Source organism: Leucopleurus acutus (genome assembly GCF_964270905.1).
Source record: "Leucopleurus acutus genome assembly, chromosome: 4".
Lineage (NCBI taxonomy): Eukaryota > Metazoa > Chordata > Mammalia > Artiodactyla > Delphinidae > Leucopleurus > Leucopleurus acutus.
Window position 1 is genome coordinate 63,278,799 of NC_139146.1, and position 144,179 is coordinate 63,422,977.

The 144,179-nt window shown below is 42.1% G+C and overlaps 3 protein-coding genes across 3 annotated transcripts; 2 read left to right on the plus strand and 1 right to left on the minus strand.

The window, feature by feature from the left end:
• Positions 1–31,609: 31,609 nt before the first annotated feature.
• Positions 31,610–35,552, plus strand: LOC309961110 (uncharacterized protein; the record flags this gene model as incomplete). The annotated part of the gene is made up of 3 exons (XM_082838137.1): positions 31,610–31,977; positions 32,063–32,505; positions 32,862–35,552. 3 exons carry the CDS (start codon positions 31,610–31,612, stop codon positions 33,473–33,475), a joined length of 1,425 nt encoding a protein of 474 aa, XP_082694263.1. The 3' UTR covers positions 33,476–35,552.
• Positions 35,553–42,296: 6,744 nt separating this feature from the next.
• KLF3 (KLF transcription factor 3) lies at positions 42,297–69,009 on the plus strand. The gene is made up of 6 exons (XM_082838275.1): positions 42,297–42,311; positions 48,280–48,375; positions 56,491–56,980; positions 57,665–57,815; positions 62,719–62,879; positions 65,032–69,009. The coding sequence occupies exons 2-6, from the start codon at positions 48,319–48,321 to the stop codon at positions 65,211–65,213; spliced, it is 1,041 nt and encodes a 346-aa protein (XP_082694401.1). The 5' UTR covers positions 42,297–42,311; positions 48,280–48,318; the 3' UTR covers positions 65,214–69,009.
• A 51,807-nt stretch (positions 69,010–120,816) lies between these two features.
• On the minus strand, positions 120,817–123,252 carry TLR10 (toll like receptor 10; the record flags this gene model as incomplete). Its single annotated transcript, XM_082838066.1, has 1 exon — positions 120,817–123,252. One exon carries the CDS (start codon positions 123,250–123,252, stop codon positions 120,817–120,819), a length of 2,436 nt encoding a protein of 811 aa, XP_082694192.1.
• Positions 123,253–144,179: the final 20,927 nt, after the last annotated feature.

Sequence of the window (144,179 nt, forward strand, 5' to 3'; positions counted from 1 at the left end):
CCATATATCAAATGTGTTTAAAAGTCCTGAATCACATAACTATCCTGCCTTGCATTGTCCTTGAAAAGGCAAAAATAGAAATGGAAGAAATTATCTAAGGGCAATAAAGCAGGGAAACAGAGATTAGGCAGGGGTGTGGGCTGCAATTCACTATTACCAATGCTTATAAACACTTACTGTATGACGGTAGTTGACAAGACCTGTTAAGAACAGAGTAATAAACATGGTTCCAATCTCTCTCCTGGAGAGAGAAATAAAAATAGGCCAAGAGAATAAAGAGTGTAACTGTTTAATAGGCATTTTTATTTTCTAAAGAAGGCAGTTTAGGTGACCCGAATGCTTTTAACATTCATTTTTGTCACTTCATTATATCGTTGGGTTACACCAAAAACACAAAATGCTTTATTTAATATATCACATGAAACAAGAGAGGACACACTGGGTGGGTCAATGACCAAGGCTTGCCTGAATTAGCTTTATTGATTCATTTAACATTTCCAAGCTTCCCTGGGCTATTTTGTAAATAAGTATGATTAAATACAAGGGGCTACATAAATACTCAATGTAAATATACACACACACATTCACACATATATATGTTGCATGTATGGTGACCATTTGCTACATCCAGGTACTAAGCCCGCTGACCAGCTAAATTAGTCAGTTTGCTGGGCTCTCAAAGTATAAATCCTGAGCCCTCGCAGGGCACAGGCACTGTTTGCTCAACCCGTAAACACATCATTATTGAACTTGCCTTCTAAAGTAACACCACACCCTGGATATGATGCAAAACCCAGCATTACAAGATAAGCTCTGTCTCAAGTTTCTGCTCGCTGTAGTGTCTGAAGTGTTTGCTCATACGCTCAGGGACCGAAGCAGAAGCAAACAGTCAGGCCAGTATTATAGGGACACCTGTGTTACAAAATTGACTTTATTGTGAAAGCAATGAATAAGTTCAGCAGGACTCCTGTAAGAACGCAGATTCATCCTACATCACGTTGGTCCAACAGGACTTCAACCTTATCGCCGGCCTCCCTCAGCTACCCAGGGCAGTCCCCTTCCCTGGGGTATCAGATCCAAGCTCCAAGTCCCGGCTGCCACACCTCACCTCCTGCTTGTCTTCCGTCTGCGCCCTCACGCAGCTCAGTTAGCCAGGCCTCCAATGAGGAGGCTCAGATGCTCCAATGCTCAGATGCTCTAAAGGCTCCAATGCTCAGATCTCCAACGAGGTCTCTGCACGGTGCTCTGAACCTGCCTGGACTCATGAGTCTCTTTACCTTTAAAACTCTACAAACATCACTTCTTCTGTGAATCTTTCTCTAATTAGACAGAACACAGTGTCCTGCACGAGAGGCTCTGGCTCAACCTTGCACGGCACTTAGGTATGATTTTTGATACCCTTCCCTCCCCACCAAGATGTGATATAGCTGAGCGATTAAGAGCCAGAACCTGCGAGCCAGACTCCTGGGGTTGAATCCTGATCCGCCACACACTAACTGTGCCTTAATTTCCCTACCTGTAATTCATGGGTAGATATCTAGATGGATAGGTAACCAAAGAGCTTAGAATAGTGCCTGGTATGCAGTAAGTGCTACCACCTAAATGCAAGCATAATAAATGTGATCGTAATGGTAGCTCCTATCTGCCTTGGTGTTCAGGAGACAACGGGGGGTGACAGGGCTGCCTCTGGACTGGCCTGTCGAGGATGTGCCTGAAATGGCTGCAGCTGTATTGCCAGCTGTCCCTGTGGAGGGACCGGCCTGGTATGACCAGCTGTTCACAATTTCAAGAGAAAGCAAAATCCACATCTCTGGATTTTAAGTTATTTGTTTACATTGAAACAATTAATGTTTGAGCCAAAGAAAGCACATCTAAAGGCAGCTTTAGCCCTTAAGCCACCATTCTGTGACCTCTGACATTTACAAATCTGTAACAGTGTGTGTGTGCATTTTCATTTTTCTGTGTTTATCCTCCATACTTTTTCCTCAATTAAATATCCTAGGGGTAGTAGAACGCATGTGGAAGGTACTCAATTAAGATCAGCTGACCAATGAAGGCTTATTAATGAACAGACACCAGTGGAACTTTTCTGAAAGGAAACAATGAATAAATTAGTGTCCCCCACGTTCAGTGCCCTCTGTGGCTTCAGTTCTGGTAAACAGGATAAGCCCTAGGGACACAAATATGAACAAGATGTAGTCCCTGATCTTAAGGAATATACAGACTTGTGGAGACACAGCTGTGTAAACAACTGCAATGTTTACAAAACACATGGACACTTCTCATCTCATTTACATCTCAAGAACCCAAGGTAGTTGGTAGAGCAAGTGATTGTACACCCACTGTATAGAAGAGAAACCGAGGTTAAGTGACTTGTCCAAGATCACTCCAGTAGTACATGGAGTTGTAATAAGAGCCCAGTTCTGCTGACTCCAAACCCGGGGCTCTTTCTGCTGTACGCTTACATTCTAGCAATAACATGCCTATTTCCCAGTGCCTGTGACACTGGAAAAATCGGGCTCATGAAGAGGGTTGATATCCAGTGAGCTAGAGGGAGGCATTGATACCATCAGGGAAGGCAGGCTTTGAAAAGCACCTTCTTCTCATTAATTACAATTTACCATCTACCAAAAAAGAATTTGAGGCTACTTTCAACAAAGCATAATGCCATATATATATATATATATATATATTTAAATTTAAAATAACAAAATACTGAAGGGAAACAGAGATGAAATCCCTGTTTCAGAAAATTGAGGGTAAGAATAGGTAGCACGAGTGGGCATAACTCTGAACTTCCTGAGAGAAAAGGCAAACTGGGAAGTGACAAGTTTCTTGTTTATAAAAGGAGGTGGACTAATTTTAATTTTAGCATATATTATCACCATTTGTTCTCTGATTTCTGAATCACACAGCAAAGATCAGTATTCTTATGGAAAACATTGATTTGAAAGTATAGCATTTTACCAAAAAAAAAAGTGAATTTATTATACTTGTAAAGTCTGTGGGTTGATCAGAGGATTTGGAAATTTTGTAACAGCATACTCACTAGCACATTATTGCCAGCATTTATGGTTTGGCCTGTTCTCTAAAGGAAAATGGGAGAACTGGCATCCAGTTTAGAAGGACTGTGCAGCAGAGTATCAGAACTGTGATGGGGTATTGGGGGTGGGAAGGGTGAGCAAAAGGTTGCCCTCTTCATAAACAGCACACATTTCAAGTTCTTAACTGGGTGAAATACAGGCAAAATGGCGCATCAAACACAAGACGACATTCACCGGCTATGAGGCTATTTCATCATTCATTCACTCATTCAGCAAATAGTTACTGAGGGGCCACAGAGTGGGCATTCAAGCCCTGTCCTTAGGGATGGAGACAGCAGTGAAGAGCACAGACAAAAATGCCTGCCTGCACCAAGCTTCCCCGAGGCAAAGCCTAGCATGTTGCACAAATTAAAGATGGATGTGTACTTTGTCTATGAGAGAGCTAGGGTTCCCACAGTCACACTGGCATCCAAATCAGCCTCCCTAAAAAGGCAACAGCCCTATATTTCTGCAGACGGTGAAATAGATGCTTGGCTTTTGTCACGGATCTAGAGCATAGGAGCAGCTAAGAAGGGATGTGCAAACACCGATCCTAACGTCCATAAAACAGGGCTAACGCATAGCACAGGGAGATCAGCTCGGTGCTTTGTGACCACCTGGAGGGGTGGGATAGGGAGGGTGGGAGGGAGGGAGACGCAAGAGGGAAGAGATATGGGAACATATGTATAACTGATTCACTTTGTTATAAAGCAGAAACTAACACACCATTGTAAAACAATTATACTCCAATAAAGATGTAAAAAAAATAATAATAAAATAAAATAAAATTTTTAAGCAGAAAAAAAAAAAACAGGGCTAAAGCCTAGGTCTCACCTTTCGAAGCTCTCAATGGATGGAGGGTGGGTCAACCCTCCTGCTGCAGAAGTAACCGACAAGCACCTCCTTCAGTCTGAGGAAATGGTCCTCTCCTGTCCTAAAAATGGCTTTAAGAAGCAGCTGGAAGAAGGGTGAGGGGGAAGCTACAGCAGCCACAGACGCTGTTAGACAAGGTAAAAAAAAAAATAAGGTTTTTTTGAGATCTATGCATGCATTTATTCAACTAATATTTATTAAATCCTCACTACATATGCAAAAAACACTGTGTTAGGAACTAAGGAAACAGAGATGGGGGTGGAGACATGGCTCCTGCCCTCATGTCTCTTACCTTCTAGAAAGGGAGTCAGACATTGAACAATTAATTAATTAAAAGTAGGACAACTACTAGGAAGAACTGTCAGGGTCTATAAGAACTTTAAAAGGACAAATTAACCTAGTGCCGAAGATAACAGAAACCCTTTACACAATCCCACTCACTTTCTCTCTCTTTCTCTCTCTGCCTCTCCCCCATCCCCTCGCCTCCTCTCCCCTTCTCCCTCCTCTCTCAGACACACACATACATGCACACACACTCGTGTGCACACTGGGGCACACACAGGCATACATAGCTGTGATGGAATCAGGCACCTCCTGTCTTCCTCTTTCAGAGAGAGAACTTTTGAGCTGCAAATACTAAAGATACTATTCATTCTGGCTTTTAGGCTGCAACCCTGGCAAAAGCCATGGCCAAAATTCTTACTCCGAGCTAAGATGCAGCCAGGTCTAGAGAAAAAAAGGAATATTTCAACTGATTACATCTTCAAATGTTTTCTAGATCTTTGAGTTTATGGTTGTGCGTGTCCTTCTTGATACTTAATTAGAATGTACAGACCTCAGATGGGAACTTGCAGGAGAACACAGTGTTCAAGATGAAAATGACAGCTTTCCATAGGAGTGTGTGCTGTTCTATAGCAGCTCAGTGTCAGGTGCTGAAGTTAAGCTAAACTACATAAAAACAGAAGATGTAAAAGCTAAAGTTAAAAAATTGTAACAGAGTTTCATATACTGAACTTTGATTAGCTATTAAATTATAATGTCAGATTTTTCAGTTATATAAGTACAAAATGTTTGTGGTAGATAAAAATTAGAAAATACAGTATCTAGAAGACGATAAAAATATAGTCATATTTAATAACCAAAGCACTTTCTGTAAAATGACTAGATCGAAATATTTAACCAATTCTTTATAACTGGACATTTATTTTTTTTCTAATCTTCATTAACACAAATGTTTTAATGAATACCTTTATACATGCATTTCTGCATGCATCTCTCATTATTTTATTATGATAAACTTTTAGAAGTGGAATTTTTTTGCTGGACAGTATTCAGATGTTTAAGATCAGAATTACATCAATAGCCGAATCCAAAGTCTCTTTAAATTCTTTCTTTAAGGTGCTTAGAACACCTTCAAACTTAAGAAGCATCCAAAACTTGAAAGAAAACAATCTTTATTTCCATATCAAACTCAATATTAATATTACATAGATATAATTTCAAGACTCTGACATTTCTTAAAACCTCACCAAATACTGACAGACAGCAATGTCATATGGTTATAGATACTTCTCAGAGAACAAGCCTGTTTCTGATTATAACACAACAAATATGTTAACCGATTATTTCATTCCTTAATTTAAAATGCTGAACGGAAAACCAATCACAACAAACATAGCTATAAAATTTTTGAATGTACACAATTGCATTACACACAACAGCAGAAAGATACCAGACTGAAATGTTTATTTCTTGGTTTGGCTGTGAGCAGGGCCACAATCTCTCTGGGTCTTAGTTCTGAGGGGAAAGATACAAGGGCTGGAGTTTCCAGAATTTTTGATTTCATAGAACAATTAAAACTACAAGCATATAATTCATAACTAACCTTAAAATGAGAGGGAGAGATAATCTCAGAATAGGAAATATTATTTAAACTGAATGCATTTAACCTGAATTTTTTTTAATCTGCTCCATTGCTCATATTTTTCTCATTTTTCCTTGGAGTGTGGAAACTTGCACTAGTCTACAGACTCTTAATTGAAAACAACTCCTCTAGATAACTTCTAAGTCCTTTCCGTTTAGAAAGTGCTGTGGTTTTGTGATTCTAAGTTTCAATTTAGGCTCCATGTAAAAAAGTAATTCGCAAGAAATTTTAAAATTCAGTGTCTCATACTTCTCTGAGGATCCCGGAAAGGGGGTGTGGGCATTTTACCCTCCGACTTAGTGGGGGCCTCCTGTAGCCAGGCACCAGGAACACAGTGACACAAAGCACAGCTTCTGTCCTCAGGGTGTTCTCACCTAGAAGAAACAGATACTAAAGTGGCAGTAGGGCACAAAAAGTGGTATAATATGGGAGGTATGCCTCAAGACACGGAGCACTTAGCAGCACCCTAACCACTGGGCTGGAGGTGGCTAGGGGGCCAGATCTTCGGGAGAAGGTGATGCTGAAACTGAGTCTTGAAGGACAGGACGCGTGTTAGGCAGCTGAGGATGTCATTACAGGCAAACGATCAGCCTGTGAAAGTGAACGTGTATCAGAAACCATGGAGAATCCCAGGAACTCCACGCCCTGGTGAGTTCCAGTGAGGGCAGAGTCTACGTGTTGGCAGATGGCTGAAGACACTGGGGAGGCTGGCAAGGGGCCAAATCCAGGACAACCTGCAGTGCTAAGTTAAGGAGTTTGGACTCAATCCCCAACACAATGGGATGTCACAAAAATATCATAATCAGAGGAAGAGACTGAGCTACATCTATGGCTTGTCTCTTCTTCCATCTCAAAGTTTAAAGGAGAGCTGTACAGTTGAAAAGAAGCTCAAGATGAGAAATTCCTATGTTACCTTTATTTTTTAAGAATTAAGATCATGTAATACAGGCTCGTTAAAATAAATTCAAACAGTAGAGAAGTACATAAAATGAAAGAGGAAAATTTCATTTCAAGACTGACTTCTCCCCATCCCCTCAACCAAATCTTACTCCCCAGGGTTAATCACTATGAAGAGTTTCATGTAAATCCATGTATATATGTTCTAAATATATACAAAAGCCTTTACATATAACACAGATCTTTTTGTGAGTTCTCTAATAGAGAAGGCATTGTGCTACATATCTTGGTCTGCAAACTTGACTTTTTCACTTAATATATCGTCAGTCCAGATTGATCGCATTCTTTTGGGCTGCATAGTATTCCACTATACGGTAAGGGTATGTTTCAAATGTATTTATCCATTTCCCTGTTGGTGGTCGTTTAGGCAGTTCCTAATTTTCTGTCATTGCTGCAGTGTACATCCTTGACTATTGCACGCCTATGTTTGTTTTCTTAAAGGATGTTTTCTTAGGATTGGAATTACTAGGTTAAAGGACCTAAGAAGTTGTTTCATTTTGTTTTCATCCAGAGTATACAAGAGTGTTCATTTCCCCCAACTATGGCCAAGCTTGGTATTATCAAGTTTTGAATCTTTACCCATCTGATAGATGAGAGATGTTATCTCATGGTTGGCTCAACTGATTGTTAGTAAGCTTGATCATCTTTCATATATTTATTGGATAAATATATTTATTTTTGTCTATGAATTGACTTTTTACAAACTCTACAGGTCAGAGATTCTTAAATCTGGGGTTCCAGAGCCCCCGATATATGGTATGAAATTTTCTGTGTGTATTGGATGTGCCTTATTCTCAGGATAAGGTCCAAGAAATATTGAGAACCACTGATCTTAAACTCTGTAAGCTGAGAGGAACATGTGAAAAGAAAGAAGCAGGGATAGAAGGAAGGATGTGAAAGGGGTGAGGGCAGGGTTCCGTGACTGGTTATATGCATGTACACACACACACACACACATACACCTTTTCTTATCTTACCCTCATCAATATCAACTTTCCCAATAACACTCCCTCGTTTCCCTCCCCAGAAGGACCCCCAGCCACATAGGGGCTACTAGATCATTGTAGATGGGGCTCACTTCTTACTAATATTTGGACACATATCACAGAGAATGCTGACAAACCACTCAAGACGCTTCTTTATTTACATTTTGATTCATCAAAACATCCAAAAACCTTACACATACAAGCCGTAATTTATTTATTTGAGACCACGGAAAAGCCACTGACTTCAATTTTATCTCATAAATATTTCTCTACTCTACGCATGTCTCTTCATTTCCACTCCAACCATCACATCTTGCTTTGACCACTGCAGCACCCTCCCAACTTGCCTCCCCGCATCCTATCTGCCCTCCTCCCTTATCCCCTGTCTGCACTTTAACCTGAGCTATCTTTTCATTTCAACATCCACCAGCTTACACCCCACTCAAGGCTCCCCTTTGCTCTTGAACTAAAAAGCCAGCCACTTGACATGTGCAGCTACCTGGAGCTACCTGGTCTGCTCATCTACCTCTTCTCTTACGCTAAGTCCCTCCTCCCTCCCTCTGGCTATAGCCATACCTGGAAGACTAGAGGCACTCTCTCTCCCACTCTGCAATCTTTGTTATTCTCTTTCTTCTGCTCCAATGCTTTCTCTCCCCCTCTTTCCTTGAGTGAACTTCTACTCAGCTTAAAAATAACTTCCTGGATCATCCAGGCCAAGTCATGTGCTGCTGTCTCATGCTTTCATAGCACCCTCTACTTTTTTTCTAAGCACTTATCCCAAATTTGCAATTACATAGTTCATTAACATCTGCTTCCCTCTGGCAGGTGAGCGCCATAAAGATAGAAATAGGATCTGTTCTGTTCAGCTCTGAAATCCCAGTGCTCAGAGTAGGGTTGACACAGAGCAGGTGATCAATAAATACTGTTGAAGGGAGGGAGAAAAATGATGCTATTGTCAATGGTCCCTTGTAGGCTTTTATTTTCCTATACATTTTCCTTCAAATATGAGCGGATAATAATTATGTCCTCGATACAGAAATTGGCTATTTCAGGTCATTCCCATTACTTATCAGGGACCCACTGTGTGTGTACTAGGCACTTTTCCAGGAGCAGGGGGACACCACAGTGAACAAAATAGACCAATCTTCTCCTTTCTGAGCTTACATTCTAGGAAGAGGAAACAGAGAGTAAACATAATAGATAAGTAAATTATAAGGATACTTAGAAGGTGAAAAGTGTCTTGGAGAAATATAAAGCCGGGTGAGTTGGATAGGAAAAGAGAAAGAGAAGGGGGAGCTAGCACCCGTTCACTGTGTGTTAAAAAAAAATAGGGAGACCGAAATAGAAAGGGTGTGAGTACTCTCATGAAGTCTAAAATAAATTTGAGAAACACAAGGGAAGTAGATACAGCCACACATCAACCCCGGTATCGTGCATGCCTGTGCGTGAGCTGCATTGAGGGCATGGCCGCCAGATTGCAGTAGCTCCTCCCACCTTCTGTGCTTCACCGTCCTTCTCAAGAACGTCATAGTACTTCTAAATGTTACTCTTTTCCTCTGAACCCTCTGTTCCTCCCCTGCAAAGTTGGTGGAGCTTTCTTCCACGTTCCTACAACCTTTAGATCATCTCTGTACGACGTCACTCATCTCCTTGTCCTGTAACGATCTGTCCACGCATGTGCCAGCCCTACTGAACTACAGAAACTCCTTAAGAGAGGGGACCAAGTCCCAGCACCCAGTATCTGATTGGTTCCAGCACTTGGTGATATATTGGGTTGGCCAAAAGATTCATTCGGTTTTTCCTGTAAGATGGCCCTAGTAGCACTCAGTTATCTTTAACTTCATTCGAAACAATTTTGTTAGACTGTATTGTGACAGCTGTCATATCAGCATGCATTAAAAAACAATCTTATCAAAATTAGTGAATTTTTGTGTAGCCATTTTAATACTGAAGATGGAAGAAAAAGACAACATTTTCAATGTATTATGCTTTATTATTTCAAGAAAGGTAAAAACACAACTGAAACGCACCAAAGGATTTGTGCAGTGTATGGAGAAGGTTCTGTGACTGATCGAACGTGTCAAAAGTGGTTTGCAAAGTTCCGTGTTGGAGCTTTCTTGCTGGACGATGCTCCATGGTAGGGTAGACCAATTGAAGTTGATAGCAATCAAACTGAGACATTAATTGAGAACAATCAATGTTATACCACGCGGGAGATAGCCAACATACTCAAAATATCCAAATCAAGCACTGAAAATCATTTGCACCAGCTTGGTTATGTTCATCACTTTGATGTTTGGGTTCCACATAAGTTAAGCGAATAAACCTTCCTGACCATATTTCTGCATACTATTCTCTACTGAAACGTAATGAAAACGTTCTGTTTTTAAAACAAATTGTGACCGGCAATGAAAAGTGGATACTGTACAATAATGTGGAACAGAAGAGATTGTGGGGCAAGTGAAAGGAACCATCACCAACCACACCAAAGGCTGATCTTCATCCAAAGAAGGTGATGTTGTGTATATGGTGGGATTGGAAGGGAGTCCTCTATTATGAGCTCCTTCCGGAAAACCAAATGATTAATTCCAAACAGTACTGCTCCCAATTAGACCAACTGAAAGCAGCACTCGTCGAAAAGCGTCTGGAATTAGTCAACAGAAAACACATAATCTTCCATGAGGATAATGCAAGACCGCATGTTTCTTTGATGACCAGGCAAAAACTGTTGCAGCTTGGCTGAGAAGTTCTGATTCATCCGCCATATTCACCAGACATTGCACCTTTGGATTTCCATTTATTTTGGTCTTTACAAAATTCTCTTAATGGAAAAAATTTCAATTCCCTGGAAGACTATAAAAGGCACCTGGAACAGTTCTTTGCTCAAAAAGATAAAAAGTTTTGGGAAGATGGAGTTATGAAGTTGCCAGAAAAATGGCAGAAGGTAGTGGAAGAAAATGGTGAATACATTGTTCAATAAAGTTCTTGGTGAAAATGAAAAATGTCTTTTATTTTTACCTAAAAACCAAAGGAAACTTTTGGCCAACCCAATAGAAAGTGCTCAAAGGGGCTTCGCTGGTGGCGCAGTGGTTGGGAGTCCGCCTGCCGATGCAGGGGACACGGGGTCGTGCCCCGGTCCGGGAGGATCCCACATGCCGCGGAGCGGCTGGGCCCGTGAGCCATGGCCGCTGAACCTGCGCGTCCGCAGCCTGTGCTCCGCAACGGGAGAGGCCACAACAGTGAGAGGCCCACGTACCGCAAAAAAAAAAAAAAAGTGCTCAAAGTATTTGATAAATGAGGGGATGAAAGAATGGATAATAAATGAATGAATGAACAGAAACAGAGTTGGAATGAGTGTGGCTATGACAATCAGAACGCATCTTGTCCTGCACCTGAGTTCTCTAGAGATTCTCCATATTTGTGTATGCTATTCTTCAACACTTCTTGATCCCAGGAATATTGGAATGGTCAGATAAGTTATTCTCTAAAGCGAATAAAAATGCTTGGGTAGGGGCTCATTTGTCAGTTACAAAATCTATTTAGTAGGTCTGAAAAGCATTTTTAAAATTAACTATATTAACTATATTTCAACTTAAATATTTTTAATTAACTAGAATACATGATAAAATAAGAGTGCATCAAAATGAATAAGGGTAAGTGGTTTTGTGACATGTGGCCCAATTTTCCCATAACATCCCCAGTTTATTCCTGTTGGCTCAGCATAGTTACTTTAAAAAAATAATAACTTTCCTGGTTTGTACAATAAACTAAGAGATCATTTTCATTATATATACGTATGTGTATAATGTGTCTACTGGTTTGTGAAGTAAAGTTATTTCTTACTGGGGACAATGGTCCAGAAAAGTCTGAAAACGGCTTTTCTGGAGAAGGTCAAACTTTTGAAACTCTGAAGAAGCATCATGGAGGAGAAAAGCTAGGGAGAAGCAGAGAGAAGAAAAGAATACCTGGATGCCTTCCTCATCCTCACACTATCCCTTTCGGGAGGCAGAACCATTCCATCTTACAAATCTGAGAACTAAAGCCCAGAGAGCTTAAAGACCTTGCCCAAGTCACAGTGCCAGCATTGAAATCTAGGTCTACACATGGGAAAAAGTAAAAGCATTTTGTCCTACACATAAAGAAGGGAAAGTATTCTTTCCAATTCTTGGAGATGGCAACATTTGTAGCCACATAAAAACTTAGGAGGGTATAATGCAGCACATCTCCCACTCTAGTATTATGAGTTTTATAGTTTAATAAACATATTTTTATTTAGAAGTATTTTGCATTTGGAACTGCTTAATATTTTGACTCAGATGGCAGTTCTTAATTATGGACTGAAAAAGTGGATAAATGTTTAGAAGTGATGAAATAAGTCCTGCTAGGCAAAAGCACAGAAAATGAGCTGTTCTGTGTAGAGAGTACATTAGTAAAGAGTGCAGGATCTGGAGACAGACAACAAAGGTCCAAACCTTAATAGCTATGGGACTGTGGACAGGCTTTTAAGTTTTTCTGTGCTTTAGTTTACTTATTTATAAATGGTGCCTACCTCACAGGGTTCTTGCAGAGGCTAAATGAGATAATTCACATACCACTCTGAACATGCTTCCTGGAATGTGGTAAATGCTCAGAAATGTCAGCTGCTCTAAACAAGAATGGAAATCAAGACTATTGTTCCCTCTTTATCTTTACTTCTCGTTGGCATACACCCCTACCTTCAATGGTCTTCCTCTAGATTTTCTTACATTCCTGAAATAACCCTTACCCCTTTGGTCATGATGCATTATTTCTTTAAGAGATTGCTAGGCTCAATTTGCTAGTATTTTGCTAAGGGTTTTTGTGACTATGTTCATGAGGCATACTGATCTATAGTTGTTTTTTTTTTTCTCTCTTGTAATGTTACTGTCAGATCTTCATATCAAGGTGATGCTGGCCTCTTGAAATGCGTTTGGAAGGATTTCATCCTCCTATTTTCTGAAAGAGTTTGTGAAACATTGGTATGCTTCTTTCTTAAATATTTGATAGAATTCACAAGTGAATCCATGTTTTCTTTGTGGGAAATTTTTTAATTTATACGTTTAATTTCTTTACTAGATTTAAGGATATTCAGGTTTTCTACTTCTTCTTCAGTCATATTTGGTAAGTTGTATCTTCTATAGAATTTGCCCATTCATTTAAGTTGTTAAATTTATCTATGTAAAATTATTCATATGTTCATTTATCATCCTTGTGATGTCTATAGCATCTGTAGCACATCCCACTTTCATTCCTGATATTGACAGTTTGTGTCTTTGACCTTTTTTTTTTCTTAATGAATCTAGCTAGAGGTTTATACATTTTGTTGAAATTTACCAACCAGCTTTCAGTTTCGTTGACTCTGTTATTTTTTTTAATATGTCATTAATTTCTGCTTTCGTCTTTATCTTCTCCCTTCTATTTTCTTCAGGTTTAATTTGTTCTTTCTTTCTTTTTAAGGTATAGTTTTAGACCATTGATTTTAGACCTTTTTTCTTTTCTAATATAAACATTTAACTATACATTTCCCTTGGGATTCTGCTTTAACAACTCATAAATTTGATACATGTTTTTATTTTCATTTTCGTTCAAAATGTTTTCTAAACTTCCTTGTGATTTCTTCTTTGACCACCCATGTGTTGTTTTTTTTTTTGCCCTTGGCCATGCCAGACAGCATGCAGGAACTTAGTTCCCCAACCAGGGATCGAACCCGTGCCCCCTGCAATGGAAGCACAGAGTCCTAACCACTGGACTGCCAGGGAATTCCCAATCCATATGTTGCTTAGAAGTGTGTTGTTTAATTCCTAAATATATGGAGATTTCCCAAATAGCTCTTATTCAATTCTAATTTAATTTCACTATGGTCAAAGGACAAATTCTATGATTTCAATACTTTTAAATTTGTTAGCACTTGTTTTATGACTAACATATGGTCTCTTTTGGTTAATTAAATGATTTCCCCAATGCCACACAACTTATTAATTTCAAAGAATTTAAGTGATTCCCAGACTTCTGACTCATTCTGTCAGGTTTTGTTTCATGTATTTTGAAGCTCTATTACATTTAAGATTGTCATATCTTCCTGATGAATTGACTCCTTTATCATTATGAAAGCTCCTTTCTTGTTCCTAGTTGTCTGCTTTGTCTAATATTAATATAGCTACTCCAGCTTTCTTGTAATTAGCGTTTGCATAGTATATCTTTTTCCATCCTCTTTATTTTAATGTATCTGGTCTATATATTTAAAGTGGTTTTCTTTTTTTTTTTTTTTTACGGTACGTGGGCTTCTCACTGTTGTGACCTTTCCCATTGTGGAGCACAAGTTCAGCGGCCATGGCTCATGGGCCCAGCCACTCCACGGCATGTGAGATCTTCCCAGACCGGGGCACGAACCCGTGTCCCCTGCATCGGCAGGCGGACTCTCAACCATTGCGCCACCAGGGAAGCCCTAAAGTGGTTTTCTTACACAAAGCATGTAATATAATCTTACCTTTTAAATCTAGATTGACAATCTCTGACTTTTAATTGGAGTTTTTAGACCATTTATATTTAGTATAATTATCAATATGATTAAGTTTAAATCTGCCATTTACTATTTGTGTTCTATTTGTCTCATCTTTTCTTGTTACTTTTTTCTTCCTTTCCTGCTTCTTTTGAATTAATTGATACTTCTTAGTATTCCATTTATACATAGCACTGTCGGTGATACATATTTTTTCTTAACTTATTAAACTTTTAGTGATTGTTCAGACTCACTACTAATGTATGATTACTTTAGAGTCTCCACTGGATGTTCCAAGGATGAACAAGGACTCACCCCTTTGGCTAGTCAAACCCCAAACATTTTCTCACTTCATGTGTGCCCTGGGATTTATTCAGTTTAAAATTCATCAGTCTTTTCTGCCCAGCCTTGTGGAGTGTCATTCTATACATTTGTGTCATGGTATTCAATAAAAACACAAGACATCCCTACACTACATGTTCCTGGAGCTCTTTTTCTGCATAGCTCCCTCCTTCCCAAAATTCTGCCTTACTACAGACTCCCAAAACTCCAACCTCCATCTCATCAACTCAGCAAGGCTGCCAGGATCTGTTTGGATCTACAGTCTAGAAATTGCTTCCAGGCAGAAAGCCAGGGCAATTATCAAGCTCACTATGGTTCTCTTCTCTCAAGGATCACAGTCCTATGCAGACTGTTGTCCAATGTCTGAAAGTCAGTGTTTCATATTTTATCGAACTTTCTAATTATTTATGGTGGGCAGTTAAGTCTGGTCATTGTTATTCCACCATGCCTTGAAGGGGAAATCCCCTCTACTTATCTTTTGATAGGTGGAATTTTCTAGATAGTGTACCCTAGCCCTTCAGACTTTCCAAAGGACATTTGTTGGATTTAACTGACTTGTGTGGAAACAGAGGGGTAAGGTAGATCGTTTCCTGGTGGATTTGCCTAAGTAGTTGATGATACACTATATTTTTGCTGACCTGGATTTCGCATGTCCAGGTTGTGACAGAAAGGACACAGATAATTTTATAGGAGAATCTGAAAGCAGGTTAATCTTGGGCTATACATTTCTGAATTCATTTCTACATTTATATCAGAGGTACAACAGACACATTAGTAGACTCCCAAAGATGTGACTCTTAAAAGTTTAAGAAGTTATTACCATAAGTTCCAGATGCTGTATTAAATTAAACAGATATAACTATCTCTGGGAGTTTATAATTAAAAAGAAAGAAATGATCCAAAATATAAATAGGTGATAGATATAGATAGATATATAGATAGATGAAAAAAGGGGGTTGTTTTATATTAGCAGCATCTCTCTATTAAGGGATGAAATTCTAATTAGCTGGCCACAAACACACAAAAAGAATGTATGATTAATTTTTTTGTACCTGATTAGAAAATTAGGTACAATTTTTTTGTACCTGATTAGAAAATTTTCAGAAAAATGTGGGGAAACAATCTATTTGTTGAAAATAAGATGAGAAGTGATAGTTTAGCCAAAGGGGAGAGGAGTGACAGAAAGGACTGGGAAGGGTGTAACACTGAAGATGTGGGTCAAAAATAGGCTATCCAAGAATCAAATAAAGGGGCAGAAGGTTAAAGCGGTCAAAGGAGAGAAAAGGAGAGGAGAGAGAAGATGGAAAAGTAAAGGATTGGGGGCACAATAATGCCGGGGACATTGTAGATGTTCAATGAAGATTGGGTGGATGGATGGATGGGTGGATGGATGGATGGATTGATGATGGATGGATGGATGGACAGTCAGAAGAATATAATAGAAAAGGATAAATTGATGGCTGAGGGTGAGAATTCAGTCTTATTACAGACAAAGAAGGAATAATGAAGATAGAGGGAATTATAGTGTTGGATTTTGTAGGATGTCAATTTGTAACTATTTAAAGTGCAGATAAGTTTTCCTCTAGCTAACTCATGTGTAAGACCACAAGTTAAAGGTCACTTTCTTAAAGAGGGCTTTTCTGACTATTAATCTAAATTAATTCATCCGTTTTTTCCTCTCTTGGCACTCTATATTTTTCCTTTATAACACTTACCACAGTTTGTAAACAATATTTTTGGCAATTATTTGTTTAATATCTGTTCCGCACTAGACTATAGGCTCCCTGAGGGAAAAAACTATGCCTTTTTTTTGCTAACTACTCTGTCTTTAGGGCCCAACATAAAGCTTGGCACATGTTAAGCTCCCAATAAATATTTGTTGACTAAATGCACAAATAAGTGCATGAATCCATGAGCGAATGAGGTTGGGACATGGGGAAATGCAAAGCTGTGAGGCTTATCCAGCCTCATGAGGATTGAGGCCTATTAATTCAAGGAATGGCTGTAGTGCAATATAAAATGCCCTGGAAATAGCCAAGACACAGAAGCAACCTACATGTACATCGACAGATGAATGGATAAAGATGCGATACATACATACAATGGAATATTACTTAGCCATAAAGAGAATGAAATAATGCCATTTGCAGCAACATGGATAGACCTAGAGATTACCATACTAAGTGAAATCAGACAGAGAAGGATAAATACCATATGATATCACTTATACATAGAATCTAAAAAAACTGATACAAGTGAATTTATTTACAAAACAGAAACAAACTCACAGACATAGAAGACAAACTTATGGTTACCAAATGGGAAGGGGGGAGGATAAATTAGGAGTTTGGGATTAACAGATACACACTACTATATATAAAATAGATAACTAACAGGGACCTACTGTATAGCACAGGGAACTATATTTAATACCTTGTAATAACCTATAATGGAAAAGAATCTGAAAAATTATATATATATATATATATATATATATATTACTGTACACCTGAAACTAACACAGCATTGTAAATCAATTATACTTTAAATTGAAAAATAAAATAAAAATTTTAAAAATGCCTTGGAATTGGAATCATAAAGTCTGAGTTTAACACGTGCCTCTGTTGTTTACTTGTTGTCTTAATTAGGGCAAGATAACTTATCCAAGCTTCTGATCTCTCAAATGAGGATAATACACCTCACATGGTTGTTATGAAGCTTAAATGAAGAAATTATTCAGAAATTCTCAAAGGTTTTCTCCCAAGAACCCCTCAGGAAAGTGGGGTGAGGGTTGTAATTCACATCTCTGTTGAACTGAAGGCACACTCAAAACAAAAGCAACTTTTTTGAAATAGGTTTCATCTTGAAAGTTTATGAAAAGTTTGTATTTTATACTATAATATATACCTATATTGTTTCAGTATTTAAATTATGTTTTAAATTGTTCACTGCTAATTTACTTAAATTTTTTCCCATAAAATAATTGAACAAAATGGATGCTCATAAAAAATGCCCTGTATTATCCTTTGGTTTTCCATATTTATGAGAAGTATGGATTTATGTGAAGTGGCCTCCCACATGATGGTTGGTCCTCCATAATTTTGCTGAACCTGAATCTGTCCACCAGAGGAGCAGCAAGGTTAGTTCAACAGGCAAAACAGATAATATGAGGAGGATTCCCTCCATAGAGGCAGTGCCAAGGCAAGTTTGCTAGTCTGGACATAAATCAAGGGTAAAGGTTAGAAAGGATCTATAACTTCATTTAAACCTATATAATCAAAAGGAAAATGATCATTGCTATGTAAACTGTAGAATTTATATACTAGATAATTATATATTCATTATAAATAATTACATTTATTTATAATAATATATTATTTATATTTTAGTTATAATAAATATATTATTATATATAATGTTATCACATAATACAACATATTGAACTATCTTCAGAGAGAAAATTATCAAAGATTACTCCTATCTTTTGTTTTATTCTTAGAACCAAATGTGAAAAAAAAAAAAACCTCCACCCTCTATACTAACAACTAGAAATTGTCAGTTCTAAATCTGAATTAGCCCTAAATATATGCTCTATACATTTAGCTGTGGCTCACTTTCCATTGCCAAGGTTTCAATCCAGTGAAAACATTAAACACAGTATCACTAAAGCAAACCCCCATACGAACTAAATGTGGTCTGCCCTCAGTTTCCTCATTATAAAGTGGGGTCAGCAATACTTACTTCACAGGCTGGTTATAGCACTAAATGCAATGATGCCTATGAGTGTGCCAGGTACAGTGCCTGGCACACTGTAACCAGGACCACCTGAGTTCTAGGCTTCATTCACTGCTCTGTCATCGATGCCCACCTATTATGGGCTGAATTGTGTCCCATGCCCACCCCCTTGGCCAAATCCATATGTTGAAGTCCTAACATCCAATACCTCAGAATATGACCATATTTGGAGATAGGGTCTTTAATGAAGTAATTAAGTTAAAATGAGGATTAGGGTAGGCCCTAATTCAATATGTCTGGTGTCCTTATAAGAAGAGGAAATCTGGACACAGACAAGTACAGAGGGAAGACAATGTGAAGGCATAGGGAGAGACCATCATACAAGCCAAGGATCCAGGTCTGGAACAGATCCTGCCGTCACGGCCCTAACAAGGAACCAATTCTGCGGACCACTTCATCTCAGATTTCTAGCCTCCAGATATGTGAAAAAATAAACTTCTGTTGTTTAAGACACTTAGTCTGTGGCATTCCTAGCAAACTAATATACCACTGGAATGAAAGCTCCATGAAAGCAGAGATTTTTCTTTTCTTTTTGTTCAGTGATGTACCCTGAGTGCTTAGAACAGAGCCTGACACAGAGCAGCACCTAGTAATTGTTGAACTATTACATAAATGTCCAGTCCTGTACTTGGCACAAGATATTTAGCAAATATTTGAAGACTGAATAAATGATGCTATTTCCCAAATACCAAATCAGGACATAGGTTGAAAAAAAACTTCTGTAAGTATATTTATGTAAGCAGTGTAAAACTTTCAATATTAAATCACACTTGACAATCATCTCAATTGAAGAGGGCAAATGTCATGAAATTCAAGCTGGTCTGGGAAAATCCAGCTTTGGTAGAATAAGTTGCCAACTGTTTGATGTCCCTACCCCTTGACCTAAATTGAAGCACCGTACATACAGCTCTCACTTGCTTTTCCAACCTCTTTTCTCCAATTCTTCCACACTTTGCTGGAACCACTGTGGTCTCTGCATCTGTTCCAGATACACCAGGCTCAACTCAAATCCCTCCTCCCACATGAAGCCTTTTCTGACCCTCTGAAGCCAAGGCTTATTTGGCTTCAGATATTTATTTATTTATTTGGACTACTTTTTAAAAAAACATATCATCTACTTCCTCGTACCATCGGTTATCTTTGGGTGAAGATATCTTTCTGGTTTCCATTTTAGATTGAAAGGTCTCTGAGGACAGGGATGGTGTAAATTACTTAATTCTACCCCTATCTAAGTAGAGGTCCAGCAAATACTGTAGATTATAAAATTATGTCATTGGAAAACGGCATAGTCAGCAGTTACGCCGAACCCCAGCCCTGAGTCCAAAGAGTCAGGAAAGGCACTGGCAAATCCAAATCTCTTTAACAACTTGGGCACAAGTCCTACTAAAAGTGGGAAATGGAGAATTGCAATTACAGAGCCATGGTGCTGTTAATGTCGCCATTAACATCACTCTAAAAAACATACATCAGGCCCTATTTTTGAATAATGTCTATTTGACTAATGCTGGGAGTTTCCTTTCCAAGGATTCTTACTATTCTTTCCTTTGGCTGTTTTTTTGTTTTATTTTTTGATTGACTAGACACCGCAGATAACCAAATCAGCAGCAGGGTGCGGAAATACGTTTGATCTCTGCCTCTGTGGGCTTGGCAAACAAGCTAGAGTGTGTTTATGCAATCATAGGCAAAAGAAATACTGCATAGAATTAATTACTCTTTTTTTTTTTACTATCAGTCCTTTTTCTGATTTTCCTGATATGAAACATGACCCAGTGTAAGGAAAAGTCTTTCCTCTTGATTTAATGCAAAAACTTTAGGAAAAATAAGTGTGATATTCCTCAGTTTGTTTTCTGACCATTTGATCTCATCTTCATATGACCTTTAAAAAAATCCTGTTGTTATGTTTCTTTTCACTTAATTGGATCCAAACAATAATGATAAATAAGATAACTGGAGAAAGGAGGGTCCTAACCTCACAGGTAAGTGTGGATATCACCGTCTTTGACTATTTTAATGTGCTCCTCATTGAATCCCCAGTCTAACTTTCTCTCCATTTTTATGTGATGTAAGAGGACATGTTGAATGGAATTTTTATTGATAATAGTTTGAATAAAATATTTAATTATAATATTCCCCTTGGGAAATTAGACTCTAATAACACTATTTTGAGTAAAGTTTATATTTTCAAGAGTATAACTCAGAAATACTAAAGCGAGTGATACGGAATAAGGTATAAAATATCAAAATACAAATCAATACTACATAAATCAGACTGTGGACATCCTTTTATAGATAAATAAATTCAAATGGAAAAGATCATTTACGTGGTCAAGGAAATTAGTTGTTGGAATAATATAGAATTGTCCATTAAGTATAAAGAGTTGAGACAGTAACTATAAAAAGATAAAGCCCTTACCCCAATCAGCTTACAAATAACTACTGGAGTGCAAGCTAACTAGAAGTATAAACTGCACGGGGAGCTGAGGAGGGAGGTAATTCTACTGATAAAAGCAATTTTTCTTTAATTTTTGAAAGATGCCTTTTTTAGATTCAAAAAGAAAATTTGAATTATACACATTCTATTTAAAAAAAAATGATACAGGAAAGGTTTTCTTTAAAATAAGATAAACAAACTTTGCCTTCCTTCTTTAGTTTCTAAAGACTATAGAATAGAAAGATTGCTATCTAGAATTGAAATAACATAATCAACAGTGTTATTAGGGAGGGCATCAGGCATAGCAATCACTGTGTCTGAATTAGACAATACATATTTGTCGGGTTATCTGTACCAAATGGTCTAGATTAAATTAACTCTTTTTTTTTTTAAGAATCTAAATGTACTTTTGCTTCAAGTACAGAAGAAAGTCAAAGGGAATACATTAAGAAGTATGACAAATTTTGTCATACAAATAGCACTACTCATTTGATAGCACTACCACCTAATCAAAACTGCAAAGTATCAAGGACTGGACTTTGGAAAGGTTCTTTCAAATGCAGCAGAATGGGGAACACCTCGAGATATTTGGTGAGGACAAGCAAACAGATTCTACCAACAGTATCTCTCCTGAAACATAGTAAATAAGTCCTCATCAAGACATTTCCTGGGAATTTCTGGTGGCACAGTGGTTAAGAATCTGCCTGCCTAGTCAGAGGACAAGGGTTCGATCCCTGGTCTGGGAAGAGCCCACATGCCGCGGAGCAACTAAGCCCATGTGCCACAACTACTGAGCCCACACTACACAACTACTGAAGCCCGCACGCTCTAGAGCCCGCATGCCGCAACTACTGAGCCCATGTGCTGCGACTACTGAAGCCCGCATGCCTGGAGCCTGGGCAACAAGAGAAGCCACCGCAATGAGAAGCCCGCACACCAAACGAAGAGTAGCCCCTGCTCACTGCAACTAGAGAAAGCCCACACGGAGCAAGGAAGACCCAAAGCAGCCAAAATTACATATATATAAAAAAAAGACCTTTCCTGTATCCTCCTGAATCTTGGGAACTTCTCTAAAATGCCCTCATCTTCTCAGGACTAAGTGAAATACAGTGAATTTTATTTGAAAATTGTGCCAAGTAAACACACATATGGGAAAGGAGAAAAACTTGTGTGAATCTGGAGGAAATCTTCATTTTTCTGACAGCCACAAAATACTAAGAGAAATGAGTTTAGGATTCCACCATTGTTAATTTCAGCTTCTTTTGAATCTTTATATTTCTTATCTACAGCACAGAAAAGGAAATTGGTTACATAAATTACTGTGTAGCAAAAATTGTATTCAATGAGTTTTGAAAGTGTTTCCCTCTTTTTTTTAGAAAGTGAATTTTCTATGAAGATACTGTGACTACTAGGCAGAATTGTATATTCAGTGGTACTGATGACTTCTTTTATGATGGTATTCCAAAAAATTTTTTAAATATTTCTCATAAACCTGCTAAACTTAAGAGGTGCTAGAATCCATAATGTTCATTAAGTAATAGATCCATTTGCAACGATAATGAACACAATTGAAATGTAAGTCTAAACAGCTCATGTAAAACTGCTGACTGGCTAAAATATTCTTTAAAATCTAATAAACTAAAGATTATACTGATAGCATAAACACAGTATACATTGTAGATCTTTCTTGTCCATATCATAACTGAGTAACTTTAAATAAGCAAAGATCACCCAAAAAGTACTGTACATAGTTCAAAGTTCCCCCATATTTCCTTTTTATCCCCTCCTGAAAATACAGTGTCTTCAAGAAAAGGGGTGGAGGGAGACAAACACTGGAATACACACTGAGACATAATTTAGAGGTGTTCATGATAGAAGAAAGCACAAGTCAGTGAATTAAAAATTGAATATATGCCGTGCCTTTTTTGGTATGAGAACACATAAAAATAGAAATTTAAAAGTAACTAACCAAGGGAAGAAAAACATGGCTAAAAGGGCCGGTAGCTGAGTTGGGGTGGGGATGGGCTGGGGGACAGAGTCAGGGAGACAAACAGGATGCCAGGAGGTGAGAAATAAGGGTGGGGAGTAGTGGGCAATCTGAAGAGGAACTAACAAGGTCTGTTGCTTATAGTTACCCAGAAAACTTTAAGAATAATAACAGACAAACAAATGTAGCTTAAAGAAACCTGAGAGAAGCTAGCCCCTGCTGGCTGGGACGACAAGCCCCCCTGTATTAATGGTGCTTGGGGAGGCGAAGGTAATCTCCCACATATTCACATTCAGCACAACTGCTGACACTCCTGTTTCCCGTTGAATCAACAGATCCTGGTGAAAGACCACGGGGAGAGGGTGGGTGGACCTTGTGCTCGGGGAAGTATATTTCTGTTTCTTGAGAAATAGGAACTTTGGCTCTATTCAGTCCAGTGTGCTGGGTTTTCTGGTTTTTCGGTTTTGTTTTGTTTTTTAACTTTTTCTCTTTGGAGTCGCTTTTAAAGCAAATACACGCTATTTTGAGGAAGAATCTCAGTTCCAAGAACGTGCACAGATTCAAGCAGCAGTTAAAAAGCCAAACAGTCAATAAAGGAAGATGGTCACCCTGTCCTGCGACCTCACCTCCTAGAGCCCCTCCCTTTCCACCCACAGCCCCCCATACGCCCCCCCACCTCAAAACTCACAGGCGCAGAACCACACCTCTGACTCCGGGTGCCTTCAAGGGGCCACCTTGTAAAACTGTGCTTCAGGCCCTACATTTAATTACACACAGCGTGCACATTACTTTCTTAGCTATTTAAAGAAGCACATGTCTTATAACAAAAGTAATATATGCCCACTAAAGAAAAAAAGGCACATCAGAGCATTGAATGGCAAAAAAAAAAAAAAAAAAAAAATCACCTTCACTCTTATCACTTTGCTATTACATTATTATGATTTCAATATTGTCTGCTGTTAGCAAATCTTTTTCTATTACAAGGGCAATGAAGAATTCTCTACTGTTCATGTGATCCCACCATATGCTTATTATTTTTCTAGACGTATCAGCAAACTTGTAAGGCACTTGTGAGTGTGGACAGGCTTGCCAGATTGGGAAGCTAAGGAATGAAAGTTGAAGCCTTCTTCCCCAGTAAGTACCAGGGAAACTGGTGCAACTGGGCTTTTACACAGAGGGAAACGCTTCACATGTCACAGTTCAGGATTTGGAGGTAAGCATGCAACACACTTGGAATCGGCTGAAAAAGGAAGGCAGCGAGGCCACTTCCCTAGAGTATAATTCGCACAACATCTCTCTGCTGGCTTAGTTACTGAAGAGGGAAGATGTGTGAGTGTGTGTGTGTGTGTGTGTGTGTGTGTGTGTGTGTGTGTGTGTTTAGAGTGAAAGAGATGGTGTGCACACACACACATATATATGTATTTCTCCCCACGGCACACGCGCCATAGTTGCTGCCTCCTGCACTGCACTGGTGGAACTTTCCATTAGAGTTATTTATATTTAATGTCATTTTATATGCTATCATGCATCTCACTTGTTCAGAAACCTTCCACGGTTTCCCAAAGTCTGCTGGAAAAAATTGCATCTCTTTGGCATTGCATTTTCCCCCCAGCACAGCCTCAGCTGACCTTTTCTAGCTTGCCTTACACCACGTCGTTCGTCCACCCCACCCACCACCCCTCCACCACCAAATCCTGGGCCCCTGGGCTCCTCTCCAGACTCCAAAATGCAGTGTGGAGCCCCCTCTCCCTCCAGCAGTGAAGTTCTGTCACTGTTTATCACCTCCTCCATGAAGATTTTGGGGATTTTCCTGACCAATGTGATTTCTTTTGCAAACCTATAAGCTCCTTGAAGACAAGGCCCAAACTGCACGAGAATACTCGTAGTTTTTGAGTGAATCAGTTTACCTTTTTATCCTTTTAACACCCATATAAGGGTTCTTTTCTAAATTTGGCTCATTATATTCTGCATTGTGTAATAATTAATTAAGCAAATATATATATTCTTTCAAATCTCTTGAACACAGGGATCATATACATATTTCTTGTACTCCTACACCCACCCCAGACCTATAGCAAATATTCAACCAGTACTTACCAAACTAACCCAAATCCAGGATTTAAATGCCAATACATTTTCCATAATATAGAGGAGAGGTTTGGAAACATAACGAGTAAGGCTCATTCCAAAACAAGCTGAAAGATGGGAAGTAGTTTATCTTACTTTGTGGGTCTCCCATTCTCTTAGAAATAAGTTACAACTTAGAAATAAGTTACATTCTCCATTTTTATATGTGTAGGTCATTGATTTGGGAATTACAATTCATGTCCCTTTGAAATAAATGTTATAAATAATGTTTAAGATCCCTGATAAGTCCCCCAAAGCCAATCTGAACACTCAGTGAAGGAGAAATAGTATATTTGCAATAAAAAGTAGAAAATAAAACTATTGATATATTTTACTAGTACAATAGCCAATAAAAACAACCAAATACAAGTGATTATTTTTAACTTGAATAATCATGATTCAAGGAAAGCAGATTTCACTATACAAAAAGGAGGATATATCTAATCATTCTCTCCTGGTTGCTATCATTCACCAGTCTCTTGGGAAATCAAGATGTGGCCTGAGGACCTAGGTCTTACTCTTGATTCCCCAATCTGGACAAAATTATGAGTAATTTCAGCATCCACATGGAACCACATTTAATAACCCATTCGTTCTGTTCCTTCGTCTCCTCATTTTCAGGGATATTCTCCACCCATCTCTTCTCCCACTCCCACAGGCACACCCTGAACCATGCTACCCCTGGGGATAGCATGCATCTCCTTTAAATGTTAAACTCATATATCCCCACTCTCTGGGAACTCACCTTCTAACCTTCCAGGTCATTCATTACATTATTCCCAACACACCCATTCTCCGACCTACTTGAAATGTCCAGTTCACTGATCCTTTGCCCAGATCTCTACAGTGTCCTTCTGTTTTAGCTCTCCAGCTCAGATTCCAATATCCAACATTTCAACTATTTTTGTACTACTGTCCTTCAATTGCATTGTTCTCTCAAACATAATCCAGGACAATTTCAATTGTCCACCTGCATTAGAAATAATGAGAGCTCCTGGGTTGGGTGTGCAGGACACATACCATTTTGATCTTTATTAAAAGTCATGGTCACCTAACTCAACCTCAGTATTTCCTGGCAATCCTAAATTGGATGGTTGGTTGGATGGATGGATGGATAATATTAGTGAAAATTTGTAGAGATGCTAAAGAGAATCTCTGCACCCTTTGTAATGCTTTTGAGATGGGTGACCCTTAGTCTAGCATTTCTAATTTTACTTCAAAACATGTGGCTTTGCAATTCTTAGAAAGAGTAAAGTTGGAGGCATCACAATTCCTGATTTCAAAACTATGTTACAAAGCTATAATAATCAAAACAGTATGCTACCAGCATAGAAACAGACACATAGAACAATGGAACAGAATTGAGAGCCCAGAAATAAATCCACATGTAGATAGACAGTGATATTTGATAAAGGAGTCAAGAATACTCAGTGGGAAAATGACAGTCTCTTTAATAAAAATGGTATTAGGAAAACTGGATATTCACATGCAAAAGAATAGACTGGACCCCTATCTTACAATACACACAAAAGTTAACTCTGAATGGATTAAAGACTTACATGTAAGACATAAAAACATAAAACTACTAGAAGAAAACATAAGGAAAAATCTCCTTGACGTTGGTCTTGGCAACAATTTTTTGGCTATGACACCAAAAGCACAAAGAACAAAAGAAAAAATTAACAAGTGGGATTACATCAAACTAAAAGGCTTCCGCACAGCAAAGGAAACCATCAACAAAATGAAAAGCAACCTATGGAAGGGGAGAAAATATTTGCAAACCATCTATTTGATGAGGGGTTAATATCCAAATTGAATAAGGAACTCATATAACTCGACAGTAAAAAACAAAAGCAAACAAAAAATAGTTTTAAAAATGGGCAAAGTACTCAAATATTTTTTCCAAAGAGGACATACAAATGGCCAACAAGTGCATGAAAAGGTGTTTGACATCACTAATCATCAGGGAACTGCAAATCAAAATCACAGTGAGATACCACCTCACACCTGTTAGAATGGCTATTATCAAAAACACAAGAATAACAAGTGTTGGTGAGGATTAGAGAAAAGGGAACCCTTGTGTACTCTTCTTGAGAATATAAATTGATACAGCCACTATGGAAATCAGTGTGGAGGTTCCTCAGAAAACTAAAGATAGAACAACCGTATTATACAGCAATCTCATTTCTGGGTACATATCCAAAGGAAATGAAATCACTATCTCAAAGAGGTATTTGTACTCCCATGTTCATTGCTGCATTATTTATAATAGGCAAGGTATGGAAACAACCCAAGTGTCCATCAACAGATGAATGGGTAAAGAAAATGTGATACACACACACTCACACACACGCACACACTGGACTATCACTCAGCCATTAAAAAAGAAGGAAATCCTGCCTTTTGCAACAACATGGATGGACTTCAAGGGCATTATCCTAAGTGAAATGTCAGACAGAGAAAGACAAATACTATATGGTCTCACTTACATGTGAAATCTGAAAAAGCCAAATTCATAGAAACAGTAGAATGGTGGTTGCCTGAAACTGGGAGGTGAGGGAAATGGGGAGAAGCTGGTCAAAGGATACAAACTTCCAGCTAGAAGATGAATAAGGTCTGGGAATCTAATGTACAGCATCATGTATATAATAAACAAATTGTATTCTATACTTGAAAGAAGTTGTTAAGAGTAGATCTTAAATTTTATTACCACCAGAAAAAAAAAAAATAATTACATGAGGGGATGGAGGTGTTAACTAACTTTATTGTGGTTATCATTTTGCAATATATATGTGTATCTAATCATCATATTGTACACCTTAAAATTACATATGTTATAGATCAATAACATCTCAATAAAGCTGGAAGAAAAAGAAAGGAGAAAAAAACATACATTTTCCTTTAGGGTAGATGTGTCTGTGTTGATCATAATTTCACAAGCACGTGACAATTTTCTGCCTTCATAACTCAGTCCATCATCACACAAGGAGGAGAAACTTTCCTGGGGAAAGAATGGAAAAACTCTGAAAGAGAGTAGAGGAGGGAGAAAGAATCTCAAGCATATGTGTCTGTGTATCAGAAAGAGATTGCCTGAAACGGAACTAACTGTGATATAAGCCCTGAAAGAGAAAGTGGAGGTTTATAGTGGCTTGTATCCACTAGGCTCTGAATCAATCTCAACATAGTGTTATTGTTTAGTTGTCATCTGTTAATCAACAAATATTTTTGGAACAACTTATATTTGCCAGACACTGTTCCAGGAGTTTGGGAAACAGCATTGAAGAAGACAAGAGGGTGCAGAGAAAAGGAAACCCTCCTACACTATTGGTGGGAATGTAAATTGGTGGAGCCACTATGGAGAACAGTATGGAGGTTCCTTCGAAAACTAAAAATGGAACTATCATATGAGCCAGCAATCCACTCCTGGGCGTATACCTGGAAAAAGTCATAATTCAAAAAGGAGTGAAGAAGACAGTGTCCTTGCTCTCATGGAGCCCAGGTTATAATGGGGAGAAAAGGTTAAAAAAAAAAAAAGCAAGGAGAACTAGACATTGAATGAGGAAGGGAGGGATATTTTAGATTGTGTGGTCATTCCTAATGATGTAATATTCGATCTGAAAACTAATGTTGAAAAAAAGAACTATCTGTATGGAAATCTGAAATCTTGCTTTCCCCTCATGACTACAAGATGGCTGCCATAGCTTCAAGCATCACACCCTCACATAACTTCCAAAGCAGGTCTGGGGGTTTATCCTTACAAGAGTTTCCATTCATCAGAAGAAACATTTTCCATAAGCCCCAGCACACTTCCCTACAGGTCCCACTGGCCAGAACCAGGTCACATAGACATGGTTCTCTCCACTCACCAGCAAAAACGATTGCAATGATTGGTTGGGAGGAATGATGCTGGCTCCAGGGAGGGGTACCCTTCCCTGAGCACATGCTGCACCAAACCTAAATCAGACTAGCCTGCTATCCTCAAAGAACAGCAGTGAAGCAGCTACTGGAAGGACCAAGCTTGAGATACTTCATTTACCCAGGATATATGGATTTATCCAGTACCAAAGCTTGTGCCAGGCACTGTACTAGTATTAGGAATAAAAAGAAGACCTAGACACCACTTTGTACCATCTCCTTAAAAACAGTGAGGGGAACTCCTTCTTCCCTCTCCCTCACTATTTCAAAGGCACAGTTTATGGCCACTTGCCACCCTGAAGCCCCCTCTCATCTTTTTGGTCTGAATGACTTCTTCTCAATTCATAGTTCACACTTACTCATTTTACAAACATTCATTGAACATCTGAGCCATAAGGATACAATTTTGCTAAAAAGACAAGGTCCGTGCCCTCACAGAGTTTCTATTTCAGTGACATAGAGAGATAAAGAGTCAATTACAAGAAAGAATAAAAAGAGGTGAAGCCTGGGTGCTATCAGGGTACCAAGAAGGAGCACCTCCACTCATCCAAAGGTGGGGTGAGGGATGGTAGTAAGAAAAGATAAGTTTCATTGAAGATGTCATTTCAAGGATGAATAGAATTTAGGGAAATGAGAGTGGAGGTCAGGAGTTGAGGAGAAAGCCAAGGAGGCTAGTCCAGCTAGAAAAATGAGCGTGTGCAAAGGGCCAGAGGTGGAGACAGAGAGTTGGAGGAAAGCAAAGGAAAGAAGCTCATTGTTGCTGGAGAAAAGAGTGGGAAGGGAGCCCAGGTAGAGATGAGTTTATAATGACAGGTGAAGGTCAGGTCAACATTGGGGCTAAACTCTTGGACTTCATCCAGAGAGAAGCCATTGAAGGGTTTGACATGACACGTTTAGGTTTGCATTTTAGAAAAAGGCATTCTTAATCCTTTGCTCCAATCCCTTACCCACACTTCAGCCACGCTGCAAACAGGATGACCAACAAGACACTGTGGCAATAGGCTGGGCCAGGGTGGTGGCCAAGGAGTGGGTGTTGATTGAGGAGGTCAGAGATTCAGTGAACCACAGGACTGTGACCAGCGAGGGAGGGGGGAGGAGTTAGGGATGACTTCAGGCAGTTCTGGTTGGGGCACCTGGAGGGATGGTGGTGTCCTTCACCGGATGGATTCATTTTTGGACAAGTTATGTTGAGCTGTCTCCCACAGGGCACTGAACACAGTTGTGTTCATTAATTAATCTTTTTTATGACTTCTCTCCTCCCTCCCGCATCTTTCATATCAAAGCCCCTCCCTATCAGATAGACCTACTTCAATCTTCTCTTCAGGTTTTCATTACTCTGTGTCCCCTGAGCGAAGCCTGTAGTTTTTGAGACCCCACTATGATCGAGGCACAGAAATGCAAAACAATTTCACCAGTCATCACTAATATGTTGTTGTTTTTTCTCAGCTAAGTCGTCTAATCAGACATTTAACGGTGTCAGTGATCAATGGGTTGCAATTAGTAATTGACCCGAATCCAACTTTTTCCCTTGTATTTGTCTTTATTCACTAAAACAAACAAACAAACAAACAACCTCATCCCTTTACATTTTAAAGATTAATCTTATGGAACAGTATGATGGCACATAAACCGGTGTCCATTCTGGGTGTTTTCCACGTGGTCTTTTATGTATACGCATTTTTTTTTTACAACAAGCAATTTCACTATTTGAGGTTTCCCGGTACTAATTTTATAATACTGTGTAGTTACATGCCGGGGCTCCGAATATACTCTATCTCTACGTTTTAAGTAGTACCATGCCTGGATGAAGCATCAAAGAGAGAATAGTGAACTTAAAGGGACTTTAAAACATCTTGAAGCAATAACAAGCCATAGACTGCAGCTGGGGCATTTTAAAACAGTGCACAAGACTAAAACAATTGAACCAATTTGTCCTTTGTTCTCTTTATTGCATTCTTTATTACATTAGTACTGCTGAAAAAGAAACTCGAAAAGCATTAAACTTGGGTACCAAGCTCTCCAAAGTCCTTCCAGGGGCCTGGCTGGGACAGAAAGCGAGTTTCCGCCTCCCGGCTCCTGTGAACTCCCCCGAGGACGCTCGCGCTCGGTCCCAGGGAGGCGACACGAAAGGAAAGGTCGCCGCTCCGAGCCCTCAGCTCGCCCCGAGTTCTCCCTCTGGGCGGGAGGATCTGGACCGAACTTTGCCAAGTTTTCCGACAGGCCTGGCTGAGCAAATGCCGCTGCGCCCGTCGCCGTTACGGTCCAGCGGCAGGCCCGGCCGTGGGAAGTTTGTTCGAGGGTCTCCCGGCCTTCAAAGAAAAGTCCCGGGAGGTGGGGGCACCACCCTGCCGGGCCGCACCCCCGTGGAGCGGGCGACAAGGGGGCCCCGGCGCCCCCGGGCACAAAGAAAGCGCGCCAGAGGATGGCTAACGACCTTGGAAACTCCGGACCATTTTAGGGTTTAAGTCACCCTAACTGCCCTCCCTTTCCTCGCCGCTCTTTCTCTCCCGAATCCGCCCCCGTCCACCAGCTGCTTCACCAGCGGTGCCTTTTTCTGCTTTTTCTTTAAGAGAGTTGTCTGCGCTGGGCCCAGGAGGGGCCGCGCTGGGCGCGGGGCCCAGCCCTTCCCGCCACGCCCCGGGGCCGCCCTTCCCGCCGGAGCCGGCTGATTGATGGCCCCGACCGTCCCGGGTCCCCCGCCTCGGCTCGCCCGCGAGCCCGGCTGTGTGTTTTGGAAGCGGCGCAGCGGGCTGCAGCGCTGTGACGCCCGGAGCGGCCAGCGCCGCCCTTCCTTCCCCCCGGGCTCGGGCGGCGGCGCGGCGGCGGGTCCGGGCCGGGCGGGGCCGCGGGCTCCCGGGCGGAGGGCTACAGGGAGGGGACTTCGGGGCGGGGGCTCCAGGGCGGGGGCGCGGGGCCGGGCGGAGGGCGGAGGCCGCGCACGCCCAGCCCCACGGCCGCACCGCGCCTCGCGGGACAGGTTGGGCAGGCGGGGCGGCGCCCGGCTCCGGGGAATAATGAGTGTCTGTCAGGCCGTCCCCGGGTGACTGGGCGGGGCGGGGCGGAGGCGGCGCGGGAGGCGAGGGTGGCGGGGGAAGGGCGCAGGGCGGGGTGCGTGTTTGCGCTAGTGACTCGGCCGACCCCTCCGGCGGCTGCCTCCACCCAAGTGGGTGGGGACCCGCCCAGCCCGGGCGGCCGCGGCGGCTCCCTCTCCCCTCCCTGACCCTCCCACCCCGGGTCCCAGCCTCTACTTACCCCGCCAGCCCTGGGAGGCTCGCAGAGCGAGCGGCGCCGGCGTCATGTGACTGCCCGGAGTTGGTGCCAGGAGCCAGAGGGGAGCCAGGAGCGGAGCCGCGCGGAGCCGGGGCCCGAGCTGGAGCGCAGCGCGAGCGCCCGCCGAGCCGAGCCGAGCCGCGCCCGCCGCACGCGCGCCAGTCCCCGTCCCCTGCGGCCGCCACCGCCAACGCCGCCGGGACTGGAGCGCTGACACCACTGCATCCGCGGGTTTCCAGGCAGCCCGGATCCGGGCCTTTATTTCTCGCCTGCAGCGCTCAGCACCGCGCCTCGAAAAGTAAGTCCCCTCTCCCTCACCTTTCCTTCTCGCCCCGACTCCCGCTGCCCCCCTTTTCGGCTCGTCCGGTTTCCTTTTTTTTCCCCCCAAGGGGGGGCGCGCAGTGAATGGGTTGGGGGTGCAGCGCGGAGGTTGGGGCGCTCCTGGGCTTGGGAAAGTGCAACAGCTCCAGGCAGCCGGGGGTTGGGGTGGAGGAGGAGGCGAGGAGGAGGGGGCCCCCGGGTTCAGCGGTGGAAAGTGTGGGATTGGGGAGAGCCACCGTACGGATCGGCGGGTGCGGGGAGCGAGGCTGGCGGCGCCTGCCGCGGCCCCAGTTAGGGCGCGGGCGGGGGCTCACCTGTGTGGTCCCCCGACAGCCGCCCGCCCGCCCGCCCGCGATTCCCTCCAAAGCCCCAGAAATCTCAGTTCCCTCCGCGTGTGGCAACGTTGTTTGGAGAAAGGTAGCGCAGAGGCCGCGCGCTCCCGCTCCTCCCCCTCCTGTTCCCCCACCCCCCGCGCTCTCCCCCTCCCCCTCCCCGCCCTCCGCCTGCGCCCCCAGCAGCCCCCCTCCTCGGACGGGGCGTGCTGTCGCTCACCCGCCGGCGGAGCAAACTTGGAGCAGCTTCGCGGGCCTTCTGGGAAGAAACTTGGGGCGATTGGGAGTGAAGGCAAACATCCCAGTCTCGGTGCTGGAGCCCAGGAGCTGCCAGGGCGTCTGGATTCCCGAGGGCAGGAGAAAGAGCTGGCCGGGTTTGGAGAGTCCTCCTCCGGTGCAAGGAGAACCTGCCGCAGTGTCTGGAGCAAGGATTGCAGCGTGGCTGGAGGCGGAGAACGCCTTAGGCAACTGCCCGCAGTGTTAGGGACCCGAGCCGGGTGGGGACTGAGGGACGGATCCCTGGACCCGCACCCTTGGGACCTACCTTTCCGAGTGGCTTATTTGGAGATGGCAGACAATACCTGGAATTGTCATAGCTACTTCTTTGGCAGATAAAAGAGAGAACACTCTACGCTGCTTTAAATTTACAGCAATATACAATAATACTAGATGAAGAACGTGTGAATGGGACTTTTTTTAAAGTCAGGTTAAACGGAAATTGGTAATTGCTCACCTTCTTGTATTTCACTAAAATAAACATTTTACACTGAATTTTTTTTTTACTCAGAATGTATTTTTCCATTAATGTCATCCAAGACACTTAAATGTATTTATATTCTCACAAGACTCTAGTATATGGAGAAAAGTATGAAGTAGTATTCTGAGTTCATTTAGATTTAGTATCTGTAATTATTAAGCAAAATCAAGTGGGGAATAGGGCAGTTGTTCACTATAGGTTATTCCACAGAACAATTTTGTGCTGTCCTTTTCTGAGTGCTTTATGTATGAATTTGAGGAGCATTTTTAAGAGAGAAATCCATCTGGATGATAATCTGCCTAGCCCAAGAGAAGACTTGCTTCTAGGGAAGAAACAATTTAATAACACTAACATCTTCAAAATTTTGTGAGTTAGTATCTTTAAAAGAGTTAGTAGTATCTTTAAAAGAGTGGATGAGTTTCTTCTGACTTGAAACATGGATTATGGGAGTTGCCCTTATTCTGTTAACAGAACCTGAAATGGGATGTTTGATTAATTTCATTTAGCTCCCTAGAGAAACTGATATCTCAATTTCTACAGTCAGTAGGGTTTGCTGCAGAACTGTTAGAAGAAAGCAGCCTAATGTACTGTGGGTGAGGTCAGTGAAGATAGGCTGTAAGGAGCATTCTGTTTGCATGAAGAATGCAAGTATGAAAATCCTAACGTGAGAACAACAAAAGTAACTGCTTAGACCACAGAACCTTGTCAGAGGTAAAACATGACAACATAGCTTTGGAGAGAGCTATTGTTTTTTTCACTGTAAAGTTTCTAAATTAAAACCCAATCTTCTGGTTGCTATGGACACAGTGATGCCTTTTTTTTCTTCTTTTTTTCTTTTTTTTTTTTTTTTTACCTGTAGTTATGTCTGCACACAGATTCTTAAATCTCTGCTAATAGAAACCTGAGTTAAACAGTACTGGCTAACAAAATAAAGAGAAAAATCAGAAAAGGACTAGTGAGTGGATTTTGCTACCTTAAAAATACCTAAAGGAAAAATAGACATTTTAGGATATCTTATACAAATTGATACTCTATTCTGCAGATTGTATAACAATTTTGGATTAAATGAAATATCAGGAACAGAATCAGATTCTCAAAAGGTGGATTTTTGTAAATGTGTGTACATGTAGAACAGATGTGCAGCTGTGTGGAAGTATCTTTGTAACTATGCAGTTGAAAAAGACAGTGAAAATTTGGGGTGACTCTAGATGTCCCACACTCTTCATCTTAGAATTGAGTTCTGTGGCTCAGGGACACTTACAGTTGGTCCCACTTCGGTTATGTGGGATGACCCCAGTGTCAACTGAATTCTCAGCAGCTGTGCTGTCTCATTTTCCTCTTGATGCTCTGAGGCTGAACAGTGATCATTACCCTATTACCTTAACCCAGAATTTGATCGTGACTAGAGACCATCCATTAGGATGGGGGAGAAAGAGACAAAAGAAATTGGTAGGGAGGCTGGTGTTAATTAGGAAGGTTTCTGCTGCTTGAATATGATAAAATCACATGTTCACTTACGGTGTTTACTGTATGTGGAAGCTCCTGTTTGTAAATAGGGCAGGTCCCCTGTATAAAGCTGGTGTTATTATTCACACCCATAGAACAAACACCTCCACCCCCCTGTTGTTGTCTTAAAAAACTCCAGCTGCTCATGAATATAGGGTCAGGGAGGGCCGGCTAAATGTTTCTCTGTGCTTTCTCTCCAGCACAGCCAGCAGAGCTGTTTCCTGTTCTTTGTTTCAAGGCTGGGGTTTGCGTCATACATTCCAAGTGGCATATGTGTGCTCTTTCCTGTTTCAGGCTGTTTTCTGGTAGATCAGTAGCCCAGACCAGGCCATGGTCCCTGCCCCTAAACTCCCTATCCCCACCCAGGGAGTTATCATGTCTCTACACACTTACGATTGCCTAAGACGCCTGTGTTATGTCATAATGAGAAGTCAGTTAACCTTTTCACATACACCCTTTGCTCCCATGTGTTTGTATGGGTGAATAAATGCTTTTACCTTTTTTAGTTTATCATTGCCAGCTTGTGATTTTAAGAAATGTGTGTGCATGTTGGCTAGAAATCTAAAGGAGGTTGTTTTGTTTGTTTGTTTTTCATTCTTGTTTTGAGATAGGCATTTTGCCCTGAAGCTGTCAATTTTGGATGGGGTTACCACCTTACAGTTTAAGAAGATCTAGCATGATCTGAAGGATGTGGCTCACCCTTGCATTTCACACAGGACATTCAAGGCACAGGAGGCTTCATGGGATGGAGAACTCAAGCAGCCTTGGCAGCTTGGACAGACTTGGAAGTCTTGCTTATGTTTTAAGGGAGAAATCTTCTATTGAAGCAAAACATAAGATGTATTGAGAGTACTACAGGATTATTTCTTTTTAAGGACAAAGATTTGACTGTATGCTGCATCTGATTTCCAAACTGTTCTAAGAATAAAAAGCTCAAAAAAAAGGAGAACTGGAATAAGTTCATTTAATGATAGTTTGGAAATTTTTAACCTTATATTTTGAAGACAGAAGGAGAATGCTCTTGTTTTTATTGTTTTACAATAACAACTTTCTCATAATCCACCCCCCCCCTTTTTTTTGGTATATTCTGTCAGTTGTGAGTTAGCAAATTTCTGGATTAACCATTTAAAACCTACTTTAACAAACTATTTTTCTGTTGCTTCTCCGGAAATGAAGTTTTAAAAACAAGGTTGGAAAAGAAAACTTTTGACAAGTTTCCCCCTTAAATGTCTTATTTGGGGATTTTCTCTAAAATCTAAAGGAATTATCTGCAGTGTTCTCTAATGGAATTGATGGAATGAGTTGCTGAGGAAGCACATCAGGCCCTACCTATTCTTCCCCAAATCGGTAATAATAATAATAATAATAATGCTTTGGTTTTAACATCTCTTCCCATCACGTTTTTCTTTGATAGATAAAAGGGAAATGCACAATATGCTATTAAGAAAGCCACTAGGGTCAAATAGTAGGATATTGACAACCTTCCAAGAAAAAAGATGGGAGTTTGGAAAGTTTCAATAAGATTTTTCCTTTCTTCTTTGGAGGAAGCAAACTTGAAATACTAAGCTGCTTGTAGGACAAGAGGCCTTTAAACTAAATTCATAAGTAACCCAAATTGAAGTAAGTTTTTTTGGTTTAGTTCCAAAGTTGTGAACAGTTCAACTAGATTTGGTAGACTGAGTCTTTATTTGGCTTACCCCAAATCATTCTTTCCTCCCTATTTGTTGGGAGAGGGAGGTGGTTAATAGAGGTGATTAGGATCTAATATGTTCTGTCAGGGAAAATTCTGCAAGCTTTTAAATGTAAGCTAAACAGTTGGGAGAAATTGTACCACTCTGATAGTTATTATAATTACCAAAAAAGTGAGGGAGGTGAACACAATAGTTTCATCTCTAAACCATGTAAATCATTTATCTCCATCCCCCCCCCCCGCTTTTTAGATACTTGCCTTCTTAATTTGTCCAAATCAACATTTCTGCTATAAAATGAACAGCTTTCTTAAGTGGTTCTTACTCTCTGTTTTCACACCCAGTTGTGTTTAAGAAAAATAAATACAGGCAACCTCATCCTTTAAGTATCAGGAATTACATTATTCTGGAAATTGGGTTTCTTTCTGAAGTGCTTCAGTTATCATTGGTTATAGCTTTAAAAAAAAAAAATCCTAGAGACATAAAACAATTGATATCTGGTTTGCTAATATGTAGTATTCCAACCAAAACTCATGATGGAGTGAGTTGGAAGGGAAGGATTAGGATGGCTTTTAGCATTCTCATTTTCAAGCCTGATCTGTCCCTTTCTTAGACCCCGTTTCTCATCTGAAGCAGTAATGCCAGAGCTCGAGACAGGAAACCAGACAGCAGTCTGCCCTGATAAGAGAGGGCATTGTCTAAGGAAGGTAGCCCTGCCTTCCCCTCCTCAACTCTCCTTCCTTGAAATTTAGTAGTAATAAGAGACACAATGCTATAGACACAGTTTCTGAACCAGAACTAGGACTGTTTTTTCCCACAGCAAATATATGTATGTATATACATATATACGCATACATATATATATATATATACACACACACACACACACACACACACACACACACACACGTATGTCTATGTATATCCTTTTAACTGGCTCTGTGCGTTTTCTGGAAAATCACCATAGTTAAATGGCACATTAGAAAAAATTATCAGTATATTTTGTATCTATTGGGCAGAGTATTTAATAGTAAGTTTCTTTCTCTAGCAAAGCAGATTCCTAGAGCTATTGGAAACTCATTCCTTTGTGTTGGCAGGCCGAATACATTATCACTTCCCCCATCTTATTATTAAGGGGAGCTGGAGACTGAATGTAGTAAGCTAAGTGGCCCTTCAGCCCGTGCATTCCGTGTAACCCTGGGTCTAGCTCTTACCCTCTTCCCGGAAGGGGGTGCCTTCTGAGACAGCCCCCTTCCAGAAGGACCCTGAAGGAGCCCAGCTTAACCTGGGACATGCTTAAGATGGTTGCCAATCTCTAGAAGGCCTGGGGCTCTCCAGAGATGGCCTGGAGCTAGTCTTAACCCAGATCAGCGGAGTTTGGTCAAATCGAGACAGAAGAGGTCCAGCAGACACTGAGGTCAGCGCCTTCTACCCTGGAGAGCGACCTGTGATCCAGTGTGGGGTTTTTCTCCTTTGTCCCATATGCTCTTCGTTCTAACTACTGTTCTCCGAGTCTAATCACTGAAATCCACTCTTCTGTTTGTTCTTGCACTTTACACCCTGGTACCTTCCAAAGCTTTGCACCTCCAAACCGCTAACATTAGGAAGTTCAAGTTCCTGTTCCACTTAGTTCTCCAGACAAGGGTGTTTTGTCTCCCAAGCCTCCTGAGTAAAGTTTTCACACTTACTTTGCGTTTCGGGTTTTAGAAGATGATTTTAAGGCTAGCTGCACTGGCCCCTGGGCAGATTTTCCTTGTGTGAACCCCTTGTGTACAGTCACTCTGAGGCCCTTGCCCTTCATTTTATCCTAGCATGTAAGAAGGGTAGTTTGACATCCATTCATGTATTCATCTCACAAGTATTTACTGAGCACCTACTCATTAGAGCTAATCTAAGATTGCAGTCATTTTTCTCAGTTATGCCACAAAATGGAGTAGGTCCAGAGTGATCTAACCTGAAAAGTCACTTGGAAATCGTAATTGTCTGCTGGAACCTCCCCATGGCACTGCCTTCCGTGGGCCAGTGTGGCACACACACCCCACGCCCCTGGCCCCAGGGGAGTGCCCCAACTGTAAGATGATTCTACTTGAGAGTGAGTCCCATAGCACAGAGTGGAGCAGACCAGAAAGAGCCGCGAGTCTGCAGTGGACAAACTTGGCTTCTGGCTGCAGCTCCAGCCAGCTCTGTGAATTTGGGCGAGTCTTTTCACCTCTGTTCCTCCATTTCCTCATTTCTAAAATGGGGACGAGGACCTGACCCTTCCACCTTTGTACAGTTATTATGAGGATTTCCGTATTTACTTGGGTGAAGCTGCCAGTTTTTTCTGAACAGTTTTATGGATGCACTGGCTAATAATCGGCTAATTGGGGGCCTTCAGAATGTGTCTTTTGATGTTGCGTCCAGGCATGCACTGAGACAGGGGAGGCATCAGGGACCAGTGGGAAGGAGTTGCAGTCACCACTGCTGTAAATACACTGCCCCTGGTTCCAGATCCCCGAATGACAGACCTGTCTGGAGAACTCTCCATCCCACTCTTGATGTGTGTTGTCCCCTGCCAGGGAGACAGCAGGGTGGAGTGCCAGGTCCACCACCGGCCTTGAAGTCTGACTACTTGGGGTTCAAATCCCAGCTCTACCACTTTACCAGCTGTGTCATCTCGGGCAGATTAATTTACCTCTCTGTTTCGGTGTTATCAGTAAAATGGGAAGGTAGTACCTCCCCACCTCGTAGGAATGAAATGACACAGTCCATGTAAAGAACAGCACCCAGAGAGTGCCAGTAGGAAACCTGTGACATCACTGAGCCCCTGGCTTTCCTTGGTCAATAGAAGAGGCTTAAAACAAAACAAACGGAGTGTTTGCCACACACACACCCTGAAGTCGCCTCTTTCTCTTCTCTCTTGCTGTCATTTTTTTGCCCCGTTACACACACACACACCCCTTGAAGTCGCCTCTTTCTCTTCTCTCTTGCTGTCATTTTTTTTTTTCCTTCTATTAGGTGTTTTTTTTTGTTAGTTTGTTCGTTTTGCGGTACGCGGGCCTCTCACCGCTGTGGCCTCTCCCGCTGTGGCCTCTCCCGCTGCGGAGCACAGGCTCCGGACACGCAGGCTCAGCGGCCATGGCTCACGGGCCCAGCCGCTCCGCGACATGTGGGATCTTCCCGGACCGGGGCACGAACCCGTGTCCCCTGCATCGGCAGGCGGACTCTCAACCACTGCACCACCAGGGAAGCCCCAACCTATCTTAGGTTTTAAAACAGAATAGAGACTTTGACACTAGACTTGTTTAGAAGATCTGTGGGTGGGTAAAAAAAAAAAAAAATCAGGATGATGCTGATAAGGTGTCTGGAGGACCCGGAACAGGCAAGGTTAAGGTTAGGAGCATACCTTTTTTTTGAGGAAGTTTGGTTTAATAGGTTTCCTTTAGGTTAGGTCCCCTTACTCCTATTACTTATTTAAGGGAGGTTTGTTGGTTTGTTTGTTTTTATTTAAGGGAGATTTCAAGTGCATTCGAAGGGAAAGGGAAGTGACTGTGGGACTCCTCATACCGGCTCAGTGCTTTTATATTCACTCCTTTGGGCCTGGCAAAAAACTTAGTGGACGTTCCCGATCTCCTCTGGGGAGCAGGGAGGGAGCCCCTCTAAGGGGGTGTAAAGCACTCCTGTCCTCAGGTGCTGCCAGTCCGGGTGGTGGTCCTGGGCAGACCATTTGTAAAGTAGAAAGGCGCAGCCTATCTAGGTAAGAAGAGGTGGCCTCAGATTGGTCAGGGAGCGATCAGCTGGCTGCGCCAAGCGGCGAGGGCCTTGAGCTGGTCTTTGAAGAATTAGGAGGATTTAGATAAGCCGGAAGGGGACGGGCATTCCACCCTGGTTGCCCAGCGTCAGGGCCGAAAATGAACAAAGGCGGGGTAGGGAGGCGGGGGTGGGGGTGGGGGTGGGGGGGACAGGGCAACCAGCGTGGAGGGTGCCTGGTGGAGCTGGGGAGCCGCTGGTAGGAGAGGGGACGCTGAGCGTGGTGCTTGAACTGACTCTGCAAGCCCTGGGGGTCCCGTCGGAGGAAGGTTTGGGAGCTTGGGAAAGACCAGCTGAGAAGAGGGCTTTGAGAAATGTAGGTGGCAGGGGCGTCAGGATGGATTCTCCATCCTGGGATGGACTAGTGGAGGTGAGACCCCAGTAACACAGTCTTGAGGTACTGAGGGCCTGGCCCCCTGGTGGCAGCGGTAGGTGTGGAGAGAAAAGTTGGGGAGGAAGGCTTAAAAGATGACCTCTAGGCTTCCACGGTGAGTGACGAGAAGATAAGGCAAATGGGGGAGGGGAGCAAGGAGGAGGAGGGTTTCCGTCTGGGAGGAGTTGAATTCTCTTACATAGCACTGGTGCAAAATGCTTTTTTGTTTGTGTACTTTTGAAGGAAGAGGGCAGTATTAATTAGCTCAGTTCCACATCCAGAGGGTCTGTGGCTCTGAAATAAACGTTTAATGGAGCATCCTCAGGAGCCGGGGGAAATACCACCACTTCTTTCTGGTTATTTGCAAGGTTCCAGCCATCTCCGCTCAGACTGGAATTTCCAGGAACTGTCAGCTGACCTGAGCCAATTGGTCCCTCCCAGTGCCCCCACCCCCAGCAGGGCGGGGCCCCATGGGTGGAGGCCCCTTAGGGTGGAGTTGGGTGGGTCTCCAGTGATAGGGCACCCAGCGGAGAGGCAGACGGAGGCAGTGGCCTCACGCAGCCCTTCTGGGTCTGATTATATAACACTTCACAGAAGAAAACTGAGGGCTGAGGCAGACCTTGTAAGATGTGTACACAGCAGGAGTACACATTCGAGGTGCTTTTCAATTGAGTTGAGGTGGCTCGCCCTTAAAACTAAAATACAAAATTGTCCGAGAGCGTGAAGGACGAAACTGAGTATGTAACCTCAGTAGGGAAAATGATGAGTGTTCGCTAAAATTTCTTTAAGAAAGATGTTGTAGGCCACTAACTAGGTGGCCTTGAACTTGAGAGTTTACCAAAGGGTATGGGCTTGGGTTTCCCCTCCCCCACCCCTGCTCTGCTGGGCTCCAGCTGGAAATGTGTAGGGAGGTTGCTTGGTTGTTACCTTTGCACCTGTCCTTATTTACATGCAAAGGCAATTGCTTCACTTGGTCTTTCCGAAGTACAGGGTGTGGGCAGAATCTTATCTGAAGCCATGTCCTGTTTGGACAAGTCAGACTGCCTTGGCAACTCTCCATAGGGTGGAGCAGATGGGCGGATGCAGGAAAGTAAAGTTGGGTGGCTTGTTAGCCGAGAGGGGAGAGGGCGGATTGTTTGCTCATGGGTCATTACAGTTAATCTGAAACTAAGTAATTAACTTCTTCCCCATTTACAAAACATTTTCATGTAAAATAACTAATTTATGAGGGGCAAAGATTCAGAAGTGTTCCATGGAGTTTTTCCTTTCGCACCAGCAATAGAAGACTGAGCTAGGAGACAGATCACCGAGTGACGTGAAAACGAGACGCCTTTCCAGGTAGGTGCCAGCATTTGGCTGTCCTGAAAGGAGGCTCTGACTTAGAAATGCCTGCTTACATCTGTTGTCTGGCCTCTTGTATTTCTGGCCAGAGCAGCTGCCTTTAAATATTCAACTCCTGGGAGCTCTTGGAAGAGTTTGGGTACAAAAGTAAAGAAAGAAAATTTCTTTGGAAAGGAAGTTTAGCTACAGGGATGTTGCCTGCCTGCCCTGGTCCTCCTCCTGACCAAGAAATACACACACACACACATTTTTTGTTTGTTTGTTTGAACTCTTTTCTTAATTTTTTTCCCTGAAGCTCCTTTGGGGAGGAAGGGGTGAGGGAAGGCAACATGCTTCCCTCCTTTAACATCCAAACACTTGGGAGAATTGAAAGGGGCGCTTACAGACGGTGTGTTGGTTTGACCATCCTGTTTTTCTCCTTACACCTGGCTGAGGTCGGCTAGGAAACAGATTAGCTTTGAGGGAGGCAGGTAATCTGGAGCCTTAGGGTCAGGCTGGGCTGGGGGAGAAGAATACAGGGACCCTTTGAGTGCATTAAACAGGAGATGAGAAGGGACAATGTCAGAAGCAAATCCTGATATATCACCAAGAAATTGACTTGAGATGCACACATTCTCTCTCCAGACCCCCCTCCGTCCCCCGCCTCACACCTCTCTCTCTCTGTGTCATGCTTCTAAGGAAGGGGCAGTTATTTATAAGGTTGTTTCTGTAATAAAATGAGCTGTAGCTTCAAGACAAGCTACTTTCAAAGGAGGCTGGCGACATAACCTCCTCTTACGTTAAGGCCTGTCTGTATTTCTAAGCTCTGCGGCTTATTTGTACCCTCATAAAGCAATTGTTGAGTAGGCCTCTTGGAGGGCTGGAAAGGAGACGAAACTATATTGCTTGTGAAACTTCATGTAAGTGATTCACCAAAGCTTTTTAAGACGTAAACATGCGGTTGTGCATTTTGGCAAAATTCTGAGCCTTCTTTTGACATCTGAAAAGTCAGAAGTATAAGTAGAGAGAGTGTGAAGGGAAATCTGTTTCTTCCTTTTGGAGCAAAATTCAGTTGTATTGGCCCTTCCCAGCAAACTAACACGGTTAGGGGAAGATGACATTTGTTCCAGTGATGGAAGATTATTTTGGCAATGGTGATGTTCCTATATTTTTGCTTTTAAGCACCTTGATAACTTAGAAGTTTTTTTAAACCAGTTTTGCCACTTTTTTTCCTCTTGTAAATGCAGTTGTGTTATCCTGGGATTGCTAGTTTAGAATGTATGTTTCCTAAGCTAGTTCAACAGAACTAAGATGTAAATGTGTTTATGTTTGGGAAATAGTTGTAAGAAAAAACAGAACCATTTTGGGGGGCCTTCTCGTCTCCGTGATAAGAATTCCTGAGCCTACTTAAAACCCCACCACGTTTAAAGACCTTGATGTTGGCAAACTCAATTTACCGCCTCTGTCCTAGTCTTTATACTTGTTTTAGTGCGCCACCTAATGGTCCTACTTGGGACTGCTGTCAGGGTTGTGTAGTAATAGTTGTACAGCATTTGTAGTTTACTCAACATTCTTTTAACATGATGGTAATAGCCCCAGAGCACTGAGTCGCCCACGCGTTAACAAAAGCCACTAAGTTTAGGAACCCCAGTTCTTCCAGTGCATGAGTTACTCCCCAGTTATATGGAAGGCCCTTTGGAGACACTGCGGTCACTCTTTTCTGATTCTAGATCAGAACCCAAAGACAAGATCAATGCTCGTGGCCAAAAGTGGTCTGTTCAGAGACAGAAACAGTAGGTACAGAGTCTAGACGTTTTCTGCAGTAAATTAACAAAAGCCTGATTTGTGTTAATGTGTTTGATTCCCTTCCTAAATTTGGTTTCTTTCTAGCTTAGCTTCCGTCTTATTTTTATTCAAAGTTTTAATTATAGAATTAATAAATTTAAAAACAGGCACACAGGTGTGTATAAAGCTGCTGCCCCACCCCTCCCAAGAAGCTCTTGTTAAGGGTTAGGGTGTGTCTTTTTCTTTTCTTTTTGTTTTTTCACCACGTGACCTCCTCCATATCCTGTGACTATCATTAAAAGTATAATCAGTCATTTTAGAAGCTACCAAATTCAGACCAAAGTGCTGTTAAGCATGTGAGTGGACAGTGAGTTTGGTTCTGTTCATAGTGATATTTGAATTTTGCACAGACTTTTTATTGTCCGGTGTTGCATTATTTAGCTAGGAGTTTCAAAATGAGGTATTCTCAATTGTATCTTGCTTCTTCATTTATTAATACATGTGTATGAGAAATACCCCTTCATCAGTGATTGAGTTACTCTTTGAGGTACAGTTCTGAACAAATAAACATACCTTTACAATTTTTTTTTAATAAAAATGAATCAGGTTTTGTTAGAAGGGATGCTTTATGTTAGACGATTTTTTCTCTTATAAGTCTTTCAAAGCACTAATTTCCCTAAATTTAGATAAAACACAAAAATTAAAGAATGAAAGTAATTTAGGTAACGTCTTAAAATGACCCAAGCTATAGCAGGTTAATGTCTAATTCATTTCTAAATGGGTTCAGTTCTTATGGCTATAGGCGTTTGAAAAAGTTATTGAAGGCTTTGTGAGCTAAATGATGGTGTTAAAATTTGAACCAAAATGAGCTACAGAGCCCATCATCTTAATTCCACCGTGCTGCTCCTGCTTGTAGGAAAGGATTCCAGGTAAGGCGAGGTGTGGAGATGCTAGGAAGCTATTGCGATGGTACAGCAGTCAAGTAAGTGACAAGGCCCTATGTAAGATCTCATACAGGGTGTAGGCAGCTCTTACCTTTGAAACTGAATTTAGTCTGGGTTTTTTAAGGGTGGAGGGGATTGACCTCTAAGGCTAGGTATCTTGGCAAAGAGACAAGTACCTGGCATTTCCGAAATCAGAACCAACAAATTTAGTGCTGTTTGTACAGTATATAGATCCAAAAATTGTGTGCATATTCAGTGATATAAACGACTTAAGAGGGCAAAAAGAGGTGTTTTGTTTTGTTTTGTTTTCATCTCATTTGATTTTTCCCAAAACCTTGAAGGTAAGTGTTTTAGGAAGTAGGCAAAGGAGGTGTCCTCTGCATTTTACATGTGAAAAAGGGTCTCCCTCCTCCTGTCCCTCATGTCAGGGGTCAGGTGCAGATCTCCTGCTTGAGTCTACAGATCAGGACTCTTTCCTTACACTCCTGAGAATGTGAGTACTTTTGTTTAGAAGGATTTGCAGCAAGATACTGTCTAGTGGAGTGGATGAATCTGTAAGAGTAAATTAAATTTAAAAGGCTTGGGGGAGGATGACCAGCTGTGGGACGAGGCTGCTGAATTATCTGACCTCATTGATATAAGGAGGCTATCTCACATCTTTTGTTTACGGTCCGCTGTAGGGCCCTGGACAGCAATTCTTAGAACCATATCCATCTGTACAGCTGCTAGCCTGGGAACTGGTTAATAATAGATCCAAAGACACAAAAGGGGTTTTCATCCTTCATTATGAAATCATCCATTTTTCACTGGCTGTGGGGTTTGTTCTTGCTGGGATACAGAAGAGGGTGGTAGCACCATTGATTTGAGCAGCCTGGTATCAAATTGTGTTCACAGATTATAATATGTCCTGTGATGTAGGAAAATATAATTTTGAAGTCAGGGCCTTATGTTGAGTTAATGATGATATTCACGTGTTGTCACAAGACCCAGGACGGTCTTTCTTCAATGAAGCAGTGAAGCACAAGAACTACACAGTATTACTTTTATAAGTGTGTGTGATGATATCTTAGTTTAACTCATAGAGCATGGACACCACTGGCTACAGAATTGCTATCATGGAGGTGGGGAATGGGATGTTTCAATACTGAAATACAGGAAGTAATCTAAACCAGGGATTTCTATACCTTTTTCTGGTAGAACTCAATCTAGAACTTGTTTACGTTCCCACCCAAACCAAAGTAATACATAAAGACCTCACTTCTAACCAGATTTGGATAGGAGGTGCCTGAAGAAAGTTGTTGATGATCTGGGTAGTATGCGGGCGGTGATTCTATTAACGTATGAAATGCAGTTAAATGTTCAGCAGACTGAATATTTTGTCTTGTGAGGAAGTGATTGATTTGATGTATTTTAGTGCTAGAAGTGGACAGTGTAGAGCACGGGAGGAAAGGGATAACGCGAGCATAACAAAAGACGAAGAGGAAGATCCAGCGAATCAAGATGGACATTTTCTTTACATTAGGCTAAAGATTGGCTTAGAAATTAGAGTAAAGATTGGCTTAGAAATTAGAGTAAATACAAGGTAATAGTCTTCATATTAAAAAAGTACTTAGAGGGCTTCCCTGGTGGCGCAGTGGTTGAGAGTCCGCCTGCCGATGCAGGAGACACGGGTTCGTGCCCCAGTCCGGGAAGATCCCACATGCCGCGGAGCAGCTGGGCCCGTGAGCCATGGCCGCTGAGCCTGTGCATCCGGAGCCTGTGCTCCACAACGGGAGAGGCCACAACAGTGAGAGGCCCGCGTACCGCAAAAAAAAAAAAAAAAAAAAAAAAAAAGTACTTAGAAAGCCATAAGCAGGGACCGGAAACTCAAGACCTGAATATAGGCATTTCTCAAAAGAAGAAATGTGGGGAATTCCCTGGTGGTCCCGTGGTTAGGACTCTGCGCTTCCACCGCAGGGAGTACTGCTTCGATCCCTGGTCAGGGAACTAAGATCCTGCGTGCCGTGCAGCGCGGCCCAAAAAAAAAAAAATCAACTTGTAAAAGAAGAAATGTAAGTGGTAAATAAAGATGAAAAAGACTCAGCTTCAATAATTAAATCAATAGAGAATAAAAATCGTTTGTCATTTTGATATTAACAAATCAGCAAAGTTTTCATTTTTTTTAAATGATCATGCACATTGCTGGTAGGAATTTTGGGAAACAGGTTCTATTTTACTGATGGAAATTATAGACTATCTTTGCTGGATGATACAGCAGATGCTTTGGTAAAAGTACATGCTTCTCACTCTAGAATTCCCCTTCATAAAATTTATCCTAAAAATTAAGGATGTGCAGGAGGATGTAAGTATAAAAGTGCTCATTGCTATCTGTAATGGTGAAAATGTAGAAGCAACTTAAGTGCCCAATAAAAGGAATTTTTAAAAACCTGATTGGGGACTTCCCTGGCGGTCCAGTGGTTAAGGCTCTGTGCTTCCTCTACCGGGGGCCTGGGTTTCATCCCTGGTCGGGGAACTAAGATCCCGCAAGCCGCAAATATCTGATTGGTTCACACGGTGGCACACTGAACTTGATGGTATGGGACCACACTTACCGAAAAAGAAACATTTTCCCAGTAAACTGTTAAGTGAAATTATGGGTACTGTATAGTATGCATATTACTATTACTATTATAATAGTAAATTATGGGTACTGTGTAGTATGCATATTACTATTACTATTATAATAGTAATAGTACTATTACTATTACTGTAGTATGCATATTACTATTACTACCCAAATCCACTTTAAAAGAGAGTTTGGAGGGATAAAGACAAATATATTCACGATGGTTGGTTCTAAGTTGTCTTTTTGCCTGCCTTGGTTTTTTCTGATTTTTCTGTAACAAACAAAAGGGGGAAAGGAAAGGTGTTTAACATTCATATATAATGTTAACTTCTAGTGAGCTGCACAGTAATCTTGAACAAGCATGGCTGCTCAGAAGAGGCTGTACCTATTGTTCCAGAAGCATCAGGGTTTATGTATTTGAGTTAGAAATGCCCGTTGGCTCTCACCCGGTTATGACCATGGAGTCTGGTTTTAATTATATAAAATGGCATCTTTCATAGGTAAGGGAAACAAATTCCAGCCATTCCGGGGCAGGGGAGGGGAAGGAGCAGAGAGGGGGGAAGGGTGGGGAATATTATATATATTTTCGTTTTACTGATTTATATTGAAAGTAACCTTGGGATTCAGAGAAACACTTTGTTTTGTTTTCTAGGCCAAACACCAGAGCACCCTAGAAAGCATAATTAAAAGAATGCTCATGTTTGACCCAGTCCCTGTCAAGCAAGAGGCCATGGATCCTGTCTCGGTGGTAAGTTTTCCAAAACCGAACACCTCTTCTTACTTATTCCAAGTGGTAATAACTCTACTGTGTGTTGTGTTACTCCTTAAAGCCGCTCGTTACTGGACAGACATTTGATAGGCAAACTTTTCTGAAAGCCCCTGGTAGTAAGTGAGGTAAATACCCTCCTAGCAACTGTGCTGGGATCCATGTTTCCTTAAGCCCTGTGCCCCAAACCCCCACCTGCCCCCAAGATGTGATCAGCGCAGAACTTGGGCCACAGGAGCATCTGCTCACAATAGAAGTAGTTTTACAAAACCCCCTCAGTTACCAGTTTTTTAGTTTGAGTTCTCAGGATTATTGGTTTTGGCAAAAATAAGTTTGGCCAGATTAATTTTTTAAAATTAACGTGTATTTAGGGATATTAAAAAAAAAACTGGTATGCAATGTTTATCATGATTAGGAAGCAGTTTCCAAATGTACCTACACGAAATCTGCATCAAGAACGAGTTTACCCATAATTCAAAAAGAGTCCTGTACCACAATGTTCATTGCAGCTCTGTTTACAATAGCCAGGACATGGAAGCCACCTAAGTGTCCATCGACAGATGAATGGATAAAGAAGATGTGGCACGTAGATACAATGGAATATTACTCAGCCATAAAAAGAAATGAAATTGAGTTATTTGTAGTGAGGTGGGTGGACCTAGAGTCTGTCATACAGAGTGAAGTAAGTCAGAAAGAGAAAAACAAATACCATATGCTAGCACATTATATATGGAATCTAAAAGAAAAAATGGTTCTGAAGAACCTAGGGGCAGGGCAGGAATAAAAACACAGACGTAGAGAACGGACTTGAGGACACGGGGAGGGGGAAGGTAAGCTGGGATGAAGTGAGAGTGGCATGGACATATATACACTACCAAATGTGAAATAGATAGCTAGTGGGAAGCAGCCGCATAGCACAGGGAGATCAGCTCGGTGCTTTGTGACCACCCAGAGGTGTGGGATAGAGAGGGTGGGAGGGAGACGCAAGAGGGAGGGGATATGGGGATATATGTATATGTATAGCTGATTCACTTTGTTATACAGCAGCAACTAACACACCATTGTAAAGCAATTATACTCCAATAAAGATGTTTAAAAAAAAAGAAGCGTTTACTTAGAGGTGTTTTTCACTTGAAATCACCACCCAGACTATATAGAAGAGTTTCTTAAACATGTTTGTGAATGTCGTTTTTTTTAATACTGGAAGAAAAAAAAGTACTCCATTTTATCTCATGTAGTGTTTAGGCTGTCCTTCAAGGAGCTGATTAAAAAGATGAAAACTGGGGGACGGGGGAACTCCTTGGTCCTTTTGCATGTAAAAATATATTAAGAATAAAGTGATTTGCTTAAACTTCTAGCAGCCATATGGAGCTGTGACGGGAGAAGCTAGGGAAAGAATGAACTTGACCCTGATGATGGAATTTCGTATCACTCAGAAAAGTCTGTGACTGGGAGGGAATTACGTTCACTGTTTTTTTCAACACCTTAGTGCTAAGCTAGCCCCTCCTGTGAGCCAGGCGCCTCTACATGCTTCTCGGCCACCAGGGAACAAGTAATTAGTCCAGGTGTTTATAGAGGTGCAACACCAGTGCTATGGAGGTGGGACATGGGTGACAACAGAAAGGTGTCCATGACTGCAAAGCAGGGAGTGGCTGAGACTTGAGGAGATCTGGTTCAGTGAATTAACAAGGCCACACTCCCAATTCTGTCCTGCTCTTTTCTTCCATGGGCTTGGAAAATACTCACAAAGGGAAAAACTTGGCCTGAGTTGTGTATCTGAAGGTTGGTAATGACATGCTTGCAAAAATTAGATCATCCTTATGCACTGGCTGTGGAGGTTCCTGCCAAAACTGTTTATACAAGACACAGGGGTCACTCCGAGGCCCTTGGAACTGAGTTGCCATGGAGATTCCTGTGCCAGTGAAGTGTTTACCACTGTGTACAGTGAAAAGTTGTCAGGAAATAACATTCACCTTCCTGCATGATAACTGGATAACTGCGTGTCTGAATATGATAATAACAGAGCAATAAGAATTATATTAATCAAAAACTAAATTGACTTCTAATGTTACTCGTTTTGTCATCAACCCCTTCCCCCAACTACTACATGATCATATTGAAGGAATATTAAGGTATAAAATTTCCCCGTTAATTATATCCTTGAAATATGAATAGGTTTTTAGTACTGAAGAATATGATTAATTTGATAAATGATGCAGGACCATCAGTGATGCATTTTGTAATCAAGCATGAGAATGTGTCACGAGAGCCTAATTTAAAGCTAAAATGAAGTTGGCACAATAAAGTGCAAGGAAATACACTTTGCCGAAAAAATGGAAATAAGATTAATTTGAAGTAACGGTTATACTTGTAATGCTGGAACTTATATTAATATATGGAGTTAAAATATGTAGAAGTATTTTTGCAATTAATGGTCTTTTTCTCCTTCATGCTCTAGTTTTCAACTTCTGCAGATGCTTATAGGATTTAATTACATTGTCTCACCAAAAGGTAGTTTCAGTCCTTATAATAAAGTTTCTTTTTCTTAATTCAGCAAAACCTCAGTTAACTAAAACATTTGGGGAGCAGGGCATTGTGATTATTTTACATAACAAAATTAAAAGCTTTTGTTTCCACTCTTAAATCTTCATATTTTATCTTTCCTGCCTTCATAGGTGGAGTATATGAAACCTGATTTATTGTGCCTTTTTTCCTTTTTCCTTTTTAATTCTGCCTTTGACCTGAAGGTTGAGGTCTTTGTTTATTCAAGTCAATGTTCTAAACATTAAGCCGTAGACATGTGTAAGATTCTTTTTGTTTTAATTCCACATATGAATAAAAATATTTTACAGTGACTTATTCCCCTCCCCCACTCCTTTTTCTTTAAAAGTGAGAAGAGCAGAAGCAATCTGCCTATTTGGTATTTTGCTATAGTTTAGAGAAAGTGAGGAAATGTCATTTTTCTCTTGCTGAAGTATAAGCCTTCATACTTCCCACTAAACCTTGTGCCTTGAGGCACATTAGACTTTGGATTGTCAGTCCTGTTAAGATTTGCAAGAATGGGGAGCAGAGTACACCCGCCTCTGTGCCGTGGATCTCTGTTACTTACTATCAGTGCCATGCTGGCAAAACCATCAGCAGCTCCCTGAGCCTCCAATTTTTTTTTCTTATTTGTGAAATTGGAGATTTTTAATTTGTAAAATGTGAAATGGCAGGTGTATATAAAATATGCCCATAAAGGAGTTGTTTTTACCGATACTGCCAAAGAAGTTTGAAAATTAGAACTTAATTCAGGAAGTGAGAAAGAATTTTTAAAAGTATTCCCTCATATTCTTTTCCTACAGGAAGATTACTTTTGAAGAACGTGTATTTTTTTCTTTAATGAAAATTATCATCTAACGGACTCCTTAAAGATTGAGAAGTACTTAGAAATCAGTAGTCCCTCTGCTGTGTTCTGACAGAAACTTGTCATGACTTTTCTGAGCCTGGTAGAAAGAGAGCTTTCTGCTTTTGTTTGCGTAGAGGGGCATGACATTTGCTGTTTCCAGCGAGTTTGTTTATAAATGCACCACGCCTTCCTGCACTTGGAAGCCCACCCTTGGTATGAAGATTCCTTTGACTTGCCATCGCCCTGTAACGGAGGGCACATTTTTTTCATATGAATGAACAGTGAAACAGAGACTCGTCCACGTTTCATGGAGTCACTCCATCCACTTAAACCATCTTGTAGTGGAAAACTCACCAAAACTATTTCCAATAAAATGAGAAACTATTAATTCTCACTTTCATATGAAGTGATAGCACTGGAAAATTATCCAACCCCTGTGCCTTTTTCCTCACCACACTTAAAAAAATCATGTTTTTGAGAATCAAAGAATTGGTATTATCCTGAGCCTTGTCAGTAGTAAAACCTTGCAGGGAGAGCCTGTTGATTCACATCGTCCGTTCATCCGGTGTTCTTTGAGCACCTGGGCTGGACCCTCATCTCCCAATCCAGTGACAGGAAGCCACCAGCAAAGAAATAACCCACAGCGTGGAGGTGTGAACACTTGAATGCGTGCTACAGCAGAGGGAGAGAACTTTTCTTAACAGCAGATCTTCTGGAAAAGTAAACCCATTGCTGCCGCTAGTGGGGGTCAGGAGTGGGGAAGCCCTGCGTGAGTCTTGTCTGCAGGCTGCTCTGTTCCCACAAACAGAGCTCCTTGAGTAAGCAGTATGCATACGAGCCAGTGGATGCCTGGCAGTGGCCCGAGGCCCTCTTTCTGCCTCATCAGTACTTGCCTCTGATTTGGATTTCACTGGTGCAGCCACACTTATCTGCATTGCTTTGTTAGAAGACAGGAATGGTCTGGAACAGAGAAGAAGCAACTATTACCAGGGTGTATCCACCCAGGGTACACACCCTAAGCAAGCCCTGTATCAGTCCTTACACTGTGGAGAACCAGACTGTTGCAGGCTGATTGCAGTGGCTTATATGCTCCACCCAAATAAACATGTCTCATAGAAGGTTCTGGTAAACATTGCTATGAAATTTGCTAATGAGACAGTTTGAAGAACCACATTTCTTCACCCTTTGGCAAGGCAGTCGGACTGGAAGTTGTTAATAGTGTACTCAGTCGTGTGCCCAGGTCCCAGCAGTCGCCCTGCTTTTAGCCCTAGAGTCTTACAAATACCACATGTCCAGTATAGCTGGCAGGGGGCGTTCACGGGAGGGCAAGCTCTCTGCAGAACTGTGCACAATGTTTGTAAAACTTAGCTCTATGTGTGGATGTTTCTTTCTTTATGGCTTGAGAAACCTGAGACTGTTATTAAATTTGCAACTCTCCCAGGTTCTAAATTCCTGCTTTCCTTAAACTCACCCCACAGATAGAAAAATCCAACAATGACAGCAATAAAAGTATGTCCTCATTTTGCATCCTATGTAGCTGCCAATAAGTTGGCATTAAAATCTAGGTCATAGGAATGTCTTTGAAGACTAGGGCTGAAAATAAGGGAGAAGCTACAATTCTGTGAGTAGAAACAATGAATACTGCCTCCCATTTCCTGGAGTTTTTGTTTCTCATACCAGAACTTTTGCCCTTTAGAAAATTATATCAAGATGGTTAAACTTTAGAACCAGGAGGAATCTTTTTTTCATCCTATAGTTAATTACTTCCTTAAACCCTCATTGTACAAAGTTTGTAATGTTTTGTTAGCAAACCTTGTGCCTCTTTTTCTTTTGCCTATTTAAATCCATTTCATATTAATATTACTGTATATTTTGGGCTTCTCACCTTGTGTTGCACCTGTGTGTGTCTAGTTCTAAAGAAAGGTAGAAACAGTCTTTACCTCATTTGATCCTTAATATGTAATTCAAAGCTATTTTAAAAAAACAATTTGTATATTTTTACAAATTCATGTTTCCTGATTTTATATCCTCATGTCCTTGTTTTTAAGCAGTATTATTAGTGAAAATTCTCCCCGCCCCCGTCTTTAAATTGCATTTAAACAGTATACCATTTTAATAATAAAAATTAGTATTTTTATTCTGTATCTCTGTCATTTAGAGCCAGGCTGTTCCAAGGGTGGTCTGTGGCACCTTAGGTCACTCCCCAGTAATTCAGAACCTGCCTTTTAACAAGATTCCCAGGTGAATCTGTGTGCTCAGTAAAGTTTGAGAAGCCCTGATAGGGAGCATCAAAGCCCATTGCAGTGCACACCTCTTGTATAAGGAAGGAAGACAAGGGACTCCCAGGACGACGGTGTGTGTTAAAGTTCATCACATAGGTATCTTATTGAGTCCAATTTTAATCTTAACCTCACAACCTCCTGGAAGGTGGGTATCCAATACCACCTTGACAGATTTTGCCATATCCTCATGGCTCCTGCACTCCTAATATTTATTTAGTAATTTTTCTTGCCCTAGAGATAGAATTGCTTTTTAACATAATAAAGTTATTTTAAAAGGGAACTTTTTGTCACTACTACTGAGAAACATAGTTTTTTCTTAATGCATTTAAATAAACACATAACTATTCTAAAGCTCTGTGTCTATCAGAGAGATGTACACCAGACTGCAGGAGTCACTGTTCCATGTGGTTATGTAGGTTACCAATGAGGATACAGGTAAAGAAAGAAAGGACAAAAGAACAAAGTGCATCTTAACGATGAGAAACTGACATCAAAACCAGATTAAGATAAGTACTTGCCTGTCCCCTTACTTTCCAATACTCTGATGCTCAGTTGGCCCAGAGAAGGAATCAGGCATCTGGAATTTTAAAGCAGCACAGCTGATTCTGATGCATAGTCAGGTGGAGATTTACCCAGTGAGGCCCAGAGAGGAAAAGGGTGTGATCTCAGTGGTAATCCCAGTCAAAAACACTGCTATTCCACAGTTATTTATAACTCAAATTAGTGGCCATTGGAGGGGCTGGGGAGGGCTCAGAAATTAATAGTGCATTTAAGCTGTTTCATTATAAGGCCCCACTGGTGGGTTTTCTCACTTGCATCATGAGCTAGTGTTGCCTCAGAATCACAAACACATCGGATTTTAGAGCTGGAAGAGAGGCACAGTATGTTACTTTTCACTTTCACTGTAAAACATTCAAATGCAAGTAATTTTCTGCAGGCAGACTTGACACGTTACCACTAAAAATTTCAGTTTCCCTAAAATGCCTACAAGTAAAGAAAATGACTTATGTTGAGTTTAATTTTTTTAAAGCATTCTACAACAGAGTTTTCTATTTTTTAATTTTAGTTAAGGTACAGAAGTAATTTTAGTGAATTCCATGGCCAAGGACAGAACCCATAGTGTGCAATTATGATTGATTTACATTTAAAGCTGGTAAATGAGTTAGATTACCTTGATATTATAAGAGAGAAATGAACTTGAAGATAAATTAGGTCAGTTGTGGAACAGATCTTAGATATGGGAGGAAAACCGTTGGTGTCTCCTTCAGTATCTTGTTAGGTTGTCCTGCAGCCTCTTTTGATGAGGGGGGTAGCAAGGTGGAAAGGAGACAAGGCAGGACCTCGGCTCGTGGGCAGGTCCCTTCCAGCGTCACGTGTCTTTATTTGAGTCCTGTTACAGTAGCTCATTCTCACAGTTCTGTGTCATCCACAAATTTGGAGATTAAGTCATCTTCTACAGTTTCATTCAAACTGTGAATAAGTCCATTGCACAAGTTGGAGCCAAGAACATAATCACCCTCCTGTGGGTGGCCTTCTACCGTGTATAGGTGTGTAGGGTGACTGGCCATCCTGGTGTGCCTGAGATTGAGGCATTTCCTGGGATGTAGGACTTTCAGTGCTAAGGCCGGGACTCGTAGCATGGATGGGTCAGTGGCTGAAGACCATCCTAAGGTACTGCCATGCAGCTCTGCTTGTCCCTGTTACACACAGCGTATGAGAAACGTTCAGTGTCTTTCTGCTGAGCTGGAGGACACTAAAGGCAGGGAGAGTATTTCCTGCCAAGTAGGAAACCCCAGCAGAAAATCAACAAGGTTAGTTGGCTTGGCTGATTCCTGGTGAACCTCAATGCCAGCTCCTAATGATAAAGGCCCATAAGCCTTCTGTTTCATGATCTATTTGAGAATTTTTCCAGGTATCATCCTCTGCCTTAACATTGGACATGGCCATAATCGTAGAATTAAATTTGAGATTTTTCGTGTGACACAGTTACCACATTAACTTTATTTTTTTATTTTATTTTATTTTTTTTTGCGGTACACGGGCCTCTCACTGTTGTGGCCTCTCCCATTGCGGAGCACAGGCTCCGGATGCGCAGGCTCAGCGGCCATGGCTCACGGGCGCAGCCGCTCCGCGGCATGTGGGATCTTCCCGGACCCGGCACGAACCCGTGTCCCCTGTATCCGCAGGCGGACTCTCAACCACTGCGACACCAGGGAAGCCCACCACATTAACTTTAGTACTTAACGTTTATTAGACCAGCTGTCTCTCATAGCATTGTTTTAGGGTCAAGCACGTGTCTAAACCCAAACCACTTACTAAAGTCCATGTGATTGAAGGTGCCTTGTTGTATTTTTTCATCTTAATTCGTGTTTCAAGCAAACACACTTACTTGGCTATTGACACGTTTCCGTCTTTCTTTTCCAATAGTCATACCCGTCTAATTACATGGAGTCGATGAAGCCCAACAAGTATGGCGTCATCTACTCCACACCGTTATCTGATAAGTTCTTCCAGACCCCAGAAGGCCTGTCGCATGGGATGCAGATGGAGCCGGTGGACCTCACCGTGAACAAGCGGAGCTCGCCGCCCTCTGCCGGGAACTCCCCCTCCTCCCTGAAGTTCCAGTCCTTGCACCGGAGAGCCTCGCCAGGGCTGAGCCTGCCCTCGTCCAGCCCACCGGGGAAGAAGTACTCGCCGCCGCCGCCGCCCGGCGTGCAGCCCTTCAGCGTGCCGCTGTCCATGCCACCTGTGATGGCTGCGGCCCTCTCCCGCCACGGCATCCGGAGCCCCGGCATCCTGCCCGTCATCCAGCCTGTTGTTGTGCAGCCCGTCCCCTTCATGTACACCAGCCACCTCCAGCAGCCGCTCATGGTCTCCCTGTCGGACGAGATGGAAAATTCCAGTAGTAGCATGCAAGGTAAATTCTGCCACTCGCCCACACTGCCGCCCCCCTGCTTAGTCCGGACTTCCCGGGTCTTCACCAGATAGTCTGGGTGAGGGAGCAAAGGAGGCAAGGGGCCAAGAGCTGTTGCACTCTGAAAAGGAAATATTCGAGTTAGAGTCTGCCTAAGGCATTTGCTTTTTTTTTTTTTTAAGTGTTGACACTGGAAGATCTCCCAAGAATCAGGCTGTCTGTTAAATGCCATGAAATGATTAGTTTCACTATATACTTGTCAACTGGGGGATAATAAGAATCTTGACTTTATATTTTGCTTTATTGAATACCAACATGGTTCTAGGTGCAAAAAGGCATTTAAGAAATACCTTTAGACCATGTGATAACTAATGGCTATTAAAAGCCACCTTGTTTACTGACTGGTCAGAGGCAGAAGGCTGGGGTAACAAGGAGATAACCAAACGTCATAAGGAAGAAATCCTTTGGGGGCTGATGTCTTAAAAGTCCAGCTTCCTCCATACGGTGCTTGCTGACAAAGTAATCGTTAGGAGGAACAAGGAGCGCCCACCGATTCATTTCTGCTGTCATTTTGCCAAAGGCAAATAGATACACATCAGTGTGGTAGCTAGAAGCCGTGCAATAAGCTTTTAAAGGCTGAAATCGGTAAATGGTACATAGAGTAACTTTTCTATTTTTATTTTGTAGTCCCTGTAATTGAATCATATGAGAAGCCTCTATTACAGAAAAAAATTAAAATAGAACCTGGGATCGAACCACAGAGGACAGATTATTATCCTGAAGAAATGTCACCCCCTTTAATGAACTCAGTGTCCCCCCCGCAAGCACTGTTACAAGAGTAAGTATATTGAGGTCTGCCTGGCATTTACGTAGCGGCGTGCATCTCGGAACTGGAATGGAAGCTGGAGCTTCCCGCTCAGGATGTGGTGTGGATTGCCAGCCGGGACTGCCTTGTCGTTCGGGGCAGCCCCTGGGCCAGATGGGAGAATCTCTCCAAAAACTATGTGCTCTGTTACATGCGTTATGTCACGTTCTCGATGATTTGGTCACACATGATTTTGCCACTTTACCCCAGAAATCATTTTTATCTTGTTTTTTTCCATCCTTCCAGACTATGTGTATATAGTTCTCCCATCATCTTTAGCCCGACATGGATTGAATTTGGTGTTCTAGATATTCTACTTAAGGTTGGATCCTGGAAATGCTTCATGGGATCACATATCGTCCTTCCCATTGTCAGTTCTCATAAAGTGTAGTGTTTCTGTGGTGGGGAATGGCTTTTAGTCAGAATTTTCCGGGCCAACCACAAATCCAAGAAAGATACTCCAAAACCAGTCCCATGGCAACAGAAAGCGACCATGTTGCTCAGAGAAGCTCGGCGTTGAAAGAACTGTTTAGTCTTCTGTCTTTCTAACTGTGACTGCCCTAGAATGTTCGGTCTGCTTTAGAACCGCTATCCAGTAGGAAGTTTACACTACTGGTCGACATCCAGGCACCTGAACGGTGGTTTAACTTGCCGTGTGTGACGGTGTCACACGCAGTCTAAATAACATCATTACTGAGATTTGCCACTAGAGATGCCCTTGACTTCTACCAGTGATTACACTGGAGGCTGTGTCTGCAGTAGGTACAAACGTGGCCTTCGGATCCAACATCTTGGATCCCAGCTCTGCTCTCCACCATGTGTATGACCTTGGCCTAGTCACTTAATCTCGTTGCCCCTGCTTCCTCTTTATTTTCATTATTGGTTGTAATTATTTTTCTTGTGTTATGGTCTTTACAACATTGGATTTAATGGCCAGCTTCCTAGTACAAAGGAAGTTCAACAATTACTGTCTCCTCAGGGTCCCTTCTATCACCTTCCTCCCCACATACCCTTTTCTCCAGCATTTCTGCCCTTTCTGCTTTATCTACTGCACTCTTCTCCCTTATGTAATGAATTCTGTAACAGAATATGAATCCTCTGGTTTTAGAACAGCTATTTTCTGGATCTTAACATGTATTCTGGTTGTATCCACATTCAACCCAAGGAGGTGGCTTCGTAATAGCTCATGTATCAATTGTCATTTGCATCAAATCCGTCCGCTTTTTTTGCGAGGGGTGGGGCGGCGGGGGGTCGTCATCTACTCCTTGATAGATGAAGAAGAGAATGAATCTTCTTCCGCAGCCACATCAGTAGGCAGACTGTCTGATGGTCTTGTACATTATTGCCCTTCACAATTGCATAGTGCCTCCTTACCCCCAGAAAGGAACTTTTCCAAGTGTTTTCAAAGGAGTTATTTCATTCTCCCAAAACAAGCAGGTGGGAGTCAGAGCAAACAACTGATGAGCCAAGACATAAATAACTTGCCTGTAATCACACCATTAACAGCAGAGGGGGCCTGGGCTGATCCCCTGCTTCCAGACGAGTGGTCTTCCTGCTATTTTTAGGCCCTATCTAGCTGATTGCATCTGCTGCTGCACTAAGGGAAAGGAAAAATAGACTAACCAAAATGGACACATCTTGTACGCTGAATTACCTTTTTTTTAGGATGTCAGATGTCTTTGGTGAGGTAACTGGCAACATAGCTTGTACCTGCACAGGTGATGAAAAAGATGCTATAAAGCCAACTGCCCACATAGCAAGGGATCCATTGACTGAAAAGGGGGTTATTCCAAAGTCTAGGTTATTATAAATTAACAGTGTAACACATTACGGAAGAATAATTGAAAGCAATATTCTGTGCTCTGAATGCTGCTGGAAAGAAAACAGCTTTTCTCTTTTCTTGCTTATTTTAAGTAACGTTCTTTTGATGATCTCAAGCTCAGTGGCTTTTAATGATTAATGAGTAATGTGCTTATTCTAATGCTGACCTAAGAATGCATTTGCCTCTCAGAAAATTGAACCGATTAGCCACAACTGGGACATGTACCCTTCAAGTAATTCTCTCACAGATGTGATTAAGTAATGTCTTGGAGTGTGCCCAGTAGCAGCCCACATAGGAAACCAGCTAGCCAGGAAAGAATCACTGGAATACCAAGCACCTGGTACCATGTCCATGAGGCAGCCCCAATAATATTTGCCTTAGGAAACCCTTCCTTTACAGGGGCGGACTTTAAGATACAGCTTTGAAATCCATTTGTTTGATCATAAAGTTATAGCTTTAGGATTATTTTTAAAGGCACTCAAAAGTACATCAGATTTCTTTTGTTATTTACATGTGTGAAAATTTATTTAGAACAAAAAGTTTGAGGATCAGATTTCCCCCATTGAGTTGTGAACAGGAAACTGTAGCAAACATAAGAGGGATCAGCTTAACTCAAAACAATGACCAGGTCTCTGATATTTACTAGGCATTCTAACTTCTTGGTTATAATGATCCCAAACAACCTCCTAAAAAATGAGCAGTGAGGAGACCAAGAAGAGTGAGTGAGATCCCAAGATCCTGAACCTCAGCCTGTACCAATATCCGGCTCTTTAGAGATAGACTGCTGACCCCTCTCAGAGTGATGCTGCCTTCCAAGGGAGACGTTGGCTAGAGTAGAGATTTCCTGAGCTGGTGTTAGGACATCCCAAAAAAACTCCTCATGAAATTCAACCACTGTAGGGGCAAAGTTTGCTCATGGGTTTCTGCACCTTGAAATAGTAACAGCTACTGTTTAGCAGATTTGCATCTGGAACAGGTGTTGTTCTTAAGCGTTTTGTGTGCATTACTCACAACAGCTTTCTGAGATCGCATGACTATCATCCCCTTTTACAGAGAAGAAACTGAGGCCCGGAGAGCATGAATACCTTGCCGAGGGTTATAGGGACTATCGGGACAGAGCTGGAGCGCACAGCCTTTTAGGGTACCTCTTTTTAGGGTAACATTTTCACAAAATGAGCAGCTGGAACAGCAGTCATAACTACTACACAGAAACCATTAGAATCCCAACTCATAAAATGGAATAACTGGGAGAGACTTCTAAAGTTATCTGGGATTCTCTCCCAGGGTCCCAGAGGCACATGAGATATATTGAACTGTTCATTTTTTTTTCCCCTCAACATTTTACTTCCTGAAGTTCCCTTAATGAAGATGAAAATTTTCAGTCAATGGCATGAAAGTTGAAAGTTTAAAATAAACTGATAAACTGTTTTCTTTTTATTAAAGGGTCTTAATAATCGAGCTTTATAAAAACTCTCTCACTTCTCCATTTTCTCTGCTATTTGTTTGTACATTTATATAATTGAAGTTCTTGTTCTCCCCTCCGCCACTAGTTCATGTTCCCTTTTCCATGTATCTAAACTTTATTCTTTCATATCGTCCCTCTAAGCATCAGGGTAGGAAGGTAAAGTGATACTCAAAACTGACAGTTTTCTTTGCTAATCATAAGTGAGAAATTAGTGAAGTCACTCAAGATAAAATGCACCTTTTTATTCTCTTCCTAGTCACTTCTTTGGGTGCTTGAAAAAGTTGTTGATAAGGGACATGTATCTACATTTTTACCAAGATAAAAAACAAGCTTCATTCAGTGACTCTCTTTATTTTTATGTCTAAATTTTATTATTCTTTATCTCACAAGACTGTTTACCCTCATCAAATTCTTTTCACCAATCTTTTTTCCCCCATACACTCTTGTATAAAACATTCACATGTTATTTGGAATATTTTAAGAACTTTAGATTCAAATTTAAAAGACAAAGAAGTCTTTCATTGCAGTTAGAGGCCAACCGTCGATACATAAGCTTGTAATGTATCAAGGAATTAGTTATTAGGAGAGCAAATGGATGGATTAGAACTTGTTAATTACATCAATCAGCGGGGGAAGCCTGAAAAAACTACAGATTTTTCCTAGCTCTTCCCACCTGCCATTTCTCTCCACCAACTTCCTTTCTGAAAAAGAGAAAGTTCATAGTAATGGTGTGTAACCTGATTTGATTTCAACCCCCCTCCCCCCGGAAAGGTGTGCAGGTGCAGTAAGGGGAGTCTGGGTGAGGAGCCAGGAAGGTAGGGAGGATGGCGGGCAGCCAGTGAGGGAGCCGGTGCTGCACCTGGAGCCTGGGTCTTGAGTCCTGAGTGAGGGGCTTCCTCGCCTGGCCACTCGCACTGCCTGAAGTTCTCTCTCGAGGAGGAATAATAGTGACAGGAAAGGTTTGAGTTTGTGAAGACAGTAGTGCCAACTTTTTTTGGGGGGGGGAGATAAAAATCAAATGTAAGTTGAGCCTCTTTAAGAGACTCAAACTAAATGCCAATTATGTAAAGGATAAACTGTAGATACATCCGACAGCGTGGTTGCCTGAGACTTAGGAGTTTGACCTCTTACATTTTCCCCTAAAGAATAATAAATGTGAGAAAACATAGTATAGCGTTCAGCCTAGTGCCACAGAATTCTACAAGAAAGCAAATTTCTATTAAGGGAAAGAGACTCTCCTAGCACTTTGCACCTCCCTCTAGTGTAGCCCCTAACCCTTCTTACTGTCATTACTTATCTACATGTCTGTCTCCCCCTAGAGTGTGAGCTCCTCCAGGGCAGGAACCCTGTTTTTATTCATCTTTGTGTCCCGGTGCCAAGCACAGTGCCTGGCTCATGGTAGGTGCTCACTCCATGTTTGTTGAATGAATATAGCAGTGCTTCTTGGGTTGATCCGCTAATTTCTTTTTGTTTATTTTGTTGGGTTTTTTGTTTGTTTGTTTTTGCCCAGTGTTGTTAATGCTTTTGGTACCCTGAAGGAAAGGAAGAGCCTTTCACTCACCATTTTGCATTTGGCTCGGCTTTCCTAGGAATCACCCTTCAGTCATCGTGCAGCCCGGGAAGAGACCTTTACCTGTGGAATCTCCAGACACCCAGAGGAAGCGGCGGATACACAGATGTGATTATGATGGATGCAACAAAGTATACACTAAAAGCTCTCACTTGAAAGCACACAGAAGAACACATACAGGTATTAGAAATACAAGACTCGCTTCATCTTTCTTCTTAAGAAGTACTAGCATGGAATGTTAAGACAAACGTTCTAGCTTTCAGAGATTATTGTAATGAAATGTTTTCAGGCATCTTGAAAGTTACCATAGCTACAGATGTCGCTTGTCAGTTGTGAAAGATGAAGTTTTCGATTATGATTGGTTTTTATAATAGAATAGATTCAGGGTTATCTGTTCAAGGCCCCTTGCAACCACTTGTAGTTCTGTGGTCTCTGTAGTAAGAGAGAGAGAAGGGCATGAAACCTCCACTGAGAACAGGGGGGGGAAATTGCCCTTAACCATGGGCCTGTTTCATCAAAGATGTGGCCTTCATATAGGCTGTCACTTAGTAAATGTACGTTATCAAATTCACGATGGCAAAAAAAGAAGAAGAAAGTTCTTTATACAGAACAAGTAAATGCAGCAGTTTCTAGAAATGGAATTCAAACGGAAGACAGTCATCGAAGGACAGAAAAGTGAAGATATTTGGGTAATTATCGTCTTCTAAAACTGAGGGAACTTGTAGGCGATTGCCTGCCATATTTGTTGTAGGATATTTCCAGTTTGCCAGGCGTTGCATATAGAGCGTACAGACAGGTCTTATAAAAATTGGTAAATAGGTGAGGAAAACATAAAATTGTCCCCTGTGCTCAAGAACATTTTGTAGCAACACATCTTAAGGAATTCGTACAAAAATGTTTTAAACAAACCTGATGAATTGCAGTTGGTATTGGTGATGAATGTTTATGGAAAAAGCCTCATCTGAGCTGACCTCATACTCTTGGATGTGAAATTCTAGTGTAACAGCAATTTCCCTCTCTGTACATTTCCTTAACCTCAGAATGTAGAATATTTGGAGGTTTGTGAGTCATTCTTGTTAGGAACATTTACAAAGAGAAGAATCCGGGGTTTGGAAGAGGAGAGGAAGTAAAGTGTCTGGCAGAGTGGAAGTGAAGGTTTGCCGTGCATCCTGGGAAGGAGGCAAAGGAAGCCGAGGGGGTCCCGCCGCATACAGTGTTCCTTGGCCTCCTCACAGTGTTGCCACGGAGAGAGCTGAGGGTGACAGCCTTGCAGTTAGAGGACCACCCAATGGGCAGTGCCAGATAGACTCATGAAAGCCTCCTCAGGGCACGAACGGGACCTGAGAGGTGGATGTTACCAAAGGCCAGCCTAAGAGTAAAAAGACATTGGATATTTGGGTAACGATTCAGATGTAAGAAAAAGGACTCTTAACATGTATATTCTGTGCAACAAAGCAGAGAGTATAAATTCTGAATATGTCATTGAAATGCCAAGGAATTACAGTCCTTTAAGGTTTCTAGAAAACAAGGGATAGTAAATGGGAATGAATCTGTCATGCCCATTACCCAATATTACTGATTTAAACATGTAAAATTACCGTTAACTGCCTTTTTATTTGTAAAGGCCTTCATACTGCTGTCCTCGTGACTTTCCCACAAAGGTCTTCTTTTTCTCACCTGTAAGTTATCATCTCACAGGAGAGGGTTGTAGAGACCTGACTTCTGACAGAGTGGGGAGGAGTTTACTATATTTTCCGTACGTCTGAATTAAAGCATTATACTTAGGCGTTGTTGTTCTTGACTAAACAAAAAATAAAATGTTGAAATCCCTGATGAATATTTGTTGCTAGGGACTTAGGGACTTCACATTTTTAGAAAACTATTGAGAAGAATAAGCAAATCCCGTAACTTTCAGTTTGGACTTCTCTTTGAATGGATAGCGCTGCATGTAGCTAAGCTCCTAAGTAAGTTTACGCCTTGGAGGTTAACAAATACGATCACCGGGTATTAAAAACTTGCTCTTTGCCTCCTTTGAGGGCAAACCCAAAATTCTTTGATAGCCCCTCGGAGTGGATTTCAGTGCCATAAATATGCTTTAGGAACTCTTAAAATCCCCCTCCCCCCCTTTTTTGGGCAGAAAGCCAGTTTCGTATTAAGACAATTAATCTGTGTTTCTCATTTGTCACCTAGTGGTTCAAGGGACGAATGTATGATCCTATCTTGGAAATAATGTTTGTCAAGAGCTGTAGCTCAGAAATATTTACTGTCTTTAATGATTAATATCATTTTGCTCTTAGAAAACATCAGCTCTTTTTTCCCCACCTTTCTGCAGGAGAAAAACCCTACAAATGTACATGGGAAGGATGCACATGGAAATTCGCTCGGTCTGATGAACTCACGAGACATTTCCGAAAACATACTGGAATCAAACCCTTCCAGTGTCCAGACTGTGACCGCAGCTTCTCCCGCTCCGACCACCTTGCCCTCCATAGGAAACGCCACATGCTCGTTTGAATGCCTCTATCTCCCGCCTCAGCGTGGCTCCCACTCTCCCAGCTCTCTCTCTGTCCTCCCTCCCATTATCTAACTCATCTTTTTACATGTACATTTTAATTTTGATTCAGCTGGTCTGAATCTCTGAATTTATATCATTCAAACTTCCATATGGTCAGTAGTAAATATTCTCTAATCTTCCCTCTCCTTGCCACGGGTCAGACCTAAAGAATGTGAACAATTTTTTTTTTTCTTTTTTTTTTTTCCGGGGATGCTAAGCAAACCCTTCTTAGAGATACGTTTAATGTAATGAAAGCAAGGGAACATGTAAACTAACATAACCAATTGTTTCTCCATGTAATCCTCAAAAGAATGTCAAAGTAAATGTATTAGAAATACAGTATCCAGCCTGCTAGTCCTTGCCAGAGGCATCCAGACCTCTGTGCTCTGTGATCGAGTTTGGTGCTCCACAGCAAAAAGAAGGGTGGAACCTTTCACAGATTAGCTAGACATGCAACAGGCTTTCAGACTAGTACAGTCAACTCTTCCATTGTCCTTCACAGATCTGGCTGGTCAATTTGGATTTAGCACTTCATCTAAATGTATGTCCGTTACCCTCCTTTGTGCCTGCAGCTACTAAGGAGGTCTTTGCCACCAGGGAGGTGAGCCAGAGCTGCTGATTTAGGTGGATGATGTCTGTCCATTGAGGGGGTGGATACTGTACTTGCTAGCGTGGAGTCGGAGCAAAGGGGCATGCAGCAGGGGCAGAGCAAGGCGGGCAAAGGAGGAAGCCAGCCGTTCCTGCTCGCCTAGGGCTTTTTGGAGACAATTCATCATTTGGTTCGCTGGGCAGTACATTCCCAGAGCTTCAGTGTCTATGCACATTCAGCTGTGCGGAACCCTACTGCAAAGCCAGATACTGATGGGGTTCTCCATGCACCTGTCTCTGTTTCTACAATGTCCTTAATGTTGATTACCAAGCATTGATAGGGATGCCACAAAACTATTTGCTCAGTAATGGGAAAAAATCTTTTGGATAAGGGTATGAATGGTTTTCTTTAATGGCCTTCTTTTACCCCACCTACTTAACAGCTTTTTTTTGCAAACAGGGAAACGTTGAGTGGTAATTGTATCCCCCTATCAAATTAATCATGGAGGCTTCATATGGAGACTTCCTGTGTGAGCTGTAAGGTGCCAAATTGGCTGTCATCTGTGTACATGACACATACCGTAAATAAGCATCTGCTAACGCTTTACTAGATTCCTTCAGTTTAAGACCTGAGAGACACTATTTGTAAATATAAATAGTTGTGAAGCACACATACCTTTCCTGGGGGACAGATTTCTGAAAAATCTAGAAAACCACAGTTCAGGGATTCATAAATGTAGCTCAAATTCCCAGATGTTTACTGTTGGAGCCGGCACTCTCCTATCACTATCAAGTATCCTGTCAGAAGAACAAACTGAAAATGACTCGTGTTTATGTTGAAGATTAATAGCACCATTATTTAGGGGAAGTTTTGCAAAAGCAGGCTTTTGAGCACCATAGTGTAAATGCCAGCAAAAATAATTTGTGCGTGGAAATGCCATTGGTCCTAAATTTGAAGAAAGTGGGCGACGGTGGTGTAGTGTGGGTGCATTTAAGCAAATGCACCTTCATCCCTCGATAAAGGATGGAGGAGCAGAGAGAAGAATGGAATCCTGAAGATTCATCCCAGCCACAACTCAGGATCCAACACGACCTTAACTGGGAGGAATACACTGTTCAGTTGTTTTTTTTTTAAGACAGTGCGTGAGTGATTCTGGAGGCCTGCGAATTGTGTGGGGAGCGTACTTCGACGGCGCCGTGTTAATAAAAGTTAGTTGTAGGGACTGCACACCTAAGAGATCCCGCTCGTAAGCCCTCGGATCCAACTGAAAGGAGATGTAGTTGAGAAATGCAAAGTAATTTGTCACGGGGGCACTTGGTTTTCCTTTTTTTTTTTTTAAGCACTGCAAAATTTGTTTAGACTATTAAAACATCCTTATGAGGCTTTTTTTTTTTTTTTGCAACTATGACATGAATTGAGGGATAAAAAAAGAATGGCTCTTGGAAAAGTAGGTATTGTCTGTATTTGTAGATGCTTAGTCCCATTCATGCCAAAATGTTTATTGCTTGAAATGGTTCTTCCACAACGCACCGAAGAATTAAGTTGGAGTGCAAAGAACATTTTTGTTTTAATGGAGATAACCAGTTTGTGTGTGTTCTAACCCATCTTGAAGGTGGGAAAAGGGGCAAGAAAGGATAGGATTGATCTTGGAATAATTAGCTGAGTCTAAGTCCAGCTGATAGAAAGCTTCGTGGGTTCTCATGAAATTTGATGTGTGCGCTATGGCATATTGACATTTTTTTTTTCAGAAAAGCAAGCAATACCCTGCGAAGACGTACATTACTCTTCAGCTTGCTTAGATTATACTAACAGTTCACTAACAAAGATACATTTCAACTCAAAGAAAAGCAACCCAGGAAGCCAGTCTCTGTTCCCATGCTGGTCTATATACGTTAGTTACCAATTGGCTCTTAACCAAATTTTCCTTTTTTATATATATTTGTATTTTACTATGATAGTTGAGAAATTTAGTCTCTTAGTAATTTTTAGCTGTTATTGTGGAAGACCTCCAATACAAGATAAGGTACCCTTGAACGTGTGGTTTTAATGATATGCCATGTTACTATCAATGGTGATTTTAATTGCAATATTTTAAATTGATGAGAATGATTTGTAAACATGAAGTTAGTGTTGTGTAAATTCTGTTTATTATAGAATTTCTTTGATTATTATCCAAGTGTCATCTTGGGGGAGAAGTCAGAAAAATTAAATCTGTAACCATCATATTTTAGAGTTCTAAAGTGTGAATCTATATCGCAAATGGGCATTAACATTCTAAATCGCCTGGTTTTGAGAATGTGTTAGCATAGCTATGTTCCACTAAGGAAATGCTAAATATCAGAAGTTTCAAGAGCCTTAGAACAGATTTACAGGGGAACTATATATGAATGTGTATATTTTATTAAACACCCATCTGCACTATCAGTGTTGCACTAATGTGGAATATGAAAAACTATATTGCTGATACTGTATATCTACACATCATTCCTGATTAGATTGTTTTAAAGACAATCTCAAAGGTCTAAGGTTTTAAAATAATTTCATTGGTTTGAAAATATACAGTCATCTTGAAGGAATTGCTGTCATACATGAAGTTGCTCAGAGTGGCCTTTATTCTCTTGTTGGTCAAGGTTAACAAGTTCTAAATGATTGCAAATTCACTTAAATAATACATTTACAAAGCCATTTTACATGAATTAAACGAGGGCTACAACAATATTATGTTTTACAAATACTAGCACTTTTTTTTTTTTTTTTGCTGTTATGTACTTAGTGTTAGAGGGTCAAAATAATCTTTCTGCTTAGCATCTCTTAAACCATACCTGCAAGTATAGCAGGATTATTACATTTACAGTACTTTAATACTTGTATAAACTATGCAGAAATTTTTAATAAAGTGTAATATATTTTATAAGCTAATAAGACTGAATGGGTAAAGGTTTTTAGCATGCATTAGTATACTTGCAAATACTGAAACATTTTGGTAATCTTTCTTACTAAAGATGTGAATGTTTAATGTTCTTTCTCTGTTTCTACTCGGTAGTCCAATGGGAATTCAGTAATGACATTTTGTCATGTCAAACTGTGAACATAAATTTGTACTGTACAGTCCTCATATACTATATACAGTATGCAATATATGTATTATATACTTGTTAATAAAACCATCAGAATATTACATGTGCTCATGTGATTACTATGTATGCAGTGATCACTAGGAACAAACCTTAGCAAAGTAACATGTAAGAGGCCCTTACTTAGAAATTGCAAAGTAAATCACCCTTTGATAGGCAATCATTAATGGAAGGAAAGAAAAACAGATCTAACTGGAAAATGCACTATATGAGTTAACTCAGCCCTAAAGCTATGTCCCTGGTTTTCTGATAAGTTTTCTAAGTACAAACCATAAACTTGTAGACAACCCAGCATAAACCTACAAATTCACCTAGTGCATTCTTGGAATATTTTATTGTTTATGACCCTATCTGCTTCCAAAAACAATTTTCAGTTTCTTATGTGTAGTACTTTAAGTTTTTAAATAAAGATCAGGATTCGTAGCTTGGGCAGTGGGGAATCAGGAATTAAGGTAAATAATTCTGGTAAATAAAAACATGATTTTTCAAGCCTTCAGGAAGCCATGTCCATGGACACTGCTGTGTCCTTAGCATCACAGGAGCAAGTAGTTTCTGGTGGGCATTTAGAGTTCTTGTTTAAGACAAAATGTCTACTCTCTTGCTCCACCTAAATGTAATTGAAGCTAAGATACTGGCTTTTTAGGTCTCTCAGCAGCTTCCTCCAGGCAGACTTCATCTTAGCATAACATGAAATAATGTCTGACTGGCGCTTGTCACGTGACTCGACTTCGCAGGTTGGAGAGGGGAAGGAGGACGGGCTGGAGGCTTTCAGCCTTCTGCGCGCTCTCCATCAGCCTTCTCCAGGGAACTTCTCTGCTTTTATACTGTGATAGTTGACTGCAAGCTCAAAAGGTATTTATTATATGTGACTATGATATCGTAATGGAATATCACCTTGGATTAGTCCAAATAATTGGCTGTAATTCTCCCACTATATTTCATATATGGGTGGGATGATACTTGCTGATTTCAAAATGAGACCCAGCCTTCTAAGGAAATACTTTCTTACAACTGGATTCTGCCTGAGTGAGTGATCAGAATGGTGACAAATGTAGATTTTATGAGAAACTAAATTCTTTGAGGAATGGTTGAACAAATTAAGATGTCAGCACACACACACAAAATATATAATCATTGGCCAATATTTTTTTTGTCTGTTTTACTGTACACGGGCCTCTCACTGTTGTGGCCTCTCCCGTTGCGGAGCACAGGCTCCGGACACACAGGCCCAGTGGCCATGGCCCAGGGGCCCAGCCGCTCCACGGCATGTGGGATCTTCCCGGACCGGGGCACGAACCCATGTCCCCTGCATCGGCAGGCGGACTCTCAACCACTGCACCACCAGGGAAGCCCCATTGCCCAATATTTTAAATGCTGTCAGGTCAAAGAAGGAATTAGGAACCTTGCTGGGGGCAAGTTACCAAGTCTTCAAGGAAAGAAGTGGCTTTCAGGGGTGGGTTGAGATAGTAGTGAAAACATATCTATAGGTGTCTAAGTTGAACTATTACAGACCAGAGTGACCTGTGTGTATGTACCAGACAAAAATGAATTGCCTTTCAAGGGTACATTTATTTTAAGATGTGTAAACCGATCCTGTTACCATTTCCTATTATCTGAGCTGATCACAGTCATGGTGGCTGGAATGAGACTGTATATGTAGAGAGTGACCCCCAAGTAAAACTGACGTGCCGTAATTAGAATTCTCTTTAAACTTACTACTTTGGTGGGGGGGCGGTTCTCACCAACTTCAGACATATTTATTGCTTGTTTGTTCTGTTCCTGGGTTTGCATTCCCCGTGGGTGTCCTGAGTGGTCTGGGTTAAGGATAGAAGACAGCAACTGGATCTGCAGGTTCCTAGACTGAATCTCTCTTTTACACTGAATACATTCAGTGTTTCTTCCTTCTCAAGACTCAGTGTATTAGGGTTCTCCAGAGAAACAGAACGAATAGGATATATAGATATAGATTAGGATATATAGATATAGATGATATAGATATAAAGAGATTTTTTCTTTTTTTTTTTTTTGCTGTACGCGGGCCTTTCACTGCTGTGGCCTCTCCCGTTGCCGAGCACAGGCTCCGGACGCGCAGGCTCAGCGGCCATGACTCACGGGCCCAGCCACTCTGTGGCATGTGGGATCTTCCCGGACCGGGGCACGAACCCGTGTCCCCTGCATCGGCAGGCAGACTCTCAACCACTGCGCCACCAGGGAAGCCCTAAAGAGATTTTTAATGTGGAATCAGCTCACATTATTAGGGAGGCTGAGTAGTCCCATGATCTGCTATTTACAAGCTAGGAGACCCAGGAAAACCAATGATGTAATTCTAGACCAAAAGCCTGATAACCAGGGGAGCCAATGGTATAAAGCCCAGTCCAAGGGCAGGAGAAGACCAACGTTCCAGCTCATGAAGACAGGAAGCAAAAGAGGCAAATTCCTCCTTCCTACACCTCTTTGTTTGATGCAGGCCCTCAGTGAATTGAATGATGCCCACCCACACTGGGGAGACAACCTACTGAGTGCACAGATTCAAATGCTAATCTCATCCAGAAACACCCTCACAGACACACGCCCAAGTACTGTTTAATCTAGGCACTCTACAGCCCAGTGAAGTTGACATTCAATTAACCATCACACTCAGGAATTCCGACAGTCCAAGGAATTGGCTTCTAAAGAATTCTGTGTGGCAGAGGAGGGTTTTGAGGACCTTCAAGGCTTACAGATCTGCTCTAGATTTCATCTCCTGCCACAAAGGCTAGCTGCTTCCCTGTAAGTTGCACAACTTCACAGCTACACTCATGCAATCCCCCAACGAAACTAAAATCCCACCACACATTCAAACCAGCATCCTCAGCCCCTAATTTTTGCTCTACACACCTGACCCTGCCTCCTTGAGATCACTCATTACACTCTAATTATTTGTCCAAGAATCTCTTCCCCACCAGAATGAGAAACTCCACGGTCTGGGATGGGACTTCTTCACATCTGTGTCCTCAGCACCGCACACACAGTGAATACATCATTAGATAGTGGTTGAAAGAATAGGTGGATCTGAGTTCTAGTCTTAACTTGGGCACTAAGATCTTTCTGACCCTTTCATATCAAAGGGACCACCTCTGGAACTTCTCCTGAATTTGTCCTCTCCTGTCCATTGCCATCTGCTGCCCCAGCTCAGGTCTCTGGGACTATCACAGAAGTCCCCTCACTCTCTCACTTCAATCATCCTCCTCCACACCAGCCACCAAGACCATCCTTCCAAAACAAAGATCTGATCATGTTATTGTCCAGCTGTTTAAAATCCTTCCATGGCCCTCATTGCACCTGAATTGGTTCTTCTAAATTCAGCCCTATTCCCTTTAAAGCCTCATCTAGTACCATAAAATTTTTTTTCTTTTTCCCTAAGAACCTTCAAACACTCTCCAGACTCTATGACTTTGATAGTTGCACAAGATATTCAGGGAGATACTCAACAAACTCCTACTCATCTTTCAAAACCTGTCTCAAAAGTAACCTTTTCGGGCTTCCCTGGTGGTGGAGTGGTTGAGAGTCCGCCTGCCGATGCAGGGCACACGGGTTCGTGCCCCGGTCCAGGAAGATCCCACCTGCTGCGGAGCGGTTGGGCCCGTGAGCCATTGCCGCTGAGCCTGCGCGTCCGGAGCCTGTGCTCTACAGCGGGAGAGTCCACAGCAGTGAGAGGCCCGTGTACCGCAAAAAAAAAAAAAAGAAAGAAAGAAAAAAGAAATCAACAGATACTAACAGACAGAAGTGTTGAATTGTCTCACAAAGATTTTAAAGGAAGTTTCATAAAAATTCTCTTAAAAGCAATTATGGGCATTCTGGAAACAAACAGAAAACTGAAAATTTCAGCAAAGAAATAGAAGATATAAAAAAAGAATCGAGTGGAAATTTAGAACTGAAAAATAAAACACCCAAAATAAAAACACTCACTGGGTGAGCTCAATAACAGAGACCACAGAGGAAAGAGTCAGTAAACTTCAAGATAGATCAATACAAATCATCCAGTCTGAACAATATAGAGAAAATCAATTGAAAGAAATGAACACTGCCTTGGGGACCTGTGAGAGAATAACAAAAGATCTAACATTCATGTCATTGGAGTCCCAAAAGAGAAGAAAGTATAGGGCTGAAGAAATATTTAACGAAATAATGTAAAAACTCCCCCAATTTGTTGAAAGACAAAAAGACAACAACAAAAAAAACCCTCCAGATTCAAGTAGCTGATTAAATCCCCCAAACAATAAACCCAAAGAAATCCCCACCCAGACACTTCATAATCAAACTGCTGAAATGAAAGACAGAAAAAAAACCAAAAAAATAAAACAAAAAATCTCAGAGTTAGATATAACATGGATGAAACATGATATTGAATTTTTACATTGGCAGCTAAATAGATAATAAATACTAGAATTGTAAATGGTTTGTTTTAAGAGATTGTCTTGGCAAGTGAGAATGACAAAAAAAGTCAGGGAGAAGTACAACCTTATTGGAAGGGGTGGGAGGAAGAGAGGGATGGGCTGGCAGCCATATGGGAAATGAGTCTCAGAGAGGCAGTATAATTTACTCAAGAGTAGGTATAGTTTTGTGGGATCTGAAGCTTCTCCATTTGAGAGGGGAGAGGCTTTTAAGAAAAGAATACAAAACTATGAACACAAATACAAAATATGAAATCACTTATGACTGTGAACGTTTATTTCAAATGAGAAAAGAAATCCCAATAAACTGTAAAGTTTAAAAGCTGATAGATATGTTAAACAGTACAGAATCTCTAACAATGTCATACTGCCTCTTCATAAACCCCCTTGACCATTACAACAACACTTGTTTTCTATATTTTTTGGCTGCATAGCCTCTTTCTATGACAACAATTTCATAATTTTTCTATAGAGCAAGAATAGAAAGACAAATCAGCCCTGGTATGGCTGATTAAAATTTGTTTTATTATTATTAATCATTGGATGTATAAAACATGCGGCTTCACACACAGATGTACTCACTTTTGTAGGAATGCTACAGGTTTGTGCCTTATAAATACAGAAATTCTGAAAAAGTCTATTTCACGTGATTCCAGCAAAAAGAAAAGACACGATATGCTTCATTTTGAATGATACTCATTGCACTATTGAGTAGATCCCTGACAGGAAGGAACTTTTGTTTGGACCAGGGGTTGAGGAGGAGAACTGAGTCCCATGCTTATGATTTTACATGCCTGATGTCTGGGCGCATTTCCCCTGGGTTAGCTTCTGACCCTGTACATTTCAAACCTTGCTTCTCTTCCACTGGCACATCTGGGCCAGATGGCACAGGACCTTCTCTTATTGCTATACAGCCTCTGGCCCTGCAGCATCACATTGCCACCAGGTTGAGCCAGCCCAGTGGGTGATAAAAATATTCCTGGATGTTATTCCCACACTGACAATAAGGCAGCACAGAAGTAACGTGAAACTTGAATACATCCTACTAAGCCCAAACAAAATGACATTCCCCAGTTAGTAGTCCTTTAAGAGGGTCCACAAAGTGTGCAAACTGCTCCAGTCCCACTAACCTTAGCAGAAGTCACAAAGGAAGCAGACAAGAGTCTTGACCAATTGCAGTCGAAACATCATACTTCTGCAAATATCAAAAAAACGGCCAGGGAGCCGGACACCGGCTCCCTCCCAGGACTTGGAAGGGCCCGTGCAAGTGAGGCCCTGGAAGCTTCATCAGCTTCACAGCAAATCCAACTGGGACCCTACTGGGCTTCAAGCCTGGTTGACAACCCAGCTCATCTGCAGACCTAGTTAGAGAATGCAGACTCTAAGGCCTCACCTCTGTATATTCTGACCCGAGAGTGGAAAGGGAAGTGGTGTCTTTAGAAGCTAAGTGGGGTGGGTTGAAGTGGGCGTGGAGATGGGAGGAGGGAGAGGACAGAGAGTACCCACTGAGCCCTCATTATCTTATCTTAAATAAATGAAAAAATCCCTCCGGGGGACTTCTCTGGTGGCGCAGTGGTTAAGAATTCGCCCTGGTCCGGGAAGATCCCGCATGCCGCGGAGCAACTAAGCCCGTGAGCCACAACTACTGAAGCCCGCGCGCCTAGAGCCCGTGCTCCGCAACAAGAGAAGCCACCGCAATGAGAAGCCCGCGCACCGCAACGAAGAGTACCCCCGCTCGCCGCAACTAGAGGAAGCCCGCGTGCAGCAACGAAGACCCAATGCAGCCAAAATAAATTAATTAATTAAAAAAAAAATCACTCCGGGACTGGTCCCAGCAACCTGTAAACTGCTCTTCATCTTTTAAAGTCTCCTGGTTTTCCAAGAAATGGGGACCAGGGCCAGCTTCTCCAAATTGCTGTCACTGACCTTCTGCCACAAATGTACATACCCTACTTCTCCTTTTACTCTCCCATTTAGACCCTTTTTATTTATTCATTTTTTAAAATTTATTTATTGAAGTATAGTTGATTTACAATGTTGTGTTAGTTTCTTCTGTACAGTAAAGTGATTCAGTTATACATATATACACTTTTTCATATTCTTTTTCATTATGGTTCATTACACAATATTGCATATAGTTCCCTGTGCTATAGAGTAGAACCTTGTTGTTTATCCAGTCTCTATCTAATAGTTGGCATCTGTTAATCCCAAACTCCCAATCCATCCCTCTCCCACCCTCCCTCCACCTTGACAACCACAAGTCTGTTTTCTATACATTTAGATACTTTTATAAGGCACAACACACACACACACACACACACACACACACACGTACACACACAGCCCTTGCATCTGCTTCTAAGTTCCTGCCACCAGGGCAAACACTAAGGAGCTGAATCTATTGATTGGAATTTTGGACTGGCCACTTCAAAACTAGAAATCTCTGGTCTCCCTGTTATAAAATCTCCACTCAGCTCCCATACAGATAGTTGAGGTGAGTAATCACATCAATGCAAGCCACCTAGGGTGCAGAGGAAGAAAGTTCCTTAAATCCTAAGGATGATTTTCCTTCTAAAAAAAAGAAGGCCTTATTTCCGTACTACTGGAGGGTAAGAGACTTGATGTTTATAACCATGACCTTGAACTACCATTTGAATCATCAAAAACCAACTAAATACTATTTTTAAAACAATAGTAACCCTTGTCATTAAATCTGGCTCTTTTTTTGACACTTCTGCTGCTCCTAAATGCACAGGTTTTGGAACAGGTCGCCTTTGTTAACATTCCTGCTTTGTTCCTTAGCATTCTGACCAACTGGAAAGCTTTTAAACCTCTCTGAGCTTCTGTTGCCTGGTCTGTAAAACAGAGGCAGCTCATATCTATCTGATAGTGTTTCAGAATTAAATGACGTCATGTTTGCAAAGTGTTTAGTGCAACGTAGTACTTCGCTCAATAGCTCATAAGTATTACAGTTTACTATTTGCGCTTTCAGAATAAATAAGGAGGACATGCAAATGAAATGAAGAAAGAGACCTCAGAATTGCTGAGGTTATGGGACAAGGACATTCTCCACCACTGTTAATAGGAGAATGGATAATGATCCTTTAGAAAGTAACCTGAGAGTATTTATCAAAATTTAATATGTACATATCTAATTTCTAGGAACCTGTTGCAAACTGATCTAAACTAATTTGACTAGGTGACAACTGTCAGGTTCTGTTGCTAAAATTCATTTCACACTAGTGCGTAGAGGTAGATGATGCAACTTTAATACTGAGCCACATACCTCAACTGTGGGTTTCTGATTAGAAGACTTCAGATACTAACTGCCCTGGGGTGTAGACAGGAGATAAGCTATCACACAAACTACCAACACTCAAGGTGGACACGGGGAACTGGCCCTCTGCATTCCATGCCACATTTTTCTAACACACCTTTCTGTACTACAGAGCCTGGAAAACTAAAAATTACATTTCCTGCGCTCTCTTGCAACTGAGATTTGGGATGAGAATCACGTCTCACCAAAGGCATGTCAGATGTGGTTCAAAATATTCCGTTTCTTACTGATAAAGGTTAAGCCAGAGAGCATGCTTGGTGTGCAGTCCAGATGAGCTAAGCCCAGCATTGGGCTAACTTACCTGCGCCATCAGGGTAACAGAGGACTGGAATGGCCTTCCCACACTGGGAGAGGGGGAGAGGTGGGGATGACCTGGCAATACTTAGGGCAGAGGAGAATTCTCTTGCAGACAGCTCACTCTCAGGAGGAAGAGAGGGGAAAACCTGAGGTGAGCACGCTCAGTAGTGTTCCCAAATCCACCAACTAGGCTAAGCCACCTCCCTCTTCTAGCCACGGCAGAAAATGAGAGGAAGAGAGAGGGCGGGAGTGTCATAAGGTCACGTGGAGGAGAGACATCAGGGAGGGTAAGAAAGATTCCCCCATAACAGTCACCTATTGGCACGCAGAAAGTCACGAAAAGGGGCCAAGAGAACCATCACAGTTACTCCATCTACTCCCATTGTTTTAAATTAATTTTTTTATAAAGAGATGTATTTGTGTACAACTTGCATAGTTAAAAGGGACATGAACGTAAAAGTCATGTGATTTCCACTTCCATTTAGGATAGAGTAGTGTACAGCAGACCAAAGCTTCTGCCAGGGAAAACTGGAAAATCTAGATACAATTTTAAAAAAAAAACAGCATCAGAGGGCTGGATGAAGCAATAAGTCTTCGGCAGGGCTGATTCTGGAGATGGCGAACTGCAGGGGGATGAACCGCTAATCGGCAGCCACTCTCCCCGGGGGCCCCTCATCCCACAAGCTGCAGAGGAAGAGTCAGTTGCTCAGAGGAGGAGGACCCTGTCTTAAAGCAGCTCTCCACCTTTATTCTTTGTCACAGGGGTCTCGTGGCGTGCGCTACAATTTGTAATTAAATGTGGATTTAATTGTATTTGTATCTGTCTCTACCTTTAGACTATGAACTTCTTGCAGGCAGGAGAAAGTTTTGCGTATCTTGTTCGCTGCTGTATTCCTAGCTCCCAGCACAGCGCCTGGTACACAGTAAATGTTTAGTTGAATATGTCGAATTCAGTTGAGTTGAGCCAAGTTGAATTGAATTGGATTAAAGCAATGAATGTTTTCTGGCTCTTTCAGATTTCCTGGATTCCAGAGGCACCTTTTCCCAAAACCTGGAGGCCATATTCTTAACAAGACTTCGTCAATAGGGTCAAGTCCAAGCTACTTTCTAACTAGAACTGCATCCTCTGGATCTTGCTCTAATACCTCGAGGGCTTGGAAATGGGAGGGGTTGGGAGGCTTGCCATCAACTTCTAAAATCCCAGGCCACTTCCACACCAACACCCCTAGGGCCCTAGGCCCTTCTCTCCCTAACCACACACAGTCCTAAGGCTCTAACAGGAAAAGTTTAAGAACTTCTCTGGGGAGCTTCCCTGGTGGTGCAGTGGTAAAGACTCCACCTGCCAATGCAGGGGAAACGGGTTCAGAGCCCTGGCCCAGGAAGATCTCACATGCCGCAGAGCAACGAAGCCCGTGCGCCACAACTACTGAGCTTGCACTCTAGAGCCCGCAAGCCACAACTGCTGAGCCTGTGTGCCACAACTACTGAAGCCCGCATGCCTAGAGCCCGTGCTTCACAACAAAAGAAGCCACTGCAATGAGAAGCCCACGCACCACAATGAAGAGTAGCCCCCACTGGCCACAACTAGAGAAAGCCCGCATGCAGCAATGAAGACCCAACGCAGCAAAAAATAAATAAATTTATTAAAAAAAAAAAAAAAAAGAACTTCTCTGGGGGCCTGTCAGGCATTTTCTGTTTAACTCAACCCATTTCAATATCTCTCCAAAGTGCTGTAGGTTCCTCAAGTCCACCTTCTCTGCTCAACACTTACCTGGAGATTCTAAACAAGGCTTGTTCTCCTTTGGTCCCCTTCTCTCCCCACCTCCCCCATTCTCACTGGGACCTGGGCTTCCATCCCCTCTATGGGGGCCTCAAAGTCGCAGCCCTGAGGGAACCCATGCCCCATGAGTGAGGATGTTGATAGGAAAAAAACTCCATGGTACCTATTTAAGTCCTCAGTTGTGGGACACATTAAAAGGATATTTCTAAGTTGGCTTAGACATTCTCAGAACTTGATTCCTGTGCATTTTAAGTCCTTTCTTTTCCTTTCCAAGGATAAAGAACCATGACTGAAGCCAAGGCAACTGGGTTCTACCCCTGGTTCTGCTGCTGTGTGTCCTTGTATCATCTGTCTTCTGATGGGACACTGACCCATTTGCTTTTGGGTTTGGTCCTTGGTAAGGAATTTTATTTTCTTTGAGCACCTTAAGGCTGTCACGCTCAGGGCAACCAATGCATGGGGCCCATATTTACATGAGACTAGGGTATAAATCCGATGCCACATAATTAAATCACAATGAGAGGACTTCATGTTTTGTGTGCTACCCACACAGGATCAAGTGACCAGGGAACCCAAACCACTCATGAGAAGGCTATTTTGGTGCCTACAGAAGAACTGCTAGTGCTGTGGGTAAGAGCAGGGGGCCCAGTGCTAGAAGGCCCTTCTCTGCCACCTAACAAGCTGTATGAGATAATCACCTTCAATCGGTTACTTAACCTCTCAAGGCATCAAATTTTGGAGTTGTTGGGGGGACAGTACATCTACTCCATAGGTTTACTGTGAGGATTAAGTGGACCATCAGATGTCAAGTGCTTAGAACAGCTCTGGGCACAGAGGAAGCCTCTGTAAGTATTAATGCAGCAAATTTACCCAGGTATGGAAAGTCCTGAAAAGGTCTCTCTAGTCCAGGTAGCTCACAACTCTCCTGATAGGAACCTGGGCCCTCCAGGGGGCTGGATAAACACTAAGGTAGTGGGCCTGAATGCTTCCTTTCTAGGACACCATTGCTGGCCACATACTTTTATTGTCACATCAAAGCTTTAAACACAGATTAACTCAGTTGATTAGGTTACACCTTTCTTTGTTTACATTCAGCTCCAGGTTCTGAGGCACCTGGGGGGCAGAGGTCAGGGCTTGCTTCATTTTTAAATGCCCACCGTTTCTCATAGTGCCTATAGAGTATTCCATGTTTCATAAAGGCATGGATTTGATTTTGGTATTTCAAGTCTTCCTGGGCAGCACATCTTGCAGGTGGGGAACACCTGCAGATAGCCCATCTCATCAATGACTTTCTACCTAATTTCTCAGTGGGTGACATTTTTTTCTGACCACTTTTCCAGAATCTGAAAGCCATTTCCCAAAGCCCACTACTTAGTGAAGACCCATGTCAAGAGGGGTGTGTACCCTACAGGGGTCTTTCCTTTCTTCAAGCCCTTATCAAATCTTCTAGTCTTTCAAGGATACACTGATGACTGAGGAATAGATGACCAATGTCTCTCCCAGTTTCTTTCTTTCTCTTCATTTAACAGTCCACTTTAAACCTCAACCTAGAAGTAGGAATTTCAAGCAAAGTGGGAGTTGATGGTTTAGTTAAGGCCCTCAGAAGAGGTAAGGGAGCTCAAGAAATTGTCCAAATGGAGTTGCGAGCAGAGTCATTAGACCTGTAAAGGTGCCAACTCAGGGTCTCTTCTTCATTTACTATCTGTCCTGTGAGCTCCTGTGGGCAAGACCAGCGTTCTGCTCACGGAGATGGATCCAGGACCCAGCCCAGTCCCCAGGTGGAAGAGCTCTGTGTGTGCTTATGAATTGAGTTGTTGGAACTGGCAATGAATTTAAAAAGGTCACAACATCTTGTCTTATGGTCAGGTGCTCAACCAGTGCTTCTTCACATGGAGATGGTAAATGAAAGGCAGTGAGCCCCAGTGATATTGGACCCAGAGTTTGGGATTCAGAATGAGATAATCCTGGGATCACATCCCAGCTTTGCTTGCTTCTCTCAGCACATGCCCTGAGCCTCTCCTCGGTAGAGGCCCTACCTCACAAGGTGGTTATGAGAAGGCATGAAATCATACAGGTGAAATCTACATCAGTGATTGCTAACGTTTGCTCAACATTCCCTGGGGCCAGAAGCTATTCTAGGGCTTTCCACTTCATCCTCATGCAACCTGAAAAGGAAGGTGTTTTTTTCCCCCACATACTTTATTTCCTTGATTGAAAGACTTCTATGGTCCATAAGATACTTTTTTTTTTTTTTTTTTTTTTGCGGTACGCGGGCCTCTCACTGTTGTGGCCTCTCCCGCTGTGGAGCACAGGCTCCGGACGCGCAGGCTCAGCGGCCATGGCTCACGGGCCCAGCCACTCCGCGGCATGTGGGATCTTCCCGGACCGGGGCACGAACCCGTGTCCCCTGCATCGGCAGGCGGACTCCCAACCACTGCGCCACCAGGGAAGCCCATAAGATATTTTATGTGGTTGATCTCAGCTTTGTTCACAATGATTTCGGTGAGTCAGGTTTTGGTTTTCTATGCTCAGGACTCTGCTCAGTGTCTGCCGTTGCCAGTTGGTTTATTTTTATTTCAGGATCAAGGTTGATACTTTCAGATCAAATCTTATTTTAATTCCTTCTCTGTCAATTCTTTCCTGGATTCTTAGCCTTGCATACCCGCGTGGAACCAGCATCCTAAAGACACCAAGATAAATCCCCCTCCTCCGATATCACATGATCTAATTCTGCCTTCCCCCTCTCGGGCTCTCCAGGCTCCAGCACCTTGGCCATGGGGTCAGATGGGTGCCTCCAGCCCTGCCCTCGAGGAAGGTACTTTTAACCACCCCACTTCTCACAGGTGAGGATGTTGAGGGAGAGAAAGATAAGTCTCTAGGGTCATGCAGCTAGTAGTGGTGATGTTGGGACTCACACACAGCCCATGGTCTTAATTAAGGGAGAGCTGCGGGGTGCCTCGTGTGGCTAGTAAGTACTCAGTAAAGGGATACTGTTATTATTGCCGTAGTCGTGTCTGAGGAGCAGAGAACCCGAGTTCCCACAGCTGCTCCACAGCAGAGCGGGAACACCGAGGCCTCCGCATTCAGACCCGGGTCTCTGGGACTTGTTTCCCAGCTGCTTTCTCCAAGGCCTGTTCTGGGCAGCCACACCCGGCGTTGTCACCACACCCTGTGCTGTGCTCAGAAATTCAGGCCACACCCTGCCTGCTCCCGGAGGGTAAACAGGGCCACCTGAGAAGGGCCACATTGTTGTGCCTGCGGTGTTTTGGCTTCTAAGTGCCACAAATCAATAAGGAGTAAAAGTCAGAACCAAGGCCTTCTTGAACTTCAACTGAACTTCGCTCCCAGCCAGTTAGTCACGAGGAACCCGATTCCAGGAGAGAAAACTTCCGCGTGGCCTCTAGTTAACTACCTTGAAGGAGGGAGTGTGCAATCTGGAGGAGGTGGGGACGGCTCATGTCCCCAGAGGAAGGCAGGAAGTTTACCAGTGTCACCAGAGCAGAGAAAACTGCCCTGGTCCCAATAAGGTTTGCAGTCGTGAAAGAGTGCAAGCCGTGAAAGAGCTGCCTGCATGACTAGGTTTAATTACAACAGCTAAGATTGATGCAGGACTTCCTGTGCACCAAGCACCGTGTTTAATCTTTACCTGCCTGAACTCACTGGAGGTGCTCAACGATCCTAGGAGGTGGATTTTATTATCTTCCTTTCACAAATGAGAAAACTGTGGTGCAGAGAAAAGGTAAATAAACTGCCTGGGGCCTGCTCAGCCCACATGAGGCAGATCTAGAAACTGAACCCAGGCAATCTCCCTGGAGGCTGGCCTGGGGGTATTTCTCTCTGTTTTCCCTCTCATTCAATTTTGAATCAGATTTCTAATACCAAAGTATGTGCAGAAAAAGGATGACTTGGAGCGGCTGAAAAGAGTCCCCTGAAAACTGCTAGGGCTCCTCGGGGCAGCTGGGGAATGTGTAAGATGTTGGAGAAACTTGCATCCCCAGGGCAACCAACTCTGTCGCTGCCTCTAGACTGAGAAGCCCCCATTTAAGGTGAGGCCCCTCACCCGATCTTTATTGCAGACTATCGCAAAGGTGGAGGGAGCGTCTGGGTGGGGGACATACCCCTCAAAGTTATTCGCAGAGTTACTCTCTCAGCACTGTGAAACGTACAGGTCCTGCCGAATCCGGTCTGGCATTTCTGCCTACGGTGCAGGTTGAAGTTTGGCCTTCTGGGGTTGCTCCTCTGAGCTAATTTCCTGCAAAGGCTATGACAAAGGTCACTAGAGAAAAAACATCTGGGCACAAGTTCCAAAGGGGTAATGCAGCAAGCACAGCACGGCCCCTGACCTTACAGCCCGCGGGGAGGACTGATGTGGTCCAGGCCACCCTGAGAGCTGGGGCTAGTTTTCTGAGTGTGATAAGAGAAATCTGTGCCTCTAATGTCTTTCTGGATTATCTGCTTGGGGCTTCTGCAGGTTTATTGGGTTTGTGGTTATCCATGCCCATTGCGGGTCCTCCAAGAAACGTACTGGATCATTCCCTTGGTTATTTCCATGTATTGGATCATTGCTCTAAGGATGATAGACAAAATTTAAAATCAGGGCTTCTACTGATAAAGTGTCTTGAGTCGTGGTTCTCAATAAGTGAGGCATCAGTCTTTTAGCGGGAACCCAGAAAATGTGGACTATGGGCGCCCCCTGCTGGAAAGGGGAAGCCAGAAATCTGGGGCCTCGCGTTCAGAGCCAGGGCTCTTCTGGGGCTTTTGGGGCCTCAGCTAGATGGCTCTTCTTCTTGCCCTTCAGGGACTAAATTGTATAAGAGTAGTGAAAGCCTTAGTGGTAAAGAGGATGGATTCTAGAGCTAGACAGCCCGAGTTCAAACCCTGTTTCTGCCAGTGCTGTGTGACTTTGGGCAGATCATTAAACCTCTCTGTGCCTTATCTTCCTCATCTGTAAAATCGGGATGACATTACTAGAACTTACCTCAAAGAGCAGTTGCAAGAAATAAATGAAGTAGTAGCTCAAACACTGAGACATAAATGAAGTAATAGGTGTAAATTAGTATTATAATTGTTAATTATAATATATGTTGATTATTGCTCTTATAAATGCTATCACTGTTGTTCTCATTGTTATTGTTAATAAAATCTAAGAAAATGCTCCCACCCTCTCTCTCAGCTCTAGGGGTCACTGTCACGGCCATCAGTAATTCTAACAATTTAGGAGTCATTAACAGGGAGATACCACAGAGAGTATGGTGCAGATAATGATATATAAAAAATACATCTCCCATGCCACCCCTCAGTAAATACTCAATTACCATCAGCTGTTAGTCATTCGAACTTTGGCATGCATCACGGGACACATTATTCTAGACACCAAAGGAAGGGAAGAAATCGTTAACACACTTCCAATAATAAAGCTTTTCTCAAAGGAAACGGTTGAGTAACTTTTGCACCAGCCAGGCGCTTCCGAAGTTTGTTGGGTCTGCTGGCTTTCTCTAGAGAGCAAAACAAGCTGTAGGCTGCCTTTTATTTCCGCTTTTGGTGAAATTTAATAAAGTTTAGTGTCTGAGGTAGCAACAGGCAGCCCCAACTGAAAAATTAGTTTTCTTAGAAATTTGGGGATTATATATTTGTATATCCACATACACACATATGCATTGTGTGTGTGTATGTATGTAAACATGTATACCTATATATTACATTTTAAGGCATTTGCATATATACACATGTATTGTGAATTTTTTTTTTTTTTTTCGGTACGCGGGCCTCTCACTGTTGTGGTCTCTCCCGTTGCGGAGCACAGGCTCCGGACGCGCAGGCTCAGCGGCCATGGCTCACGGGCCCAGTCGCGCCGCGGCATGTGGAATCTTCCCGGACCCGGGCCACGAACCCGTGTCCCCTGCATCGGCAGGCGGACTCTGCGCCACCAGAGAAGCCCGAAAGAATTTTTGATAGTTATAGGGCTACACAGGGCACTATATTCTTAAGGAGTTTGGAAGTTGGGCAGGGCAGGGCTTAGAAAGGGAGGCGGTGGTGGTAGTGGTGACAGGGTATCTAAATGATGACACTAGCAAGTGGAAGACCCCAGTAGCTTGATTTCAGTGGTAGCTGGTAGTTGTGGTAGAAAGAGCTTTGCCATCCCTTTGCCTGGAAGAACTTGTGCTTGGCATCACTGCTTGTGGAACGCCCTTCCTGACCTCAGCACCTGGATCGAGCACCTTCTGTGAGCCTCTGCAGCACCCAGTACTGGTCGTAGCACTTTATCTCTCTCATGAGAGTAAAGCCATGCCTTTCCTTCTCACTTCTGTATCTCCAGCACAGAGTTGGCATGCCATAAATACTTGTGTGGATGAATGGATAAGCAAACCGATGGACACACGTATGAATGGGCGAACGAATGAATGAGAAAATAAATTAGAGAAGCAGAGGTCTGTGAGTCTGGAACTGAGAATGATTCCTACATGAGAAGTCCAGAGAGGCAGAGCCAGAGCCTGGGATTTAATATCTGCTGGGGTTTGCCTCCCGGTAGAAAGAAGGATCAATGGCAGCCGCATTTTAGCCCAAGTCCATAACTTTGTGTTCTGAGTCAGGAAGGCTTTCTTCTGAGGCTGAGGAATTTCCTAGCTGACAAGATAGTCTTCAGTGCAGCCAGAGCTAGGCAGGAAGTCATTTTGGATGAAGTCACCCTGCGGCAGTTTAAATAAAACACAATACTATCAACACCTAGAATCAGCATTTAAGTATTTTCATATACCCTCTATAGTTCAAACTTTTCGTCAGCCTTGTGAAGTAGTGTATGGGCAGGCCACTCAAGATGGCTGCACTCTTGCTGTCTGTACATCCCCTGCTGGACCAGTGCCTGCTTCACCTACACACACACCTTACTCACATGACTATCCAATCCTCTTCATCATAGGGCTGAATCAGTAACTGCCTATATGCTTGCCCCCTGCCCCAGCTGCTGGTTTCCCTGGTAACTGATGAGCCAACCTGATGTCAATCCCCCAGATAAATGGAAAACTCTCACTTCCCCCAGTAATGAAGACTGTTGCCGTGTCCTGCCGTCTGCCATACACGGTGGGGTATCACTCCAGGACTTTTGCCTCGGACAGGTAAGATTCCCTATCCAATAAACTGTTGATGTCTCTGGCTCTTTGGCCTTGAGGCTGGGTAATTACAAGGCTTGCAGGGCTGCAAGGTGTAGGATAAACATGATTATCCTACAGGTCAGAAAACTGCACCTCAAAGAAGATGGATGACCTCCTTGAAGTCACCCTGCTGCTAAGTAGCAAAGTCAGGAGTCACCCAGCTCTGTTCGTCCTGGATCCACTGCAACTATTTGGGAAAACAGAGGTGATGATGTCAAAGGTGAAGAAAGGGAAGGAAATCTACCTGTTGGTTAGGACAACACTCACTGCTATAACAAACTCTGAAACTTGTAATCTCTCTAACAATAGAAGTTTGTTTCTTCCGCACATAAAGTCCAAAGTAGCATAAAAGTCAGCTGAGCAGATGTCTTTCCTCCAAGCAGGGATTCGGGAACCTATGCTCCTTCCATATTGTGGTTCCACCAACTTCAGTATGTGACCCAAGCTGCTGTGCCCATCTGCATCAGGCTGGCAGGAAGGGAAAGAACGTGGAGGGTAGGCAGTCGCGTGGGTCAGACTTGGAAGTGGCGTGTATCACGTCCAAGCACATTCCTTCGGCTAGAATTCAGTACTTTGTCAACACTTAGCAACTGTGAAACTGCAGGAAAGGCTGGAAACCATACAACAGCTCTGTGCCCTGGAAGAAAGGAAAATGAGTTTGGTAGAGCTGGGCCGTCCCTGACACAACTCATATCCTACAACCAGGAACATGAGATTCCAGCACAGAGCCAAAGCACCCATCAGACCTCTGCTGGGGACATGAGCCCCCAGGAGAGCTTGCAGCAAGACAAACCTTCAGCCGTACCTCAAGCTGCAAACATGCCCAAAGCCCTTCTGTAATGAGCCCTGATTGTTTTATCCTCTCATTCGGGGAAATAATCCCCTCCAACTTCAACCTTGCCAGTTCTAGTAGCCCCAGACCCATGGCTAGAGATGGGCACATGCCCCAAGTAGACCCAAGTATATTTCCTTATCCCCTAAGAATCAGGGGTTGGTTTAGGGAAGGTCATGTGATCCAAGGAGAGCCTATTGGCATCTTCCCTTAACCAGTTAAGAAGGCTCTTAATTCTCTAGTTACAAGGCTGTAAGAGGGGAAGGAGTGGGTGGTCTGGCATCATGCTTGCAGCCTCACAGAGCAGCTGGAAGCATGAAGGCAGCATGCGGAAAAGGACAGAGCCAGAGAGATTTGACAGCTTCCCCGTCATTTCTGTAGTTTCAGTATATAACCCAGTACTTTCTCTCTTTGCTTATTCCAGTTCAAGTTGAGTCTGTCACTTGCAACTCGAAGAGTCATGACTTCAAAAAATCATGACTTCGTACACCCAAAATGCCAGGAGACATTCTAGAAGGTAGGTAGGATCAACAACAAATCTTTTTTTTTTGTCTAGTGCTAGCCATGTTCACGTTCTCTTACGCACACATACATACCCTACACACACCATTATGGGCTTGTGTCCCCCCCCAAAGTTACGCTGAAGTCCTAACTCCCTGCGCTTCAGAATGTGAGCTTATTTGTAAGTAGGGCCTTTAACAGAGGAAATCAAGTTAAAATGAGGTCATTAGATTAGGCCCTAATCCAATATGACTCGTGGTTCCCTTATAAAAAGGGGAAATCTGGACATGCACAAAGGGAAGACACATGTGAAGAGAGGCAGAGGTCAGGGTGATGCTTCCGCAAACCGAGGAGCGCCCAAGATTGACGGCAAGCCACCAGAAGCTAGGAGAGAGGCTTGGAACGGAGTATCCCTCACAGCCCACAGAAGGAGCCTTGCAGACGCCTTGATCTCAGACTTCTAGGCCTCCAGAACTATGAAATAAGAAACGTCTGTTGTTAAAGTCGCCCAGTGCATGGCTCTTTGCTATGGCAGCCCTAAGAAACTAATGACTTTGCCAGAGTTATCTCTTTCAGGAAGAAAAGCAATTAGTATTTTTCTTTGTCTCTGTAAGCTCTCTGGAAAGGCCTTGAGGAGTTCCATTTCTCCTTTCATATTATATATTTATATACATGAGTGGGAAAGTGAACAAAGAAGAAACTTAAAGCAATGTAGGATACAGGTTCTTTTTTATTTCATACACGTGTGCGTGTGTGTGTGTGTGTGTGTGTGTGTGTGTGTTTTGGACATGAAGGAGGAGGTTATCATAATGATAACAGCAATTGTCATTTATTGTCCACTTTATGTCAGGTACAGTTCTTGTTCATTTTAAAGATATTATCTCAATTACTTCTAGAAGAAAGTGTAGTGTCTCTTGATGTGAAGCCAGTTCAGACGTGAGTTTGAATCCCACTTCCGCTGCTTATCAGGTATTAGGCCTTGGTCATGTAACTTAACATCCATGAGCCTTTTTTTCTCAATGGAATAATAATTTCTACTTTGTGGAATTTCTGTAAGATTAATGCAATTATATATATATATATATATATATATATAAAAATCCCCTAATAAATGGTAAATGTTACTATTCATCTTCAGAATCACCCTATATGACGGGCATTTATAATTCCAATTTTATAGATGAGGAAACTAAGTCCCACATGCTAATAAGTGACAAAAACTAAATTGGACCCAGATCTGTCTGGTGGCTTCAAAGCCAACATCTTTTCTACTATACCCTCTTTGAAAAGAAAATGACCCCCAAAGCAACAATTCATCCATCCAGCACAGTTACATTTTAAGTGAATTTGAATTACGTGTATTTGAAATTGTGATACAAGACATTCACAAGGTCTCCTTTTGTGCTCAAAATGAGAGCGAAATCACACAAATCCCCAGAATTAAAAATCAAGAATTGCTCAATTTCAAAGCTGTTCAGACAAGTGAATTACAAACTGACACTTTGGTTCTAAAACCGAGATTCTCTCTTCCTTTCATCAGTATCTCGTGAACTATGCTGCTATTCACATGGCTCAGAACTTCATCCAGTGATTTTGGTGACAACTGTGCAGTTATTATATGTTTCAAAATATCCTGTGACCATGTCATCAGAGCATTTATAGTGTGGTGACGCAGAAAGGCACCGAAAGCAATGCATTTATTCCAGACTTTAGATGTCATAAAAAGGCTTTGGAGAAGACCTAACAGCCATTATGATATGATATGCTTGCAGTTTAGCAGACTCACTTCTGCAAAATATCAGAGACCATCTAAAGAAATGAAAGGCACCATTTAAAGGAAGTTACAGGTCAATGGGTATCAATTTATGTGCTCTGGGAACATACTCCTCCATACTTTAAAGTTATTGATGTGGGAAATTTTGCTTTGAATTACATGGGTTTTGAATAACAGAGTCTTCAGGAATGCATCCATTGTATAAAATGAACCCACACTAAAGATATCGTCATCTACTCCCAGGAACTCAAATATCCCAATGTACTTGGTAGCTGTGTTTCTTATTGTGATTTATAAGTTGAAATTTGACTTCCACATCAGTCTCTAATGAGTTTGATTATTATAAGTCACCTCTGGAAATACTGAGGAAAATCGATTTCCTGCTTTATAAAAGGGCCTGGTATTTAATGTAACAGCCCAGTCCCTGATATGCAATAGCATCCAGTGCACCTAGGCGGACGCCAGTCTCATCTCTCAATTTCTACCCCAGCTTGGACAGAGAGCCAGGGCCTTCTGTGACGCAGGTGGCAGCTGTACCATGGCATGCAGTATGCCGCGTATAATACAGGCTTCCATTAATTTTTGTGTGTGTGTCAGGCACAATCCTAAGTACTTTACATATGTTATTTTATTGACCCAACAATCCATGGATATAGACAAAGGAGAAAACTGAGGCATGGAAATGTTGAATAACTTGTCCAGGTTAGTAATTAGGATGTGGCAGAGACAGTCGTTTCAACGTCTACATTTTAGTTTTAAGCACTTCCATATATACAGTGTGATATATGTATTGCTCTGGTTAAGCAACAATTCAGGGGGTCTATTCTGATAAATAATTGGCAGTCCAGGGGTGGGCAGCAGCACTCTCATGAGGAAGCCTGTGCTCTTGGTTACCGTACCTGCTTCTGTTATTTGTATCTCAATCAGCATCTAATGCTTTGCCAGTCAGCATAGCAGGTGTCAGAAACGGCTTTTCCTTTGTGATCACAGTGGCTTATTAACTAGCACGATGGATTTTAGAAATGGGCTCTGATTGGAGCAATTAAAGGTATTTAAAACATGTGGCTCAGCCAAAGTATTTTAGAACTACTCCCCACAATTGCATAAATGAAATACATGGACCCTTGACGTCTGTAACTTTCACCCTTCAGAGTTCACTCTAACTTGTTCCATCGGACAGCCATGGACTCAGAGGATCCTGGCTCACTCCCCATTCACTGCCGGCTCTCAAAGGAAGAGACCCCCGTGTCTGGGTATTTGGTGAGTCTGCTTTGAATATCCTTATCATGTGAGGTGGTGGATAAAGCACCTGTGAAGGGACAGAAAGTCGCAGCTTCCTTCAGGCTAAAAAACAGTTTACAGAAATGGTTCTGCACCTGTCAATAAATGTTTGCTTAATAACTCTCTGTCTACGGGGCAGAATTATAACCTGGTCAGCGAGGTTGTGAGGAAGGAAGCCTCTTGTCCTCACTTCAAACCTGCTGTGACCGTAACAGAAACCAAGGGTCGTGCCTGATCAGATTTACTCAGGTCGGTTTCATCACTGGTACTGAACCCAGAACTGTGTGTCTCCAGGAGCAGCTTTTAACCACGAGGCTAGAGTAAGACCATGACAGTTCAAAACAAACAAAACATCATGGCTTCAACCTTGGAAACAACAAGGAGGTAAAACAAAAGAGAATAACCCAAGAATCTGAGAAAACATCATGTGTAGCTGACTTCGAATAGGGCCATACCCCAAGACGTCGGTCTCTCCCAGGAATGTCTAGCATGATTGAAGGGAGGAAAAACCGGTCGGCTCTCCTGCTTTTCTACAAGCCCCTACTGCCCTGGTCTCTTTGGGTCAATATGTCAGAGATGGCCATCATCTTTGACTCGGGAACAAATGGAACTGGGCTAACCTCAACTGAGATGTTATCAACAGGAAGTTGGACGAGGTGCTTGCCATTAAACATCGGGTACTTCTTGAGAAATACTGACATATTTTGAAAACCAGAACACAAACTCTCTTCAGGAAGCCTTTGCATTTATCGGAAGGGAGGGGAACTTGTTCCCTATTGAGAGTCTTATTTACCAGCTGCCGTGGCCTCTATCCCTGTCCTCAGCTTCCTCATTGCCCAGGTCTGGGTCCAGTCTCGGTACTTCCCGGCTTACCCTCTTCTCCTCCCCAACCCCAATGAACTGAGCCTTGACTAGATTCTGAACAGAATTTCTTCACCTCTGGTTTGCTCAGTGGCTTATAGAGAAAACAACCAAGTTATCCAAAACTCTGCTGACCGTAGAGCATCTAAAATAGTCACCTTGACACAAATGTTGCCTTTCTTCTGCTGAGGTGATGAATTATATTGATTTTTGAAAGAGAAATCAACCTGGAATTTCCAGAATAAACCCTTTTAACAAAGCAACTTGGTCACAATGTTTTTATATTTTTTATGCATACATGGCTGGATTCAGCTTACTGATACTTTATTTTGGATATTTTCATCTATGTGTGGGATTGACCTATAATTTTCCTTACTTTTAACATCCTTGTCATATGTGGGTGCCAAGGATATGCTGCCCCTTTAAAACAACTTGGGAATTGTTCCCTCTTTTTCTATTGCCTGGAAGAGTCTGTGTAAAATTGATCTTGTTTCTTATTTTAAGGCTTGGTCAGATTCTCTGGTGAAGACATTGCAGCCTGAAGTTTTCTTTGTGGGAGTGATTAACTTAGAGAGTCAATTTTTAAAAATATTTATATTCAGGGAATTCCCTGGTGGTCCAGTGGTTAGGACTCTGTGCTACCACTGCAAGGGGCATGGGTTCGATCCCTGGTCAGGGAACTAGGCTCCCTCAAGCTGCATGGCATGGCCAAAAAAAAAAAAAAAAAAATTATATTCAGATTTCTCATGGCCATTTTGGCAGGATAGTTTTCTAAGAATTTGTCCAATTCATCTACAATTTTTAAATTTATTACTGTTTATAATATGATCCATTTAGCATCTAAGGTGAGGCCTCCTTTTTCGTTTCTAATATGGGTAATTTAGGCCTTCTCTATTTTGTTTATGATCAGTCTCACCAGAGTTTTTACCTTGGACTTTACCGAATTTCTCTATTGTACATTGTTTCCTAGTTCATTCTGATTTTATCTTTGCAGTTTCCTTCCTTATGCTTTCTTTGAGTATGACTTGCTTTTCTTTTCCTAATTCCTTGGGACAGTTTATAGATTCTCAGGTTCTCTTTTTTTTTTTCTGATATAAACATTTAACATAAATAGCACACCTATGGAAATATAAAATCCTACAGGAACCACCAAATTTAGCACCCTAAGGAAATTTTAAAACTCAGACTGAGTCCAACAGGAATTAATGCAGCTCAGTTTATATTTTACCATTACACTGTTTGAATTCTAATACTCAAAAATCCTGTTATATGAGGCAAATTGAAACCATAATTTACAGTTTTACCCCTATCTCCATCAGTCCCACCAAAATGGCAGTGGCTAAATGGCTAAAAAAAAAAAGATATAAACCCACAAGGACCAAAGGAAAAGAAAGAAAAGAAACATTTTGGAAGCTGAAAGCATATGGACAAGTGATTACTGACACAGCTCTGATCAAAAGAAGCTGAAACCAATGCTGACAGTGGGGCAGCCTGGAAGCAGGCTGATGTGAGTCACAGAACCTTGGAAAGAGTCAGGAGTTGGTGGCTCTAGGGTGAAAGTGAGGCTGAGAACAGAAGACTGGTTACAAGTCTGTACAAGAAGCACATAGACACCCTCCCACTCCCACAAGATCTGTCTACCCTCCACCCTCAATCTCAGAAGTCCATAGGCTGACTCTCGAAAGAAAGCAGCCAGAGAGACTTTAAGATTCAGGGGGCAGGGCACCATACAGAAAATTGGGGATCAAGTGGAGTTCTGCTCCCTAAAGTGTGGACCCCCATCCCCTTTCCTTCACTCCAGTCTCAGAATGCTGGTAACCGAATCAGAGACTGAAAGTTTCCTCTCTGGGGAAACTGACTAGACTGAGAGAAAAGACTCAGAGAACTAACCAATGGCAGCCTCCCAGTGAAACAGCCTAGGAAGGTCACCCTGCAGGAAATTCCCATTGGCAAGCTTCCTATAACCCACAATAGCACATGTGTGCACACACACACACACCACAGCTTCCAACCGGTTTCTTAATCCCTCACTCTTAAACAGGAGAAGGAAGCTGAGGATGACTGAACATCTGAGACAACTTTCTAATAGGAAAACTGAGATCAAAACAAAAGTTTTTTTTTCAAAAAGCTCAGTAGAAAGAAGAATAATACAAGGATCAGAAGAAGACTTTAAAAAGCTGTCATTAATATGCTCAGAGGGGGAAAAAAAAAGAGAGAAGGAAATTAAGAGGTTATATAAGAGTTCATTGAAAGACCAAAAATCGAGCACTTGGAAATTAAAATTATGACAGCATATATGCAAAATACAACAGAAAGTTTGGAAGATAAAGTTTGGAAAATATCCCAGAAAGCAGAAGAAATATAACAAATGGAAAATAGAAGAGAAAAAAATTTGAAGACCAGAAGAAGAATATAATAGGCAAATAAAATAGGAGTTCCAGAAAGAGAGAACAGAGAAAATGGAGGGATTGAAATTATTCAGAAAATAATTCAAGAGGACCTTCAAGGTGGCGGAGGAGTAAGACGTGGAGATCACCCTCCTCCCCACAAATACATCAAAAATAATCTACATGTGGAACAACGCCTACAGAACACCTACTGAACGCTGGCAGAAGACCTCAGACTTCCCAAAAGGCAAGAAACTCCCCAACGTACCTGAGTAGGGCAAAAGAAAAAAGAAAAAAACAGAGACAAAAGAATAGAGACTGGGACCTACACCTCTGGGAGGGAGCTGTGAAGGAGGAAATACTTCCACACACTAAGAAGCCCCTTCACTGGAGGAGACGGGGTGGGGGGTGGGGGGTGGGGGGGAAGCTTCAGAGCCACGGAGGAAAGCACAGCAATAGGGGTGCAGAGGGCAAAGCGGAGAGATTCTCGCACAGAGGATCGGTGCCGACCGGCACTCACCAGCCCGAGAGGCCTATCTGCTCAACCGCCGGGGTGGGCGGGGGCAGGGAGCTGAGGCTCCAGTTTCCGAGGTCAGATCCCAGGGAGAGGACAGGGGTTGGCTGCGTGAACACAGCCTGAAGAGGGCTAGTACACCACAGCTAGCCAGGAGGGAGTCCGGAAAAAACTCTGTACCTGCCTAAGAGGCAAGAGACCATTTTTGGGGGGTGCATGAAGAGAGGAGATTCAGAGCAGTGCCTAAACACGCTCCAGAGACAGGCAGCATGGACACCAGAGACGGGCATGAAATGCTAAGGCTGCTGCTGCCGCCGCCAAGAAGCCTGTGTGCGAGCACAGGTCACTCTCCACACCTCCCCTCCCGGGAGCCTGTGCAGCCCGCCACTGCCAGGGTCCCAGGATCCAGGGACAATTTCCCCAGGAGAACGCACGGCACGCCTCAGGCTGATGCAACATCACGCTGGCCTCTGCCACTGCAGGCTTGCCCTGCATTCTGTACCCCTCCATCCCCCCGGCCTGAGTGAGCCAGAGCCCCCTAGTCAGCAGCTCCTTTAACCCCCTCCTGTCTGGGCAAAGAACAGACACCAGAGGGCGACCTACATGCAGAGGCGGGGCCAAACCCAAAGCTGAACCCCAGGAGCTGTGCGAACAAAGAAGAGAAAGGGAAATCTCTCCCAGCAGCCTCAGGAGCAGCGGATTAAATCCCCACAGTCAACTTGATGTACCCTGCATCTGTGGAACATCTGAATAGACAACGAATCATCCCAAATTGAGGCGGTGGACTTGGGAGCAACTGTAGACTTGGGGTTTGCTGTCTGTCACAGACTGGTTTCTGATTTTTATGTTTATCTTAGTATAGTTTTTAGCACTTGTTATCATTGATGGATTTGTTTATTGGTTTCGTTGCTCTCTTCTTTATTTTACTACTTTTTATTTTATAATTATTATTTTTAATAACTTTATTTATTTATTTATTTCTCTCTTTTTTTCCTCCCTTTTCTTCTGAGCCATGAGGCTGACAGGGTCTTGATGCTCCAGCCAGGTGTCAGGCCTGAGCCTCTGAGGTGGGAGAGCCCAGTTCAGGACATGGGACCACCAGAGACCTCCAGGCCCCACATAATATCAATCAGAGAGACTGCTCCGAGAGATCTCCATCTCAACGCTAAGACCCAGCTCCACTCAACGACCAGCAAGCTCCAGTGCTGGACATCCCATGCCAAACAACTAGCAAGACAGGAACACAACCCCACCCATTAGCAGAGAGGCTGCCTAAAATCGTAATAAGTTCACAGACACCCCAAAACACACCACTGGACATGGTCCTGCCCACAAGAAAGACAAGATCCAGCCTCATCCACCAAAACACAGGCACCAGTCCCCTCCACCAGGAAGCCTACGCAACCCACTGAACCAACCTCACCCACTGGGGGCAGGCAGACACCAAAGACAACGGGAACTACGAACCAGCAGCCTGTGAAATGGAGACCCCCAAATACAGTAAGTTAAGCAAAATGAGAAGACAGAGAAATACGCAGCAGATGAAGGAGTAAAGTAAAAACCCACCAGACCAAACAAATGAAGAGGAAATAAGCAGTCTACCTGAAAAAGAATTCAGAGTAATGATAGTCAAGATGATCCAAAATCTTGGAAATGCAATGGAGAAAATACAAGAAACGTTTGACAAGGAGCTAGAAGAACTAAAGAACAAACAAACAATGATGAACAACACAATACATGAAATTTAAAATTCTCCAGAAGGAATCAGTAGCAGAATAACTGAGTCAGAAGAACGGATAAGTGACCTGGAAGATAAAATAGTGGAAATAACTACTGCAGAGCAGAATAAAGAAAAAAGAATGAAAGGAATTGAGGACAGTCTCAGAGACCTCTGGGATAAGATTAAATGCACCAGCATTCGAATTATATGGGTCCCAGAAGAAGAGAAAAAGAAAGGGACTGAGAAAATATTTAAAGAGATTACAGTTGAAAACTTCCCTAATATGGGAAAGGAAATAGTTAATCAAGTCCAGGAAGCACAGAGAGTCCCATACAGGATAAATCCAAGGAGAAACATGCCAAGACACATATTAATCAAACTATCAAAAATTAAATACAGGGCTTCCCTGGTGGCACAGTGGTTGAGAGTCTGCCTGCCGGTGCGGGGGACGCGGGTTCGTGCCCCGGTCTGGGAGGATCCCGCATGCCGTGGAGTGGCTGGGTCCGTGGGCCATGGCCGCTGGGCCTGCGTGTCCGGAGCCTGTGCTCCGCGACAGGAGAGGCCACAGCAGTGAGAGGCCTGCACACCGCAAAAAAAAAAAAAAAAAAAAATTAAATACAAAGAATAAATATTAAAAGCAGCAAGGGAAAAACAACAAATAACACACAAAGGAATCCCCATAAGGTTAACAGCTGATCTTTCAGCATAAACTCAGCAAGCCAGAAGGGAGTGGCAGGACATATTTAAAGTGATGAAAGGGAAAAACCTACAGCCAAGATTACTCTACCCAGCAAGGATCTCATTCAGATTTGACGAAGAAATTAAAACCTTTGCAGACAAGCAAAACTAAAAGAATTCAGCACCACCAAGCCAGATTTACAACAAATGCTAAATGAACTTCTCTAGACAGGAAACACAAGAGAAGGAAAAGACCTACAATAACAAACCCAAAACAATTAGGAAAATGGTAATAGGAACATACATATCGATAATTACCTTAAATGTAAATGGATTAAATGCTCCAACCAAAAGACATAGACTGGCTGAATGGATGCAAAAACAAGACCCGTATATATGCTGTCTACTAGAGACCCACTCCAGACCTAGGGACACATACAGACCGAAAGTGAGGGGATGGAAAAAGGTATTGCATACAAATGGAAATTAAAAGAAAGCTGGAGTAGCAATTCTCATATCAGACAAAATAGACTTTAAAATAAAGACTATTGGGGCTTCCCTGGTGGCGCAGTGGTTGAGAGTCAGCCTGCCGATGCAGGGGACACGGGTTCGTGCCCCGGTCCGGGAAGATCCCACATGCCGTGGAGCGGCTGGGCCCGTGAGCCATGGCCGCTGAGCCTGCGCGTCCAGAGCCAGTGCTCCGCAACGTGAGAGGCCTGCGTATCGCAAAAAAAAATAATAATAATAAATAAAGACTATTACAGAGACAAAGAAAGACACTACATAATGATCAAGGGATCGATCCAAGAAGAAGATGTAACAATTGTAAACATTTATGCACCCAACATAGGAGCACCTCAATACATAAGGCAAAAACTAACAGCCATAAAAGGGGAAATCAAGAGTAACACAGTAACAGTAGGGAAACTTAACACCCCACTTTCACCAATGGACAGATCATCCAAAATGAAAATAAATAAGGAAACACAAGCTTTAAATGACACATTTAACAAGATGGACTTAATTTATATTTACAGAACATTCCATCCAAAAACAACAGAATACACTTTCTTCTCGAGTGCTCATGGAATATTCTCCAGGCTAGATCATATCTTGAGTCACAAATCAAGCCTTGGCAAATTTAAGAAAATTGAAATCGTATCAAGTATCTTTTCCGACCACAACGCTATCAGACTAGATATCAGTTACAGGGGAAAAAACTGTAAAATACACAAACACATGGAGGCTAAACAATACGTTACTAAATAACCGAGAGATCACTGAAGAAATCAAAGAGAAATCAAAAATTAACTAGAAACAAATGACAATGAAAACACGACGACCCAAAACCTATGGGATGCAGCAAAAGCAGTTCTAAGAAGGAAGTTTATAGCAATACAATCCTACCTCAAGAAACAAGAAACATCTCAAATAAACAACCTAACCTTACACCTAAAGCAATTAGAGAAAGAAGAACAAAAAAACCCCAAAGTTAGCAGAAGGAAAGAAATCATAAAGATCAGATCAGAAATAAATGAAAAAGAAATGAAGGAAATGATAGCAAAGATCAATAAAACTAAAACCTGGTTCTTCAAGAAGATACAAAAAATTGATAAACCACTAGCCAGACTCATCAAGAAAAAGAGGGGGAAGACTCAAGTCAACAGACTTAGAAATGAAAAAGGAGAAGTAACAACTGACACTGCAGAAATACAATGGATCGTGAGAGATTACTACAAGCCACTATATACCAATAAAATGGACAACATGGAAGAAATGGACAAATTCTTAGAAAAGCACAACCTTTTGAGACAGAACCAGGAAGAAATAGAAAATATAAACAGACCAATCAGAAGCACTGAAATTGAAACTGTGATTAAAAATCTTCCAACAAACAAAAGCCCAGGACCAGATGGCTTCACAGGTGAATTCTATCAAACATTTAGAGAAGAGCTAACACCTATCCTTCTCAAACTCTTCCAATATGTAGCAGAGGGAGGAACACTCCCAAATTCATTCTACGAGGCCACCAGCACCCTGATATGAAAACCAGACAAAGATGTCACAAAAAAAGAAAACTACAGGCCAATATCACTGATGAACATAGATGCAAAAATCCTCAACAAAATACTAGCAAACAGAATCCAACAGCACATTAAAAGGATCATACACTATGATCAAGTGGAGTTTATCCCAGGAATGCAAGGATTCTTCAGTATACACAAATCAATCAATGTGATACACCATATTAACAAACTGGAGGACAAAAACCATATGATAATATCAATAGATGCAGAAAAAGCAGAAAAGGAATCAGGCTCCCTGACTTCAGACTACACTACAAAGCTACAGTCATCAAGACAGTATGGTACTGGCACAAAAACAGAAATACGGATCAATGGAACAGGATAGAAAGCCCAGAGATAAATTCATGCACATATGGTCACCTTATCTTTGATAAAGAAGGCAAGAATATACAACGGAGAAAAGACAGCCTCTTGAATAAGTGGTGCTGGGAAAACTGGACAGCTACATGTAAAAGAATGAAGTTAGAACACTCCCTAACACCATATACAAAAACAAACCCAAAGTGGATTAGAAACTTAAATGTAAGGCCAGACACTATAAAACTCTTAGAGGAAAACACAGGCAGAATACTCTATGACATAAATCACAGCAAGATCCTTTTTGACCCACCTCCTAGAGAAATGGGAATAAAAAAATAAACAAATGGGACCTAATGAAACTTAAAAGCTTTTGCACAGCAAAAGAAACCATAAACAAGATGAAAATACAACCCTCAGAATGGGAGAAAATATTTGCAAACAAAGCAACTGACAAAGGATTAATCTCCAAAATATACAAGCAGCTCATGCAGCTCAATATCAAAAAAACAAACAACCCAATCCAAAAATGGGCAGAAGACCTAAATAGACATTTCTCCAAAGAAGATATACAGAATGCCAACAAACACATGAAAGGATTATCAACATCACTCATCATTTGAGAAATGCAAATCAAAACTACAATGAGGTATCACCTCACAGCAGTCAGAATGGCCATCATCAAAAAATCTACAAACAATAAACGCTAGAGAGGGTGTGGAGAAAAGGGAACCCTCTTGCACTGTTGGTGGGAATATAAATTGATACAGCCACTATGGAAAACAATATGGAGATTCCTTTAAAAACTAAAAATAGAACTACCATATGACCCAGGAATCCCACTGCTGGGCATATACCCTAAGACAACCATAATTCAAAAAGAGTCATGTATCACAATGTTCACTGAAGCTCCATTTACAATAGCCAGGACATGGAAGCAACCTAAGTGTCCATCGACAGATGAATGGATAAAGATGTGGCACATATATACAATGGACTATTACTCAGCCATAAAAAGAAACGAAATTGAGTTATTTGTAGTGAGGTGGATGGACCTAGAGTCTGTCATACAGAGTGAAGTAAGTCAGCAAGAGAAAAACAAGTACCATATGCTAACACATATATATGGAATCTAAAAAAAAAAAATGGTTCTGATGAACCTAGAGGCAGGACAGGAATAAAGATGCAGATGTAGAGAATGGACTTGAGGACACAGGGAGGGGGAAGGGGAAGCTGGGACAAAGTGAGAAAGTGGCATGGACTTATACCTACTACCAAATGTAAAATAGATAGCTAGTGGGAAGCAGCTGCATAGCACAGAGAGATCAGCTCGGTGCTTTGTGACCACGTAGAGGGGTGGGATAGGGAGAGTGGGAGGGAGACACAAGAGGGAGGGGATATGGGGATATATACATACATATAGCTGATTCACTTTGTTATACAGCAGAAACTAACACAACATTGTAAAGCATTTATACTCCAATAAAGATGTTAAAAAAAATTTATGATAGACAAACATCAGTCAGGTGGCAGGAGGGGAAACTGTGTGTGTGTGTGTGTGTGTGTGTGTGTGTGTGTGTGTGTGTGTGTGTGTTAGGGTTTATTGTAATAGAGCTAAGGCTGGTGTTTTTGTAGTAGGAAGACAATAGATCATAACTAAATCTGAAAAGTTCATATAACAACAACATTGCCAGGCACTGTTAAAAGTGCTTTTTATGAATTAATTCTTTTTAATGCTCGCGCCAACACTATGAGATTTTTCTACTCATTTTACAGATGACAATGTGAAAAACAGCAGTGTAAGCATATAATTTAGAAATAAGGAGACAAACTCCAGAAGAAAAAGCTTTAAGAGAAAGAAATCATCGCCTCTGTGGAGAGGAAATCGGGGATGGAACAGGGCGAGTAGGGTTTTCAATAGAAGCCTTATAAAACCATCTGACCTGGCAAACTTTGTACACATGGACCTTTGATAAAGCTAAAAACCAATTAATAAGTGCATGTTCATAAGAAATTATTTTTAACAAAAAGCATCTACCTGTTGTAATCATTTCTCTGTGAAAAACTCACAGAAAGCAGCTCTCAGACTTTGCTCCTGGCAGCCTAGATTTCTGGTGATGCATTTCCCTGTCCTGCAGGTCCCCAGCCCAAGAAAAATGCCATCTATTGGAGGTTGGGAAGTTCTATGGCATAGACTGACAACCACTCTTCTTCCAAGATGTTTAGCAAGTGTGTGCACATATCCACATGCCTGTAAGTCAGCTTAAAGACAGCTTAAACCAAAGTCACGAATAATCATTATTACAGATGGTTTTAAAACTGTGAAAGCCCTGTGCAGTCACCTTCCATCTAAATCATCACTCTGGGAACTACGTGGTTACCTGCTGTATTTTCTGAGGAGAGATCTATTAAACAAATAGACATAATGATAAAACCCAACCATAACATCTAGTTTTAATTAAAACACAAAATTAAACATTACATTTATTTTGGTCAGTTGTAAGGATGATGATCCCACTGGTTATTTTCATGGAAAACAGTTGCTAATTAATAAATGCCAGAGAGAGAGAGACCAAGAATAATGAATACGGAATTCATTATTCAAACTGCCCTGGAGTCCTGGATTTAATCTAGTCCTAAGCCATTCATTTAGGGCTGTGCCTTTTAAGGCTGAAGTTTTTTCACTGTCACTCAAGGCAAAAACAGAAGCCTCCTTAAATTATGTTAGAAACAGATCAGCTCCCAGATAACATGCAGTCCACCAAAGATAGAAAGGAATGAAAGTATAAGTCCCGAAGTAAATTAACCCCGATGTGTAAGGTCAGACTTTATCCTCAAGTTCCAATGCACTGAGACAAACCCTAAAAATTCCGCCAATGATCGCAGTTTGTTTATTTGTGAGGAAGCTGGGGAGAGGGAAGGAGGAATCCCTAAGCTCTTAAATAAATACAACCATATTTAAATGACCCCTTAATAAAATGGCCTTTGTTTTTCCGAGCAGTTTTAGGTTCACAGCAAAACTGAGTGGGAAGGAAAAGAAATTGAATGGAAAGTACAGAGATTTCCCATATACCCCCTGTCACCACACATGCACAGTCTCCTCCACCATCAGCACCAGGGTGGCACATTTGTCACAGTCGATGAACCAACATTAACACATCATTATCACCCAAAGCCTGTAGTTTACATTAGCATTCACTCTTAGTATTGTACATTCTATGGGTTTGGACAAATGCACGATAACATGCTTCCACCATTAGACTATCATATAGAATAGTTTCAATGCCCTAAAAATCCCTGTCCTCTGCCTATTTGTGCCCTCCTCCCTAACCTCTAGCAACCACTGATTTTTTTTTTTTACTGTTTCTGTAGTTTCACTTTTTTCAGAATGTCGTATTAGGTGGAATCATACAATCTATAGACTTTTCAGATTGGCTTGTTTGACTTTGTAATATGCATTTGTTTCCTTCATGTCTTTTCATGGCTTGATAGAGCGCTGTTTTTCAAAAGAGTCTTTTCTACTAGTACAGTAGATATTTATGCCTTAAAACTTTAGAGGAACACAATACACTTCCACCTATTTCCTGGAATAGCTCTTCTCTTTTCCACCTTCTAGGTGGGTCCAGGGATCCGACAGAACCCATGTCCAACCATTTATTAATGTATTTACTGTCTATCATTGACCACTGTTCCAATTACTATGGCTACATAACAAATAGCCCCAACACTTAGTGGTGCAGTAGAAACGTTTATTATGCTCACAGAATCTATGGGTTAAGAATGTGGGTATGGCGCACCGGGGATACCTTGTCTCTGCCCTGCAGTGTCGGACGCCTCAGCTGGAGGACTTGAAAGCTAGAGGCTGGAATCATATGAAGTCTTGTATCCTCATCTGTCGGGCAGTTGAAGCTGGCTGTCAGCTGGGGGCATCACTGGCTCTCCACATGGTTGTATCCTGACAAGCTGCTGGCTGGTTTCCAGGGAGAATATCCCAAGGGAGGGAGCATCAGGCAGAAGCCTTATTGCTTTTAATAATCTGGCCTTGGAAGTCAAGCATTCTACAGCATTCTATTTACTGAGGCAGGCAGAGTCCACCCTCCCCAACCTGGGTCTCAGGGTAGGGGAAATAGACGTGAATCGTGATGGGAAGTGGAAAGTTTGTGGAAGAACATGTGAAACTGGAAATATTGCGGTTGCTATTTTTGGAAAATATAATCACCTTGTGTGGCAGGGACTTTGCCAGGTCCTAGGGATTTATAGTGAAAAGCTACAGTTTCTGACTTCAAGACCAGAGAAAGGATACAAGTGAGTAGGTGAACAGGCAACACCACTAACATTTTAAGTTCTAGGGTAGTGAATAATCGGGGTGCTTTGGAAAAGCATCACAACCCAACTTGGGAGCTCAAAAAGGGTTTCTCAGGGAAATCATTGCAGAAGCTTATGCAAAATCTCACCTGAGTCTGTGAAAACGCAGATGTAGATCTGCGAGATCTACTCCAACCCGGGCCACAGGGCTATTTCCTGAAGCCACTAGCACAGAACCTGTGGTCACACACCACCCACCTGGGTCATCACAAGTCTTTCTTAGTCTCCTTGAGAAAGACATGATGCTGGCAGGAACCTTCCACGCCTTCTTCAAGGTGGCAGTATGGACCAAACCAGTGCAGAGGCAGCGGCTCTGACCTCTGGGGTTTCCTGGAATAGTTGACAGAGTCAGCATGTCATAGGAACAGTCCTGTTAGTATTAACTGCTCAACCAGTGTGTACTGAAAATGGTATGAGGTCAAAGATGGCAGAATCAGACAAGGGCTAAATGGCTCGATTCACAGTTCCCTTTCCCTCCCTCCTCCACGACCCAGGCTTCAGAGGGGACTCAGGAGAGCACCGTTTGAAAACAACTGATCTAGTTCCCACCTTCATCTTACAGAGAGGAAACTGAGATCCAGAGAGATACAAGGGACTCATGCAAGATGAGCCATTCCTTTGAAATGTGTGACCAAGTGTCCAGCGTGCGGTAAGGCGTGGGGGGATTATCAGTCAGTCAATTCCCTAATTCATGATTTAGCATTTGGGGGGGATGCCACAGAGGGACACAGAGCTGCAGGTGCAGGTCCCTACTTCTCCTTGAGGGCTATCACTCCACATAGCTGAGGAAGCCGGTTCTCCCCCACTTCTCCCGCCCTCTCCCTCACTGCCTTGCAGTAGACTCAGTTCCCTCAGGGCTGAGAGAGGCAACTGAGGCTGAATGAATGATATAGCCTTTTAATTTGCTTTTAATTATCATGGCCTGGTAACCCTTCCAAAGACCCTTCATGGAGAGTAGTTTTATTTTTCTACTTATTAACCTCATTCACTAGACTGGAAAAAGAATTCCCATCCCTCAAGGCCTCTCACTTTCATTCTTCTAATTCTTTTCTTTTTTTTCAGCACCAGGAAAGTAATGTGTGTAAAACTGGAGCCAAGTATATTGTGGTTTCAAACACAAGCCTGTTTGGAGCAGAAGCCTGTGGGATTGTTGCGTTTCAGCCTCAGGGGACTGCCCCAGTGGCCTCAGTCTGTGAAAGGGAGGGGCCTCAATGGCCCTTTGATTCAGCCCAGATCTGGAGGTGGAGGGTGGGGAAGGAGCCGGCCTGTCATTTGACACTCTCTGTTGGGCTTGGCCCTGGGCCTCCTTTCCTATTCAGGCCTCCCTGGAGCCTGCAGGCCTCTCTGAGGATGCCCTGACTTGGCCAGTTGCAGCCATGCCAGAAATTCCTGGCTCCTCGGGAAGTATACCAACCACCCCAAGGGCTCAGTGAATTCCATTCGCTTTGAGAATGCTGCTCTTCATAAAGTTCCTCCTCCTAGCATGCACACACACACACACACAGAAACGGACACACAGAGACATACACACCACACAGACATACACACACAGAGAGACATACACACACACACATACACATACATACATACAGAAATAGACACACAGAAGCAGACACACACACACACAGACACACACATACAGAAGCAGACACACACACAGAGACATACACACACACACAGAAACAGACACACACACAGAGACATACACACACATACACACAGAAACAGACACACACACAGAGACATACACACAGAGACAGACAGACACACATACACACACATACACACAGAGACACACTCCCCCACACACACCTTGCCCTGCTTTAATAGGGCATTACCATATGTTTGCTAGTTGATTTTTAAAGTATTTGTTGTTCTTGTTGTTTGCATGAAAAACCTAAGAGAATAGACCAGCAAATTATTAGAACTGATGAAAGAGCTTAACAAGGATAAGAGAAAAATATAGTGTTGTGGTTATAGCTTTGGATATTGGACAAGTTTGAACTCTGGCTCCACCACTCACCATCTTAGACAATTTACTTAACCTCTCTGCACTTCTCTGGACTTCAGCTCCCTCATCTACACATAGTTATAATAATAAAACCTTCTTCACAGAGTCGTTGTGAGATTGGATGCATTCCACACATACAAAGTGCCTAGAACAGCGCCTAGCACGTAGGGAGGGTTATATGAACGCTCGCTATTATGATAAAAGTCGCTGGCTTTGAGATCAATATACAAAAATTGTTTATATTCAACACACTGCAGCAAATCATTAGAAGATATCATTTTAAAAGGTTGCATTTATATCATTTTAAATAGCATAAAATAAGATGTCTAGGAATAAATCCAACAAATGATGGCATACTTTAAGAAGAAAATTATAAAATTTTATTGAATGTAATTAAAGATAACCCACATAAGTGGAGAGATACTCCATGTGCATGAAGAGGAAGATTTATTATCTTGAAAACCTTTTTTTTTCCCCATATGAATCTTTAATTCAAAGATATTCCAAACAAAATGTTGAGGGGTACTTTTAGTGTGTATATATATGGAATTTTACAAGCTGATTCTAAATGAAGATTAAAGACCAAATAATTGAGAGGTGGAGTATAAGCAGAGGCTGACAGATAGAATAATGAAACAGAATAAAGAGTCCGGAAAGATACTCTGCATTTATGAAAACTTGATACATGGCAAAAGTGGTTTTACAGATCACTTGGAATAGGATGAATTATTCAAAAAACAATGCTGGGGCAATTGGTCTGCCATTAGCAAAAACTCAATTGGATCCCTGCCTTACCCATACTCTGGACTAAAGACTTAAGTGTGAAGAACAAAATAAAGAAGGTGATGGGGCTTCCCAGGTGGCGCAGTGGTTAAGAATCTGCCTGCCAACACAAGGGACACGGGTTCAAGCCCTGGCCCGAGAAGATCTCACATGCCGCGGATCAACTAAGCCCGTGCGCCACAACTACTGAGCCTGAGCTCTAGAACCCACAAGCCACAACTACTGAGCCCACGTGCCACAACTACTGAAGCCCGCGCGCCTAGAGCCCGTGCTCCGCAACAAGAGAAGCCACGACAATGAGAAGCCTGTGTACCGCAACGAAGAGTAGCCCCCGCTCACCACAACTAGAGAAAGCCCGCGCACAGCAACTAAGAACCATCACAGCCAAAAATAAAATAAATAAATTCATTTTTTAAAAAAAGAAGACTGTGATGTTTTGGGGTCAAAGAAGAATTTCTTTTTTATTTTCTCTTTCATTTTTTTTTTTTTTTTTTTTTTTTTTTTGCAGTACGCGGGCCTCTCACTGGTGTGGCCTCTCCCGTTGCGGAGCAGAGGCTCCAGACGTGCAGGTTCAGCGGCCATGGCTCATGGGCGCAGCCGCTCTGCGGCATGTGGGATCTTCCCGGACCGGGGCACGAACCCGTGTCCCCTGCATTGGCAGGCAGACTCTCAACCACTGCGCCACCAGGGAAGCCCTCTCTTTCAGTTTTATTGACATATAATTGACATACAGCAAAGAATTTTTTTTTTAGAATTTCTTAAACAAGACTTGGAAAGCATAAATCATAAAGGAAAAGATTGATAAATTTGACTGGGTTAAAATTAATTTCTGTTAATATTTTATTATTTTCTGGTTAACCAAGGTAGGTTAATGGTCCCAGCTTTACACTCTCTGCGGGTAACAGAATAATGCAAATACATTGGCGCCCTTTCTACGGTGACTTTGCATTGCCTCCCTACTGTAGAGTAGGCAAAATGCGCACGTCCACACAACTGAGTTTGAGCTTGACCACATGACTTGCTTTGGCCAACAGAATGCAGAATAGCATATATGATGCTCACCTAGAGATGTCAAATGTGCTGCTGTGGTTTACCCTGCCCGCTACCATCTATCACGAGAAGAGCATGCCCTGAATAGCTGCTGGTGTCACTGTCAGATAGGTCAGGGGTTGTCAAACTAGAGCCTGGGGGCCAAATCTGAACTGCCACCTGTTTGTTTTTTTTTTTTTGCGGTACGCGGGCCTCTCACTGTTGTGGCTCCTCCCGTTGCGGAGCACAGGCTGCGGACGCGCAGGCTCAGCGGCCATGACTCACGGGCCCAGCCGCTCCGCGGCATGTGGGATCTTCCCAGACCCGGGCACGGTCCCGTGTCCCCTGCATCGGCAGGCGGACTCTCAACCACTGCGCCACCAGGGAAGCCCTGCCACCTGTTTTTATAATGAGATGTTTACTGGAGTACAGTCATGCTTATTCATTTATGTATTGTTTATGGCTGCTTTCATCATACAATGGCAGAGTCGGATAGTTGTAGCAGACCATATGTTCTGCAAAGTCTAAATTATTTGTTTACATGGCCCACTACAGGAAAAGTTTGCCAACTCCTAATATAGATTTATTGATTTTGCTTTTCTTCCATTGAGAAAACTAAGGTATCCAGTCTACTGTGGTAGGCAATGTTCTATAACTATCCATAAGAAACAAAAAAATTCATTGGTTTAATAACAACCATATAATAACTCTCTCAATAAGAAAATGTGTAGCTCTTCCCTCTATGGCCCACATCCTGCAGCAAACAGTCAAGTCATAATATGTGAATTTTAGAAAATTTAAAGTAATCTATGAAACTTATATTTTGAAATATATTATTTGAAACTGATGAATAAGAAAAAGTAAAGGGACAAAGTATTTTTATCTTAAATATTTGCACCTCCAAAAGGCTTTCTGACAGCCTTCTCCGAAGAACTATTGCAATCGATTCTCAGTCCCTGTCTATTGCATCACCCTGTTTATTTAATTAAAAATTTTCACAATTAAAAAAAAACATAGGGCTTCCCTGGTGGCGCAGTGGTTGAGAGTCCACCTGCCGATGCAGGGAACATGGTTTCGTGCCCCGGTCCCGGAAGATCCCACATGCCGCGGCGCGGCTGAGCCCGTGAGCCATGGCCGCTGAGCCTGCACATCCGGAGCCTGTGCTCCGCAAGGGGAGAGGCCACAGCAGTGAGAGGCCCGCGTACCGCAAATAATAATAATAATAATAATAATAGCTGCTGGTGTCTTTAAATGAGAGGTACATGGAGCAGACCTAACCAGACCTGAAGTCTGAAACAGAGCCACCCTGGTTGACTAACAGACCTGTGGGTTAGGAAAATAAAATTCTGTTGCCTCAAACCATTGAGATTTTGAGGGTGCTTTTTATTTTTTGTTTGTTTGTTTTTGTTTTTGCGGTACGCGGGCCTCTCACTATTGTGGCCTCACCCGTTACGGAGCACAGGCTCCGGACGCGCAGGCTCAGAGGCCATGGCTCACGGACCCAGCCACTCTGCAGCATGTGGGATCTTCCGGGACCGGGGCACGAACCCGTGTCCCCTGCATCGGCAGGCGGACTCTCAACTACTGCGCCACCAGGGAAGCCCGAGGGTGCTTTTTAATACAACATTATTCTAGCAATAGCTGAGTAGCACATTAACTTAATTAAAATAAAAAAATTATTTTGGAAGGATGCTGGGGGCTCACAGAGTCAATAACAGGGTGGAGGCATGGAAACAGGCAGGAACTAGGATATTTCTCGAGGATAAGATGCAAAGACTCGCAAGAAGTCTGAAACCAGGTTCTGGAAGGCTGGGATGAAATAGAATTCTTTTCTATTTCTTTGATCCTCCAGTCAAGATTCAAATACCAGGAAGAGAGAATGTAACTGACCTAACTTGGGCCACCTCTCTACCCATTAATGAAGGAATGCTGGAATCTTGGCCACTGTCTCCCAGACTATGTCCAGTGGGAAGAAAGAATGCCCAAAAGGAAATATTGTACTTTTAAAAAGATGGGTTTGAGGGCTTCCCTGGTGGCACAGTGGTTGAGAGTCCGCCTGCCAATGCAGGGGACACGGGTTCGTGCCACGGTCCGGGAAGATCCCACATGCCGCAGAGCGGCTGGGCCCGTGAGCCACGGCCGGTGAGCCTGCGTGTCCGGAGCCTGTGCTCCGCAACGGGAGAGGCCACAACAGTGAGAGGCCTGCGTACCGTAAAAAAAAAAAAAAAAAAAGATGGGTTTGAAACTGGGCAGCCAGAAACATGAAATGGCCAAGACTCATACTGACCAAGCAAACTTCTGGTTATGCTATTTCTTCCACCAAGGGACTGAAGAAGAGAATACCCACCAGAATTTGTACTTACCTGTCAATAATGATACTTTTCACAGTAAACTCATGCTTGGTCTTGAGAAAAGGCTATCTAACTGTTACTTGCCAGAACTGTTTTCCTGTGTCTGTGTAGGACCTGCTTCTGCATCCCAAGTGACTTCCTGAAGAGAGTCACCTTAGCCACTAGCTGGCCTCCTAGAGGTCTCCTCTGAGGCCACCATTTTGCACCACAGAGACTAGAGGAATAGTCTAGACAGAGTAAAGAGAGTAGCAGCAAGCAGGTTGGTTGGTATTAGATTTTACTTTGAAAACCTAGGTAATCAGAATAAGCTTTAGCTCACATAACCAGCTGGGCATAGTTGGAGTAACTTGGTGTTGGGGAATAACTCAAACAGAACTCTGTTTTAGGAAAATTATTTTTTCTAGGGTATATGGGTTGGAGAACAGAAGGGAGCAACATTCCATGGAGTCTGTCTCTACAGTGTAGTTTTCAAGCTAGAAATATAACCATGGGGAACTTCTTTGAGATGTTTCCTACTCCCCAGAAGTCTTCCATCCAAGGCCAAGGCAAGCCTGACCCTGCTAATCATCAGAGACTAGATGAAGTCAGCCGTGTTCCGGAGTGCATGGTATGGCATCAATAAAGGATTGGGGGTATTTCTACATTGGGGCTCCCAGACTGTGAGCTATGAATCCTCTGGAGATCCTTGGAGCTGTTGCAAGATACCCCAAGTCTATATACACCCCAAACACAGTCTGAGGCTGGGTAGATAACATATCGTATATGTCTGCACTACTCTTCCCTAAATGTATGTAGAAGTGATTGGATTTAATTCAATGCAAATTCCTTCTCAAGAGTTACTAGAGTCATAATAATAGTTTCTTGTTAGTATAGATGTTTCTCAACCAATAAATATTACTGTCAGAGAGAGGTCTACAAACTAGAAATAATATAGCACCAGTCTCACTGAATTGATGTCAGGTTTAATTGATTAAAGGCCTGCGGGCTCTTAGTGCTTGAAACAGAGTAAATGTTCAGTAAATACCAACCATTATTATAAAGCGAGCTTCATGTTTAAAAGGTGGGAACTACTCATCTCAATAATCTTTAGAACCATTCTTGTGTCACTGAGTTTTAATGGCTTTATGAATTTTATGATAAATCTTGTGAAGGGGAAAGAAATACTTTGAGATCTGTTGATCCTGCTGGTTCTAATTTCGAATGCATGAAATCACTATGGCTATCAGCTGTTCCCAACTCAGGTAGAAGGCATCCTTGGAAAACAGCCCGTATCTCTTTGATTGACAGCGTGGTAGAGAGAGGCCGAACCCTCCGGGAACTGAAAGCTCAACAGCAACTACTACGGTAACCACAAGGTGTCGCTGTGACCCCAAATTTCACACACGGGCATCCGTTCGTTTTCCAAGCTTTCTTTCACAGTGCTTCTCAAACCCTACTGAGCGTACGCATCACCTGAGGTCTTGTTAAAATGCAGATTCTAATTCATTAGGTCTGGGATGGAGCCTGAAATCCTACATTTCTAACAAGGTCTCAGGTGATGCCGATGCTGGAGCTTTCAGCATTTCTGCCTTGTTGTCTTGATGTGGGCCGGGAGTAAGAGTTAAGTAGACCCGAAAAGCGGCCCCATTCTACGCCTTTCGGAGGTAGTGGAGAGGAAGAAGAAAGAAACATGGGAAACAACAAAAGAAAAAGAGGGCAGCTTTCTTTTAACATGCCAGTCCCACGAGCCTCCTGCGGTTCCGTCCTCTGAAGAGTGACTGATGTGGCAGGTGCCCTGGTCAAGGTGAGCCGTAGAGAAGATCAGAAAGGGTTTTCCCGGAACGTTCTTTTTCTGACACGAGGGCTCATTAAATAACTTATTGCGGAACTTAGAAAACACGAAGTGGCCAAATGCTTCAGCACACACTCCATAGCTCCCCCCAAAAGCCAATTCAGGTTTCTAGTAGAATCCATATAAATAGGCTGAGGGGAGCCAAACTGAGAACTGAAAAGGTGGACTAGCCGGAAGAGACGCCGTGCTGGTGGCGTTGCTCTTGCATGCACAATGGGATCTATTTTAATATCATGATCTTCTGCTTTCCGCCTCCGGAAAGGCCCGTGGGTGGGGAGCAACAAACGAAGTGAAACTGCTTCTAACCCGACTTCCCTGGGGCCCTGGCATTAAGGTTAGATGCACGCTGCAAAATGAGAAGTTGCAGTGCAGCTGGCTCCCGCTGTGCTGCTGCTTCTCTTGGGGTTTTTTTTTCGGTTTGGTTTTTCCCTTTTAGTGATCTTCGTTTATTATTTGTGGCCTTTTGGGGCCTGAAGCTGGTTTTAAGACAGAGATTTCAAAGTGAAAAACAAATTTCTATCTATTCAGTTTTAATCTATTATATCAGTTCAGTTTAAAGCTTAGCCAGCTTTTTGCTTGTAAAATCTAAGGAAGATGTTAGCTCTCAGGTTTTTTTAAGGTTCTGACAATGGAGTTAATTTCCCCCCTCCATCCTCTCCTGGGCCTCCTTAGGGGGCAAACCTCCCCATCCAATTTGCATAAAATATGCATCAGGGCGTCCTACCAGAACCCAGACTGGGAAGAAAAGTTTTGCTGTTTGGATGATGTTCACTCCTCTACGTTTACATGCATAAATTGCTATGAATAACTGGGAGGGGGGGGTGGATGGTGTTTTGGGGGGTCGCAAAGGAGGGGTGGGAAGGAGCATGGACAGGGGAAGGTAGGAGACGCCGTTTCACACTCCTTCCTCCCTGGGCTGGTTCAGAGCTCCCGGGAAGGGATTTCCCAGGAATGGATTTCATGAGAGACTCGGTGAGACTCTGGATCCCAGCATAGAAGCTTTGAAATGCTGCGATGTTAACAGCCAGTTTTGAGGAAAGTGGTTTCGTTGTTGTTGTTGTTGTTGTTTTCGGTACGCGGGCCTCTCACTGTTGTGGCCCCTCCCGTTGCGGAGCACAGGCTCCGGACGCGCAGGCTCAGCGGCCATGGCTCACGGGCTCAGCCGCTCCGCGGCATGTGGGATCCTCCCGGACCGTGGCACGACCCCGTGTCCCCTGCATCGGCAGGCGGACTCCCAACCACTGCGCCACCGGGGAAGCCCCTCGTTGTTGTTTTTATCTCGTGTAGCACATGTAGTTCAGCTATTTGTTTTGATTACATAAACCACATACTTGGCTTGGGGGAGCCGATTTCCTGAACTTTTTAAAGAATAAAATGTTTTAAAATTCTAATTTGAACTTGTTATATAAATTGTAAAGGCTAAGAAATATGACACAATTTTATGGTCTTTGCACAATTATGAATCCTGAAACAATCTTGTACAAAAACTGGAAAGGGAAACAGCAAAGGACCAAAAATTACTTTTGCTCAATAGGCTAGTTATTCACAATTTTGCCTTCATAATTTATTATTAAGCATCAAAAGATCTGGTGATTTTTCTTCACTTTCACTTTTCAGAAAAATGAATATTTGACAATATATTTGACAATGGGAAGAAATTTAAATGTTATAAAAGTTATAGAAAAATGTCACCAGTAATTATTTTGATTATACATACTTATGGTACTTTTTAAAAATTTTTATTTATTTTATTATTTATTTTTGGCAGTGTTGGGTCTTCGTTGCTGCACGTGGGCTTTCTCTAGTTGCGGCAAACGGGAGCTACTCTTCGTTGCAGTGCGGGGGCTTTTCATTGCTGTGGTTTCTCTTGTTGCGGAGCACGGGCTCTACATGCGTGGGCTTCAGTAGTTGTAGCGCATGGGCTCAGTAGTTGTGGCTCACGGGCTCTAGAGCACAGGCTCAGTAGTTGTGGTGCACAGGCTTAGTTGCTCTGCGGCATGTGGGATCTGCCCGGACCAGGGTTCAAACTTGTGTACACTGCACTGGCAGGCGGATTCTTAACCACAGCACCAACAGAGAAGTCCCCTTTATGGTACTATTTTTACTGGAATGAAAATGCGGTGTTTTCCTCTTTCCTTAGTGTCTCTTTAATTAGGAAGTTTTCTGAGGTTGTGTATATAGCCACAGTCACTTTTTATTTTAAAAAGTTGACTGGTACTTTATAGATTTGGTAGTTTTTTGTTTTTGTTTTTGCGGTATGCGGGTCTCTCACTGTTGTGGCCTCTCCCGTTGCGGAGCACAGGCTCCGGACACGCAGGCCCAGCGGCCATGGCTCACGGGCCCAGCCGCTCCGCGGCACGTGGGATCTTCCCGGACCGTGGCACGAACCCGTGTCCCCTGCATCGGCAGGCGGACTCTCAACCACTGCGCCACGAGGGAAGCCCTATTTGGTAGTTTTATAGTGTATATTTATGTGCACCCAAATCAATAATTTTGTTTTTGAAGGTTTATTTATCTATTTCTGTAACAGAGTCATTTAATATGACATAAGATTTTAAATTATTAGTCACTTTTAGATAAACTGTAAGCACCAATAGGATTGTCTTACATTTCCTAATTTTTTTTAATGGAAGCATGATTCACATTTCACATTACATTAGTTTCAGGTGTACAATATAATGATTAGCTATTTGTATCTATTGCAAAATGATCATTACAATAAGTCTAATTAACATCTGTAACACCATAATAACATTTGTAACACCATGCATAGTTACAAATTTTTTTCTTGTGATGAGAACTTTTAAGATCTTCACTTGTAGCCACTTTCAAATATGCTGTACAGTGTTATTAACTATAGTTACCATGCTGTATGTTACATCCCCATGACTTATTTTATAACTAGAAATTTGTACCTTTTGACCCCCTTCACTCATTTCACCCACACCTCTACCCCTGCCTCTGGCAACCACCAAATCTCTTCTCTGTATCTATGAGCTTGTTTTTTTGGTTTTGGTCTTGTTTTTGTTTTAGATTCCATATGTAAGTGAGATCATGTAGTATTTGTCTTTATCTGTCTGACTTACTTCACTTAGCATAATGTCTTCAAGGTCTACCCATGTTGTCACAAATGGCAAGATTTTTTTTTATGGCTAAATAATAGTCCATTGTTTATATGCCACATTTTCTTTATTCATTCGCTATCCATGGACCCTTAGGTTAGTTCCATATTTTGACTATTGTAAACAGCTGAAATAAACACATATTCTTGTAAAATTAGTGGGTTTTTTTTTCTTCAAATAAATACCCAGGTATGAAATTGCTGGATCATATGGTAGTTCTCTTTTTAATTTTTTAAAAAAACTCCCTGCTGTTTTTCATAGTGGCTGTACCAATTTACATTTCCAACAACAGTGCACAAGGGCTCCTTTACCTCCACATCCTTGCCAACAATAGTGATTTCTTGTCTTTTTGATGACGGCCGTTCTAACAGGTGTGAGGTGGTATCTCGTTGTGGTTTTGACTGCATTTCCCCGATGATTAGTGATGTTGAGCCCGTTGACTTGGTGAGACTCTGAATCCTAGCGTTGCGGCTATGGGACGCTGAGATGGCAACACCCAGTTTTGAGGAGAGAGATATTGAACCCACCACGCTATGGAGCTCAGCATGGCTTCTCACCTCAAGATGAGTGGATTTGGGATTCTTGGGGGAAAGCACCCTTAGCATGAACATTAGCACCATCCAGAAGGCACTTCGTTCAGCGAGGTCAGTAGTGCAAGACACCTTCAAGGACCTTGCCAGGCCCCAGTCTAGCTACCTGAGATAGCTGGAGTGGAGTAGACCGTGGTGGTACCAGATGGTGAGAGCGGCTGACAGTGTGGGATATGAGCACACACAAGGCTCCTTGGGATCTCACATAAGTATTCATAGGGACCAAGAATTCGGGGTCATTGACGTTGATGAGCCTTCTTTGTAGCCACAGGCAGTGAAGACTGGAAGCACTTGGGTTACACACCAAATCATGCTAATTGCTCTTATGCAACAAGATCCCTCCATCTGCGAACAGGGTCTAGCAGGAACAGTAGTTAGTTTCCAAGCTCTTGGGAGGCAGCCTAGCAGAAAAGACACGAAAGCAGGCTCTGTAATCAGACCACCTTGAATTTCTGTCATTTACTAGCCATGAAACCCTAACTTTTTGGTACCTTGGGTACTTTGTCTATTATATGAGAATAATAATAAAATTGAATTCACAGGTCTATGAGAATTAACAGGTGAAGTTCATAACAGCCTTAGAACAGTGACAGGCACATATAAACCCCAAGAAGGGTCAGGTTTGTATTGTTACACAGTAGGCCAGGATACTTCAAACAGCATCATGGAGACTGATTCACCTCTTTTCTAGAAATAAAAGAACCAGCAGGAGGTTGAGGGCTGATGGGTCTCTGGATCTCCTCAGGGCTAGTGAGTCTAGGAATTAAAAGAAGACATTGGTCCTAATGACAATGAGAGCTAACCTGGTAGAAATTCTTCCAGCATATGTCTCTGGTCTATTTTTTTCCCAGGACCAAAGGTACTGTTTCCAGGAAGCCAAACTCTTCAGGGCCTTAGGACTAGAGAGTTCCTGGGCACAACTAAGGCTGTAACTTCCTCCATGGGGAGAACATAAGTTAATAATGTGGTACTTTCACCCATCGTGACATAAAATAAGAGATGCCTCTTCTTCTTTCAGTTTTTTATAAAAACCATAGGAGGAACTTCCTATAACCTTAATATCATGGTACTAGAATTTGCCTGTTCCAGACTTTCAGATCCATCAGTCTTAGCGCTGAATTTCACCACATCCCCATTAGCACTCGAGACAAACACTGTCCTGCTGCCAGTGACTTATTTTGAAACTGAAATAAGTCATTGTGCCACCAAGAAATAAGAAGCAATGTATGTTCTGGCTGCATAAGCCACGATATTCTCCTTCTCAGAGCTGCCTCTAGGGTGTGCAGGGCGGCAGGAAAATTCTTTTTGCAGAGCTCCTATTTTTTATACTTATTATATAAATAACCGGATTTTAAAATGCTTCACAAGGTACAGACCTATGTGAAGTATAGTGGCTTTTTCATGGAGATGGATAGAGAAGAGTTACTTGTCCATTGTCGTCCATTGTGCATCGGAAGATTCTTTGTAGGGTCCAAGCACCATCTCGCCCTGTTCAAATCCAGGAACGATCTCTTCAGGCATTTTATTGTCCAATGTACTGTTCCTGGTTCATTTCCACCAAAAAAACCCCCCAAAACGTAGCAATGCTGTAATTAACCACACAAACCACATGGCTCTTCGGAACCTGTTTCCATTAAACAGTATAGATCTTCTTGCCTCTGCAGTTCCCTGATAGCATGTCTGTAATGATGGTTTTATTATTACTCATGTCACTGCATCTGTCCACAATGCCTTACAGTGACTCAAAGCTGGGTGCTGTGCCTCACTGATGCAAGTCTTCCCCAGAGTATGTAGGAAAACATAAACTAATATTTGTTTTCTGGTCCTGTTTAGTCTAACATTCAGAATTTTATGGTGGAAACATAGAATAAGGCATATTCCAGTCGTGTCTTCTCTTGGACACTTGAGATGGTGATCACTGCCTCCCTAGAATGGGAGCTCTTTCAGTGTTGACTGAAAACACACCATCGCCAGTGGGGAGGGTAGTGAGGGGTCCATGCAAGAAGAGGGAGGCTCAGTTCCACTCCCACAACATATGTCCTTCCCTTATGAACATGGCATACGACAGGGAGAGCATGATGTCGCCATGTCAATGGGAGGTGAGAGAGCACATTGACCGGAAAGCCCATTGGTGTTCAGTCTTGAAAGCCATCCTCCAAGGACTACCTAATACATGGCACAGAGCTGCAGCAATGGTGGTTATCACCCGGGATGCTGGAGGCTGGGGGATAAAGCGGGCAGCATCTGCTGTCACACCTGCCACAGGTACTGAAGACAGGAGGTGGCACCACAATCAAATCACAGATGGACACAGGCCTACACGGCTGGCTCAAGCCCAAGGGTTGGTGGTAGACTGTTGGTAGCCCAGACCCCCGAGGTCATCTTGTGGTCGATATGAGAGTCACCCCAAATCAGCACGTGTGTACCATTCTGGTGGCCCAATCTTGGGTGACCCCATGCTGTTTCAGCCAGCAGAAGTGATCTTCTTGCCAGACTGTCCGCCTCAAATGGAGGCCCACCCACCAGTCTCTGAGAGGACCCCACAGGTGCGAGATCCAGAGCTCCGTAGGATACCTGGTTGGCCTCATGTGCGAGGCAGAGGGTCAGGAAGTACCTTGAAGGGTCATGTGAAGACCAGGATCCATGTGGGTCTGGATGTGGGCTGGGGACATCCTTGCTTGGAGGACACTGTCAGGCCTGGCCATACCAGGGCTTAAGAATGTACCCGTCATTACAGACATGCTACCAGGGAACTACAGAAGCAAGAAGACCTATCAGAAAATTCAAGGAAGTCTCTCCCAAGACCTGGGGGTGGGGGAGAGGGGAAGGGGTCTGAGGAGTGGGCCATGGCAGAGGCTTTATTGGCCCAGAACTTCCCCTTCTCCTCTTGAAAAGCTGATACAGCAACAAGAAGAGGGGCACTGATGGGGGTTGTGGGGGGACCATAAAACCCATTTGTGGGGATTCATATAATCTGCAGACTCTGAAATTCAAGGGCTGTCCACAGCAAGCCCCTGAGATGAAGCGGATCCCAACAGGAGGAAGTAAAGAGAAGAGCCAAAGGTGGGGGGCAGAGGGAGACGACCCAGGGACGGCTGGTCCCAGAAAGTGTAAGCAAAATATACTTATTGAAGGTGAAGAAGGCTCCCTGCTGAGTAAACCTATGTGCCTGATGTACAACAAGGGCTGACACTGAAGTGGGTGGCCTTGGCTGCCCTGCTGGACCTGAGAAGAGCAGAGGCGGCCAATCAACAAAGTGTCTACAGACAAACTGTATTTCCTTTGGGAAATCCTCGGAGAGTAGCCATGTGCCAAGCACTGTCCTGGGCAGAAGTGGAAACAACATCTGTGGGCAAAATAGACAAAATCTCTGCTCTAAAGGAGTTTGCATTCTAGTGGGGGAAGTTGGAATAAGCCAAATAAATAGAAAAATGATAATGGAGGGCTGAGATCAGTACCAGCTTCACACAGGTGAAAAACGGAGCTAAGGGACCATGGGAAGCTTCCCCAGCAGAGTACCAGTGATGAAGTTGGCCTCACAACCTCCAGGGGAAACCAGGATCCCAATTATTCTTCATCCTTTATACAAAGAACACGTTCTGGCTTGTGGACAAAGGGTGGCTCATCTGAGAAGCTGCCTCCGGTCATAAGTTACTGATAGAACAAGATCGTTGTTTTAGGAATGTGAATCAGGTTGCACATGCAGGACGCCCTGGTGAGTAGGGAGAGACTGCAGATAGAATCTAGATCTCAAATAATTGTGGGGAAGATTTAGGGGTTGTCCAGCTGCTAAAATTAGAAGTTGCTGAGAACTAAGCCTAATGTGTTATTTTTTTTAATTATAATAAAATGTCTATTTAAAAAACTGTATTACTAAACTGAAGACTGGAATAACTGCCATGAATAACCCAATCCTGACAACTTTAGGGCTGATGTTATCCTCTTTGTTGGTTCCAAGTTAATTCATCTGTAAAGGTAAGAGTCTCACACTAATTCATGCAAGAGCGACAAAGTCTTCATACAGTGTCTGTCTGACTCTTTCCGAAGCCGTGAATCACACTAATATCAGCAGCCCGGCTGCTGGGAGCCTGGGAGGAGAGGTGTTCTCCTAATCCTCTGCCATCTCTCCACTGAGGTTCCCTCGGGCTTCCCCTTCTACCAGACAGACCAAGGCTCACCAGGAAGGAAGAAGAGAGACACTCAGCCTCAGGGCTGCTGAACTCGAGCTCCTCAGAGCAGACTGGCCATTGACCAAATGGAAGTACAACCTGGCTTCTAGATTGACACCAGCCTTCTCCCTACACTCTCAGGCTGACCTTCTTGAGTCCACTTTTTTTAATGGCTACTAGTGTGAGGAATTCGTACGACCACAAACTATAAGGAAATACAGTAGATGCAGAGCCCAATTTTAGCCTGCTTAGGAGATTGGTTTTATTAGCTTGAATGAGCTGAAATAGATATTTTTGTAAGTCAAGAACAACCAAATATTGGCAAGTTCACCTGATTCAAGCTGTACTCAGGAATCCGTCAATTCTGGGTTCTCAGTCTTCTCTTCCTTTCACCTATTCCTGCTCTTCCTCTTCAGCTTCTCAGAATTTGCCTTCAAATTCCACTCTCTATCCTGAAGCCAGTTGAGTCCCTACTAAGTTCCTCTAGCTAACCCAATGTCCATTCCATAAACATTCATTGAGCATCTTTTCTGAACCATGGACTGAGCAAACTACCGCTGATACAAGGGCAGAGGGAAGTCTGTCCTCACCTTTGAGGAGCCCATAGAAGAGTAAGAAAGGGATGTTTTTTTAAAGATATAGCATCAGTTTGGTGATGAAAATATGTCCCAAGTGTTGTAGAGAATAGAGGAACATCATGCTTGTGGGAAGAAATGAGGAAAGTTTCAAAGAAGAGTCGACATTTGGATTGCACCTGAAGGATATGTAAGATTTCCTAAACGAACTAAGTCAGGAAAGGTATCACAGGCAGACATGATGCCAAGTTCTAGAGTCTGGGGGCATGAAAGGAGATGAGTGTTCTGGGAAAGGGCCAATAATTTGATAGGGTTCAATGATGGGTTGCAAGGGTGCAAGAGGTGATTGGTGTCAGATCTTAAAGGCATTTCCTTCCTTTATCATGTGGGTGAGCCAATAGGGAAAGAACATGTTTGTTCTTGATGTTTGTTTTTGAAATATAACTTTGCAAAATTCAAGAGAGCTTGTTTTCTTTCAATGAACTGTGAGGCTAGAAGGGACGATCAAACAAAATGAGTAGGATGTGTAGGCTTTTAACATTATCTTTATTGTTTTCTCTGCTTGCAAAAGAAGTATAGATTCATTCTAAGCAACTCCAACATTACAGAAATGTACAACATAGAAACCAAATGCTTCCTGTAATCCAAACTTCCAGACCCTAACCACTGTTACCACACCGATGTACAGGTATATATTCCTTTAGACTCCTATTTCAATGTATAAACCAAAATCTAACTTTCTCCATACCAGAAAATATAGAGCTACCTCATTTTTTAATGGCTGTGTAATATTCTGTTACATTAATGTACTATAATTTGTTAGATCAATCCTTATTTTGTGGACATTTGAGCTGTTTTTAATTTTTCATGATTACAAACAATGCCAGGATGAATACCTTCTTTACATAAACCTTTGCAACTTGCATTTCTATAGGATACATTCTTAGAGCTCCTTCAAGGAACTGACATGAAGGAATGATAGTTTTTCATTTTAATAGATATTGCCAAATTGCCATGATAACGTTTGTGTCAATTTATATCCTAACAGTATATTCAGGTCCCGATTTCCCTAGGGGTGGGTGGGACTCTATAGGCAGTCTGTTCTTATCAGAGAGATTGCAGAACCTCGAGACTCTTCATTCAGTTCTGTGAATGTCTGCAGTTCACACATCTCTCTGGTTTCTAGTAAATTAACACGAATAGCAGCTCGAAGGTTTGCCCAAAAAAGGCCACACTTACGCTTATCCTTGGGCCATTCCAAGTATGCTTTCTTTTCCATGAGAGTTTTCAGCTTAGGATACCTGGTAGGAATACAGTAGAGCGGAATGGGTTCCAGTAGGATAAGCATTATGTAATCAGAACTTTCACGGAAGAGATTGTGGTGGGCAAAGTAGAGTTCATAATGACACCACTCCGTCTGGACAAAGTTGGGAGACAAAACAAAGATGGACTTGTAACTTTTCTCAATGCAGTTTATGGTATCTTCAGTAATGCTCTTGCCAGGGTCAGAGTTTCCCTCATGAAGGCAAATCAGGACAGAACTATCTTCTTTCTCTATATTGGGAATCAATTCATACTTCACCCAGGCAGAATCATGTTCACTGTATGAAATAAACACATGGAATTGGATATTTCTCTTGAGCTGTTCTTGGCTGGTCTTCCTAACCCTGTGCCATGTCTGTGTCCATTGACCTAGCATCCTGAGATACCAGGGCAGATCAAAGTGGAGGCAGCAGAAGGCCACAGCCGTCCCCAGAACTAGCATGATAACCACAATGGTGACAATCAACAAAGCTGCGTTGCAAGATATTTCAGGAAGACGAACATCCTTTAACTGAGTCCCCTTTAGATTCAAAGGGTATTCACAGATGTATGAATCTGACCACCCAACCATCATGCCCTCTGAGTATTTTTCAAGCTGAATAAAATCTCTTAATTCACAAGTACATCGGAATGGATTTCTTCCTACATTTAGAGTCTTAACTTCCTGGCAGCTCTGGAAAAACTCCAGAGATGGGCTGAGAATTAAGTTCATTTCAACGTTCAGAACTGAGAGTCTTCTGAAATGACTGCACCCAGGAAGATCAGTTAGAAAATTAAATGCAAGATTTAACTCTCGCAAGGATGTCAGGTGAATAATGTCTTTAGGGACAGTTTGAATTTTGTTATTATTCAAGTCAAGTATTTGAATATTTCTGGGCAAGCACCTGAAAACAGAATCAGCAAATCTGTTGGACGACAAGTTCATGGTGATCAAGGTTTCTGGCCACAAGCAATTTTCATCATTTTCATGTTGTAACAGATTTTCGCTCAGATCTAAGTGCTTCAAGGATGTGTTGCCGGAAAAGCAACTCACCAAGGAAAGTGTCTCCAATTTATTGTCCTTCAAAATGAGAGTTTTCAAATGAGGCAGTTGGATAGATGTTTTAAACACGTCGTCTGTTAAGATATTGTTAGCAAAATTTAAATATTGGAATCTTGTAGGATAGATAGGGAACAGCATATGAGGCATTTGCGCATCTGATATCGTCAGGTTTTCTATATCCATTTTGGTAAAAAGCAAGTAGACTCTCTCCTGTGGGATATTAAAAATTCTGAAATGTACATTCTCCAATTTTATAGTTCTCATTACAGTATTCGAGTAGTCAAATGAATTGTGGTCAAGATAAACCTTACCTCCAAAAGTCACATGTTGAATCTGGAAGTACTCTACTGACGTATGCCAAACAAATTGGAAGATAAGCAGAAGATCATCCCAGAGTAAATCAACTTTATTAAGTAACAGAACGGATGTCTTGGCATTCTCTAAAATAAGATTTTGCTGAGTTACGTAACTTGCAAATTGGCTTCTGCCATCTATATTCGTAATTTCTAATATTTTTGAAGTCTTCATTCCATCACACAAAAGAACCCAGAAATTTGTGTTCATTGGTAAAACAATGTGAAGTTTTGTTGTGTTTAAGATGGGCAGGCTGCCTTCTTCATAATGAGAAAGAGCTCTCAATCCTAAGAAGACAGTATTTAGGTGCAAGTGAGCAATTTTCTGGAAATCTGATTTTTGTATTTTTGCCCCACTCAAACCTAGGATTTCCAGGTGTGACATGTTGCCAGTCTCCTCGCAGGTAGGCACGGTGTCAAAGTCATTGAAGGACAGATCTAAATGTCTGAGACCTGCCAGCGAGAACCAAGTTACACTCTTCAGTCTGTTGTAAGACACATCTAAATATCTTAACTCCTGGTTGAATTCAAAGGTCTTGATATCCAGCTCTTGGATTCTGTTATGGCATAGAATCAAAACTTTCAGTTTAGAGAAGGAATGAAAATCTGAACGCTGGAGTTGAAAAAGGAGGTTGTAGGACAAATCCAGGATGGTTGTGGTTGGGGTCAAGTCTTCAGGAACCTTTCTTAAAGACGCGTTTGAGCAGTTGGTGGTCAATTCTGTTTCTTCTGGCGGCTTTGAAGCCCCACTATGCACTGACGTAACAATACTACAAAATACGTAAATGCTTCTGATATGTTTCATTGTAATTCTGAGGATTTTATCACTGGTTCACCTCAGATGACTTTTTTCACACATCACCTCATATGAATGAGGAAGATGAGTTCAAATCCTGGAAAGACAACATATAATGTTAAGTGGTTATGTGATTTGTTAAACCCTGTAGGATTTTTTTTTTTTTTAATGCCAACATCTGACTGTACTCACCAAGAATCTGGATTAGGGTTCCAACCCATTTATTGAGTCTTTGACTTGATCTCAGAGCTTGGCTTATAGATTTCCAAGCCAGGTACTGTGTCACACCCCCATCACTGAGGCAAGGCAGGATTCCCAGAAGGGAGATAGATGTATAATAGCTGGCAGAAGTTCCTCTCACCCAGTTCAAATTAGGAACTGCGTTGCTAGGTCATATTCAACACCCCCCTGCCACATCCTCTTTTGATAGCCTGAAAGCTTTAAGAAAATGAAAAGAAATTTTTAAAAATTAAGATATTTTTAGAGCAGTTTAAGATTCACAGCAAAATTGAAAGGAAGGTACAGAGATTTTCCGTATCCCTCCTGCCTCCACACATGCACAGTCTCCCCCATTATCAACACACACACTGGAGTGGTGCATTTGTTACAACTGATGGACCTACACTGACTCCTCATACTCATGCAAAGTCCACAGTTTATGCTATCATTCACTCTTGGTGTTGTACATTCTAAGGGTTTGGATACATAATGGATACATGATGACGTGTATTCATCATTATGGTATCATACAGAGTGTTTTCATTTCCCTAAAAATCCTCTATGCCAATTCATCCTCCGCCCACCCCACAACCGCTGGCAACCACGTGTCTTTTTTTTTTTTTAAATAAATTTATTTATTTATTTTTGGCTGTGTTGGGTCTTCGTTTCTGTGTGAGGGCTTTCTCTAGTTGTGGCAAGCGGGGGCCACTCTTCATCGTGGTGCGCGGGCCTCTCACTATAGCCGCCTCTCTTGTTGCGGAGCACAGGCTTCAGACGCGCAGGCTCAGTAGTTGTGGCTCACGGGCCCAGTTGCTCCGCGGCGTGTGGGATCTTCCCGGACCAGGGCTCGAACTCGTGTCCGCTGCATTGGCAGGCAGACTCTCAGCCACTGCGCCACCAGGGAAGCCCAACCACTTGCCTTTTTATTGTCTCCATAGTTTTGCCTTTTCTAGAATGACATATTGTTAGAATCATACAGTATGTTCCTTTTTCAGATTGGCTCCTTTCTCATAGTAATATGCACTTAGGTTTCTTCCATGTCTTTGCATGGCTTGATCGTTCACTTCTTTTTAGCACTGAATAATATTTCATTGTCTGGATGTACCCCAGTTTATCCATTCACCTACTGAAGGACATCTTGGTTGCTTCCAAATTTGAGCAATTCTGAATAAAGCTGCTATAAATAGCTGTGTACAGGTTTTTGTGTGGACATAAGTTCTCAGTGAAAGTAATTCTTCATCACTGAATGCTGTGGGCCCCTGAATTAATGCCATGAAGTTGTTCTTCAACTTTGTATTTGTGAACATAGAGAGTCCCTTGAGTGAATATCTGACTTTCAATAACACTTAGCCATGTGTATAGAAAGTCCAAAACACGGAAATAAACATGATGGTTCCTGTCCTTGTGCCTCCATATGTCTTTAGGTTGGTGGCAAAAGCAATCTGGATCACTGCCAAATAGGGATAATGATAGAAACAATTTCCATTTCTTGAAGCGTCTTGAGGTGCTAAGAGATATACTAAACACTTCACGTATATTATCTCACTTATCCATCACAAAACTCTGGGAGAGAAGTACTATTACCCACATTTTATAGATGAAGAAACTCATGGATGCAGAATTCTGAGGATTTTGAGAGAAGAACCAGGCTTCAAGTGTTTGATTAGACACAGAACAGAGGTGGTTGGAGAACTAAGAATTTCATATTATTATTCAAGATATTTATTGAGTACCTACTCTGCCAGGCACTTTTTCTAGCCACTGAGGATATAACAGTGAATAGAACAGATAGAATTTCTCTTCTGACTCAGCTTATATTCTAGTAAGGGGTAAGAAAGGAGAGACTATACACAAAATAATAAATTTATCTGTTAGGTGGTGATCAGGGCTAGAAAGAAAGTAACTAAATGAGGGGACCTGAGGGTGACTGGGGAGTGATATTTTGTACAGAATGGTCTAAAAAGGCCTCACAGGACCTTCATGCAAAGATCTAAAGGGAGCGAGGAAGTGAGCCACTTGTTGTCTGGGGATAGAGTATCCTGGAGAGAGAGAGCAGGTACAAATTCAGAGACCTGATGGCGGGGGGATGTGTTTGGAAAATGTGAGGAATGACTTGCGGAATTGGGGGAGGTGGATTCAAGACGTCAGACCTTGTAAGGATTGGGGATTTTCCTCTGACTGAAATAAGAAACCAGTACAGGATGTAGAGTAGAGGAGTGGCAGATTCTGACGTACATCTTAATGAGTCCTCTGCTTGTCTGTTGGAAATGACTGGAAGGGCACAAACCTGGCAGGGAAGAGCCCCGGGACACTATGGAATAATTCATGCAAGAAAGAAGGTTGAGAGGGAGGTGGTGAGAAGTGGTTAGATTCTACTATTAAATTAGTAAATTCTTCGACTTTACGTCCTCCTACACCAGGAACTCTGAAAACACAAGGGAAGGTAACTAGCAGTGGTGAGAGTTTTCCTGCTTCTACTTGCGTGTGTTTAATACTCATGGACCCTAAGTCTCCCTCAGACTGGTCACTCCCATAGACAAGCAGGAGGAACAAGAGACAAACTCACGGTGTAGTGAGACTTCTCTGTACTGTTCATGCTGTCCCGCTGTTCTGAGAAGCTGTGTGTGTGTGTGTGTGTGTGTGTGTGTGTGTGTGTGTGTGTGTATGCACCCATGCAGGGATGGTGGGGAGAAAAACTGGCAGAGCTAACACAAAAGGATTCCTGGAATATTACCCGCTCTCATCTGGATTTTTCTTCCTCTAGAACCTGTCTGGTTTTATTGTTGTGGTTGTTCTCGTTGAAGTGAAGGAATTCTAGAAAACATGTTGATATTTCCTAAGCTAACTTACAAATGAAAATACTTTATAAAATTGTTTCATAGAAAATAGGAAAAGGGAAACAGAAATGTCATGTCAAGCATCCTGTGACGTGAGTGTGAAGAGAGAATGTTTATTTTTGATACTCCTTGTCCATTGTGCCCTCAGTGGAAGAGGACCATGAAAGGCACTGGTTGGGGGTGGGGCTGAGGAGGGGCGGGCCCAGAACTGACCTTTCACTTTTCCACTGAGATAGTCCCTCCATGTTTGTTTCCTCCAGTCCATCCCATGCAGCCCTTTCTTGGTCATCTCCTTTTTCTGTAACATTTAATATACCATCCAATGATCAAAATAAGAACAAATACCAACATAAAAAAAGAGTCTCGGGCTTCCCTGGTGGCGCAGTGGTTGAGAGTCCGCCTGCCGATGCAGGGGACGCGGGTTCGTGCCCCGGTCCGGGAAGATCCAGCATGCCGCGGAGCGGCTGGGCCCGTGAACCATGGCCGCTGAGCCTGCGCGTCCGGAGCCTGTGCTCCGCAAGGGGAGAGGCCACAGCAGTGAGAGGCCCGCGTACCGGGAAAAAAAAAAAAAAGAGTCTCTGTGATATAACTTTATGTCCATGGTTATTTTCCAGATTTTAGGAATCCAGCAAAATAAATTAGTTGCCAATACCATAATTTTAATCCATATATTCAGCATGTCTAGTAGCATCTCCACGCCATATTGACTCTCATGCAAATGAGGCAGTGGCCACCTGATATCTTTTTGGATAACAGCTACCATTCACTGACTTTCTGTAGATTGATTCCTACAACCACCACCTTGTAAGGTAGGTGCTATCACTGTTCAGCCTTTACAGGTAGACAAGGTGACTCTCAGAGAGGCCCTGTAACTGCCTCACAGTCACAACTTAACCCATGGTGAGTGCAGAGCCTGGGCTCTTAGCCACTCTGCTATCTTGTCTCTCTAGGGTGAGTCAAGATAAATCTGTTTTCAAAATACACTATAATACATTAATCAATGAAATTATAGCTCACTACGTCATACTGAGTCTTTAACGTTTCCTTATACACAGTTCAAGGAATCCAGTGAATAAGTCTGCAAGTGCCACCCAGCTTAGGTTTTAGGTCAGTTACTTACAAGGATTGACATGGATTGAGCCGTTATGTAGAGCACTGTCTTGTTGAAGCCACTGTATTTTGGGGTCGCTTGTTATAGCACCCTGCCTATGTCCTACCTAATGTACTATTGCACTTAGAATGAAATCCAGACTCCCAATACTGGATTATAACGTCTCCCAGGAGCTGGTCTTGCTTCCTTCTGGGATCTCGTTTCATATAACTCTTCTCCTGACCCTCTGCACTCCAATCATACTGCCCCTCTTTTTGGTCCTTGGCCACATCATGCTTGCCCCAACTTCAGGGCCTTTACCCTAGCTTTTCCCTCAGCTTGGGATGCTCTTCTCTCATCCTTCCTTGGCTGGATCATTCTTACCATTTAGGTCTTGGCTTAAAGTTCATCTCCTCTAAGGAACCTGATTTGACCACCTAATGTAAAGAGGCCATTTTGGGCTTCCCTGGTGGTGCAGTGGTTAAGAATCCGCCTGCCGGTTCAGGGGACACAGGTTCGAGCCCTGGTCCAGGAAGATCCCACATGCTGCAGAGCAACTAAGCCCGTACACCACAGCTACTAAGCCTGTGCTCTAGAGCCTGCGAGCCACAACTACTGAAGCCTGCGCGCCTAGAGCCAGTGCTCTGCAATAAGAGAAGACACCGCAATGAGAAGCCTGCGCACCACAACGAAGAGTAGCCCCCGCTCGCCGCAACTAGAGAAAGCCCACGTGCAGCAACGAAGACCCAACGCAGCCAAAAATAAATAAACAAAATAAATAATTTTTTTAAATGGGAAAAAAAGGCCGTTTAGATTAACTTGGTGTTCATTCCCTTCATCCTATTTTATTTCTCTACAAAATAGAGCACTTACCACTATCTGAAACTTTTGTTCATCTATTTGTTTGTTGATTACTTCCCCACCGCTCACACCCATGAGAGAAGGGGTCCGACAATCTGGCTCATCTCTGTATTCCCAGCACAGAGAATAGTGCCTGGTACATCGCATGTGCTCAGTAAATACATTAATGTATATATGAGTAAATGAATGATCTCAATTTTTTATTCCTTAGCACAATGCGGTACATAATATGCTCTCAAAAATATGTATCGGATGAATTAATTGGAGTTATGAATTCCTGTTATGATGCAGTGCATGATAATCAGAGAATGAATTTAGTGATAGGAATTGATCACTGAGGCATAAAAGAGATAATGTATGTAAACCACTTGGTATCACACCTAGCATATCACAAATGGTAGCAGTTATCAGGGCTAAAACTAGGGTGATTTCAGGCACATATTTTAAGAGGCACCAAGAAACTCAGTAATCAAGATAAATAATATTTTAATAAAATATTTTAAAATTAATATAAAATCCATAATGAACAAAATATCAAATTTTTTCATAAAGACAGGGTTAGTATTACTGATTTTTCCTCTTGTCTCAGGTTCCAGTGTGGCTTGGTAGGACATTGGCAGTTATAGTCATTAAGAAGATGAGGTGTTTTTAACATTATTATCTCACAGAGTACTTCAGTTCATAGAGACTTACTTTAAGTTGCTCCTATGTCTAGGAGCTATGGCCCTTGAAAAATACTATGTCTAGGAGCTATAGCAACCCAGTTGCTTTATCTGGAATCCCCTGAGTTGAGATGTCATAGCTTTCATGTTTTACCCGTGTTTTACTCTTCTCTCTGCCCAATACCACAACCTCATCTGAAACTTATTCTAAAGAAGTGAGAGGAACTAACTCTTTCTGAACTTCTCTTAATACAATAAAATAAAAAGGTCCTCTCTCTCAGGCAATGCATATAAATTATGGCATTTCATTTAAACATTTTTAAAAGTAGGACAAACTTTTGATGAAAGATGCAGTCAATAAATATGTTACTATCATAGTCATGCTACTGTTACTGGATGCTGAAAGCAGGTGAAAAACAGAATGACTTTCTTTAACAGTTTATGATTTAAAAGCCCAAGTCAAAAGACACCATGAAATGATTATTGGTGGCTTGCCAAAGAATACTTAAACATCTAATTTCGCTTTTCCCAATGATGCACAAACAAAAAATGGAGAAGGGGTTAAAAACCCATCGAATGTTGAATAATCTTTACAACATAAGAGTAAGAAAGACTGACATTTTATGAGCGTTTCCTGTTTGCCTGGCACGGAGCTAAATGCTTTCCATACATTCATTATCTTGTTCAATCCTCTCAACAACCCAACAAAATGATGGATACCTTTATCCCCATTTTACAAATGGAGGAGCTAAAACTCAGAGGTTAAGTAACTTGCCCAAGGCGAGCCAGTGAATAAGCGGTAGAGCATGAATTTGAACCCAGACCTATCTGGTTCCTTCGGAACCCAAATGGAAGGCATTTCAAACTCTGAAATGAAAGAGCTTAGGGTGTGATTACCGAGGCTAATTCCGTTGCCGGGACTAGTTGCCACGGTGGCCTCTTCCTCTCTTCCCACCTTATGTGCCTCTCTCCGAAGCTATTTATACTCTGCTAGGTGTCATAAATTTCCGGAAACCCAAACCCTCAAGCACCTGCAAGACAATTCCTCAGATCAATAGTGATCAATAGTAATCCCAAGGTCACTCACTAATCATTAACATTTAGATTAGTATAGGCAAAATAATAAATACTGAAAATCTGAACAAATCTACTTTCCTCCCATTTTCTTTAGAAAAGACTATGCAGCCCTTATTTCATTTTCATGAGTGTTAACAGCAAACAAAACTAAAGAGTTCTTACCCTCAGGCTTGCAGCGTCTCCGTCAGAGCTGCAGGTGTTGATGATTCATAGACAGGACTAGAATTGGCTGGAGCAGTGATTGAATCAAGCTTTTCTGTGAAGCGTACGCTCCTTTGCCCTCTACTGCATACTGGTGGCATTACATGTTGCGTGAGTTCATACAATCTTAGATCACTTTTTAAAGAATTGCAGTAAAATACACGTGATGTAAAATTAACCATTTTAAGTGCACAGTTCAGTGGCATTAAATACCTTCACATAGTTGTTCACCCATCAGCATTGCCCATCTCCAGAACCTTTTCATCGTCCCTCACTGAAACTCTATATCCATTAAGCAGTAACTCCCATTTCTCCCTCTCTTCAGTCCCTGGTAACCACTATTCTCCTTTCTGTCTCTATAAATTTGCCTACTCTCGGTACCTCAGATAAGTGGAATCACACAACATTTGTCCTTTTGTGACCGGCTTTTTTCATTTAGCATAATGTGTTCAAGATTCTTCCATGTGGTAGTATGTATCACAGTTTCCTTCCTTCCCTTCTTAAGGCTGAATAATGTTGTTGTATGTATACACCACACTTTGTTTATCCATTCATCCATCAGTGGATATTTGGGTTGTTTTCACCTTTTGACCATTGTGAATAATGTTTCTATGGACATGGACGTGTACAAATATCTGTTCAAGTCCCTGCTTTCAGTTCTTTTGGGTAGATACCTAGAAGTGGAATTGCTGGATCATGTGGCAATTCTACGTTTAAATTTTTGCAGAACTGCCATACTGTTTCCCACAGCATCTTAGAGCACTTTGATGCTGCTTTACTTCAAGGTTCGAATCAGTCATGCCGCCCATCAAATTGGGTGGGAAGACCAAGTGATAATAAGAAGAAATAGGAATGGTGGCTCCAAAGTTTCAGCAATCTGACTGGAAGAGAGTGGGAAGGGGTTAATTAGAGGCCTTGTCTTGAAACGAAGTGGTAAAGCAAGCATGACATTTTTTAATGTAGACTGCAGAGAACAGATCAATTTTTTCAAAGCAACACTTTTTGAGGTTTTATTTATACTTGACTTTAGGTTCAGATGACACTGCTGGAGATCACTAAGGAAGATGAAAATTTCCAAATGGATTTGTCGACAGGTGCGTGATGGTCAATTTTTAAATGGATAATTATAATAGGTTTATGTAAATGTAAAATTAGGGGGTCCTTAACACAAAATTTTTTTCACAATTATGTTGAGGTTCTTTAGTAAAAATGTATGTATTTCTGCATATATTGTAGGGATAAAATCATACAATGAGTAACTATAAAGAAAAACAAAAAAACAGTCTGCTCTTCTGCCCACGTAAACATATACAAACATGTCTACATTCACATATACATGAAGGCAGGTGCTGGATGCATGCCCGTCGGGAATATTGGAGAGAGTGTTGTTAGCTTGTTGGATAAGCTCTAAAATTTCTTTCATCTCAGAAATTCTCAAACGACTCTGATTGGTACACATATTCTATACAGCCCTCTCAAGAAAAAATAATCACTTGGGGTTTTTCATGTCCAAAGACATATTCTTCCCTTTCTCATAGCCCAACATTTTTAAACACTCTACACTCTCAGTGAATGGGGAATTTTCTTTACTCATTTTTAATTTCCAGAAACAAGTCAAGCCAAGTTAGAGAGTAGTATTCTGTGTCGTCATCATCATCATCGTTGTGAACACTATAGCTTGCATTCTTCCTAAGTGCAGAAAGTATTGCAAATAAGATATTGGCTAACCCTCACTACAAAGGACATAGAACATATATATGATTCCCATTTGACAGATGATGAATCTGGTTCAGTTCAGAATAAGAAACTTGCCCAAGGCCATCATCTGGTAAGAGATGGAGTCAAGATTTAAAACTGAGTCTAGGGACTTCCCTGGTGGTCCAGTGGCTAAGACTCCGTGCTCCCAATGCAGGGAGCCTGGGTTAGATCCCTGGTCAGGGAACTAGATCTCACATGATGCAACTAAGAGTTTGCATGCCACAACTAAGATATCCTGCATGCCGCAACTAAAGATCCCACATGCCACAACTAAGACCCAATGCAGCCAAATAAATAAATATTTTTAAAAATAAATAAAACTGAGTCTATCTGGTTCCAAAGCCCACAATATTCACTACTTCAGGTACCTAAGAGTTTGTATACTATTTCCTCTGCCTTCACCTGGAATTTCTAAAATCTTTAAATCCTTATTTGCAATTAGCAGTAAGAATAGTATGCTCAGAACCATATGTGCTGATATCTTTGGCTAGGCATTTTTTTTTTTTTTTTTTTTGCGGTACGCGGGCCTCTCACTGTTGTGGGCTGTCCCGTTGCGGAGCACAGACTCCGGACGCGCAGGCTCAGTGGCCATGGCTCACGGGCCCAGCCGCTCCGCGGCATGTGGGATCCTCCCGGACCGGGGCACGACCCTGTGTCCCCTGCATCGGCAGGTGAACTCTCAACCACTGCACCACCAGGGAAGCGCTAGGAATTTTTTTTATTCCCTTCAAAAGTCTTTCTCCGATGCAGGGGACACGGGTTCGTGCCCTGGTCCGGGAAGATCCCACATGCCGCAGAGCGGCTGGGCCCATGGGCCATGGCCGCTGAGCCTGAGCATCAGGAGCCTGTGCTCCGCAACGGGACAGCCCACAACAGTGAGAGGCCCGCGTACCGCAAAAAAAAAAAAAAAAACTTTCTCCGTTTTCCTTCCTTTTTTTCCCCCTCTCCTCTTACTCTGGGCTTCAGAGATATGTGCCTTGATATCCCTCCACCTCGCCGCCCTGCCCCCCCCCACATACTCAGTCATTCAGTCACTCACATACATTTCTTCCCTTATGCCTTCCCCTGAGTTTAGACTTCTACCTGCCGTATTTCTGCCTTCATATAAAATTTGCAACCAACAGAGAGCTTTGGGTTACCTCAGGTGGATGGAGGTTTCTTTTAAAGATAAAGCTCTTGCAGTCTAGCACATAGTCTAGTATGAAACATATGTTATTTGGGTAGAGCTCCTCTAGTTTAGTTGTAAGTATCAGTAAGAGAAAATAGTGACAGAAGTTTTTTTCTGAATTTCTAAAAAACAAATATAAGCGAATAAAATTCTCACATGGTTAGGAAATTCAAATCATTTATCATTCATTTACTACACTCAGTGAGTATAAGGAGGGGAGAAATTTTTAATTCAAACAAATAAGCAGTGGAAACCTAATAATTTTGCAGAGATTTGGTACTTTATTACCAAGGACTATAGCAGCATTGTCCAATAGAATATAGAAAGAATGCAAGTCACACAAGTAACTTTAAATTATCTAGTAAACATGTTTAAAATGACAAAAAGAAATTGGTGAAATTAATTTTGATTATATATTTTATTTATTCCATTATATCAAAATGTTCGCATGTAACAAAAAAAAACTACTAACAAAATAGTGTACGTTCTTTTCTCATAGAATGTCTTAGAAATATGATGTGTATTTTACACTTACAGCACATTTCAATTCAGATTTGCCACATTTTAAGAACTCAGCAGTCACACATGGCTAGTGGCTACCATGTTGAACAGATAGGGCTAGAGTCTTAAGTTAATAAATGGCCATCCTACAATTAACCAACAAACTGGAACCCTAATTCGCCACAAAATGTTTCTTGGTAATGCCAAATATTGCTGTTGCTCATTTCCTCATGTCCCTGATTCCAGCTCCTTCTCCCTTTCTCATCTGACCCTGTTCACTCTGCAAATGATCCTGTTCTAGAAACATCTATCAGGACCTGTGTCCTCAAAAATTATCCCAAAGCCTTTAGGGGCAAGAAAGGGAAAAAAATCTATATAGGTATATAGATAGATATATTGGAATGGGGAGAGAAGAGAGAGGATAAGTAAAGACTAAAGAAGTATTCAAGAGGAAAAGAGAGAAAAATGGAAGGTTTGGAAAAGGCAGAAGGACAGCAGATTTAAAAAGGAAAAATCAAAGAGCTGGGAGAAAGAATGGAGGACAAGAAAATGGAGGAAATGAGGATGGAAGGCAAGGGACAGGAATGAAGAGAGACCAAAAGAAGGGAGAAAATAAAATATACAGGTTAAAGAAGGGAGTGGCAAAGGAGCACAGTAGAGAAGGAAAGAGGAAAGTCTAGATTTCTCATTCAGGTGCTAATTATTATTATAGCTTTATTAGTGAGTTGCCTGGCGTTTATCTTAGACAAAGTTATAGAGAAATTCAATGATGTATTGGTTGGACAAAAAGTTCGTTCGTGTTTTCCATGTTAAACCCGAACTAACTTTTTGGCCAACCCAATAATAAACGTCCTATAAGACACGTCAGCGTAGGACTCTCCCTGGATTTCCTTGTTTGCGTCCAAACCACATGCCACTGTTTTGGCTGAATATGGAAAAATTACACACTGAATCATGCTTACTAAGATATGTTCCAAAACATCCACTGGTCTGCTAGAGCCAGCTTACTCCAGCTCATGAGAGCCAATTTTTAATTTTCAAGAATTTGGTGGACTTCCCTGGTAGTTAAGAATCCTCCTGCCAATGCAGCAGACACAGGTTCGAGCCCTGGTCCGGGAAGATCCCACATGCTGCAGAGCAACTAAGCCTGTGCGCCACAACTACTGAGCCCGCATGCCACAACTACCGACGCCCACGTGCCTAGAGCCCGTGCTCTGCAACAAGAGAAACCACCACAATGAGAAGCCTGTGCACCACAACAAAGAGTAGCCCCTGCTCGCCGCAACTAGAGAAAACCCGCGCGCAGCAACGAAGACCCAACGCAGCCAAAAATAAATTAAAAATATAATAAACAAATTTTTTAAAAATTAAATTGTATATACTTGCAATTAAGTAAACTGTATTAAAAACAAAAGTAATAAGTACTCAAAACCCATCACTTCCTAATTATTTTACTATATATTTACTATTATTATGCTCTTGAAGTTATTTACATCTGTAGTATCTGTATGGTGGAAATATACACAGTGGTATATCGCTGGTACATCTCCTTCCAACCCCACCTTTAGTGACATCATATTGGTACCTTGAAAATGACCACACTGAGAGTATTTACACCATGAAATTGGCAAAAATTATAAATCAGGACTTTGTTTTGTTAATTTTCTGGAATTATTTTTGGAGAATCTGTTGTTAAACATTTACCAGCACACCACTGCCTCTGGTATCATCTATATCTAGCAAAAAAAAGAAAAGAAAGGAAATCATTTCTCTAACTCAATGGTTAACTCTTTAAAAAAGTTATCTCGGGCTTCCCTGGTGGCGCAGTGGTTGAGAGTCCGCCTGCCGATGTAGGGGCACACAGGTTCGTGCCCTGGTCCGGGAAGATCCCACATGCCGCGGAGCAGATGGGCCCATGAGCCATGGCCGCTGAGCCTGCGCGTCCGGAGCCTGTGCTCCGCAACGGGAGAGGCCACAACAGTGAGAGGCCCGCGTACCGCTAAAAAAAAAAAAAAAAGTTATCTCTTACTTTTGGTTAAATCATGTTCAGTGTTTACATTCTTGTGGTATGTAAATATTGGGGCACAGCTGAAAACTACATTGTATACTATGATTACGACTCCACGATTACACTTAAGTCTGACTTGTAGTTGTTGCCATTCTGCAACGTCCTTGCCCCTCTCTCCTCTGTTAGATTTATTAGATTGTCTGTTTCCTGGAATGCGTGGCATCTTCTTTCTTGATTTTCACCTATTGTAGTGGAACACATCTTCCCATAGTCTCCTAAGAAAGAGTGCTTTGACGGTTAATTTGGAGAAGGAACGTAAATGTCCTGCCTCATATTTGGTTGATTGTGTGGCTGGATCTAAATTTCTAAGTTGCAAATAATTTTCTCACGTAATTTTGGAGATTTTTCTGTTTTCTAGCTTATAGTATTGTATTGAGAAGTGCAATGCCATTTTGATTTCTGTTTCTTTGTACATGCTTCCTCCATTTCTCTCTTTCTCTCTCTTCCCCCACTCCCTCCCTCCTCTCCTCTCCATCTCTCCCTCCCTCACCCCCAATCCTACCTGCCCTCTCATTCTTTCTTTCTATGGAAGTTTTTAGAATCTTGTCCTTGGTGTTCAAAAATTTCAAGGGAAAGTGCCTTATTCCTTTCATTTTGCTGGGCACGGTTTGGAGATGCAGGTCCTCCCATGGAATTTCTCAATTTTATTTCTTGGATAATGTCTTCCCCTCCATTTTCTCTTTCTGGAACACCCATTAGATGGATGTTGACCTCCTGATTTAGCTCTTTTTTTAAAAAAATTTATTTTATTTTATTTTTGGCTGCGTTGGGTCTTCGCTGCTGCGTGCGGGCTTTCTTTAGTTGTGGTGAGCAGGGGCTACTCTTCATTGTGGTGCATGGGCTTCTCATTGTGGTGGCTTCTCTTGTTGTGGAGCACAGGCTCTAGGCATGCAAGCTCAGTAGTTGTGGCATGCGGGCTCAGTAGTTGTGGCTTGCGGGCTCTAGAGCACAGGCTCAGTAGTTGTGGTGTACAGGATTAGTTGCTCTGAGGCATGTGGGATCTTCCCGGACCAGGGCTCGAACCCGTGTCCCCTGCATTGGCAGGTGGATTCTTAACCACTGCGCCACCAGGGAAGCCCCCGGATTTAGCTCTTATTTCTTATTTTTTTCTCTTGCATTCACAATTTATCTTTTTGTTCTAATTCCTTAGAAATTCCCTTAGTGTGTTTTCCAATGTTTCAATTTATTTGGGGGAGGGGACTATCATATTTAAGTTCTAAGAAGTCCCTGTATTTTCAAGTTGTCCTGAAAGAGAGGTGAACATCCTCATGGGCCCGATGTGACCACATCATCAACATGCAGCACTCCTGTCCCCTGACTCTCAAAGGCACGGTGCTGGGGACCTTGTTGATTAACTTTGATAATGGATTTTTATTAAGGGTAGTCATCCACTTGTGTGTAGGTGTTAACCTGGGGAATACAAGAAGTGACTGTGTCCTAGTATGAGGATGAAGTCCATCAGAGAGCTCAGGAACAGCCAAGGAAGGCAGGGATGAGCTGGTCCAAAGTGTCGTGGAGACACAGGAAGAAAACAGTCCAGAAAGAGAGCATGCGAGGTAGCCAGGAAGTTCAGCACACCTCTGAAACCCTCAGGAGGGACAGATTTCCTGTCACCACAGAGGTTGGGGACTCAAATTGTTTAATTGAAAATAAAAGGAAGTGGTAATCCCACAACTAGAAACTTTGGCAACAATCATGTTGCACAAATGAGATTGAAGTTTTTCATGTGTTTCTTCTCTAACTGGATCCTGTTTGGAGCTGCCCAGCTCATTGACAATATATCAGTTGGGATCTTAGTGCTTTTCTGTTTTATCTTATTAGTTATTTCTATAACAAAGGAAAAGAGAATTTTATCTGTGATATTAGCTACCGGTTTACTTCCCAATTTATTATTTCCCCATTTGTCATTTTTAGTGGTTTTTATTTGTTTGCTTATTCATTTGCTTGTTTGTTAACATAGAGCTGTTTCCAGGGGGGTTCTTTTGTAGTCAAATTCTGTCCCTTTTATGATTTTCTTTAATCTTAGAAAGCCCAGGACAATCTAGACTGAACATGATCAGCAGCTCAGCTCCAGTTCCACATTTGGTGGCATAAGATAATGAAGATAACAATAATTGCAATAAAAATGATATCATTATAAGAGATAGCATTTATTGAACTTTTGCTTTGTGCCAGCCACTGTTCTTTGACATTACATATATTAACTCATCTAATGCTCCTAACAACATTATGAGACAGGTATTACTATTCCTATTTTACATCCAGGGTAACAAAGCAGAGGGGAATTATATAACCACTCAGGGTCACTAGAAGGAGGTGGAAGAGGCAGAATCCAGGCTGGGGGAGCCTGTCTCAGGAGTGTTCCTCCTACCCACTGTGCACCTCCAGCCCTAGAGTGAGTAGCCAGACCCTGACTTTCCACACATTATACATCTGGTTTCTTAACAATCCTATAAGAGAGGTATGGTTATTATGCCATTTTACAGATGAGGAAAAGGAGGCTGGAAGAGGTTAAGGAATTCATCCAAGGACACAGAGTTATAGAGAAATTGAGCCAGGATTTAATTCCAGAATGCTTATCTGCAGAACCCAGCTTCATAACATTTATTCTCTGCTGCTTTCACCTCTAATGGAGACCTAGTTTTGTTCTCCTAAACCCCATTTCCTTTCTTTGTCGGTTATAAAAATTTTAAGTACAGAAAAATGTAAAAGCAAAAGCAAGCATCAAGCACAGGCAAGTGGTGATAATGTTTTTGTATATTTTCATCTAGACTTTTTTCTCTGCATATTTTTAACATATTGAAACCATCCTGTGCATACAATTTTGCATCCTATGTTTTTCATTTATATTGTAATATAAGCATTCTCTTATGTTAATAAAGAAAGACTTCCTATACCTTTTTTTAGTTTGTGGTAAAAAACACATAACACAAAATTTACCATCTTAACTGTATATACTACTTTTAATAATTGTAAAATACATCACTAAATGAGCCCAGCACATCCTTCCATTGTTGGAAATTTGAAGTGCTTCAAATTTTTAAGTTAACAATGACTCTGCAATTAACCTATTTGTAAAGAAATATCTGTCCACATTTCAACTTATTTCCTTAGGATGGATTTCTAGAAGTGGAATTACAGGTCAAAGATCATGAATATATATATATATATATATATATATATACACATACATATATATATACACACACACACACACACACATATATATGTATACATATATATTCCAAATTAAATGCCCATTCCCTTGAAGTCTTGTTAATATAACAAGCTGATAAAAATGGAAATATTTTAATTTCAATGTTGTCGAGCACCCTGCAGTGAAGTGTGAGACTAGATAACTGCAACCCTTTGCTGACTTCTAGCCAATAAAAAAGATTGGAAAGTCTGAGAGAAATTAAGGATTAGAAGAGGATTTTGGAGAGGATTTTTGGTGTATTATGAACTCCCTCTTACCTCAATCCTAGGAAAAGGGGCTTCAAAAGAACCACTTGGAAAGTTGGCCATGTGAACTTTGCCCTTTGGGGAACGTATTGTAAACAGTCTTTAATTCATACCTGGAAATCTAAAGGTCTTGGCTAGCTACTCTAAAGGTACATTTTACAAATAATGAATTTAGGCTTAGAAAGTTAAAGTAAATTATCCAATGTCATTCATATATAAGTAATGGAGTTAGCATTAAAACAGACACTGCAAATCAGAGCTTGCTTATGTACCCAATCTGCAATGGTTTTTTTCTTTTTTAATTAATTAATTAATTAATTAATTTATTTATTTTGGGCTGTGTTGGGTCTTCATTGCTGCGCACAGGCTTTCTCTAGTTGTGGTGAGTGGGGGTTACTCTTTGTTGTGGTGCACGGGCTTCTCATTGCAGTGGCTTCTCTTCTTATGGAGCACAGGCTCTAGGTACACGGGCTTCAGTAGTTGTGGCACGTGGGCTCAGTAGTTGTGGCTTGCAGGCTCTAGAGCGCAGGCTCAGTAGTTGTGGTGCACGGGCTGAGTTGCTCCATGGCATGTGGGATCTTCCTGGACCAGGGATCGAACCCATGTCCCCTGAACTGTCAGGCAGATTCTTAACCACTGTGCCACCAGGGAAGTCCCTGCAATGTTTATTCTCCTTTACCTGTGACATCTTTCTTATTTTCCTTACTATATATTTATTCACATTTTGAACTGATTCTTCATCTCCCAACTTTGAATTCTTGAGCAGGAGATTCCACAAATACAATTTCAAGCTCCAAGGGGCCTCCTTAAGATCACTTATAAGATCAGATATTTACATATAGGATTGATCTAACTTCTCAAAATCTTGAGTTTGTTAAATAAACTTTAACTGACTTTATAACTCCCTTTAAGGGTTTTTTTTAGACTTGCAGTATGTAATGAGTTGAATTGTATTCCCCAAAATTCATTTGTTGAAGTCCTAAACCCCCGTACCTCAGAATGTGACCTTATTTGGAAACAGAATCATGTATATTATATTAGTTAAGATGGGGTTGTTAGGATGGCCCTAAGCCAATATGATTGGTGTCCTTATACAAAAGGGAAATTTGGACACAAACAGGCATAGAGGGAAACCCATGCAAAGAAACACAGAGAGAGACAGTCATCTATAAGCCAAGGGGAAGGGGCCTGGAGTAGATCCCTCCATCCCTCAAAAGGAACCAACCCTGCCAACAACTTGATATTGGACTTCTAGCCTCCAGAACTGTGATACAATAAAATTCTATTGTTTAGGATACCCAGATTTGGAGCCCTAGCAAACTGATATACAACTAGTACTGAACAATTGAAACTTGGTTATGAAATCTTGAAGTTCAATACAGGAAGGGCATTCATCCTAGAGAAAACAGGAAAATCCAGTTCTAACAACTGTTGCAACCTCCATTACAGAACGAGAGGTTTCATACATTTTAGCATATATTTCATGGTTTTAAGTTGCTTTCTATTATAAATGAAATATAAATGATGACTTTCCTGTAGCCCTAAATTTTAACTCCATAGCTTGACTTTCGAGACCCTTGACAATATGATCTTAATCTAACTTGCCATGCTTATATCTCACTGTTGTTTTTCATAAACTTCATGGTCCAGTCAAATTAAGACACCAATCCCAGAATAGGCCTGGGTATTCCTGTGTCTTCTCCACATCTTTCTACTTAGAATGGCCTTTTCATTCTTCATAATTACACATTGAAAAATCCAACAGTCTTCTTTCAAGGCCCAGTGGAAAAACCGTCACTCCTAAGATTTTTTTCACTCAATCTAAATGGTCTCTGAACTTCCATTTATGTTTTTGTTTCATTATTTTTATTTTAGTTATCTGCATACATGTAATGTCCTCTGATTGACTGTAAGTTTTTTAGGGCAAGAAACAACTAGCACAGGTTAAGTGTTACGTGGGTTTCTCCTCCCAAAAGTGAAGACTCAGACAAGAGCATTGTGTGTGGGTCATTTGTTCTGAAGATGTAATCTCAGGGCTCAAGGGTGAGGAGACTGAGAAGAATGAAACAAGGAAGAATGGAAAGCCAAGCCAAGAGTAAGTTATTGAGCTGGTTACTCCTGTAACCAGCATCCCATGGGGGATTCTGAGTAATGGTCTAGACTATGCCTTATTTTTTTTACTCAAGAATAAAAGAAAAAGGAATATTTATCTAATGACTCCTATCCCTTTAGAAGTCAAGGATCTCTTCCCAGGGTATCTCTTGTACTTCCAGGTTTGTGCATAGACCAGAATAGCTGAACAGGCCTCTACAAACATCCTGTGGAGTGGTATTAGTGACATCATGGGGCATAAAGTGAGAAGTAGATGGTGCAGCTATGACAAGGTGCTGCCGGGCTACACCTGCCTAGCAATGGCTACCAGAGTAAGAGTCTCTAGAGACTGACTGATGAGTATGGAAAATAGCTGATATCATAAAGCTGGGGAATAAAGTCTGATAAAGCCCATTCCTTGCACTGCTCCAATCTGCTCATGCCCTATTTTAATAGTTTCCCCAAAGACAGGGATGCTGTGTATAGAAGCAGTACACATCAACTATATTCCTCCCTCTGATCAAAAGAGCAAAGGCTCTCCTGCATGCTAGTTCAGACAACTAGAATCTTAGCAAGATATCCAGCCACAGAAAACCAGACTCATTTTCCATTTGGCCTGAAGTGCAACACACTCTTGGTTTGCGACCCTGAGACAAGTATTCTACTGCAAGTAGTTTATTTCAGAGGTGTTCCCAGGAAACACCCTTGGAGGAATGAGGATAAGAAATAAAAATAGAAAAGAAGCCAATAAAGCCATTTCTACCATAGAGAATCAGAATTCCATCCTACTGGGGGATTCAGGGAGAATGTAAAGTATATCTCAGGTTTGTCTCCCCCAAAATGGGTGAGAAAGTTGTGGTATTTATCTGTCAATTCCTTTCTGGCATTGGTTGATGGCTGCTTCCAAGGACAAATTCCAGCACTTCTGAATTGCCCTTTGTGTGGACTAAGTGGCTTCTCATGGCCAAGAAGAAAATCCTTCAGGCAAAGAGTGTCCAGTATTAGCAATAAACAGCCTTCAACATGCAGAGGCAAATGCTGACTGGAAATAAGGAGGACACCAATAGCTTTAGAAATCTGCTTTAGAAACCCAGCTACAAGTATAAAATGCATGGAGTTTTCTAACATTGACCCTGGCACAAAGGAACATTTATCAACTGAAGTTGTTTGAATAGGTGCTTCTCTTGATTACATGATAAATTCAATGAATTCAGTCCTACCAAAGAAATAGGTGAATCCTGATGAATATAGATGCAAAAATCCACAACAAAATACTAGCAAACAGAATCCAACAACACATTAAAAGGATCATACACCATGATCACGTGGGATTTATCACAGGGATGCAAGGATTCTTCAATATACACAAATCAATCAATGTGAAAACCATATTAACAAATTGAAGAATAAAAACCATATGATCATCTCAATAGATGAAGAAAAAGCTTCTGACAAAGTTCAACACCGATTTATGATAAACACTCTCCAGAAAGTGGGCAGAGAGGGGACTTATCTCAACATAATAAAGACCATATACGACAAACCCACAGCAAACATCATTCTCAATGGTGAAAAACTGAAAGCATTTCCTCCAAGATCAGAAGAACAAGACAAGGATGTCCACTCTCACCGCTATTATTCAACATAGATTTGGAAGTCCTAGCCATGGCAATCAGAGAAGAAAAAGAAATAAAGTAATAAAAATTGGAAAAGAAGAAGTAAAACTGTCACTGTTTGCAGATGACATGATACTATACATAGAGAATCCTAAAGATGCCACCAGAAAACTACTAGAGCTAATCAATGAATTTGGTAAAGTTGCAGGATACAAAAGTAATGCACAGAAATCTCTTATATTCCTATAAACTAATGATGAAAAATCTGAAACAGAAATTAAGGAAAGACTCCCATTTACCATTGCAACATAAAGAATAAAATACCTAGGAATAAACCTACCTAGGGAGGTAAAACACCTGTACTCAGAAAACTATTAGACACTGATGAAAGAAATTAAAGACGATACAAACAGATGGAGAGATATACCATGTTCTTGATTGGAAGAATCAACGTTGTGAAAATAACTATACTACCCAAAGCAATCTACAGATGCAGTGCAATCCCTATCAAATTACCAATGGCATTTTTTACAGAACTAGAACAAAAAAATCTTAAAATTTGTATGGAGACACAAAAGACCTCGAATAGCCAAAGCAGTCTTGAGGGAAAAAAACGGAGCTGGAGGAATCAGACTCCCTGACTTCAGACTATACTACAAAGCTACAGTAATCAAGAAAATATGGTACTGGCACAAAAACAGAAATATAGATCAGTGGAACAGGATAGAAAGCCCAGAGATAAACCCACACACCTATGGTCAACTAATCTATGACAAAGGAGGCAAGGATATACAATGGAGAAAAGACAGTCTCTTCAATAAGTGGTGCTGGGAAAACTGGACAGCTACATGTAAAAGAATGACATTAGAACACTCCCTAATCCCATACACAAAAATAAACTCAAAATGGATTAGAGACCTAAATGTAAGACTGGGCACTATAAAACTCTTAGAGAAAAACATAGGAAGAACACTCTATGACATAAATCACAGCAAAATCTTTTTTGATTCACCTCCTAGAGTAATGGAAATAAGACCTAATGAAACTTAAAAGCTTTTGCAAAGCAAAGGAAACTACAAACAGGACGAAAAGACAACCCTCAGAATGGGAGAAAATATTTGCAAATGAATCAAAGGACAAAGGATTAATCTCCAAAATATATAAACAGCTTAAGCAGCTCACTATTAAAAAAACAAACAACCCAATCCAAAAATGGGCAGAAGACCTAAATAGACATTTCTCCAAAGAAGACATACAGATGGTCAAGAAGCACATGAAAACCTGCTCAACATCACTAATCATTAGAGAAATGCAAATCAAAACTA

What these genes read in the sequence shown, in the direction of transcription:
- KLF3 (XM_082838275.1), top strand. Translation starts at nt 48,319, where the DNA reads ATGCTCATGTTTGACCCAGTCCCTGTCAAGCAAGAGGCCATGGATCCT. An exon ending in CCATGGATCCTGTCTCGGTG is followed by an intron (nt 48,376 to 56,490) that starts GTAAGTTTTCCA and finishes CTTTTCCAATAG; the next exon opens with TCATACCCGTCTAATTACAT. An exon ending in TTCCAGTAGTAGCATGCAAG is followed by an intron (nt 56,981 to 57,664) that starts GTAAATTCTGCC and finishes TTTATTTTGTAG; the next exon opens with TCCCTGTAATTGAATCATAT.